A 144,179-nucleotide genomic window follows, 5' to 3' on the forward strand; every position below is an offset into this window, starting at 1 on the left:
TCTGACTTTTAGTTAGTTAGTTAAGTAGTCTACATAGCACATTTTTTACAACACGTTGGCCAAAGTGCTGAACACAATCAAATACTAATTAAAATAGGTCCTACATCACATACGTTACAATTAAAACATAAGGCAAGTTTTGGGGCAATAACTGCAAAAGCCTGATCGCCACTTCACTTACACCGGGACCTTGGTACAGAAAGAATAAACTGATCAGAAGACCTTAGTGACCTACCAGGACTATATACACGTAGGAGGTCTGATAAGTAAGGTGGTGCCAGATCATTTAAAGATTTAAAAACAAAGATTAATCGTTTAAAATCAATCCGTGACCTAACAGGCAGCCAGCCGGAAAGAACTGGAAATATGTGCTCATACTTGCGAGTCCCTGTCAGAAGTCTCGGAGCTGCATTTTGTACTAATTCCAATCTATTCAGGGCATTTTAACAAATACCCACATATGGAGAACTGCAATAGTCATGTCTTCCTAAAATAAAAGCCTGGATCACCTTCTCAAGGTCATTAAAAGAGAGAAACGACTTCACTTTTGTCGTTCTGCATTTAACAAATGAATTTACTTGTTTGTTAAATTTCAGATCACTATCGAAATGAAACCCAAGCTTTCTAACAACAGGTTTTTGATGAGTTGAAAGCTCACTAATACCTAATAATCCCAGAGGGGCAGGATCCCCAAACCAGATCAGCACAGTATTTTCCTCATTGAAATGTAAAAAATTTGACGACAGCCAGGTCTTAACCTCGATTAGATAAGGGAGTCCAGGCCATTTTTATCATTATTTTTAAGAGGGACATAAATCTGAGAGTTGTCAGCGCAAAAATAATAAGCCACCCCATATTTATGAAAAATAGTTCCTAAAGGTAAAATACAGTTGAAGTCAGAATTATTCACCCCCCTTTGAATTGTTTTCTCTTTTTTAAATATTTCCCAAATGATGTTTCACAGGGCAAGGAAATTTTCACAGTATGTCTGATAATATTTTTTCTTCTGGAGAAAGTCTTATTTGTTTTATTTCGGCTAGAATAAAAGCAGTTTTTAATTTTTTAAACACCATTTTAAGGACAATATTATTAGCCCCTTTGGGCTATTTTTTTTTCCGATAGTCTACAGAACAAACCATCGTTATACAATAACTTGCCTAATTAGCCTAACCTGCCTAGTTAACCTAATTAACTTAGTTAAGCCTTTAAATGTAACTTTAAGCTGTATAGAAGTGTCTTGAATAATATCTAGTCAAATATTATTTACTGTCATCATGGCAAAGATAAAATAATTCTGTTATTAGAAATGGGTTATTAAAACTATTATAATTAGAAATGTGTTGAAAATATCTGCTCTCTGTTAAACAGAAAATGGGGAAGAAATAAACACGAGGGCTAATAATTCATGGGGGGCTAATAATTCTGACATCAAGCCGGGCTATATAGCACTGCAAACTATTAAAATGTCAATAAAAGTCACTTTTTTCCCAACTTTTCAAGGTTAAAAGTTGTTGCAAGAAAGATCAAGGCCGATAATGCAATTCAAAATCATAAATAAACAAGGAAAAATAAAAACATGAATCACAAAATATGGAAAACTGCTAATTTACAGATATAATGAACATATTCTAGTAATTGAATCTACGCAATGTTCACGAGGACTCACCGATAGCAGCTTTAACTACAATTGCTTCAGATTCCTGTGAGAATTCACTGATTCCTGCTGCATTGACCGCTCTTACTCTGAAAACATAGCTCTCGCCTGTGGTCAAGCCATGGCAGATAAACCTGCGTGAAAATATAAGGACAGATATTAATATATAACAACATACTATAAGTAGGGGATAATGTACATCCAGCCGGTTGTTCTCGCAGAATAAAGCCTTGTGAGCTGTTGTAAAAGACTGAAGGGCTGGATGAAATATCTGTCAGCATCTGTCATCTAAAATACATAACCATATAATAAATAAACCATATAAAATACATAATGTATTGCGTCTGCATCAGCAAACTATAAATATTATTGTAATCCAACACTCAATTTTTACAGGTAATGAAAAAGCATATCAGGTTTCATTCATTCATTTTCCTTCAGCTTAGTCCCTTTTTTTATAGGTTACCACAGTGGAATGAACCACCAAGTATTCCAACATATGTTTTACACAATCGATGCCCTTTCAGCTGCAACCCGGTACTGGGAGACACCCATACACTCTCGCATTCACACACTCATACGGCCAATTTAAGTCATTCAATTCCCCTACAGTGCATGTGTTTGCACCCCGAGGAAACCAACGCCAACACGGGGAGAACACGCAAACTCCACACAGAAATGGCAATTGGTCCAGCTGGGACTCGAACTAGTGACCTTCTTGCTGTGAGGCGACAGCGCTAACCACTGAGCCACGGTGATGCATTGATTTATAGTACATTCATGTGTTATTTTTAAATACCTTGTGGCTTTAACTGGTTTGTTGTTGCATGGCTCCCAAGTATTGCTCCCTGCGATGCTGCTCTCGATGTAGTAGCCCACCAGCTCTTTAGCGTCACGAGACGCTTCCCATGAAATCACCACAGATGTGTCTGTATTGCGGGTCGGCACCACGCGTCCAGGGGCTGATGGGATATCTGGAGGCAGGTAACAGAACAGCTATTACACTATTAGCCACTATGCTACTGTAGAATTTGTATCGTATTTATGCTGAACCAGTCTTTATCTGGATGCTGCAATGACTTTTCTTATGCAATATAATAGGAACAAAAGTCAGGGTACATAATAAGTGATATTAGCAAATGGCTAGCAGTCTCTAGCATGAATTATCATGTTGCTAGCATGTTTATAACATGTTTTAACAGAGTTCTAGCATTAATTAGCATGGGTCATTTGCTTTTGAGTGTTGATAGCACGTTTTAGCACATTATTAGCATGAATTAGCATTGGTAATTTTGTTTTTGTGTGAAGATAGCATGTTTTAGCACATTATTAGCATTAATTAGCATGATGTTGACATTTTAAAACATTTCTGCTGCATGTTTAGCACATTGCTGTCATGACAACATTTTGTTAGCATTTGCATCTAATATTTTATGATATGGCTAACATGGATAACCTGAATTAACATGTTTAGCATGGGTGGTAACATCGACTAACATTTAGCTAATACAAAATCACATACAAAAGCATGGCTAAATTTTTAACATGATGCTTCATTTCATGTTGCATTTTAGCACAAATTAGCATGGTGCTAACACATTTTAAAACATTGCTGCTGTGTAACTAGTACATGCCTAGTACACATTGCTAACATTAATAAGCATAGGTCTAGCTCATTTATACCAAGTTTAAGCATATTGGTTGTATGAATTAGCTTTTTATTAGCACGTTTCCAGCATGTTTAGCACATATTAAAGCATGTAGCAGCCCTACTTTGATCACATGGCTCACACGTTTTAATGTTGCTAACATTAATAAACATGTTGCTAGCCTGTTTGTAGGATGTTTTACCATATGGCCAAAATGTGTTAGCACATTGCTAACATTTATAAGCCTAGGTGTAGCTCTTTTCTACCAAGTTTAAGCATATTGGTTGTATGAATTAGCTTTTTATAAGCATGTTTCCAGCATGTTTAACCTGTTCTAATATGTAGCAGCCCAAGTTTGATCACATGACTTACATGTTTTGACATGTTGCTAACATAAATAAACATGTTGCTAGCCTGTTTATAGGATGTTTTACCGCATAGCCAAATAGTTTTAGCACATTGCTAATATTAATAAGCGTAGGTCTAGCTCATTTCTACCAAGTTTTAGCATATTGATTGTATAAATTAGCTTTTTATTAGCATGTTTCCAGCATGTTTAGCACATATTTTATCAATTAGCAGCCCTAGATTTATCACGTCTTACATGTGGTAACATGTTGCTAACAAAAATCAACATGTTGCTAGCCTGTTTGCAGGATGTTTTTAGCACATGGCCAAAATGTTTTAACACATCGCTAACATTAATAAGTACGGGTCTAGCTCATTTCTACCAAGTTTTACCATTTTGAATGTTACGTACTAGCTTTTTATTAGCACATATTCTAGCATGTAGCAGCCCTAGTTTTATTACATGGCTTACATGTTTTAACATGTTGCTAACATAAATAAACATGTTGCAAGCCTGTTTGTAGGAAGTTTTACGACATGGCCAAATTGTTTTAGCACATTGCTAACATTAATAAGTGTAGGTCTAGCCCATTTCTAGAAAGTTTTAGCATATTAAATTTATGAGTTAGCTTTTCATTAACACGTTTCCAGCATGTTTACCCCATTCAAGCGAGTAGCAGCCCTAGTTTTATCACATGGCTTACGTTTTAACGTGTTGCTAGCAGAGCCAGAGCAAGCTGAACTGGCCGACCAAGGTCGCCTCTATGGACACCCCGGCCCCGGTTGCTAGCATTAATAAACATGGGTCTAGCCCATATCTACCAAGTTTTAGCACATTGGCAGTGTGAATTAGCTTTTTATTAGCACATTTCCAGCATGTTTACCACACATTCTAGCATGTTGATGTTATAAATTGGCTAAATCTCGCCAACGTAAATCATCAAATGAGCTCTTCATGACAGAATCATACCCAATTTGTCTCCAACCGTTGTGGCGTCAGTGGGTTCTGATGGTTCTCCAACACCAGCAGAGTTGCAGCAGCGAACTCTGAAGCGGTAAGATTTGCCCTCGGCCAGATCAAAGAGAGCAAATCGTGGAGATTTCACTGGGATTTCAGTGTTCACTCGCTGCCAGCTGTCTGTGCCTGACACACACTACACAAACACACACACGCTTATCAAGACAAATTACCAGTAATGAGTTACTAATTACAGCAGTTACCCATCTGAAAAAAATAATACAGTAACTTATAGTAAGAGCTATAGTCTGAAGGTGGACTTTTCTGCTGAATCATCTGTTGAACTGCATCCCAATCACCACAAATACTGCAGAAGACCTACTGGAGCCCGCAAGGAGCCAAGATTCTCAAAGAAATCAGTCAAGTTTGGTGAAGGAAAAATCCTGGTTTGGGGTCACATTCAGTATGGGGGCGTGCGAGAGATCTGCAGAGTGGATGATCAACATCAACAGCCTGAGGTATCAAGACATTTGTGCTGCCCATTACATTACAAACCACAGCAGAGGGACAAGGACAATTATCCAGCAGGAAAGCACTCCTCATACAGGATTGGCCAGCCCAGTCACCAGACATAAACATTATTGAGCATGTCTGGGGTAAGATGAAGAAGGAGTCATTGAAGATGAACACAAAGAGTCTTGATGAGCTCTGGGAGTCCTGCAGGAACGCTTTCTTTGCCATTCCAGATGACTTTATTAATCAGTGATTTGAGTCATGTCAGAGATGTATGGATGCAGTCCTCCAAGCTCATGATGGAGTCAGACACAATATTCATTCTGTCTCCACTGCAGCAGGACTTTATATTCTATACTGGACATTATTTCTGTTCAGTGATGAGACTTTAGTCTAAGCAGAGTCAGACCTTACTGTCCTAATGAAATCAGTCAACATCAAGGCATGATCAGATTTTATTGTGCTCAAATAAGCGTCATCTAGAGGCCTTTGCCTTTCATATCAGCCACTTCTGATATCGAATGATCAACTAGAAGTCAACTTATTTGTTGTTCCTAAATCTTGGGTAGGCTACAAGACTTGTTAGGTAGTGTATATATATTTTATATATGTATATGTCATGATGAATTGAGTTTTGTCGTCTGACCTTCTCCACATAATACATGACTCCTTCATGTCCTTTTTCACCCGGCGGCTTCCAGCTCAACACCACATAGTTTTTGGTGGCTTCAATGACTGAGAGTTCTTGAGGTCTGCCAGGAACCACTCCCTCTGAATGAAACCAAGCACATCATTGGATATTAAAGCGATTGTTTCCTATGGATTTATTAATCATTATTACTGTTCAATGAATGCAAACTGTTGTAGTTTATTAAAAATGCAAACCCCTGCACATCAGCTGCACCTTCAGCAAACCTCCTAATTCCTGCAGCACGAGGACTTTATGATTGTTTATGAGCATCAAAAGTGACGGATCTGTTCGGCTAAATATCTGACTGCGTGTCACTGCATCCCAAACTACTAAAACAATATAACAATATAAAGAAATCTCCTCTGTGCTGAGCGAGAGAGCTTACTAAACTGAACAGCGCATCATCAATGATGTAAGCGTGCTCAAACCCGAATGCAATGTAAGTGCGGGCCGTCGGGGGAGACGGGAGGGGAGACAAGCGTGCTTCGGCCTGGTTCAAGGCTACTATACATAGTGTGAGTACGCCCTGAGTGTATGGGTGCTTCCCAGGGATGGATTGCAGCAGGAAGGGCATCTGCTGCGTAAAACATATGCTGGAAAAGTTGGTGGTTCATTCCGCTGTGGTGACCCCTGATTATTAAAGAGACTAACGCCCCATTCACACAGGGCTTCCGCGTCAACGCTTGACTGAAGGTGTGTCTGAAGTTGGGGCTGTAGGGATCGTCATAGAAGCGTCAGCCAATGAAATTCAGTCAGCAATAGGCCACTGTCTAGCTGGTGTATTTAAATACAGCGATCTGATTGGCTGGCGCTTCCGTCGGCACTTGAAAAGTTGAGCTAGTCCCAACTTCTGCAGCGAGCAACGCCTCTGAAGCGGCGCCGACGGATCCACAATGCAGTTCGGCAATGCCTGACGTCACCCATTCAAAGTGAATGGGAAGAGTTGACGCTGACACCCCGTGTGAATGCAGCGTACGCCGAAAATAAAATGAATGAGTGAATATCTATGAAGTCTATCTGAATGTCTTACCCACAGGCTCCTCCTCGGTTACAATTATTTGTCCAGTCCAAGGAGCAGAAGCACCTAAAGAAACAAAATGTACATTAAAACACTTGTAACTAATTATATTTTTGTACATTTGCTGTGTTAATATGTTCACCTTTTCTGGAGCGATCTGCGGGATCCATAGCAGCTACAGGTTCAGATACACGCGAGGGGTGGCTCATTCCCGCTTTATTAACCGCGCGCACACGAAATGTGTAGCTCCGTCCTTCAATCAGACCAGTGACGGGGAAACGTGCAAACTTGACCGGGGTGTCGTTACATTGAGCCCAGTGTGTGGTGCCGACCTCACACCTGCAGAAATAAACATTTACTCAAACGCACATTAAAACATGGAGAGTTCCCGTGCTTGATTCTGATTGGTTTAAAACTTTCCAACATCAGTAATGAGCCAAAAAAAAAAGGTTTATTTTGAAATGTAGTATTCAACATTTGAAGTGGGTTGTAATAAATTAACTAAATATGCATGTGTGCATACATACATCCATACATACATACATACATACTTACATACATAAATACATAGTTGCGCCTGTAGCCGTAAGGCTGTATGCACTGTGCGTACCTCCCATGAGAGAGCGGGAATTAATGCCGCTTTTTATTGATTTATTTATTTGTGACATAATTTAAATTGATTATTAAACAGTATACACTACAGCTGCCTGCTTTTCCACTATCGTTCTGAGAACACTTGGGTATGGTTCCGGTTGTTTCTCCACTGAGAACTCCGGGATAAAACTTAACCAACAGCTACATGCACTGCAGACTTTTTTTTTTCTGCTGTGCATCGAATTAAGACACGCTTAACATCATTGATGCTCACAATCCTATAGCTACATACTATATCCATGAAACACGAACTTGCAGACTCTTTGAACAACGAGGAAACAACTGCACTTCAGTTAAGCCAGACGTCTTGTTTTGTAATTTAATGCCGGCTATACCACCCAAAGGACGGTTACGGCGTGTTGAGATGTCTCAACACTCAAGACTTCTGGTAGTACCTAGAATAGGAAAGTCCACTAAAGGAGGTCGAGCCTTCTCATTTATGGCTCCTAAACTCTGGAATAGCCTTCCTGATAACGTCCGAGGCTCAGACACACTCTCGCAGTTTAAAACTAGATTAAAGACCTTTCTTTTTAGTAAAGCATACACTCAGTGCAGCACTTAGCGGTATGATGCATGAATGTGCTGACACTGATTCACTATAATCTTCTATGTGAAGCTGATAGATTGTAAAAGCGCTAGAGAAATAAAGGTGAATTGAATTGAATTCTGGAGAAAGTCTTATTTGTTTTATTTCGGCTAGAATAAAAGCCATTATTGTTTTTTTTTAAACCATTTTAAGATCAATATTATTATTTATGTTATTATATTATCTACAAAATTATTATTTATATATGAATATTATTAGCCCCCTTAAGCAATATTACTGACTACTGTATGTATACTTTGTCACAATATCTTCAAACATGCGAGAACTAATGTGTACATGTGTACATGAATATGTTGATGAAACAATATTTCACTCATATTTTTATATTCTAATTTTACAAAGCATAGAAGTGGAACATTTTCAGCTGGATTTTCCAGTTATATCTGATGTTTATAAACACAATATGACCATGTTTAAGACGGGGCTTAAGCGTCAACGCTTGACTAAAGGCGTGTCTGAAGTTGGAGCTAAAGCGATCATCATAGCAGCGTCAGCCAATGAAATTCAATCAGCAATAGGCCACTGTCTGAGCTAGTGTATTTGCATACCTCGATCTGATTGGCTGACGCTTCCGTTGGTGCTTGAAAAGTTGAGCTGGTCCCAACTTCTCCAGCGAGCAACGCCTCTGAAGCGGCGCCGACGGATCCACAATGCAGTTCGGCAACGCCTGACAACACCCATTCAACGTGAATGGGAAGCGTTGACGCTGACGCCCCGTGTGAATGGGACGTTAGAGGCTTTGTATGATTGAAGGTGTAGTGTGTTTAGTGAGTTTGCAGTGACTGACCTGTCAACAAAGTAGCCCAGAATGGCACTCCCACCATCGACTGCAGGCTGTTTCCAGGCCACAATGACATAATCCTTATTAGCATCCAGACAGTGAACATCTAATGGAGCGCCAGGAGCGCCGGCAACATCAGCATCAGCATCTAAACATAGACATCAATACAACACAAAACAGTATGAACACACAACAAGCAGCCATTAAAAATTCTGCCTTGTTGTAACCCAATATTGGGTCAAATATGGACAAACCACACCCTTTTTTTCCCAACATTGGGTTAGGACAACCCAAATTTAAATTTATATATATTTAATTAAATTATCTAAAAATGTTCCCCATAGATGGGTTGTAGCTGGAAGGGCATCTGCTGCGTAAACATATGCTGGATAAGTTGGCGGTTCATTCCGCTGTGGCGACCCCAGATTAATAAAGGGACTAAGCTGAAAAGAAAATGAATGAATGAATGATTTAAAAATGAAATTAATCATCCTTTTATTAAATTTCACAATTACTATTGTTGTTGCATCGTCATAATTATTATTATTATTACCTTTATTATAATTGATATTACTGTTGGCATCATCACACAATACTACTTTTATCATCACTAACTTTATTATTATTATTATTATTGTAGCTGTTTTTATTGTGATTATGTCTGCTAATTGCTATTAAATATCATATCATATTATTCTGATTTGAGTCTTTGCTGTTTATATGCATTCCTATTATTTCCATTTCTGTTTATGTGTTCAGTCTTTACCATATTATACAGTATGTCAGTGATTATATCCAGCCTTTAATGGTAAAAGCTAATTAATTCTATTGTTTATTATCACACTTGATAAAATCAGTCAGCAGCGACACTTTGATTGACATTCTCTCTTTGTACGTGTCATCAGAGGAGGAAAGCCCCGCCCACAAGTGACCATCTCTCCCTCATTAGCATAGGAAGTTGGTCTTGTTTTTGATTCTGCCACTATGCTGACACTATGGCATTTGTAGCTGTGTCCCCTTTTGAAAAGAGCACAATCCCATTTGCATTTAAAGCAACAGTAACCAAAACGCCACAATTAGGATCAGATCCTAAAAGGGTCAGTTTCAGAGAGTTATAAAACATAATCTGTGTGGTATTTTGAGCTGAAACTTCACGTACACACTCGAGAGACATCAGACTTATTTTACATCTTGTAAAAGCCAACAGGTTTACAGTCAACTAATTGCTTTTTACAGTGAAGTTATTTGTTGATTAAAATCTACACGCAACTGCAGATTTAAAGTTGACACTAGGGAGTGTTGAACGCTTCAGGCGGTCTCACAGATTCCTCATCTGAATGTCCTGACAGCACAGACACGGGACGGCAGCGATAAAATTAGCCTGAAACATGAGCGACTCTGAGAGACATGCTAAACTCACAGAGTGCAAGCCAAGAGAGTTTGTCCAACACTTTTTTACCTTGTAAAACAATTACCACTTCACTGTAAATACAATATTTATTTGGAATCATTTAGAATTTTTAGACCAACAGAACAACCACAGAAACAACACTTTTAAAGACAGACCTGCAAGATATTAAAGAAAGAATGGTATACAAAATCTAAAATACAAACATTGTTTTGAACACCAAACAAGATGTTCTGAAGAATGTTGGGGGGAAAAGCAGGCAATGACATCCATAGTAAAAAAAAAAAATACTATGAAGGTCGATGACAATTTTTTCTCAATATTCTTCATAATTTCCTTCGACTTCCCTTATTTATCAGAGGTCGCCAGAGCGGAATGAACCGCCAACTTATCCATCATATATTTTACGCAGCGGATCCCCTTCCAGCCACAACCCAGAACTCATCCACACTCATTCACACACACACTCGTACACTATACGGCCAATTTAGTTTAGTCTATTCCCCTTAAGCGCATGTGTTTAGACTGTAGGGGAAACCGGAGCACCGCAAACTCCATGCAACCTCCACACAGAAATGGCAACTGACACAGCTTGGGTTCGACCCAGCGACCTTCTTGCTTTGAGGTGACAATGCTAACCACTGAGCTATCGTGCTGCCCCTTGTTTAGCTTGAACACACAGTGTATTGCCGCTCACCTCTGACGAACACATACGCAGAGTGAGACTGGAAGCCAGATTTGGTGATGACGCGCAGTGTGTAAAGACCCTCGTCCTCCTTGTTGAGGTGTGTGAGGGTCAGTGTCGCTCTGTCGCCGCTCCAGTGCATCTGAACCCACTTCGACGGCACCAGCAGCTTATCTGAAAAACACACACACTTAAATTAGTTTTCACTATAGGTTTAATAGCATTTTTTTGGTGCTGGAGCTACTACAGTATGCTACTTATTGATTGATTGATTTAGTTGGTGTATTGATTGATTGATTGATTGATTGATTGATTGATTGATTGATTGATTGATTGATTGATTGATTGATTGATTGATTGATTCATTCAATCATTCATTCATTCATTCATTCATTCATTTATTTGGTTGGATGATTGCCTGATTGGTTGGTTGGTTGATTGACCGATTAATTAATTGATTGATTGATAGATTGAATAGTTGACTGATTAATTGATTCATTGAGTGACTGACTGACCTGTTGTGTGATCGAATTATTCATTGACTGACTGACCGATTGGTTGGTTGGTTACTTTATTGATTGATTGATTTAACGGTTGGTAGGTTGATTGACTGATTAATTGTTTGGTTGATTGATTGATTATTTGATTTTTAATTGATTGATTAAATAACTGATTTAGTTGGTTGATTGATGCATTGGCTGATTGATTGGTTGATTCACTGACTGATTAACCGACTTGATTGATTCATTTGGTTGGATGATTGCCTGGTTGGCTGATTGATTGATTGATTGATTGATTGATTGATTGATTGATTGATTGATTGATTGATTGATTGATTGATTGATTGATTGATTGATTGATTGATTGATTCATTCATTCAATCATTCATTCATTCATTCATTCATTCATTTATTTGGTTGGATGATTGCCTGATTGGTTGGTTGGTTGATTGACCGATTAATTAATTGATTGATTGATAGATTGAATAGTTGACTGATTAATTGATTCATTGAGTGACTGACTGACCTGTTGTGTGATCGAATTATTCATTGACTGACTGACCGATTGGTTGGTTGGTTACTTTATTGATTGATTGATTTAACGGTTGGTAGGTTGATTGACTGATTAATTGTTTGGTTGATTGATTGATTATTTGATTTTTAATTGATTGATTAAATAACTGATTTAGTTGGTTGATTGATGCATTGGCTGATTGATTGGTTGATTCACTGACTGATTAACCGACTTGATTGATTCATTTGGTTGGATGATTGCCTGGTTGGCTGATTGATTGATTGATTGATTGATTGATTGATTGATTGATTGATTGATTGATTGATTAATTGATTGATTGATTGATTGATTGATTGATTGATTGATTGATTGATTGGTTGATTGATTGATTGATTGATTGATTGATTGATTGATTGATTGATTGATTGATTGATTGATTGATTGATGATAGACAGACAGACAGACAGACAGACAGACAGGCAGACAGGCAGACAGACAGACAGACAGACAGACAGGCAGACAGGCAGACAGACAGACAGACAGACAGACAGACTGATTGATCATGTGACAGACTGACCATCTCTGTACCACTCGATCTCTGGCTGGAAGCGCTGCAGTGAAGGATAAATGATGACAGAGCAGCCAAAACTCAACGTCTCTCCTTCACGTCCAAAAGCCACACCAAACTTCTCCACGATGTGCGTCTCGAACGTCACTCCATACTCCAGACAAGGTGCTGCACCACACACACACACACATACATGATTTATTGCATGAAAATAAAGCAGGCTGATGGGTGAACAGGACTCCAGGATTCACCTTGTGGAAAATTATGCACACATAAACACACATATAGCTCATATTGTACGATGTGTACAATAATTTAGTCCTCTACAAATGGCATGGAAAAGTTTTCATGTGATTATAATATTATAATTTTACATTAAGCACTGAAAGAAGACTGACAGCAGGCATAATTTCATAAAATACACATAAAGACACAAGCAGAGCGGCGCGGATGTTAGTGAGAATGGAAAGAAATTGTCATTAACGAATTGAGATGAAAAAAAGAAAAGAGGAAACAGAGACGCCCAATCCCAATTCCACCCCTTAGCCCTTCCTCTTAGCCATACGCCCTAAAACAAATTTGGTGATTTCCTAAAGATAAATAACAAAATATAGAGCAACTGGAATAACTACAGAAGTCGCTGTCATTGATCTCATATGAAGTAAGAGCTCACGAAGACATATGATGATTGATTGGCTGATTGCTTGGTTGATTGGTTGGTTTGTTGATTACTTGATTGACTAACTGACTGACTGATTGCTTGATTCATTGACTAAACGATTGATTTGCTGAAGGGTTGACTGATTGGTTGGTTGGTTGATTAATGAGTTGATTGTTTGATTTGTTGGTATATTGATTGATTGATTGATTGATTAACTGACTTGTTGATTGATTGATTGATTGATTGATTGATTGATTGATTGATTGATTCATTCATTCATTCATTCATTGATTCATTTTTTTATTGATTCATTCATTGACTAATTGATTCATTGACTGATTGGTTCAATGATTGATTGATTGTGTAAGGGTGTTCTAGTGCTGTTCCATTTCTTATGGGTAAATTTGAAGCCCTTTCCCTTCACACTCTTTTTCAAGGGCCAAGGGGAAGCGATAGGGTAAAATATAGAAATGGGATTGGGCCTTCAATTGCCATAAAAACAAATACATTTTTATATTTAAATACAACTCTTATAAGTTATATATTTTATTGAAAGTTCAGAAAAAGTTTGTGTTTTGATTAAATAATGTCAAAATCTTTTATGAAATGAACAGAGATAGAGAAGTAATACAATGAGAAGAGGCGATCATGCACTTTGGATGATCAGGGAAAACAGGAGAGACTAAAACACCAACAAGAAGATTACAGAAAAAACGTCACCACGATTACCTTGAAAGCCGAACTTTCTGCTTTCTGCGCCCAGTGAATTGGAAACAAAATAACCATTAGCCAGCCAGCCAGCATTAAACACTTTAGTCTCATGCTCATAGATTGACACACATCCGCAAAGCACATATGCGTACATTAACTGTGTAAAAACAACAAAGGGGTCAATTCTGAAATACTTACGCAGTCTGGGAGATGGCAGAGATTCATCAAACTCTCCTTTAAATCCTAAAAATCATACAAAAGACAAGAAAAAAAGGTTTTGTCCAATAATTAATAAAGGTGGTTTGCACTGAAGCGCCCACATTCCTAAAACTGATGCACAAGCATGCTAACACTGATACCATTTCTTAGCACATTGCTATTATCTTTCTATAATAACAATACTCTGTTAACATGTTTAAGCATGTTTTTCTAATTTTCACACAGTTAACATGTGTTAGCATGATATAACACTGCTAACATGCTATAGCATATTATTGTAATTTTCATGCATGTATCCAGCATTTATCACACTGACTAGCACATTGTCAGCAAGTTTCTAGCATGATTTAACACAACCTTAGTCTGTTTCTAGCATTTGTCCTACTAACTAGCACATGGTCAACACGTTTCTAGCGCGATTTAACACATTGCTAACATGTTTTATCTTTTTTTTTTAATGTTTACAGCATGTTTTTAGCATTTATCACACTGACTAGCACATTGTCAGCATGTTTCTAGCATAATTTAACACAATGCTAGCCTGTTTCTGGGATTCATCACACTCACTAGCACTGTCAGCACGTTTCTAGCATGATTTAACAAATCGCTAGCATGTTTTATCTTTTTTCTAAATGTTTACAGCATGTTTTTTTAGCATTAATGATACTGACTAGCATTGTCAGCACATTTGTAGCACGATTTAACATATTACTAGCATTTTTTATCTTTTTTCTAAATGTTTACAGCATGTTTTAGCATTTATCACACTGACTAGCATTGTCAGCAAGTTTCTAATGCGATTTAACATATTGCTCGCATGTTTTATATTTTTTTTTTAAATTTTACAGCATGTTTTTAGCATTTATCACACTGACTAGCACATTGTCAGCATGTTTCTAGCATAATTTAACACAATGCTAGCCTGTTTGATTCATTCTAACATGATTTAACACATTGCTAGCATTGTATTGTCATATTCCATCAAATTTACAACATTTATGACATCTAGCACATTTTTACATGGGTATAGCACGATTTAAGCATTGCTAGGATGTTATAATGTTGCTAGCCTGTTTTAGCATTTTTCAAAATGTTTACAGCATGTTTCTAATATATATCAAACTGACTAGCACATTATTAGCATGTTTTTGCTGCATGATTTTACACACTTCTGGCTTTTGATTGTCATATCCCAGCATATGTCTAGCATTCATCACACTCACTAGCACATTGCTAGCATATTTCTAGCATGATTTAACACACTGTAACATTTCTTAGCATATTACTGCCGTTGTTAAGCGTGTTTCTAGCATTTAGCATTAATCAGCACATTTTGGCATGATTTAACACACTATTAGCGTTTCCTAGCATGTTATTGTCATTTTTGAGCATGTTTCAGCATTTATCCTACTCAACTGCACAATGTTAGAACATTTCTAGCATGATTTAACTCTGTTAGCATTTTTTAGCATGTTATTGTGATCATCCACATCGTAGCAAATTGTTTGTAAATGCATTCATGGCATGATTTAACACACTGCTAACATGATTTGACGTTTCCTAAATCATGTTTCTAGCATAGTTTACCACTTACACACTTATTGTTTAGCATGTTGCTAGCATATTGCTAACTTATTTTAGCACAATCTACCACTTTCTAACATGTTTTAGCATGTTTTGGCGCAATGTCTCAGAGTTTAATGCTTTCAGGCTACTAGAGGGATGTTAGGATGTTTTATTTTACACTTACTTTTGACGACAACAGACGCATAAGCCGAGTTCTCGCCTTTGCTGTTCATGGCAGACACTCGATACTGTGCCGTGTCATCAAAATCACATCTGAAATTACAAACAGACATATTAAACACACCAAAGCACATCTGGACCCTTATTCACAAAGCATCTTAACCCAGCTAACAAATTTAGGTTCTATAAACGTTCCCTTAATGTTGGTATTAAGTTCAATATTTTTTTTAATGTTAAGAAATATCCAATGTTTAAAATGTTTTTAAATTATGTATTTCATTATTTTTTTCTTGGAATATTGTTATATAAATTTGAATTATTTAAGATTATAATGTATCAGTCTCTGAACATTATAATGTTATTAGAGCGTTGGATTCAATCATTCATTCATTCATTTTCTTTTCGGCTTAGTCCATTTATCAATCAGGGGTGCCATAGCAGAATGAACCGCCAACTTATACAGCATATGTTTTACCCAGCGGATGCCCTTCCAGCCACAACCCATTACTGGGAAACACACACATTCACACACATACACTATGGACAATTTAGCTTACCCAATTCACCTGTACCACATGTCTTTGGACTTGTGGGGGAAACTGGAGCACCCGAAGGAAACCCACACCAACACAGAGACATGCAAACTCCACACAGAAATGCCAACAGACCCAGTCGAGGCTCGAACCAGCAACCCTCTAGCTGTGAGGCGATTGTGCTACCCACTACACCACCATGACGCCTAGTCTAGTCATCTATGACTATGACTAATATTTGCTGTAATTCTATAATACTGGACTTTTTTTTCTATGAAGGTTTGAACTTTGAGAGTGTTTAAACAAGAGAGAAAAGTGTGAAAATGTTAATGCCTGTCTGACAAAATTGTATGAAGTGTAAGCGGTTTAACAGCCTTAAAACATCTAGAATAATCATAAAAAATAAAGCCGACTACTTCGCGAATTTCACCAATTGTGGGTTATTTTTAAGAAAGTAAAAAAGTTTCTGTCAATAACGTTTAGTCATATATAGTTCTATTTATTTTCTACAGAATGAGCCAGATTCACCAAAGCCCCCTGAAGTGAAAACGTGAGATGAGGTAGCAGTTTTTATACTTATGTAGACAATAATAATCTTTTACATTTTGTCATATGTAAAAATGTTTCCCAGTGCTAGGTTGCAGCATGGAAGGGCATCCGCTGTGTAAAATATATGCTGGATAAGTTGGCGGTTCATTCCGCTGTGGCGACCCCTGATAAATAAAAAAATTTAAGCAAAAAAAAAAATTAATCATATAGAATAAATACTATATACACTATAGTATATTACTATATACTCTATCAGTATTACTAACACACCCTTTAAAGAACAAAATAAACTGTGCAATTGACTTTAGAGCAGCTTTTAGTTGGTTAATGGTGCAGTTTAGCTCAGTTGCTTTAAAATGTGCTGTATCACAGCTTCTTTCCCGACCAAAAATGAGCACAAATTAATTTGCTATTTAAACAACATGGCACAGGACGAGAGAATGATACATGCACCTGGTGAAAAAAAAATTGCACCGGATGTACGGTAGGGCCCGTCCAACACAATCTCATGGCAATTCGTAATTTTTTTGAATTAGTAACTAATTGTGTGAATTCATACAGTCTTATTCATACAACTACAATTAGTATGATATGCTCATCCCACAATGATGGTTGGGTTGGTTTAGGGCCGGGGTTGGGTGCCAAACCTCCTTTTTAAAACCGTACAAATTAGCCACTGAAAACTGACTTAATGTAAAAATAGTTTCCTCGTGAGATTAGGCTGGCAAAACATGTTTGGTAAATACTGAAGTTCACATGCGTCACCTGTTGATCTCCAGCGAGTGCACATTGTAGCTGCTCTCCACTTTGTACTTCCCTGGATTGGACATGGGATCAATGCTGACATTGTTCTTGTACCTGAAGCAGAGAGTAACGAATTAAAATACAGCAGGATAATATAGTATGATTTTTAATGCTGCAGCCTAAATCTACTATTACGAGGCATCATGATCCACATCCAAATAAAACACTGATAGAAAATGGCATAAAAAAAGTTTTAAACTATTTTTAATTAACAAACTGCTAAATTTCACAAATAATTTAAATGAAAATGAAAGGAAAGCTCTTTAAAAGCTTTAAACTGTATTTTTAAATCATTTTGAAATAAAAAGACTGAAGTTAGTGTTAGAGTGTTGGTTAGTGTTAGTTACATGTAATTATGCATAATTCATTGTAATTATTATAGTAAGTGCATGTCACGTATAACTATAATTCCTTGAATTAAAGTGTTACCAAATTCAGAAAAAAATCTTTAATCTGCTGAACACAAAAGAAGATATTTTGAAGAATGTTGGCTGCTGGCACTTTGTTTCCTACTGTGGATTGAGAGTGCCAGCAACCAGCATTCTTCAAAATATCTTCTTTCGTGTTCAGCAGAAGAAAGAAACTCCTAAAGGTCCTATGGATGTTTGTAGATGTTGGTATGAGTATTGTTAATTTCTAGGATATTTATAAGCTAGTGACAAATATATATTTATAACCAAAACAGTGACAAAATTCACATTTAGGAGATATAAAACAGAAATAAACATGTAACGCTTGTAGTTTGTCACTTCCACCTAAATGGATCAATTGTTTTTTTCACCTCATACTTCAGTTTATCATCAAATCTTCTGATGAATCAAATGCTTTCTAGTATCTGACATGCCCCCGCCATCTTCAAGATGCTTTTCACTTGATGCGGTTGAGCTCAACCACTCTCACTAGCAGAGCGGTGCTAAAACGAAACACTATTGGCTATTTTTGGGGGGAGGAGCTAAACTATGTCCCGCCCTCTTTCATGTGTCATTTAACATGAGGGAAAATAAATGATGGGGTCATTTTCATTTTTAGGTGAACTCTCCCTTTAACTAGATCAATATTTATGGGAGGGGGTCTAAGCAATTGTTTATTGTAGCTCACTCACCAGACGACGCGCGGGTCGGGCCATCCTGAGATGGTGCAGTGGAGCCGCACACACTGTTTCTCCCACACAGTGTGTGAGCGCGGCTTGATCACGAACTCGGGTGTGTGCATCAGGCTGTCCTCGTTCTGACGTTTGTGGTACTCTTCGTTCTCATGGATCTGAGGACAGCGGACAGTTGAAAACAAAATTATTAACGCTCTTGCAAACTTTCAAAACAAAATCTACTATTGTAGTTTTTCTTTTGGAGAAAGTCTTATTTCTTTTAGTTTTGCTGGAATAAATAAAAATTGTCCAAAAAATTGGACATGGGATCAATGCTGACATTGTTCTTGTACCTGAAACAGAGAGTAATGAATTAAAGCAGGATGATATAGTGGATGTTTGAGGCTGCAGCCTAAATCTCAACCCTGGCTTATTATTAATACGTACCCTGTATAGATTTTTGGAGAGCACGAAATACGTTCCAGGAGGTTCGTTTTTTTACCGTTTTGGTTTTTACGAATCCACCAGAGGTCACTGTGTACGCTTTTACAGATCTCAAATTTCTCTCGCAGATGCCATTCGCGCCTGCTCTTCTCGCATAAATCCACCAGAGGCCGCTGTTGACTGACTGACTGACCGACTGACCGACTGCTCCCCCCACCAACCTCCTTCCCTAAACCTCATAGTTTTCAAAAGCACTTACTGACCAGCTCCCACCACCTTCCCTAACAGTGTTTTAAAAAGTAATCCAGAAAAAGAAAAGCCCTCGCGGCCGCCTGATTTTTCCCATGTTTGTAGATCTTATGATGACCTTGTTATTTTTGCTTTAACCGCTTTCTTAAGCCGTTCTTCGCCAGACTTAAACCTTGTTGTCATGGTCAACTCCTCTCTGCGTCTCAAGTCTACTGACATACACAGCGAGCTTCTGTACAAACTGGTAACAGCGGGAAAGCTGTCCACACGGAGGTAAACATTCGAAAAGAAACAAGCCTGTGGGCGGCGTCATACCGGCCTGTAGCATTCATTTTAAAGACGAAATGCAGCCATACGTAGATCTGGCTACATATTTCGTGCTCTCCAGAAATGTATACAGGGGGTACACTGCCATAATAAGCCTGTGTTGCTAAATCTACAATTCAGAGCATCTTGATTTAAATCCTGATAAAAACACTGATGAAAAAAATAGTATTAAAAAGTTCAATTTCACAAATAATCGAAATGAAAAGGCAAGTAGAGGACTGCTTTTAAATCAATAAAAATAAAAAGACTGAAGTTGGTGTTAGAATGTAGGTTAGTGTTCATAATGAATACTTCACTGCAATTAAGTAAGTGCATGTAACATGTATTATATATATATATATATTATATATATAATATAATATATATATTATATATATTATATGTATTACACTACCTTACTCTTTGTTCTCATGAATCTGAGAAAAGCAGACAGTTGAAAAAGAAAACATATTAGCCCACTTGCGAATGTCCCCCTCACCCCAAAATTTTCACAGTATTTACTATTAGATTTTTTCTTCTGGAGAAAGTCTTATTCCTTTTAGTTTGGCCTGAATAAAATCATATTAATACAATGTTAAACTGCCAATGCCTAGTTTGCACTGCTGGAATATAATTAAACTTTGTTGTATTATTTTAATATGCATATACATGCTATCAGTTTCAGAGTAAATTTTAAGATTCTGGTCATTACATACATGTATAGAGCTCTGCACCTCTATATATTCCAGATCTTTTAAACAGTCACTCGTACAGCCGGTCTCTGAGGTCTTCTGGCAAAAACCTTTTAGCCATTCCCAGATCTCGTCTTAAGACTAAAGGTGAGCGTGCCTTCTGTGTGGTGGCCCCATGGCTCTGGAAATCTCTCCCGCTAGCACTGAGAACTCTGGGATCAGTTAGTAACTTTTTAAAAAGCATTTAAAGACACACCTTTTTGGTCAAGCTTTTGATTAAAAGTATCATAGTGTTTCTGTATTTGGATTTTTACATAGTTTTAATATGTTTTAACATGTCTTCTTTTATTGTCCGGTGTTCTTTTACTTATTGTAAAGCACTTTGTAATGTAATGTGTATTTATATAGCGCATTTATTGTGTATGGCCATACACCCAAAGCGCTTCACAATAATGATGGGGGGGGCTCTTTTCACACCACCACCAGGGTGCAGCATCCACTTGGATGATGCGACGGCAGCCACAGGACAACGGCGCCAGTGCACTCACCACACACCAGCTACAGGTGGAGTGGAGGGACAGTGATAGAGCCAGTTCGGTGGAGAGGGGATGATTGGGAGGCCATGATCGTAAGGGCTGATAGAGGGACTTTGGCCAGGACACCGGGGTTACACCCCTGCTCTTTCACGAGAAGTGCCATGGGATTTTTAATGACCACAGAGAGTCAGGACCTCGGTTTAACGTCTCATCCGAAAGACGGCGCCCACTGACAGTGTAGTGTCCCCTTCACTTTTACTGGGGCATTAGGACTCACACAGACCACAGGTTGAGCGCCCCCTGCTGGCCTCACTAACACCACTTCCAACAGCAACCTAGTGTTCCCTAGTGGTCTCCCATCCAGGTACTGACCAGGCTCAGCCCTGCTTAGCTTCAGTGAGTAACCGGTCTTGGGCTGCAGGGTGATATGGCTGTGGCTGGGAAAGGTGCTATATAAATAAACTATATAAATAAACATTTACTTACTTACTTACTTACTTACATGTTCATAAAATCACCACTGAGATTTTATTTTCAACCAGTAAAGTACAAACGCCAGTTAAAGCAAGTACAACACCAACCCAGACAGTATATTACTGTACACTATTAAAAATGCTCAGAAAAGTCACTTTTTCTAGGTTAAAATTGTTGGGAACAAGATCAGGATCCCATAATGAAATTCAAAAGCATAAAGAAAATAAAAAAATGAATCACAAAATATGTAAAAAATGCAAATTTACAAAGATTTTTTGCATTTTCACAACAATGTATACAGAAGCACATACTTACAATAAGCACGCATTGACTAAATGCGACTTGAATGTATTAAAAATACGTTCATCTGAAACTTATCACTGTCTGAAGATGAAATGAGCAATCTTTCTAATGATTCCCCAAAAGCATTTCCGCTGTCCGTTCTTCATCAGAACGGACGTTAATGAGGCTCAAATGTCTCCTTGCGGTTGTGTTGGTGTAATCGTAACCTTCCCTCAGCTTCCAGCACATCATCACTTGTTGACAACAGTAGTTTCATCGTCACTTTAACACACACACACTGCAGATTAACACACACCACCACAGACATCCACATAAAACATTACAACCCCTGAAATCCGGCACCAACCGCTGGCACTGGGATCAGAACTAAATAAAGTTTGTGTCTCGATACTTTCTTGCTCTTTTTTTTTTGTCTAAAAATAGGAAAGATGTAGAGGAGTTCAACAGCGTTACTCGAAGTACAGCAAATAAAAGAAACACTAATGTCGCGCAGTCAGGATTTTTCATTGTTCTTGTTTGTGTTAACATGGTAGAAAGTCATTTAAAGACGCACTTTTAATCATCAAAACAATACAAGTGCAATACAACTTTTGGTAACACTTTACAATAAGGTTCATTAGTTAAGGCATTTACTAACATGAACTAATCATGAACAACACATGTACAGCATTTAATAATCATAATTGAACATTTACTAATGCATTATTAACATTTAAGTCTATGCTTGTAACATTAGTGAATGCACCATGAGTTTACATGAACTAACAATGAACTACTTTATTTTCATTAACTAACATTAACTAACATGAACAAAATACCGTAGTAAATGTATTGTTCATTGTTTGTTCATGTTAGTAAATGCATTAATTAACATTAACTAATGAACCTTATTGTAAAGTGTGATCCAATTTTTTTTTTGTCTAATACAACTTTTTTTGTATTGTAACTCTAAAATAAATGCATTTTTTTTTTAACCCAACATTGGGTGAACAATATATTGACAATAAATCTAAGGCTGGGTAATTTCAACCAAATTTAAGGTTAATTATAAACAAAACAAACTGCTGGGTTATTTCATTTGAATTCAAGTCATAACAATAGGCGTTTTAAGCATCAAAACAATGAAAGTTTAATGCAACTTTTTATTTTTTGAATGTATTTTACAGTCTAAATAAGGCTTGCTTGGTTTAACCCAAAGTTGGGTTTCTCCATATTTTGCCCAATTTGGGTTGAAAATTATTCATATGTTTTAAAATTCATGATAAAAGATGTTTGGGGATCACAGTGCAGCCCAATCATGCTCATTTAAATAATTTATAATGCAAAATACAGTTACACTCTAGAAATGCTGGGTGGTTTATAACCCAATGTTGGGTCAAATATAGACCAACACAATTATCGTGATAAAAAGTGTCATTTAAATTTAATTGAACACAATAAAAACCGGGAACAGGTGGTTTGCCAGCTGCAGGTTGGGAGAAAGTCCTTTCCCCAGGTGGAGGAGTTTAAGTATCTCTGGGTTTTGTTCACGAGTGAGGGAAGGATGGAACATGAGATTGACAGGCGGATTGGTGCAGCGGCAGCAGTAGTGCGGTTCATGAACCGGTCTGTAGTGGTGAAGAAGGAGCTGAGCCGAAAGGCAAAGCTCTCGATTTTACCGGTCAATCTACGTTCCAACTCTCACCTATGGTCATGAGCTTTGGGTCATGACCGAAAGGACAAGATCTCAGATACAAGCGGCCGAAATGAGTTTCCTTTGAAGGGTGGCAGGGCGCACTCTTATGGATAGGGTGAGGAGCTCTGACACTCGGAAGGAGCTCGGAGTAGAGCCGCTGCTCCTCCACATCGAGGTGGCTCGGGCATCTGTTTCGGATGCCTCCTGGACGCCTACCTAGGGAAGTGTTCCAGGCATGTCCCACCGGGAGGAGGCCTCGGGGAAGACCCAGGACACGCTGGAGGGACTATGTCTCTTGGCTGGCCTGGGAACGCCTCGGGATCCCCCCGGAGGAGCTGGAGGAAGTGTCTGAGGAGAGGGAAGACTGGGGTTCTCTCCTAAGACTGCTGCCCCCGCGACCCGGCCCCGCAAAAGCGTCGGAAAATGAATGAATGAATGAATGAATGAAAAAGATAACTCAACTTTGTGTTACAAACCAAACATTGTGTAAAACATTGGTTCCAACCAAAAAACAATGGCTACAACCCTGCCTCTTTAGGGTGAATTTTTTACAGCCCTTTTTACAGTAAATTACCATATTTTGTCTGTTTTTCTGTCATGTTTTGAAGTACTAATATCTACACTTAACTTTGCTACAAACAAAAACACAAGTATGTGCATGAGAAAGTCATGTGATGAATCAAAGCTTATCAAAACAAACCGTTAACAGAAAAAACACACTAATATATAGAAGACACTCAGTGTCATTCACACACTACTAAACACCATCACGGTAACACACATAAAGTAATGCAATAAACATTATAAATCAACATTGCAAGTAAAAGACAACCCCTATATGCATAACTGAAAATAAAAATAAAAATAAAGTACAATAGTAATATCAACAAAAAACATAAAAAGATCATGCAGGGAATTCTAGTAACGTCATTTTACTGTTATTAACTACATACATATATATTAAGGACACTCACTGTTAAGCAGGTTACGGATTTTTACCGTAGCATTTTTACAGTTACATTCAACGTCAATTTTTTTAACCAATTAATAGATTAAAAAACAATTTGTAGTTTTTCAGCGTCAGTGTGAGGTGTTGCTAAACATACAGCCACTTGTTTAGAAGTGTTATCCACAGAAGTGTATTATTATATTATCTCTAATCTATCACATGAGTAATAGCAGGTGTTTATTAGTTAATAACATACTATAATATAATATACTATAATGTAATACATAATATACTATCATTTTCCAAACTTTACTACCTTTTTCCAAACCTTGAATGAAAACACATTACATAAAGTTACCTCTAAAGATAATGTGTATTCAGTTTGTGTATTTAGGGAAATTTTTGGTCTCTCCCTCTTACATATTACATTCAGCTTCAATTAACATGCGATATTAGGTCTAATTGTCAATTTTTTTCTGTATGTTTATTAAGTTAAAGGGAAAGGGAATTCTAGAAAAGCGAATTTACGATTATTAACAGTATATATATATATATATATATATATATATATATATATATATATATATATATATATATATATATATATTAAGGAAACTTATTGTTAACAACATTGCTGTTTTTTACCAAAGCATTTTTGAAGCAGTTTGTTTATTAATGAAATCACTGACATTTTTAATACAACAGTAATTTCACAGGATTTACTTATTAGTTATTTAAGAAAATAGTTTTTCAGTGTCGGTAAGAGGTGTTACTAAACATACAGCCGCTGGTTTAGAGGTGTTATCCACAGAAGTGTATTATTATAATCCATTCAACCTCACGAGTAATGACGGGTTATGTGTTTATTAATATATAGTTTATTTTCCACTGACCCTCTTGCTAAGTTGGATGCGCTCTGCAGACTCCCTCATGACAGTTCTTCGGCTGCGTTCAGACTCTACGCCGCTGGAGAACAGCTCACGGCCAGACACATAACCAGCGCTCACTTTAGCACGAGCTTCTTCTGAGTCCGACAGGCCGCTCGCAAAATCATGACTGAGGAGACATTCATGTGTGTCACATTCACAACCCTTAAGATGCTGATGACTGTTAAATGCCTCATAACAGTCTTGTGAAAAGAGTCCGCAGTAAAAAAGTTATAGAATTTCTTTACCTGCCCCTGAAGATGGGCACCACATAACCGATGATCTGGTTCTCCTTGTCCATGGCCAGATATGTGGGTTTGGCTCTTTTGGGCAGAGGACTCAGGCCCTCATCGAGAGCCGTGTATGTGGCAGCTCGAATGCTGCGGCGGTGCAGAAAATACACACACACATACACATGAGCCTCCAGCACTTCTCTACACACTGTTATGAGGGTTGGAAGGGTGCGTGGTTTGGGGTATAATAGGATATTAGGATGAGGAAAAAGGTTTATGGTGTCAGTGGGGAAGGTGGTTAATCTCCTCAGTGATCAAATCAAATCACATTTTATGTATAAATTAAGTTTTAATGTTTTAAATCAACAAATTAAGACAACAGTTGAATGTTGTACTGTACGAAACAACAACAACAGCAACAACAAAAAATCTAAATCTAAAATAGGGGAAGTATTGCTGATAATTATACCGATAAGATACTGAAATATGACATATACAATACCAATATGATACTGCTATATTATATAAATACGACAACAATATGATACTGAAATATGACATGTACGATACTGATATAATACTGATATATGATATATACCATACCGATATGATACTGATATATGATATATACCATACCGATATGATACTGATATATGATATATACCATACCGATATGATACTGATATATGATATATACCATACCGATATGATACTGATATATGATATATACCAAACCGATATGATACTGATATATGATATACCATACCGATATGATACTGATATATGATATATACCATACCAATATGAAACTGATATATGATATATACCATACCAATATGATACTGATATATTTTATATACAATACCGATATGACACTAATATATGATATATACCATACCGATATGACACTGATATATGGTATATACCATACCGATATGATACTGATATATGATATATACCATACCGGTATGACACTGATATATGATATATACCATACCAATATGATTCTGATATATTATATATACAATACCGATATGACACTGATATATGATATATACCATACCGATATGATACTGATATATTATATATACAATACCGATATGACACTGATATATGATATATACCATACCGATATGAAACTGATATATGATATATACCATACCGATATGATACTGATATATTATTTATACCATACCGATATGACACTGATATATGATATATACCATACCGATATGATACTGATATATGATATATACCATACCGATATGATACTGATATATGATATATACAATACCGATATGACACTGATATATGATATATACCATACCAATATGAAACTGATATATGATTTATACCATATCGATATGATACTGATATATTGTATTTACAATACTAATATGATACTGAAATATGATATATACAATACCGATATGATACTGATGTATGATATATACTATACCGATAAGATACTGAAATATGATATATATATATGATACTGAAATATGATATAGATACGATACCAATATGATACTGATAAATGATATATAAGGTACCAAAATTATACTGGAAAATGATATATACAATACCGATATGATTCTTCTGGTGCTCCGGTTTCCCCCACAGTTTAAAGACGTGGTACAGGTGAATTGGGTAGGCTAAATTGGCCATAGTGTATGAGTGTGTGTGTGAATGTGTGTGTGAATGTTTCACAGAGATGGGTTGCGGCTAGAAGCCCATCCGCTGCGTATAAATGTACTGGATAAGTTGGTGGTTCATTCCGCTGTGGCGACCCTGATTAATAAAGGGAAGCTGATAAGAAAAGGAATGAATGTCAAGGCCAGTATCACTGATAATGATATTGATACCGATACTTGTATTGTTCATTTATCCAATGGCTATATAAATATTTATCTTCAGCTCTCTGTGATATCTTGTTTTTCTCATTTTTAGGACTGGACATGAAAAAAAAACTATAGTAATTTATGGTAAATAGTATATTATTTACGAAGAATACTGTGGTAAAGTGTATGTATTATAGTGTTTACAACCCTGTTAATAAATGCTGCCTACTGTAATATTACCTGTACAATTAAGCTGTAATAAATAATGTAGTATAATAGTTTTAACCATAGTAAACTGTACTAGTATAATATGCCCTATACACTCTCAGAGAGCAAGAGCTGTCACTGGGGTGTTACCTTGTCAAAAGGTACACATTTGCAATTAAATCGTTCATATTGTTGTAAATATAAGCACCTAATAAATTTAAAAGGTACATTTTTGTACTTTTTAGCTACTAATATGAACCCTTGAGGCATTAATATGGACCCTCTTGACAGCTCTTGTACATTTACTTATTCCATATAAACTACAGTACTGGGTTATTTGTTTATATTACTATAGTGTTGTTACCATAGTAACCATAGTTGCTATCACCACAGGTGAATTCAAGCACTTTACGCTTTGTAATGTGGTTGAAAGACAACGGCATTTACCATAAGTTCAGTCATTCATTCATTTTCTTTTCAGCTTAGTCCCTTTATTAATCAGAAGTCGCCACAGCGGAATGAACCGCCAACTTATCCAGCATATGTTTTATGCAACGGATGCCCTTCCAGCCGCAACCCATCACTAGGAAACACCCACACACTCTCATTCACACACACAGTTTATCTTACCCAATTCACCTATAGCGCATGTGTTTGGACTGTGGGGGAAACCGGAGCACCCGGAGGAAACCCACGCCAACATGAGCAGAACATGCAAACTCCACACAGAAATGCCAGCTTGAACCAGCGACTTTCTCGCTGTGAGGCGACAGCTCTACCCACTGCGCCACCGCGACGCCACTCATCCTGCTCATACTGGATTATATTATTTCTAAATAGTGCGTACTGCATAGTGTGTTTACATAAGTCCTGATTCCTCTGCTTCTGGACTGTCAGCAAACGCACGGCTCTAGATGACTTATGCCCTTCAAATGCCCTTCACTTATCACTATCTTCTCCAAGCCGCTCACGAGTCTGATTATAAATAGACTTTCAGGAGTTCAGGATAGAGAGAGTTAGAGAGAGGGTGAGCGTACTGGGAAATGCTGAACTAATACATTTACATTTACAGGACACTGTTCTTAACTAGAGCTGAAAACTAAGTATGCATTTGAGTCATTCGTTTATAAGGAGTTAATGTGACCCTTGTCTTATCTTGCATAGGTGTATCGGCTTAGTCCATTATTTATCAGGGGTCGCCACAGCGGAATGAGCCACAAATATTCGAGCATATGTTTTACGCAGCCGCAACCCAGTTCTGGAAAACACCCATACACACTCACACACACACACACACACACACACACACACACACACATAGACTACAGGCAATTTAGCTTACCCAATTCCCCTATAGCGCATGTGTTTGGACTGTGGGGGAAACCAGAGCACCCAGAGGAAACCCACACCAACACGGGGAGAACATGCAAACTCCAAACTGAAATGCCAACTGGTCCAGCCAGGACTCAAACCAGCAACCTTCTTGCTGTGAGGCAACACTGCTAATAAGTGCAATAATGCAATTTAAAAGCCTAAATATCACACTCTTTAATTTACAGATAGCACTAATTACATTTAAAACATGCTATTTCCACATTGCTTTACAAGATATTTTGTAGAATGTTGGGAAAAAAAGGAGCAATTGACATCCAAACTACACTGTAAAACAAATCTGTCATGAACAGTTTGCATATTTCATAAGTGTTTCCCTTTATTTACGGTTGTGAATAGTATTATGGGATGTTGATCTCTACTTTGTCAACTTCTGATGTGGAAAAATCAACTCTACAAATAAACAAAGTGACTTTTATTGACATTTTAGTAGTTTAAAATAATATAATGCATAATTTATAGAGAAAATTTCTTTAAATGCAGAAATCTTTAAATGAAAAAAAAGTCTTTAAATGCTTTAAATTACAGAAAATGTGCTGGCAGTTTATTACAAGGTTATATACAACACCAACCCTGACAATAAAACTATTAAAAATGTTCATAAAAGTCACTTTGTTGAACCTTTCAAGGTTAAAAGTTGTTTTAAGAAACATCAAAATCCCATAATACAATTCAAAAGCAGAAATAAATAAAACATGAATTAGAAAATACGGAAAACTGCAAACTTATGCATCTTTTTTACAGTGTAGAAATGAAAAATACTATGGAAGTCAATGGCAGCATTCCTCAGTATACCTTAATTTGTGTTTAACGGAAGAAAGAAACTCAAACAGGTATAAAAGGTACGTTTTTTTATGTGAACTATCCCTTTAATCACACGCATACTGTACATACAGTGATTTAGAAAGGTAAATGCATAATGCATATGACACACATAGCAGCATCTGCTTCTCTATAAATACACCATGACATCAAGGACACCAAATGTAGTCTGAAGCTATGTTATGACTGTTATTTATATTACCGCATGAAACAGAGATAAAGAAGCCAATACAATCACCAGCGAGCTTTTGACAGATTTCAGTTTGTGCAAGTTGTCGCAGCGCCGTACACTTGAAGCTACAGTTACATAACTCCCAAAACAAGACAGAAGATAACCTTACATTCTGACATTCAGAGTGACCCAGCAAGACAAAAACAAGCCAGAAGTCACATGACCAAAGGGTGTAAATCACACAACATACAGCCAAGCAGATCCAAACCACAGAAAAGAGAGCACGTTTTGAATCAATAAGCACTCTATGCAGGTACTAAAGAAAGACATATCTGAAATAAAAGTTCATTAAGAATAGTATAGTTCACCCAAAAATTACAATTTCCTTGCTGATTACTCTCACACTCAACTTTAATGCATTTATTTCTACTTTTGAACACAAAACTAGACATTCTGAAGAATGTTGACAAAAGCAGCCATTGATATTTACACTCACCGGCCACTTTATTAGGTACACCATACTAGTACAGCAATGGATCCCCTGCCTTTTGCCTTCAGAACTGCCTTGATCCTTCATGGCATAGATTCAACAAGGAACTGGACATTTGCGTCCACAGAACTGCCGCTCACTGGATGTTTTCCCTTTTTCGGACCATTCTCTGTAAACCTTAGAGATGTTTGTGCGTGAAAATCCCAGTAGATCAGCAGTTTCTGAAATACTCAGACCAGCTTGTCTGGCACCAACAACCATGCCACATTCAAAGTCACTTAAATCCCCTTTCTTCCCCATTCTGATGCTCAGTTTGAACTGCAGGAGATCATCTTGACCATGTCTACATGCCTACATGCATTAAGTTGCTGCCATGTGGAATGTTAAATGCGTTAACGAGCAGTTGGACAGGTGTACCTAATAAAGTGGCCGGTGAATGTATAGTAGAAACAAAAATACTATGGATGTCAATGACTGTTTTATCCCAAACCCTTTGGAATATATATATATATATTCCAAAGGGTTTGGGATAAAACAGTCATTGACATCCATATATATATTTATATTTATATATACTTACATTTCTTATTTATTTATTTATTTATTTTTGCATGTCATGTTCAACTGCACAAAAGACTTACAAAATGTTACATTACTTGAAGAGGGTGTTCATATGACTTTATAATCATGACATGACACATCATGAAAATTAGATTTTATGCACTCTTTTGACAACTGTTATTAAGTGTTATTTGCTCAGTTTTGTCATTTTAAATGCAAAGATGGCAGTGTTTAAGATTGTTCTTTGACAACTCAACATAAACAAATACATCATAACCTGTCTTTGTCTGTTTTATGACAACCTGGCATTACCAAGACAACATTGCTTGTCATAAATCTGTCATAAACATGATTGTCATGAGGCCAATATAATTTTGTCATAAATTTTATAACAGCATCATTAATGTTTTAACTACAGTGGTACAAATCAAATTTGTCATTAAATTATCATTAAATGTCATTAAATATTTATGACACTAAAACATTTTATTGGCATATTCAGTTTGTTTTACTGAAAAAAAAGTGACTAGAAAAATTTTATGACAATTATAATGGCCTCACAATCAATCTGTGCTTTTGAAAACACTGTCGGTTTAGTTTAGGGAAGGAGGTGGCTGGGTCAGTCGGTTGGTCAGTCAGTCAGTCAGACGACAGCGGCCTCTGGTGGATTTACGCAAGAAGAGCAGGTGTGAATGGCACCCGCAAGAGAAATTTGAGATCTGAAAAAGCATACACAGTGGCTTTTGGTGGATTCGCAAAAACAAATACTGCAAAAAAACGTAGCTCCTGGGATGTATTTGGCGCTCTGCAGAAATCTATATAGGGGTATGTTTTCAGAGCGAGCTTAAACAATGTCATCTTTGCATATAAAATAGCCCAACTGAGCAAATGACACTGTCTAAAGCAGTTGAATAGTTGTCATAAGCATACATAAAATCCCCTATAAATTCACGTCGTGTTATGTCATTAGAAATGTTTCATCACAGTCTTATGAACCTCGCCTTCAAATAAAGTGTTACCAAAAACAATGCTTGGAACAAGTGGAGTAATTGATGACAGAATGATCATTTTTGCGTGAACTAACCCTTTGTTCACTTCTTTTTTAAATCAAATTCATTCATTTGTTCATTCATTTTCCTTCGCCTTAGTCGCTAATTTATCAAGGGTGACCACAGTGGAAGGAACCACCAACTATTCCAGCATTTGTTTTATGCAGCGGATGCCCTTCCAGCAAAGTGTACACACTCTCAAACATCAAAAATCAAAGAGACACCAGTGACAAGTAGTTTACTGAAAATAAGGCAAACTTTTCGCTCAAGTGTTGATTATTGTCAATGCCAAACAAACACACCTATTGGACGTCTTTTTACTTTAAAGCAATACCAATATACCAAATAGATGAAACCAAAGCTGAATATATCATACGTCCACTTTAAAGTGCATGTGATCTGTCATCTGAGGAATATACTGTATAATGAGTGTCAAAAACAGCACACTGCATGCAGAATTCACCGATAGTTTAAAGGTATTTTAGGATGAATGGGAGATTCAGATATTAGCACATATTACACAAAACCAGGGGTAAAAGTAGTGGGTCATTTTTGTCTTTGCATGAAGGATGTGGTGCGATCACATTAGAGAAATTGTGGTGAAATTTCATGGACAGACATGTATAATCAAAGCATACGCGCACATAGAAATGTAAATCAAAACAGTTAACTAATACTCCAACATATAACCCAACTTTAGGTTACTATGGGTTATTTTAACCTAGGGCATTGCATTACATAATTTAACCAAATGCATTGGGTTATTTTGATTAAATGTTATGTTTTTTCATTCTGGTATTACTAATGCTACTATTACTATGCTACTATTAATTTTATAATTATGGCTGGGTAAATAAATAACATAAAGTTTACAAAAATATTGAAATGCTTCATTTCCATTACATTTTAGTTCCAGACACTTTTGTTAAAATAAATCCAGAAACACAAACAATAAAGAGACAGAACAAAGTGCAGACAAATATAAACTGAGCAAGCATCATGTGTTGATGGAGCAGAATATGGAGCTGTAGAGACTGTCCCGCAGCTGCAGCAGGCTTCACTCAGAGTCCGCAATGTACAATACATTTAACCACATCCAAACGCTTCTAAAAGATGGTCTAGATGGTGAAACGGATATAAAAACCACGACACGGAGGTAATTTGTTAAAAAATAACAACAAAATTATTGTGTTAGGGCTTAAACAAACTTTATAACGCAAAAACAACATTACGCACGCATATTAATACAGCTGTTTTGCATCAGGTAAGTCAGTTGACTGTTAAAATTCAAATATTTAACCCAACTGGTTGAGTTAATAATAAATAACCCAATAAAGGTTAAAAATAACCCAACAAAGCACCAAATATTTAACCCAACTGTTTGAGTTATTAATAAATAACCTAATAAAGGTTAAAAATAACCCAACAAAGCACCAAATATTTAACCCAACTAGTTGAGTTATTAAATAAATAACCTAATAAAGGTTAAAAAATAACCCCAAAAAGCACCAAATATTTAACCCAACTAGTTAAGTTATTAATAAATAACCCAATAAAGGTTAAAAATAACCAAACAAAGCACCAAATATTAAACCCAACTAGTTGAGTTATTAATCAATAGCCCAATAAAGGTTAAAAATAACCCAACAAAGCAAAAAATATTTAACCCAACTAGTTAAGTTATTAATAAATAACCCAATAAAGGTTAAAAATAACCCAACAAAGCACCAAATATTTAACCCAACTAGTTGAGTTATTAATCAATAGCCCAATAAAGGTTAAAAATAACCCAACAAAGCAAAAAATATTTAACCCAACTAGTTGAGTTATTAATAAATAACCCAATAAAGGTTAAAAATAACCCAACAAAACACCAAATATTTAACTCAACTGGTTGAGTTATTAATAAATAACCTAATAAAGGTTAAAAATAACCTAACAAAACACCAAATATTTAACTCAACTGGTTGAGTTATTAATAAATAACCTAATAAAGGTTAAAAATAACCTAACAAAGCACCAAATATTTAACTCAAATTGAGGTATTAATAAATAACCTAATAAAGGTTAAAAATAACCCAACAAAGCACCAGATATGTTCAACCCAACCATTTGGTTAAATAAATAACTCAACGTTTTTTAGAGTGTACATGGTTAAATAAATGAATGTAAATGTCCCGCCAGGACTAAATGATATTTTCCTTTAAAATTACGAGATTTCATCCACAAAATTTCACCACGCAATGGCAAATGTGAGCGCACATGTATTACAGGGGTGTGAGGAAGGTGTATTACAGGGGTAAATGAAGACCTGGCTTTCAGAGTTAAAGTGATGGGAGAGGGGATGGTTTATGCTCTCTTACCCCTTGGAGCTTTTGCTGCTATGTGCAGAATAACTACTGGAGCTCTGCTGGTATTGGCTGATAGCAGACTCTGTTTCTCGGCTACGGTAGGATCGGTCATAGTGGCGGTGGTGTTTCTGGTAGAACGGTATCGATCCCGACATTGTGTCCTCTTTACCGCAGACACTGTCCTCAGCTCTTTTTGTGGTTTTGAAAAGATTAAAACCTCACTGTAAAAAATGCTGGGTTCCACACAAATCCTTCATGTTATCCCAACACAAATCAACGTAATTCTTTATACAAATTTAACTGGATTGAACATAAAACAATTAAGTTGTCCCTCGAAACACCTTAAGAATTGTGTTGTTTCAACTCATCTTAAAGGTGCAGTATGTAAGTTTGACACCCAGTGGTTGAACTAGGTATTGCACTCCTGGATCAAAACACATTTTCACTCGGCTCCTCCTCTGACGAGTCCACGCAAGTGCAGGTTACCAGATTAACGTGAGTGTCCCTGACTAAAGGCCGATTTAAGGCTGATTTGAACGGTTTTCTAACTAAAAGCAACTGTGAAGAACTGTGACTGAGTGCAAGCTAACACATTTCAGTGATTCAGCATCTACATTTAATATTGCTAAAGAGGCTTAATGTGTATTAATTAGATTATAAACCTGACCATTTCGCTGGAGTGCAGTGAGTGCACTATTCTGTGCTTCTGAATGGCTGTATTTAATTTTCTGTCGTCTTTCGTCTGGTGCAAACAGCTCAATTGCTTATCACTGCAAATCTCGTCACGTAGCGTGTTGTTAGGACACGCGGTTGCAATGTAACCTGCATGCTCACCTCATGTTTACGTTCATTATATTTATATTATTTGCTAATTAATAACCACATGTGGAACTCTGAATCTGCGTCTCATTTCAGAGTCTGCTACTGTCCACCAGAGGTCGCATTTCGGTCGTGGACGCACACTTTTGAGAGCCTTCCTGACTAAAGTTTTCCAGCAAGGCAACTCAGGGCACTCAAAATGTAATTAGCTAAATTGGCATTGGGCGGGTTATAAGAACCAAAACAAAGACAGACGTTCAGGCACATAACAGACTATCTGTACATAGACAGCAGAATATCTGACTTCAGCATTGTTTTTCAGATAAACAAGAATGTTCACTTGGCATGTTTCTTTAATATCTACAATCTTATTATGGTATTTTTATGCTTTAGAAGAGTCAAGAACTTACATACAGCACCTTTACATAAGTAGTTTGAACAAGCAGCAACAGTCATTTTTTGGGTGTTTCCATCAACACATCAGAACCCAACTGGGTTAAAAAAACTAATTTAAAAAAATCCGAACGTTGTTTTTTTTTCTCCATAAGTGACACAGCATTGAGTTACGACAACCCAGCATTTTTAGTGCATTTTTAAAAAATAATGTAAAATCCACCCCCTTAAAATTTGTGTATAATCCATGAGATTAAACAAAAATGTCACCTGCCATCACATATAGTTAAGCTCAAAATTATTCGCCCTCCTGTGAATTTTTTTAAATATTTCCCAACTGATGTTTAACAGATTCAGGAATTTTTCACAGTATTTCCTATAATATTTTTTCTTCTGGAGAAAGTCTTATTTGTTTTATTTCGGCTAGAATAAAAGCAGTTCTTAATTAAAAAAACAAACATTTTAAGGTCAATATTATCAGCCCCTTTAAGCAATATTAGTTTTCGATTGCCTCCAGAACAAACCATCATTATACAATGACTTGCCTTATTGCCCTAACTCACCTAATTAACCTAGTTAAGCCTTTAAATGTCACTTTAAGCTGAATACTAGTATCTTGAAGAATATCTAGTAAAATATTATTTATAAAATATTATCATGCAAAGAGAACAATAATCAGTTATCAGAAATGAGTTATTAAAACTATTGTCTAAATCTTAAATCTTCTCTCCGTTAAACAATAATTGATGATCAAAAATATACAGGTGGGCAAACAATTCAGAAGGGCTAATAATTCTGATTTCCACTGTATGCATTCATCATCTCACCTTGTCAGATGTCTGAAAGCAGATCTGAGAGCAGCGCGTCAGGAAAACTCCAGCAAGATCCAAATCCAAGCAAAGACGCAAACTGACCAGGAGCTGCTGCTGCTGCTGCTGTCCACACAACAGAAATAATATTGGGGATGGCAGGAATGTCCAGGCGACTCTCACGACCTTTTATGGCGACTGTGACGGTAAATATAGCCGTAGAGCACAGGAGTACCGGCGCATTTTACACTGACGTGCTGCGCCTGATAACGTGACTGACTGCAGGAGAGTTGCATACTCGGGTATTAGTTTATAGGCTAATACTTCCACACTAGACTGCTGTCATTTACAGTATGCATGTAAAAAATGTAAGGTAACACTTTACAATAAGATTGTATTAGTTAATGTCAGTTACTGCATTTACTAACATGAACGAACTAATAGTAATACATGTATTATGGTATTTATTCATGTTTGTTAAGGTAATGTTACAGAAGCACAACTTTGGATTTTAATAATGCATTAGTTAACGCGTTAATGAGCATGAAATTATTACAGTATTTGTTTATGTTAGTTAATAAAAAGTACAGTTGTTCGTTGCTGATTCATGTTGACTCCCAGTGCATTAAGTAATGTCAACAATGAGTTTGGATATTAATAATGCATTGGTAAATGTTGAACTATGATTAATAAATGCTGTACAAATATTGTTTATATTAGTTCATGCTAGTAAATACATAATACTAATGAATACATGAATACTTAAAAGTAATGAAATCTTATTATAAAGTGTGACCAAATGCATGTCTTATTTTAGATTATAAACCAGTAGCTAGATGTTATGGTAGCGCTGTTTTTAAACAAAGGTTTAAGTTTTGAATAATATAAAAACTGAATATTTAGGACTGTTGTTCAAATTCAGTCAACACAGCGCTGTAAAAAAACGAAGAACGTAAACAAAAGGTCGCACGCGCAATCAGCGGAATCCAGAACAGCATGTGAGCAGATTTGATTATTGAACAGATTTGATCGTAATAATCTAGAAAAAGTCTGTAAAATAACAGTGTTTTTCTGTAAACATTTTAATGAAAATACCTGCAGATTTATTTATTTTTTTGCACTTTATTTCAACAAAAAAAAAATTTACCATAATTTTGTTTGTTTGGCAGCCGTAGCTGCCATTCATTTGACCCTTTTTTAGTTTTAATTTTCTTTACAGAGCAAGTAATTACAATTTATTACTTTAATTTAACGTAATTTTAAATGTACTTTAAAAATGTACTTTAAAATGGCTTTAAAAAATAAAAACTGCTTTTATTCTAGCCGAAATAAAGCAAATAAGACTGCTTATTTTTCCAGAAGAAAAAATATTATCAGACATACTGTGAAAATTTCCTTGCTCTGTTAAACATCATTTGGGAAATATTGGAAAAAGAAATTCACAGAGGGCCATTTTTAAAGCTACTTTGCCTCGCAATTGTCTTCAGAGTCCATCAGGCAAAAGTGGAGCTGAACCGAAATGTGAAAGCGTCACTTATTAGACCCTCCGTATGTATTTACACTGAATTTTACAAGCAAACTAGATTTTTCCGGTGTTCACTTGGAGAAATGGTTAGATTACCTTCATGAGCCTCTGACCTTATTGCTGTTTTCCTTTCCAAGGCCTTCATCTCAGCTGTGGTCTGAACTAACAATAGCCATGCTATTGTTACCCCCCTCACATACAACACATACCAGCAACAATGTGTGCGTGAAGTAGAGATAAATATAAATAAACACAATGAGAAGAGACCCAGAGGCAGGCGTGCTGTAATGTCTCTCACAGGTTTAACAGATATGCACAAATGTTGCCAGACTGCCTACAGAGAAGAAAAAAAACAACAAGCCAGGCTCATTCTGAAAACGTACCGCTATATACAATTCTGAAGACCACCAAGAGGTTTGGTTTTTTCCAGTTTTTGTATTCGTGAATCCAGCAGAGGTCACTGTGTATGCTTTTTCAGACCTTAAATTTCTCTCGGCAGTGCCATTCGTGCCCGCTGTTCTTGCGTAAATCCACTAGAGGCCACTGTCGACTGACTGACTGACTGACTGACTTATCGACTGACCCAGCCTCCTCCTTCCCTAAACCCAACAATAGTGTTTCCAAAATCAATCCAGAAAGAAAAAAAAGCCTTCGCAGCAGTCTGATTTTTCACCACATTTTCAGATCTTACCACATTCTCACCTTGTTATTTATTTATTTATTTTATTTTTCGGCTTTAGTTTTTGCCTTATCTGCTTTCTGGAACCGTTTCTCGCCAGACTCTCAGTCAACTCCGCTCCACATCACAAGTCCTACGACATACATGGGAAGCCACTGGACAAACTGGTTGCAGCAGGAAAGCTGTCCATATGGTGGTAAGCGGTCAGCTGGTAAGCATGAAAAGAAACAGCATCATACCGCCCTGTAGCATTCGTTTTAATAACGAAATGCAGCCATATGTACCTCTGGCTACATAATTCATCATGACCTCCAGAAATGTATAGGGCTAGGATTTTAAAATGAGCCTATGTTGAGAAAACACCTTCATTTAAGTAAAGTTTATTTATAAACTAATTTCGAGAGAATCACGTGCTTGTGATTGCTCGCGGTTGGTCCTGCATTAGCCAATTTATGATTCACCAATCAGACGATTCCTAAGGCATTATAAATACCATAAGTTTCATATCACAGCCATCTTCGTTTTGAAGAATCCCCCCTTCCACCCCAACTCCTCCTCCTTCTAATATGGGTGACACGGTGGCCCACTGTTGCCTCACAGCAAGAATGTCACTGGGTCTAGTCCTTACCAAGGCAGCTGACGTTTCTGTGTGGAGTTTACACGTTCTCCCTGTGCTCACGTGGGTTTCCCTCGGATTCCCCGGTTTAGTCCCACCGTCCAAAAACATGCAACTTAAGTTAATTGACTAATCCAAATCAGCACCATAGACATGCTCCTAAGTTATCTGTTAAGAGCGATCACTATCTCTTTATTAGCTAATACAGCAGGGGAGATCTCCAGATCTACCTGAGCTCAAACTCCCCTCTCGCCTTGCAAATGGGAGGGAGCCCCAGGCTCGAGGATCTTATGAGCTCAGGGCTCTCTCCTAGGACAGCATGCCAAACAAGCTTTATAATCAATCATCGCTAAGTGTGAACTCTTGAAAATCTAAATAATGACATGCCATATCTTAAAGGGTTAGTTCACTCAAAAAATAAAAAATAAATGAATTAAAATAAAGTTAGTTAGTATCAGTATGTTAGTCTTAAAGATTTGGAGTGTGCACTATAAAGTGACAAAATTCGCATTTAGAAGATATAAACCTGATATAAACATGCAAAGCTTGTAGTTTGTTTGCACTGGCTTCCACTAATATGCATGTGCATAAGGCAGACTGGAAAGGCAAGCAAGTTTCACTTGTTGCTGCATTCCAAAATTCAGGCTTGGTGACCTGCACATTTGCATCATGTCAATACCTGAGACGTGCAGAAGAGCAATGATCCTTTTATCAGTCACATCATCTTGTTTCTTCCCACCCCTTGTCACAGCATCGTCACACAGAACTTTGCATACTCAATACGCTCTAAAAATCCCGGGTCCCACACAATCGATTTGTGTTGGAACAACATAAAGGAAGTAAGTGAACTAACTAGTTTTTACAAATTTAAGTGGATCGAACATAAGACAATCAAGTTGTCACATTAAAAACTCAAGAGTTGTGTTGAAATAAGTTGTTCAAACAAACAGTAAAGTGTGCTGTGATAAACCCTTTAACACGGTCACAAATCAGTCAAAATATTTTTGAAGATTTGGATACACAAACTTGTATAATTTGTCCCTATAAAATATCCTTGAAGTGAAAAGGAACTAAAAATGTTTTGGCATCGTACTGCCATAACATAGCCTTTGAATCTTTCGATGGAAACACTACTTTATTCACATAATATCCATGCAATGTTCCAGTTTTGCACACAAGTTCAAAGGGGACCTATTATGCTCATTTTTACAAGATGCAAAATAAGTCTCTGATGAGTGTGTGTGAACTTTCAGCTCAAAATACCACACAGATAATGTTTATAACTCTCTGAAACTCACCCTGTTAGGCTTTGATCCTAATTGTGGCATTTTGGTGACTGTCGCTTTAAATGCAAATGAGATTGTGCTCTTTTCAAAAGAGGGTGGAGCTACGGGTACCTGTGTGTCAGCATAGTGGCAGATTCAAAAACAAGACTGATGTCCTATGCTAATGAGGGAGAGATGGTCCCTAGTGGGCGGGCTTTCCCCCTCTGATGACACGTACAAAGGGAGCATGTCAATCAAAGCGTTTCTGCAGACTGATTTTATTTATTCTGATTATAAAAAATTAATACATTTGTACCATTAGAAGCTGATTATATTTACACTGTTACCACCTAACTATGTTTAAACCTCTTATTAAAGTGAGTTTTGTATAATAGGTCTTCTTTAAGTCACATCTTTAGATGGAAACATGACCAAATTTTCCTTTTTAGATGAACTACATCCCTTTACACCGAATTCCTCGCACATAAACACCAGAGATTAAACGGTAATGCCTAAAGCTCCAGTTACATTGGTGCCAATCAAACCCTGAGAGGGAAATCTTCCTGGAAAAAGTGTGAGTGTGCTTGCATGTTCAGGCCAGCTGCCTGTTTATGAGACTGTTGTTGTCATGAATATGCCATATGTATTTTCATCCCTCCTCAAAGAAGCTTTGTAATAGTGTTTGGACGAGCACACGTTTGGCTGACCCTGGATTAAACACAGCTGCTGCGCTGCGTCATCTCTACATCAATATACATGCAGTCAAACACATCATGCTTTGCTTCATCATTCATTCACTCGTTTTCCTTCGGCCTAGTCCATTATTTATCAGGGGTCGCCACCGCAGAATGAACCGACAACTATTCCAGGATATGTTTTACGCAGTGGATGGCCTTCCAGCTGCAACCCAGAACTGGGAAACACCCAGACACGCTCATTCACACACACACACACACACACACACACACACACACACACACACACACTCATACAGCCAATTATGCTTACCCAATTCCCCTATTGAACTGTGGGGGAAACTGGAGCACCCGGAGGAAACCCACGCAAACGCAGGGAGAACATGCAAACTCCACACAGAAACGCCAACTGACCCAGCCGAGACCTCCTGCGCCACTACCTCGCTTATAAATACATTTAAATATATGTATTTATTTGCAATAAATATAACAATTTATTATTAATATTATTAAATCAAATCACTTTAATTGTCAATAATAATAATTATTATTATTATAAAAATATTATTCTAAAAAATAACTTAAATCAATCGTAAATGTAACTGAGAAACAATGTAAAGACACAACTGAAGTAATATTCTAACATCTTTGCATGAATATTAATGATTAATATTAATTAAAATATTTGTTTTATAGAATTATCTGTTGTCTTAGACCCGACTCATGGCCAGGAATTAATATTATGATGTCTTAGTTACCTCCCTGACTCATTATTCTTCCTTTTTCTTCATAGCCATGCTTTATCATCATCATCATCATCATCATCATCATCATCATATTATTATATAAACTGTGGTTTTGTTGATTTGCATGTCGACGCGTATCAGTGTGCATGTAAGCGAGCGGGAATAGTATTCTGTGCGCATGCGTCAATTTGTTTTCACCAGCGTTGTTTCGGTTGCACATAGAGAATAGCAAACTTACTTGTGCAAAAGATGCCACATGTGATTGGCCCCTTACGTCTTTATTTTTGGATTTCAATACTCTTGCATTAAGTAAATCTCTTCTCAAAGCTTTTACTGGGGCACTTTCTTGTCTCCCCGTGCTGCCCCCAGCAAGATGCCTTCTGGGCAGTCGCCCATATTGCCCATGCCTAAATCCACCACTGATGGAAAGACAATTCACCGGAAGCGCTAAGGCTGGCTGGCTGAAATTAAAAGTCCATGTGCATATGAGTGGCCCCCAATCTGAGTGGCTATTTGGAATGTTGTTCCAAGATCAGCATAGATGTTAATCCAGAATCCATGAACATGTCCCACTTGGTGAAATCATATTTAGTTATGATTAATTTAATAAATAATTTAATAAAGTGATATTTTTTAAATCATTTAAATGTACTGTAACTATGCTGCAGTTGGACAGTAATGTTTTTAATGAGAAAAAACAAGGAAAATCGTACTAATAGTAGAAAAATCGCCACAAAAACGTTGTTGTTTATGTTTACGTTGATATTTTAAAATGTAGCCCTGCTCATTAAGATTTATTTATTTTTATTTTTATTTTTTAAATAGCCACAGAAAACGAATGCTTTCTGTCTGTATTATAATAATAATGATGACAAACAATGCAGAAAATATTTCGTTGAGCAGGAAAAAAGATTTCAGGCCGTATATGGGCATGTTTCAGGTCGATTACGTAGATGTGGGCGTGTTTGAAGAAACCAACGCTGCAGGAAAAAAAGGGTGTGATATAATAAATAGAATTCTTTATTAAATCATTTTGCTTTGTAAAAAGGTAAAGCCATGCTATAGAACGCATTAAACACGATTTACTGTTGATAATTTGATGTCATGGGACGTTATTGGGAGTTTTTTTGGCTTTTGTTCGGGACACCCATGCAGCAGTGAGTTGGTCTGGTCAAAGCTCGCGGAAGCGACGCTGAAATCCGGAAGTTTGGGCGGTGGTTGAACGCGGCTGGGAACGGTCGATCTCTGTTGTTCGGTGAGACATCTATTTTATTTTATAATTTACTTAATTTTTAAAGATGTTTCACATGTAGTTACTGTTAAGATAAGTACTATTAAGGAATCGATTGGGTAGCGTATTTTTTTTTCACTTTACTGTCCGGAAGAACAAACTAGCCATGTCTTTGACGGTTGAGATTAATAATAATAATAATAATAATGTGATTTTACTTTAATATTCTCAATGTTATCCATTTGTAGTGTACATGTGGTTTATATTTAGCAAACGCGTAAGCTGTAATCGCCAGAGCGCGGTTATTAACGTTAGCTTCCTGCCTCATCGAATGTCTGTTTATTTAACGTCGTCACCGTAAATATGCCAACGTTAAAGTGTTTTGTGCATTGCTGTAAATAGTGAATCTGTCCTTATTAACCCGAATGTGCTATAATTAAATTAAATGGGTCAGAAATGTAGGCTATGAGGATTCAGAGACCGCCCTCTACATGCAGACCAACTTGCATCAGGCCCAACAGCCTTTATTTAGAGTAACTTTTGTTTAACCTTCACTAAACCATTCAATATTAGTAGACTTTATGCTTAATAGTTTCTAAAGAATCGGTTTTTTTTTTTTTGTCAATCAATTAAAACCTTTTAAGCAACCTCTCATTGATGGGATAATGCCGAAAAAACTTTTGTAGTTTACCATGTTTTTACTATGGTATTTCAGTGTTATTTCTTTTATTTTTTATTTTTTTCTTGTTTTTTTTTATTTCCTTGTGCTTATTTAGTTACATATGAACCACACCAAAAATCCACATGAACAATAAATGCACAAATGAATATTGAAAAAAATGTAACTTAATGTATAAGTGCGTGATATTTGCAGTGAAGTGTGTTTAAATCAGATACTTTTACTTGCAAAAATGCCACTCCTAGATTAATAAAAATAATTCATCTTTTTGTTTGTCAAAAGATGTAGATTTTCATGTTTTAGTATTATTATTTTTTGTATTAAATTTGTTCCCCAATGTGTTTGAGATAAGGGCAGAGAGGCTACATTGGGTTATTTTTTTCATGATCTAATTTTAATAATCTTTCAAATTATAAAAATATTATAAAAATATTTTATTATTAAAATACAATTTTGTGTAATTGCATTATAATGCTCTTATATTTTGTTAATCTCGTTATTATATATTTATATAATGAGTGACCTACATTGACAATACTATATTAAGTATATATATGTGTGTGTGTGTATACACACGCATGCATATATATATATATATATATATATATATATATATATATATATATATATATATATATATATATATATATATATACACACACACACACTCACACACACACACATACATACATACATACATACATACATACATACATATTTTCAAAATGGGGTCTACTCAATTATGCTGAGCACTGTATAATATATACATATGTGTGTGTGTATGCATGTATAAATGTATGTATGTGTATATATACATATATATGTATATATTAGGGATGTAACGGTATTGTAAATACCGTCATACCGCAATATTAATTTTTTTCGATATTACCGAAGTCGCATGACTCGGTAAAACTATAGGTCTTCTGAGAAAATTTGCTCAGGCGAATGAAGCGAACGGGAGGTAGCTGAAACTTCATTTCCCATCAGCCCGGCGTGGCCATAATCCTTTGCGGTCTGTTGTCGCTACAGATCCAGTAATGCGGAAATGGAGTGTGCTGCTAGTAGCGGAGATGAAAAAAAGATGGAAATGATCGAACCTAAAGCGGGTGTTGTCGCCGCGCGCGTGCTGAATAGCGGTGCTGTCGCGCGCGTTCTGATCAGCTGTGTTGTGGCGCGCGTATTGTAAAGCGCCGAGGGGGGGTTGAGCGCGCATACTCAAGAGAGGTGTTATCGCGCGCCTACTGAAGGGCTGGACTGGACGGAGGTTGTGTCGCGTCGCGGGGGCACTTTTGATCGTTTTGGAAGGGCATTTTCTATCCAAGACTAAAAAGGGCATGTGCACTGCACAGGTTGAGCCCTATGTGTGCACGTGCCTGCAAGTTGGGGAATACGACTTATAACAGTCATGGGGACTGCAGAAACACAGCACACTGTTCAGATTGATGCAGACATTGACTTGTACCGCAAAGAGATCTCTATCTCACTCATGGTTTGTCCTCTCAAGTGGGGGAAAGACAATGCACAACGTTACCCCACTGCTGTCAACATGGGCCAAGTCATATCTCTCTTGTCCCAGAATCCTCAGTCCCAAATGAGAGGGGTTTTTTCTGTTGCAGGGGACATTGTAAATACCCAGAGATACCAGCTTTTACCAGATTATAATTATATGATAATTTTCCTTTAAACCCATCTCTATCTAAGTGAGCGAGTGATTAAATGTTGAATGTGATGAGTTTTCAACACTACTAAATTGAAACTTTATTTTTTTACATGGTTTAATATTTTTTTGTTATTAAAATTGAAGTTCCTGTTTCATAGCTAACAGATAGATGGCTAATTTGTATGTCATTGAAACTTTTGGCACTTTTTTGGAGTATTTTCAAAAGTTTTTTTTTTTTCCTGTAAATGATTCAATAAATACCGTACCGTGACATTCATACCGAGGTATTACCGTACCGTGAAATTCTGATACCGTTACATCCCTAGTATATATATATATATATATATATATATATATATTTATATATATATATATATATTTATATATATATATATATATACACACACACACACACACACACACACACACACATACATACATACATACATACATACATACATACATACATTTATACATGCATAAACACACACACATATATATGTATATATTATACAGTGCTCAGCATAATTGAGTAGACCCCATTTTGAAAATGAATATTTTTATCTTTCTCAGTGAATATAGGCAGTGTATTTTGGTGCATTTAAATAAAACAGATTTATTAAACAGATATATTTATTAAAATAATACTTTAGTAACTGAACGTATTTGAAAATTGAAAGATAATACAATTAAATTCAAGCAAAATATTGAAAAAAAAAATACAACCTACAAAATCTCAACTAAACTTTAAAAAAATATGTTGCTTCTTGATTTTTCTTTTTTTTTTTTTTTAAATATTATTTAATATTTTTCTATAACATGTAAATTTGGGTGTACTAATTATCACAAGTTATTTTGTTAGAAAAGCTCCAAATTTGACTTCAGTAATGACTAATCTAATGTATATGCACAAATGTAATATTGTATAGCTTTCTATTAACATATTTAAAAGCTAGATTTGTGAGGGGTGTACTTGTAAATGCCGAGCACTGTATAATCAAAACTAGTTGTTGTGATGGAGCTTACGTATAAACCAATTTTACAAAAATATCTGACACTAGTGTAACTGTTGATTTTACAGTCAGTATCTTTGACATCAAAAGTTGCTCGCTGTATTCAAATAGTTATTTATGTAAAAAAAATTATTTTACTCAAAGCTCAAAAGTAAAACAACTTAAAAACTAGTATAAAGGACATAAAAAATAGAGTGTCCTTGCATTATGATGCTATTTAATTGTAATCCTTACGTTATATATTGTTGAGTGACCTAAATGACAATAATATAATTTATTAAAAATAAATTTTGCTGCATTCATATCACAAATAAAAAAAAGTAGTTATTGTGACGGGCCTTGCTTACATGTAGGCGGATTTTACCAAAACATTCTGACACAAAAAAGTATCCTAACAACAAAAGTTTCCACTTGTATTTAAATGGCCATTTCTTAAAAAAAAAAAAAATAGATAAAAAAATAAAAAGTTTTGTTCCTAACTAAAAACTCAAATGTATAAAAGTCATCTTGAATATTGACTTTAAAAAAAGACCCAGTACATGTATGGTCAGAGATAGATTTTCTTTTTTTTTTATGCGGAGGACTTGCCTGAGCACGCATTCAGTTATGCAGGTATTTCAGAATGCTTCTCAAATCTCTGTAATGTTTGGGCCTGTTTGATTCTCTGTAATGGGATGCACGTTGCTTTAAAGTTATGCTACTGTAATATTTGTTATAAAAGACATCAATTTAATATATTTAGGTGCTGTAAAGTTGTCCGTACTGTCTCGTTTGTTTTTACAGAACCGTTAAAATCATTGTATTGCATCAGATTGAGGATCTGTTATTATATTTATCGACTTATTAATTAATGAATTCATTCATACACCATACTAGCCACACTTTACAATAAGGTTCCATTAGTTAATCTTATAAATGTATTCAGTAACATGAACAAACAATACATTTATTGCAGTATTCATTCATCTATGTTGGCATTATTTAATGGAAATAGTTTCACTAAGTTAATCACAACTTTTTATTTTAATAATGCAATTAGTATTTTGAACAGCGATTTAAAAACTGCTGGGTAATGATTGTTTATTGTTAGCTTATGTAAATAAATGGATTAACCTATCAATCCTAATTGTAAGACGTGACCATGATTGTCTTTTATTTATTTCTCAGTGACATCTCTTGTCGTTAATTCTTCCGTGTGTGTTTTATTTTAAAGCTTGTAGGTAAAACCAAATACAGCCAAAATGTCGAGCAAACGCGCCAAGGGAAAGATCACCAAGAAGCGTCCTCAGCGCGCCACGTCCAATGTCTTCGCTATGTTCGATCAGTCGCAGATTCAGGAGTTTAAAGAAGCGTTCAACATGATCGACCAGAACCGCGACGGCTTCATCGACAAGGAGGATCTTCATGATATGCTCGCTTCTCTTGGTAAGATTTTACTAGCTAGTTTTACTAAAAATGCACTTGTGACTGTAGACCACGGAAATTGGGAGTAGGCAAAAGATTCTGACGGGTTGATTACCTTGGATAAAATATCATAGTATTGTAATTACTGCTCTAAAATAAATTCTTTTTTAAATGTCTTTTTCCCATTGAACACACTATATTTTATTTTAAGAAGCGTTTAAAGTATTTTGGAGCAGTAAACATGTCAGGCTGAACATGACTGCTATGCATAAGAGGTTAAATGTGTCTTTCATTATGTTTCAGGGAAGAACCCCGCAGATGATTATTTGGAGGCGATGATGACGGAAGCTCCCGGGCCGATAAACTTTACCATGTTCCTCACCATGTTTGGAGAGAAGCTCAACGGCACCGACCCGGAGGAAGTCATTCGTAATGCATTTGCATGCTTCGATGAGGAGGGAACAGGTGAGAAGATACACTTTTTGTTTTGTTTTCATTTCATTGGAAAAAAAAAACATTTTATCATTCATGTATTTTTTGTTTTCTAACAATTAATAAAACAACAAAAAAGAAAAACAAATACTTGTGTGTATATATATATTTAAAGAAACATGCTTACATTTTTATGATTGACAAACATTCATCACATTTATTTATTTATTTGTTAAATGGAAATTGTTGTTTTTCTATGCAATTCAACAATTTCATTATATTTAAAGACATATATTTCTTTTATATATATATATATATATATATATATATATATATATATATATATATATATATATGTATATGTATATATATATATATATATATATATATTTTCACTCTGATACTTTGAATACTATTGCATAAATCTAACTTGTTTCATTTGTGTTATTGACTGATTTTGAATTACATGTATTTTAAAATAATTTATTTGTATTTTTGATATAATATTTTTTATGTATTATTTATTTAAATTTATATATTATATATATTTATTTAGTTTTTTTTATCTAGAATTTAATTTATTTTTACTTACATTTAATAACATTTAGAAGTATTTTTAATGTCATTTGTTTTATTTTAATTCTTTTTTTAATTAAATTATGATTTAGATTTTGTAGAAATGTCATTTATTTTTGTTTTAATTTATTAATTAATTTATATAATTTTATTTATTGTATTTTATCTAGAATTTTTATTTTTAATTACAGTTTTAAAAGCATTTTAAATATCTTTTATTTAATTTGTTATCTTATAATTCTTATAAAAAATGACAATTAAAAAAAAATCATTAATTAGATTTTATCATGTTATTCCAAAATATGAAACTTTTAAAAAAAAAAACAATTTTGTTTTGTTTTTGAGAAATGTTATTTATTTATTTATTTATTCATTATTTATTTATTTATTTTAAAGAGATTATATATATATATATATATATATATATATATATATATATATATATATATATATATATATATATAAATAATTATATTTTGAATAAGATTGATGGTTTTTAAAAAAAAATATTTTAATTTATTTTTTATTTTATATTATATATTTATTCATTGTATTTTATCGAGAACTTTATTTTTTATGTTTTTAATAGCATTTTATTACTTTTATTTAAATTATTATTTAATTTGTATTATTTTTTATTTTAATTATTATTTAGATGTTATTATGCTATTCAAATATTTAAGTGAAAAAAAAAATATTTTAAAGAGAATTTAAAAAACAAAATTTCTGTTTATAAGTTTTTTTTTTTTTAGATTTCAATTCAAAAGCACAAATAGTATAGAGCAAGAAGTAGAGTACTCCACAATTTAGAAAGTAGATATAGTAAATAAAACCCTGAGATTTTCGTTTGCTGTTTTCTGCTCTCAGGCTTCATTCAGGAGGATTTATTTAATAGGCTTTATTTTACAGTATGTAAGCAAAATATATGGCAGTTTTACATACAACTTAAATGCATAAATATTATTGAGCAAGAAGAGATGGGCTTTTCCAGAGATGCGTTGCGGCTGGAAGGGCATTCGCAGCGTAAAAATGTTCTAGACAAGTTGGCGGTTCATTCCGCTGTGGCGACCCCGGATTAATAAAGGGACTAAGCCGAAAAGAAAATGAATGATTGAATGTAGAAGAGATATTCACTCATATACATGCATCTCCACAATTGCATGACTAAATAAACAGAGATGAATGTTTGCTGCTGTCTTCTGCTCTCAGGCTTCATTCATGAGGATTATCTGCGAGAGCTGCTGACCACCATGGGCGATCGATTCACAGACGAAGAAGTGGATGAGCTGTTCAGAGAAGCTCCGATCGATAAAAAGAGCAACTTCAACTACGTGGAGTTCACCCGTATCCTGAAACACGGAGCCAAAGACAAAGACGATTAAAAATACATAAATAATACAACCCTTTTTAAGCATCCCCCCCCCTTTTAGGCTAGAGAAATCTTGTGCTGTCCGTTCACCCTCCAGAAACCAACGTTAACCTTTATTCCCAAATATACTGGAAGAGTAATGCATACGTGCGCGTTTATTCCTGCATATGTGAAGTATTCAGCTCATGGTTTATAATACAGAACACACAGTTAAAGTCGCTCTGTTGTGTAATACGGCTTTTAAAATCCAAGGTAAAGCTGCACTGTTTTGTTTTTGGTGGTGTTTTTGGCTAAATCTCATGTTCCAGTGTTTTGTTTTGATTTTTAGGTGTGTGCAAATTAAGCAGATTCCACTTTCTTCATCACACCTTTCTGTTAATTGGTGAAAGTATTAAGTTCAGGGCTCTCGTGGATCATGTGTTCACGTTTTATTCATGTCTGCGGTTTTTATGCTATAATGCGACGTAACTTGATGATCTCAGACCTCTCGTTTTTTTCCTCATTCAGGCAGTACAAATGTGAACGTGTTGATTGTAGTTACATGCATTCGATCTCATTTGATTTCATTGCCTAACTGAATTTTTACATTTTATAATATTAAGTATTTTCAATAAATCACTCTTATTAAAAGCTCTCGACGCGTGCGTTCTTTGTTTGACAATAGTTTGCATGTTTAAAAAGCATTCGTAAATCTGTATAAATATATTTAAATGAAGAAATAAATAACGGTTTGTTCTGTAGCCAGTTGAAACCTAAATGTTATTTACCTTAAAAATGAAAAAAAAAAAAAAGAAACAGGAGAGAAATATTATCTATACAGAATCTATACTGAAGAAGAAAAATGACATGAAATACTGTGAAATATTCCTTGCTTTGTTAATAGCACTTGGGAAATATTTAATAAAAGGATTAAAATTTTATAGGAGGGCAAATTATTTTACATTTAACTGTGTATTTATATTTTCCCAGAGATGGGCTGCGTAAAAACTTGCTGGACAAGTTGGCGGTACATTCCGCTGTGGCGACCCTGGATTAATAAAGAGACTAAGCCGACAAGAAAATGAATGAATGAATGAATGTGTATTTATATATATATGTGTGTGTGTAATTACTCCTTTATAACTGTGAAGAACATACCTGTTAAATATTGTTCAGACCAGGAGAGTTTCTAGGGTCTTTGGCTTACCCCAAAAATAGTCATGATTTATAATTCGATGCTAACTGACATAGCATATTACAGTAGAATATAGCTAAGAAATAATAAGCTAGATGCATGAGCTCACTGTGATTCAACTATAACATCAGGGCCCGGTTTTTCAAAAGTAATCCACTAGGATTTTGGATAAGGGATTGGATCAAATCTTGAAAATGGGTTTTTCAAAAGCAAAAACGGATTACATAATCGGATAAGATCACATAATCTAATCTTGGTTTTGATCTGGATCAAACCTTTAGTTTGGGTTTTTCAGACCTTTTTTGTAGGATTTGGATCACTTTGATCCAAAAAACCTGGATTAAACTGATCCCATCAGAAGAATGGATTTAGCGTGGATTTCATGCCCAAAATGTAATGAAAACTTAAACAATTTATTAAATAAAACTATATTTGGATCATGCAGTATCTTACGAGATATACTATTTATTCATAAGGTTATAATTTTATTTGTTCATCTTTCAGGTTATAGTGATTATAGACTTTAACATATTCAGCCTTTCAGTGTAGGCCAACAGCAAATTAGAAAGAGTTTGGCCTCATAAAATAATCCCCCAACAGCTGTCAAAATTTACCAAAAACAATATTCTGTATATATATATATTAATCACAATGGAAAATATTTTTGTGTTTAGAATATTTATTAGTGATGCATGCAATGATAACAGAATAACAAAAAAAAAAAATTCAAAAAATGGCAATGCCTGATTTTTGAAATCACTCAATAATTGCAAAAAGAGACAGAAGTTCAGCTTCATCTGGCAAAGGAACAACTGACTCTGACCAAACTGCAGCAAACCAAGACCACAATTGAGATCTGCCTCCTAAAGAATACTCTCAGACAAGCTGCTCCCTCCACATCAGATAAGGAAGTCTGACATTATTGTGGAGGTTTCAACATTCTTTTTTTTTTTATTCAATACATCTATATTTGAAACTTATTATAAATATCCTCAATGTACAGTGTTGTAGATCTCAGATGAGCAGACTGCTGGAAGAGGATGGGGTGCGGTTTTTCTTGCTTTTATTATTTATTATTATAATTATTTTATTATTTTATAAAATTTTCTTAGTTTTCATTTCGAATAAAAATAAATTTATATTTACCCCACACTGGCTGTTCTACTTGTCGCTCTTTACATAGGCCTATCTATCCATCTACATTGTGATTGAGCACTGGTAATCCAGATTTAGTGATCCTGAAAAGTTCCTATCTGGATCAGAATGATCCAATCCAATGTTGCTTTGAAAAACTGGCTCAAAAAGTAAGCTGGATTACGTGATCACGGATTGCAAAAACAGGATTACTAAATCCGGATAAATTTTATCCGGATTAAACCTTTTGAAAAACCGGGCCCAGGGGTCACCAATCCTGATCCTGGAGGGCCATTGTCCCTGCAGGGTTTAGCTCCAACTTGCCTCAACACACCTGCCTGGATGTTTCAAGTATACCCAGTAAGACCTTGATTAGCTTGTTCAGGTGTGTTTGATTAGGGCTGGAGCTAAAATCTGCAGGACACCGGCCCTCCAGGAACAAGTTTGGTGACCACTGGATTACAGAAACGTATGTGACTGGCTATATCAGATCTAGATTAATATGTATAGATATCTATATCATATCTAGAAAGCTAGTACAATTGACCTGTTTCTGACTAATTTACATTTATATGACGCACATTTTATCGATTACAGTTATTTGATTTCACCAAAGCCACACATTTTATACTGCGAAAACAAATATTAAGCTTCATCAGTTGTTGGAACTACTAACAGTTGTGGTATTACCTCATCAGCTACAGCTCCTTAAAATAATGGATGAATGATGACAGCACAGTGGTGGGATTTTTTTTAACACTTGCTTGTGACAACCATAACAGTCTCACTCCCAACTTGGATAACAATATAAATGCTATACAACCTATTTTTGTTTAAGTGCAAAAAATTCCAAAAGAGCAGGGGCTTAAGCCCTCAAACCCCCCCCCCCCCACCCTCACAATGCCACTGGTTCAGATGTCTTTAGGCAGCAACTTGGACTAAATACTAAATAAACCTCTTTTTGGCCTAAATAATATCACTATTTACTTTATATAGTTATGCTTAATATATATTCTTACCTTGTATAACTACATTACCTAACAAATGACTTGTTGCCTATTCAAGTTTTAGGAACAACAAATAATAACCTGACTTCTAGTTGATCATTTGGTATCAGAAGTGGCTGATATGAAAGGTGAAGGCCTCTATATGACGCTTATTTGAGCACAATAAAATCTGATCATGTCTTGATTTCTAATTATTTAATGAGGACAGTGAGCTCTGACTCTGCTTAGACTAAAGTCTCGTCACTGAACAGAAATAATGTCCAGTATAGAATATAAAGTCCTGCTGCAGTGGAGACAGAATGAATATTGTGTCTGACTCCATCATGAGCTTGGAGGACTGCATCCATACATCTCTGACATGACTCACATCACTGATTAATAAAGTCATCTGGAATGGCAGAGAAAGCGTTCCTGCAGGACTCCCAGAGTTCATCAAGACTCTTTGTGTTCATCTTCAACCCCTCCTCCTCTATCTTACCCCAGACATGCTTAATAATGTTCATGTCTGGTGACTGGGCTGGCCAATCCTGGAGCAGCTTGACCTTTGCTTTCAGGATCTTTGATGTGGAGGCTGAAGTATGAGAAGGAGCGCTATCCTGCTGGAGAATTGTCCCTCTGCTGTGGTTTGTAATGTAATGGGCAGCACACGTCTTGATACCTCAGGCTGTTGATGTTGCAGATCTCTCGCACCCCCCACACTGAATGTAACCCTAAACCATGACTTTTTCTTTACCAAACTTGACTGATTTCTGTAAGAATCTTGGCTCCATGCTGGTTCCAGTAGGTCTTCTGCAGTATGTGTGATGATTAGGATGCCGCTCAACAGATGATCCATCAGGGAAATCCTCCTCCTGCCACTCCAAATGATCAACTAGAAGTCAGTTTTTATTTGGTCTTACAACTGGGATCGACCACAAGACTTCTGTTATATGCTTAAACAACACTTTATAGTGCACGCACTTTGATAAAAATAAACATTCAAATTATTATAACTATTAAAAGCACTATCATAAGCATGATTAATCAGCTTTATGTTGTACATTTGCAGTTTAATACCGCAGTAATGTACATTAGAATGTGTCCTGTTTTGATTTCTGAGCTAAAAACAAATTTGATTTTTACCATGATTGACAGAAGACACTCATTAATATGTAATTCAGTGCAATAATAATTTCTATACTAAAAATATTGACAGGTAAATTCAGAAAGAATATTAAAAGACGCACTAGCGATTACAGGTTAACCCCAAAATACAAATTTGTGGTCATTAGATGTCTTTATACTTTGCCATTGTCTTTAAAATGACTATATTTTACCCATATATTGGCTAGAAGTTTATATTAATTTAAATTCTAATAAAATCTGGTGTGTATATATGTTATATAGGCGCAGAACAAGCATGTTGGATTTTTTACTCAAATATATACACTGTATGTGTGTTTAAAAAATATCTATATTTTATTTTTTTATTTGGGTAGTTTTAAATAGGAATTTACCACAGGAATTTAAGTTTTTAAATAAACTAAGAGTGTAAATGTACAATCCGGATCCAGCAGGTGTCGGTGTTCCTCCGCGCCCTCGACACGACAAGAAGCCGAAGAAGAGCGAATAATTCTGTTTACTTTTTAAGATAAATGACGCCTCGGCTATCTCATGTGCGTTTTAGTATAAATTAATTTTATCTAACGGAAAAAGCACTAAAATATCTGTGTGTAATATTTAATGTGTTTCTCCTAAAAGCCGCTCAAACATCTCGCACGTGTTTCTCATTTCCATTCAGTTGATTTTAAACGCAGGAACTGTATAAGGTAAGAACTTTTATTACATGACATTATTAAATACTATATGAATAATCGACTTAAAGTGTTTTAAATAACTAATACTGATGTGTTTTGTGTGATTTCCCTCGTGAGAAGCGGATATGGCAGTTTTCCCTCAGCTGTCAATGAGTCCAGAAGTGCGGGAGCATCTCCATACAGTTTACACCAATGACGAGGTTTGTTGACATTAAAGAAGTACACACTGCGGATAAATAATTCATTCTCCTTCGGTTAAGTCTCTTTTTTCATCAGGGATGGCCACGGCAAAATGAACCGACAACTATTTCAGCATGTTTTACACAAGGCATACCCTTCAAGCTGCAACCCAGTACAGGGAAACACCCATACACGCTCACATTCACACACAAACACTACGGCCAATTTAGTTAATCCAATTCTCCTATAGCGCATGTGATTGGACTGTGGGGGAAACTGTTGCACCCACGCCAACATGGGGAGAACATGCAAACTCTTCACAGAAATGCCAACTGACCTAGCTGGGACTCAAACCAGCGACCTTTTTGCTGTGAGGGGATCGTGCTACCCACTGCACCACCGTGCTGCCCTATATAAAATGCTTCGTAATTGGTGTGTGTGTTCTGCAGGCGGTGTGTGAGCTGGGTGCAGGTGTAGCGGAGCAGCAGTTTGAGGCTCTGCTGTGGTGTTTGTCTCATCCTCCTCTTTACACCTGTCTGAGGGTCAGCACACACCTGCACCCACTGCGGGACGTCCAGCACCGGCTGCAGCAGCACCTGGAACAGATTGTACGTACTTGTGTGTGTTTGCGTGTTACATACTCTCACCGGCCACTTTATTAGGTACACCTGTCTAATTACTTGTTAACGCAAAATTCTAATCAGCCAATCATGTGGCAGCAACTCAGTCATGTCAATATGGAGCAAAATCTCTGAGGAATATTTCCAGTATCTTCTTGAATCTCTGCCATGAAGGATTAAAGCAGTTCTGAAGGCAAAAGTGGGTCCAACCCGGTACTAGTAGGGTGTACCTAATAAAGTGGCCGGTGAGTGTATGTCGGGTTTAAATTTTTCAAAGCTTACTCAAATTATTTGTTTCAATTCTTGTGTATTCTGTGCAAATACACTCACATTTTATTAAAGTAATACATTTCCTCGAAACAACAGCATGAAGATAATATGAACTGAGACAATATAATAACTGCAAAATAGTTATTTTAAAATGCAAATGAATCTATAATTAAATATAGTGTGGAATAGAAATAGAAATATAAAATAAAATAGATATATTAACTAAAACACTTAATGTTTGTTTTGTTTGCCTGCATGTGAACATCAGAGGTCATCAGAGCATGCAAATAACCCATGCATAACACAGACACACTCATTTTTTTGAGTGTGTATTTAAATGCATATAATTATTATCATCACTTTTTGATTGTAAGTTTGTAGTGCTGTGTGTTTATGTTAGTGTTGTGTGTTTTCAGCAGTGCAGATGTCCAGCTGTTCACACTCACCCTGAGCTACCAGATGTGCTGCTGCTTCCTGTCTGCGGCCCCAGGTCAATACAGTTTGAATTCTAGCATGATGAAGAGCTCATCATTAGAGTCATTTATTATTATTATTATTATTATTGTTATTATATGTTTTGTATTTTTATTATTATTATTGTCCATATGTTATTATATATACTTTCATTCATTTTCCTTTAGCTAAATCCCTTTATTTATCAGGGGTCACCACAGCAGAATGAACCGCTATATATATATATATATATATATATATATATATATATATATATATATATATATATATATATATATATATATATATATTATTTATTATATTTTTAATTTTAATATATGTGTACTATATGTTGTTATTTATTATGTATTTTAATTTTATTATCTATTAAATATACATATATATTATCTATATATATGTATATTTATATATGTATTATTATTAGTATTACCATTAGTATTAAAATTGTCCATATGTTATTATTTATTTATATATATGTATGTAAATATTCTTTAATTTATTTTTCTTTAGCTAAATCCCTTTACTGGTCAGGGGTCGCCACAGCAGAATGAACCACTATATATATATTTATTATATAATTTATTATAGATTTTATTTTATTATATGTGTTCTATGTGTTATTATTTATTATTTATACTTGTGTATATATATATATATATATACACGTATATATAATAGTTTTTTATTTTATTATCTGTTGCCTATATTTTTGTAATACATTCATAATTTATATATTTTATTTTAATATGTATTTTCCACATTTTATTTTGTATTTTTGTTGATTTTTATATTGTTATTTTTGTTCAGTATGTTATTTATTTATTATGTATTTATATATGTGTATATATATTTAAAAAATAATTTATCTATTTATATTTGTTCTATATGTTATTGTTTTATTGTGTATTTATATATGTGTATATATGTATGTATGTATGTATGTATGTATGTATGTATGTGTGTGTGTGTGTGTGTGTGTGTACGTATATATATATGTTTTTTATTATCTATTAACTACATTTTATTATTTATTATATATTCAAAATGTATTTATTTTATTTTAATGAATATTTTTTATATTTTATTCTATATTATTTTTACATATTTTATTTTATTATCACATCCCTTTAAGCTTGTTAATAATGGTGTGCGTTTGCTCGTTTTCAGGCCCGTGGAGCCTGTGGCGTCTGCAGTGATAGTGGGCTCTCAGTGTGGCAGTGCAGTTCTCAGAGGAGCTCATGTGTTCACGCCAGGCATCATCAGCACACACAAGTGTAAGAAAACACACACACAGACACTTCATCAGCATCTTTAGCATGTCGTTTAGACTGTTTAGGCTAGTGTTTCATAATGTGTTACTGTTCTAAGGGTGTTGCATGAGCGTTATCGGTCACACTTTACAATATGTTTATGTATTTACTAACATGATTAAACAATGCGTTTGTTGCACTGTTTATTCCTTGTGGTTAATGCTAGTTAAAGGGGACTTATTATGTTTAAATAAAAGTGAGTTTTCCCTTAAAATAAGCAAAAAATCTGCCAATAGGGGAAGCAAAATAATGTTCTTTCAAAGTGAAAGCAAGATAATTTTATGTAGCCCATGGGCAGATCATTTTCCTCGACCTGATGCATAATAAATGTTGATTTAATGTTGTAAATATCTTCAGTGTTTTCTGCCTCGTCCAGTCATGAAAGCAGGTGACGTGGTGTCTGTGTTCTCTGACGTGGAGGGAAAATGCACACGAGGAGCCACCGAGTTCAATGGGAAGAAGGTGTTTGTGGGTAATGGAGTCTCAGAGGTGAATCGTTCAGAGTTATTCAGCTCTGATAAACCCGGCAGGTGAGACAATTTTGCCGTTGACGCCTTCTAGTGGTCAGAACCTAAAATTTGGCGCACCAATTCTTTATGGGTAGATCATGAGCATTTTCTAGCTGTTGCATGTACATCAGCTGTACACTCGGTGCATTGTGGGATTGATTGAGTACACTTCATAACAGACACCACTACAAACGGCTGCTCCCTCAAACACTGCACTACCTAAGGGGTTATTTCTGATACATCCTAGTTCTCTGTGCAGATGTTTTATCATGTCTAAGCTGGTTTCTCATGTTTATCCGTGTGCTTTTGTCTGTTATTCAGAGGCTTGGCCATCAGGATGACTGAACCTCTCTATCAGAGCCCTTCATTTGATGGTGTTCTTACAGACGAGCTCTTCCTGCAGGTACACTTGATGCTTGAATTCATCTAATTATGGGAACACTTTAGTTTAGGTCACAATTCACGCTATTAACAAATTATTAACTAGCACAACTAGATTAATAAACTACTAATTATCTGTTTATTAATAGCTATTAAGGTAGAAGTTAGGTATTGGGTAGGATTAGGGATGCAGAATAAGATCATACGTTATAACTACTAATTTATCTTAATAATAGGGAGATAATAAGCCAGTAGTGAATAGCATGAATTGTGACCTAAGCTGAAATGCTACCCTAATTATTAATAATTAATCTAATCTAACATTATTAGTAAACAAACAAATGTTTCTAATTCTATTGTATGTATGTATATATATATATATATATATATATATATATATATATATATATATATATATATATATATATATATATATATATGAAATTATACAACAGTTCTGTCTGGTTCTTGAATCTGATTGGCTGATAGCCGTGCAATATTTTGCCAGTAACTGCACACAAAGGCCTCTTCACCCTTCACCTCTGTGTATTACTCCGCCCACATACAGCAAGCAACAATCAGGGACGCTTCAGTTTGACAAATATTGCTGTTGTTACACAACAAAAAGTACTTTTGAGGCTGTTTTAGTCGAGAAGTAGTTGTTTAAATTGCAACTATGCAGTTTATTTGTAAGAATAGTGCCTATTTTTAAATATTTACAATTTCTGAGAGCTCGTCGGCGGCCAACGACGTTGTCTATCCACAAGATGGCGCCAGAAACGCATAATAAGCCCTTGTTCAGTGTGTTCTCTTGAGCGCGAATAAACAGCTGAAAAACGGAAGCCTCGTGGTTTTTAAGGTGGACCGGATACAGTCAATAAGAAGCTGCGAGTAAGAAGCTGGATTCAGCCTTGTCCCTCCTTATCGCAAACACAACAGCAGTCTGGTGAGAAATCTCTGTAGACGTATGGCATTTCATGTCATATTCAGCCTTATAATCTTAATGTAAGCAAAATTTGCTGTTTTGTTATCACCGTAAGGGGGTCACACACCAGAAGCGCCGCTTCACATTACGCTATAGAGAATCATTGAAACACTAGCTCTACATTGACGTTGGTGAATTAGTAACGGCTTCTGCTGCTCTGACATCAGCTGAAGATGTGAATGAATGGCGGAAGAAAGTAGTTCCTCATACAAAAGGGTTTTAGACTCTCTGTGTTTGATTTTCTTTTTTATGTACAAGATCAAGCCATCGAACTGTTGTATAAACGCAATATCACACTCGTAGCAGTGTGCTATAGCTGTGTATCAGCACTGGTATACAGCCTGCGGCCTCGTGCCAATGCACGTCCCCTACCAGTGCTGATATACAGCCATAGCACACTGCTACGAGTGTGATATTGCTCATATATATAATGGTGGGTCAGTGGTTAGCACTGTCGCCTCACAGCAAGGTCACTGGTTCGAGTCCTGGATGGGGAAGTTGGCATGCTAATAGAGTAATATTAAGTAAACTAAATTGACCATAGTGTGTGTGTGTGTGTGTGTGTGTGTGTGTGTGTGTGTGTGTGTGTGTGTGTGAACGTGAGAGTGTATATGGGTGTTTCCCAGTGTTGGGTTGTGGCTGGAAGGCAATCCGCTGTGTAAAACATCTGGTGGAATAGTTGGCGGTTCATGCCGCTGTGGCAACCTCTGATAAATAAGTGTCTGAATTATAAAATGTTTTGCTCATGTGAACTGTGTTTGTGAATGTTTTTGTTTGTTTTTTCCCCATCCATCCAGAACCTGCCGTCGGTGGTTGTTGGTTATGTATTAGGGCCTCGGCCTGGAGAGCGAGTGCTGGACATGTGTGCTGCTCCTGGAGGAAAAACCACACACATCGCTTCTCTCATGGGCAACCAGGCAAGTGCAGTGAAATATCCTCCAACAAATCATTTTAGAAACATCCTAACAGGGCAACACTGTGGCTCATTGGCTAGCACTGTTGCCTCACAGCAAGAAGGTCACTGGTTTGAATCCTAGCTGGGTCATTTGGCATTTCTGTGTGGAGTTTGCATGTTCTCCTTGTGTTGGTGTGGGTTTCTCCCGGGTGCTCCGGTTTCCCCCACTGTCAAACAACATAAATTGGCCGTAGTGTATGAGTGTGTGTTTATGAGTGTGTGTGGGTGTTTCCCAGTACTGGGTTGCTCTTGTAAGGGAATCCACTGCGTAAAATATTTTTCGAAATTAAGTTTTAGAAAGTTTAAATGTGTCAATTTTATATTATTTGATTTAAATATTTATCTGTATACAGTCTTTAATTTGATTAATTTGACAATTATTAAATTTGACTAAATACACCATTCAAAGAGACTTTTATTTATGTTGCAGTGTTTGGTCACTTGAATTGTGAACTATTATTTCAAAATAAATAAATGTACACATTGTAAAATAATAAAAAGATGAACGAACGTTTGTGGAAACAATGCAAATGAACCAAAAATCATGAGAAAAACTAAATATAAGGTTTAATATGAACCTGTGTAGGCGACACAGTGGCTCTTGGGTCATCTCACTGCAAGAAGATCGCTGGTTTGAGTCCCGGCTGGGTCAGTTGGCATTTCTCTGTGGAGTTTGCATGTTCTCCCAGTTCTTCTAGCTACAACCCAGTACTGGGTGCAGCTGAAAGGGCATCCTCTGTGTAAAACATATGGTGGATTGGTTGGCGGTTCATTCCGCTGAGGCGACCCCTGATGAATAAAGGGACTAAGCCGAAGGAAAATGAATGAATGAAGGAATGAATGAACCTGTTTAAGATTGGAGTGTAAAATTTAGTGTATTTTGTATTTTACTTTTTATTTTGTTAATGAGCAAATTATTTTAAAAAGTATTTTAATTTTAATTATAATTTTTTTTACTTATAAAAAAAGTATATATATATTTTTTTACATTTTATTAACATTTTTAGCTTCAGATTTTAATGCTGAAACTATTATTTATTATAAATATTTAATATTGTTATTATATTTTTTAGTCTCCCAGCCCTAATGCTCATTCATCTCCACTGTTTCTGCTCAGGGTGTCGTTGTGGCCTTGGAGAAAGTCCGCTCAAAGATGGAGAAGATCCTTCGAAATGCACAGATGCTGAAGTTAGACTGTATTAAAGCGTATTGCTGTAACAGTATACATGCTGTGAGCTCTGACCCTGCACAGGAGTACACTGAAGGTAAAACACTATCATAAACCAGGCTTCAGTATATATAATTAAAAATATAGTTATTAAGTTATTTGGTATGACTAAAGAATTTAAGATTTCACCAACAATTACACATCGTTAAGAAACAATGAAATACTAAACGTTTCAGCACATTGCATATATGAAATATGCTAACATTAACTAGAAATGTTTGAGTTTTGATGGATATAATGTTTAGATGTGTTCAATTTTTACAATAAAACCACAAGGTCCATATTTATTGTATAGTTTAGAGTATTTATTAATTTCCTGCTTTGTCAGGTGTTCAGCTGAATGTGACTTCTTATGAACTTCTTACCGTACGTTCACACCGAAAGCGGCGAGAGCGTCCAAGGTCGCTCTGGCCGCCCTGACGATAACGCTCTCTGCCTTCAGCTCCGGCGGCGAGAGCGTCAAAACTCGCTACATTGATCTCGTATTTAAAGGAGCCGTTGCAGCATATCAGTTACATTCCTGCATAAAACCTGTTTCTAGCGTGAAAATGTTGCGCACTTCTTATCAAATTCATACAACAATGGAAGATCAAGTTGCGTGTGATGTGGCTTTGCTCTATTTATCCAATATGTGTCCATATGTCTGAAATAGCAGCAGTACTGTTTTATACTGTCACATCGCGTGAGATTCCCGCTTTTTTGAGATAAATTTATATAACATTAATGAACATCAGTAACTCGCCAGTAACTTATTTAATGTATGTTCCTGTAGGAAAAAATTGTAAATAATTGGAAATCCGGCGACCGCAATAATCAAACCCTTGGGAACAACTGTGGTCGGAACCAAAGTTCACAGGTCTGTGTTCTCTGAACTGCTATCAAGCGATGGACGTCTTCATTCTGATTGGTTGCCGCCGAACCGCGCTTTCGGTGTGAACGTACGGTTATTAACCTGATGTATTTACTAATGTTGTGGTTGTTTGTATTTTCTGAAGGTCCCCCGTTTCCGGAGGAGAGTTTTGACCGCATCTTGTTAGATGCTCCATGCAGTGGTTTGGGTCAAAGACCAAACATGAGCTACAGCTGGAGTCTCAAAGAAGTGTGTTCATACCAGCCTCTGCAGAGAAAACTCTTTACCACGGTAAAACTACACTCCTACACTCCTCTGTGTTCCTGATACTCCTGTCTTTCACCACAGAGTGGCGCTATATCCACAATACAATATGACAAAAAGCTGCTTAAAGTGAAAAACACATTAAAGGGGACCTATTATGCCCCTTTCTCTCTGATCTCTGATGTCTCTAGTGTGTGTGTAAAGTGTCAGCTCAAAATATCACACTAATAATGTATTCTAACTCTCTGAAACTGTCCCTCTCAGGTTTTGATCCTAATTGTGGTGTTTTGGGAACTGTCACTTTAAATGCAGTTATAATGCTCTTCTTAAAAGATGGATTTACAAATGCCTGTGTGTCAGGATAGTGGCAGATTCGAAAACAAGACTTAACATCCTATGCTAATGAGGGAGAGATGGTCACCAGTGGGCGAGGCTTTCCCCCTCTGATGACACGTACAAAGGGAGAATGTCAATCAAAGTGTCTCTGCAGACTGTTTTCATCAAGAGTGATTATAAAACATAAACTAAATAAATAGATTAAAAAGTAAATTAAAATATATGTTAACCAATAGGAACTGGTTGTATTTACACACTGTTGTTGGGTTTCAACCCCTTATAAAAGTGATTTTTGCATAATAGGTCTCATTTAACTTAAATAAAAGTCCTGACATTGAAGAAAAATAGAAGTGTTGGTATTGGAAAGTCAAGTGTTGATCTTAAAGATAAAGGTGTGTGTGTGTGTGTGTGTTTTTGTGACATATCAGGACACAAATCTGTATAATGACATGGGTATGACACAGGTATTACAAAAAGGAAGGGTGAAATATGAGGACATTAGTGACGTCCTCATTTCTCAAAATGCTTATTAATCCTACAGGATGAGTTTAATCAGCGAGTAAAGCTGCACACTGTCTCCTGTGATGGTTGGGTTTAGGGGTAGGGTGGGGTGAAGGCAATATAATATACGGTTTGGAGAGCATAAAATGAATGGAAACCTATGTAATGTCCCCACTTTTCACAAAAACAAACGTGTGTGTGTGTTTGTGTTTGTCTGTGTGTTTGTGTGTGTGTTTGTGTGTGTGTGTGTGTGTGTGTTTGTGTGTGTGTTTGTGTGTGTGTGTGTGTGTTTCAGGCGGTGCGTCTGTTAAAGTCAGGTGGTGTTCTGGTCTACAGCACCTGCACGGTGACTCTGGCGGAGAATGAGGAGCAGGTGTCCTGGGCCCTCAAGACCTTCCCCTGTTTAACACTTCAGCCGCAGGTCAGGGGTTTAATATGCTCAAGCTGAGGCTTTTGTCTTTTTACTGCATGGTACACTCAACTCAGCCTTTTCACAGATAATTATGCAGTACATTGCTGCTGTTAAAACTAGCCTAGAGCGCCGCCTGCTGTTAAACACTAACATAGAGCGCCATCTGCTGGTAAACACTAGCCTAGACTGCTGTGTTCAGTAAAAAACTAGCCTAGAGCGCCGTCTGATGATAAAAACTAGCCTAGAGCGCCATTTGATGTTAAAAACTAGCCTAGAGCGCCGTCTGATGTTAAAAACTAGCCTAGAGCACCATCTGATGTTAAATCTAGCCTAGAGCGCTGTCTGATGTTAAAAACTAGCCTATAAATTGCTTAGAGCACCATGTGCTGTTAAACATTTGCATAGAGCATCATCAGGTGCGTCAACTAGCCTACAGTGCTATCTGGCGCTAAAAACTAGCCTATAGCATGGTCTGCTGTTAAAAACTAGCCTAGAGCACCGTCTGCTGTTTAAAACTAGCCTAGAGTGCCATCTGGTACTATAAACTAGCCTAGAGCAAGATCTGCTAGTTAATACTAGCCTAGAGCGCCATCCTGTGCTAAAAACTAGCCTTTAAATTGCTTAGAGCACCATATGCTGTTAAACATTAGCATAGAGCATCATCTGGTGGGTCAACTAGCCTAGAGTGCTATCTGGTGCTATAAACTAGTCTATAGCATCGTCTGCTGTTAAAAACATGCCTAGAGCGCCGCCTGCTGTTAAACACTAGCCTAGAGCGCCATCTTTTCTTAAAAACTAGAATATAAACTAGCCTATAGCATCGTCTGCTGTTAAAAACTAACCTAGAGCAAGATCTGCTGTTTAAAATTAGCCTAGAGCGCCATCTTGTGCTTAAACATGTTATAAACTAGGCTAGAGTGACATCTGGTACCATAAACTAGCCCAAAGCACCATCTGCTTCTTAAAATCTAGCTCATAAACTAGCCTAGAGGGCCATCTGCTGATAAAAACTAGTATAGAGCTTTGTCTACTGTTAAAATCTAGCCTAGAGTTCCAACTGATATTAAAAACTAGCCTATAAACTAGCCTAGAGTGCCATCTGGTGCTATTAACTAGCCTAGAGCTACATCTGCTGTTAAAAAAAAAGCCTAGATCGCCATCTGCTGGTAAAAACTATTCTATAAACTAGTTTAGAGCACCATCTGGTGTTAAAAGCTAGCCTATAAACTAGCCTAGAGCACCAATTGCCAATAAACAATAGCCTATAAACTAGCGTAGAGCATCATTTGCCATTAAACTAAGCTCAGAATCTAATATAATCACATCACCTTCACTAACGTGACCAGTGTTGTCAACTTGCCCCAAAAGTGAGCTGAACTGAATCATTTCAGGCGCCATGTGAGCATCCGTCAAACCAAGTATTGTTTTATCTGGTTCAGGTTCCTCATGTGGGATCAGAGGGCATGCTGGGAGCCGGTCTGTCATGTGAGCAGCGGCGGCTCCTGCAGAGGTTTCGTCCAGAATTGGGCTGGACAGGAGAGCGTTTCACATTTTCACTAGAGAAACTCCCGCAGGACGCAAACCAGGACACCATCGGCTTCTTCATCGCAAAGTTCAGCAAGAGATAGTGGAGGTACGAGACAGAACAAGCACAGACTTTTGCTAAATATCAGGTGGTGTTTTTACTGGCGTGGTTTTGTGTGTGTGAATTACTACTTTTTTTTTTTGGAGTGAGAGAGATTGCTTATTGGTAACACACTGCCTGTAAGTCTTGTCGCCTATCCAAGTTTTAGGAACAGCAATTAATAACTTGACTTTTAGATGATCATTTGGTATCAGAAGAAATAAAACATGATCATGCCTTGATGTTGACTGATTTCATAAGGACAGTAAGGTCTGGCTCTGCTTAGACTTAAGTCTCGTCACTGAACAGAAATAATGTCCAGTATAGATTATAAAGTCCTGCTGCAGTGGTGACAGAATCTATAGTGCCTCCTATCATATTACCCCAGACATGCTCAATAATGTTCATGTCTGGCGATTGCTGTTGTGTTTGTGATAAGGAAAAATGTTAAACACATGCGGGCATTTCTTCTTTCGCAGTAGAAACAGATGGCCAAACAAGTAGTAACTCAAAGACAGTTACTCTTTGGTTATACGAAGAGTGGCCTACACAAAATACACACATTCCTAATATGTGAGTCCCATCTCACACTCAACATACTGCAATAACTATAGTATAAATACAGCACTACAACACATTCAATTCAATTCAGCTTTATTTGTATAGCGCTTTTACAATAAAGTTTGTGTCAAAGCAGCTTCACATAAATGGTCGTAGTAACTGGAACAGAGTAGTTCAGTTTTTAGTGTTTAAGTTCAGTTCAGTGTGCTTTAAAATCATTATATACAAAAGAGAGAGATTTATAACGTCACTTACCAGTTTTATAATGGTTTGATCATCTGTTGTTAGAAGTTGGATGGAAATTGAATGTGGATAGACAACGTCGACCGTCTTTAGTCTGCTCAATAACAGGCTAATAGCCGCCGATGCGCTTTCTCTCAGAAATTATAAATATTTAAAATAGGCACTGTCCTTATAAATAAACTGCACAGTTGCGATCTAAACAACTTTCTCAACTAAAAATCCTCAAAAGTACATTATGTTGTCCAACAGCTGCAATAATTGTCAAACTGTAGAGTGTCCTCTGCGTAATACACAGGGGTGAAGAGGCTGTATGAGTGCTGTTACTGGCAGAATATCACACGGCTATCAGCCAATCAGATTCAAGAACCAGACAGAGCTGTTGAATAAAAAAATATATATTTTTATATGTCAAAACAAACTTTTATTTTGGATGTGCTTAATCGTGATTTGGAGCAATAATAATAATAATATTTAATATTATTATTATTCATGACTGTATAGTGATTGTTTAGTGTGAAAAGCTGGATCATTATCATACTGTATATTCAGTCTGTGTGTTTAATTATTCAGGACAAATCCTAAATATCATCACAAAACACACACAGACCATAATGAGGGGGTGTTAACATCTGAGCAGGATCATTTCTTACAATCACATGTTTTTGTTGCCCTCTCCAATAAATGTAAAGAGAATTAATAACCAAAAATGTATGAAGTCTCTTAATTTTTCTTTAATATTAAATGCCATTTTAACAATACCACATAGAATATTAGTAAATGATTATGATTTTGTAAATGCACTACCACTGTAATTAGGTACACTTTACAATAAGGCTTAATTCATGTATTTACTAACATAGACTAACAATGAACAACGCTTGAACAGCATTTAATAATCATAGTTAAACCTCTACTAATGCATTAACATTATTCATGTGTGTCACATGAGTTAGTGCACTATGCACTGGCGACACGGTGGCTCAGTGGTTAGCACTGTCGCCTTACAGCAATAAGATCGCAGGTTCGAGTCCCGGCTGGGTCAGTTGGCATTTCTATGTGGAGTTTGCATGTTCTCACCATGTTGGCGTGGGTTTCCTCCAGTTTCCCCAACAGTCTAAACACATGCGCTATAGGGGAATTGAATAAACTAAATTGGCTGTGTGTGTGAATGAATGTGTATGGGTGTTTCCCAGTACTGGGTTGCCGCTGGAAGACCATCCGCTGCTTAAAACATGCTGGCGTTTCAATCCCCTGTGGTGAATTATGAAGAATAAAGGGACTAAGCCGAAGGAAAATGAATGAATGAACATTAACATAAATAAATGCAGTAAATGTATTGTTTATTTTGTGTTCATGTTGGTAAATGCATTAACTGACACAACCTCATTGTAATGTGTAACCATAATTACTACCCGTAAGCCGCAGTAATACAGTCCCCTGTGTTTTAATAATAATATTTGAATCATTTTAAAGACAATACTTGTGAAAACAAATGTACAACGACAGACTTGTTCAGAAAGTGCCGGAGAAACAAACCAAAACCATCATGTCTCTCTTGTAATGTCTTTATCCTGTATGTAAGGCAATACACACCTTTTCCACATTAACACACAGATCATTTCTATTAAATAACAATAATAAAAATAAAAATGACATCCGCGAATGTCCTGTTTTGTTTTTCGAACTGACTGAAGAACAGCAGTGAAGATGCAGTGGTGAATTCAACATCGAATGCCTTTCACGACACATTTTTCTTCTCTAAGGACGCGTGTTCACTGAATCGTTTTTGCGCTTTTAAAAATGCTCACACTGCAAAAAAAAAAAAATGCTTCACAATTTTTTTTTGTCTTGTTTCAAGTTTAAATATCCAAAAAAATGTAAATCAAGAAGCATTTTCTAGAACAGCAGAAAACACATACAGCCTAATGCAGTGCTTCCCAACCCTGCTCCTGGAGACACACCAACAGAACATACTTCGGATGTCTCCCTTATCTGACCCATTTATTTGAGGTTTTGGAGTCTCTTCTAATGTTCTGATGAGTTGATTCAGGCGTGTTTGAATAGGAAGAGGATGAAAATCTGTACTGTTGCTGTGCCTTCAGGAACAGGGTTGGGAAACGCTGAACTAATGCAATGTCTTTCTGGGTGAACATAGTATCCAATAACAGAGTTAGAAGCAACAAACAAACAGACTTCAACAAGGGAAGACATTTAGCCATTTTTGACACTTTTATGGCATCATTTCTGCCTTGATTTTTAAAGAATCATAAAACTCAATTTGTTTTATTAATTTTAGGTAATTTAGATTTAGTTTAGATCTCAAACTCTGACTGTCTTTTCAAAGAATTCTGAGTTTTCATCTGACATTTCTGATCGATTTTCCTTCTAATGATAAGTTTACTGTATATCTCTTAAATCTGGCTTGTTTTTCCAGGAATTTTAAGTGTATTATGCATCTTTTTCCTTCAGAATTTTGACTCTGCATCGCACATATCTAACATTTCTTAAAAGTCTGAACAATCAAACTTTTTCCCCCTCGAAATTATTGGTTTACATCCAATATAAATAAAAAATTAGATCTCACAATTCGGGCTTTTTTTCACCTTATACTCTGGACTTTTCTTCAATTTCTAAAGAAAAGTGAACTTTGAGTTTAGTTCTCACGTTAATTCAGATTTTTTTCTGCGTTTAAATCTCGCTACTCTGAATTATTTTCTTCCTAAGTGAAATCTCGTAATTCTGACCTGTTTTTTCTGAATTATTATGCCTGTTTTTCCATCTGAATTCTGACTTTTCTTCATTCAGTTCAATTATTTCCTTCAGAATTTTGACTTTACATCTCAAAAGTGACTTTTGATTCTTAATTCTGGCTTTACATCTCACATCTTCTGACTCTTTTCTTAAAATTTTCAGTTTAAATCCAACATTTTTGAGTTTTAATAAATAAATAATGCAATTTTTTACTTTTTCCTAAACCTACATTCTAAGTTTACATCTCACTTTAATTTCTTTTTTGCAGTTCTAAGAGAGAGAGAGAGAGAGAGAGAGAGAGAGAGAGCAAAAACATTCACTATCAAATAATATTTCATAATTTAACTCTTAGCTGGAAATGCATAACCTTGCGTTATTCAGTGAAAATGCCACTCACGTATGTGAAAAACATGTTCCAGAGGCAGAACACACTATTATTTATTTTTGATTATAAAAAAAAAAAATCTACAAACTATTTTTTTTTTCTTTGGAATAACATGCACCTATGAACCAGTCATTCAATAATCTGACAAATCAATTTTCGCTTATAAAAATATGAAAAATAAATAGGCAGCCTTTACAGAGACACATTTCACCATTCGTGCAATATTAAATTAATATCTATCCTGTCTTATGTCCACGCATGGAAAACAAACGGATGCACACATTTGATCCCCTTTTAAAAACACATGACAACAGCTATATTTCCATCTGAAATGTATTTAATGTGCAAAATTTAAATATTGCATAAAACATTTGTGAATAAAACTCCATTTCCATCCCATCATCACTTCCTGGAAAACTGTCACAATGTTTGAGTAATAAAAATGCTATTTTCAAGCTGACAATACTCTTCATCTCTCTATTTTCCTCTTATAGTAAATGAGTTGCATTTCTAAGTGTCAGAAAACACACAGCGTAATAAACTCTGGCGTTCCTGCATTTGGAGGCAGTGCCTGATGTTTGAGAAAACCAATGTGTTTTCTAACAGAAAAAGTATCTATAACAGAATATCCTTTTTTGGTTGAACTGTCCCTTTAATGTGCCAAAATAAGTTGTGGTGACAAATAGTAAGAAACTCATTCTGCATCGATGTTGAGATTTTCAGAGTGCATCACTATTTTCTCTTGAATGAATTCAGAGCCTAGATTGGCTCTAGGCCAGCAGATGGCGCTCTAGGCTAGTGATTAACAGCAGATGGCGCTCTAGGCTGGTGTTTAACAGCAGACGGCGCTCTAGGCTAGTGATTAACAGCAGATGGCGCTCTAGGCTGGTGTTTAACAGCAGACGGCGCTCCAGGATAGTTTTAAAGCCTAGAGCGCCATCTGCTGTTAATCACTAGCCTAGAGCGCCATCTGCTGTTAATCACTAGCCTAGAGCGCCATCTGCTGTTAAACACTAGCCTAGAGCGCCGTCTGCTGTTAAACACTAGCCTTGAGTGCTATCTGCTGTTAAACACTGGCCTAGAGGGCCATCTGCTGTTAAACTCTTGCCTTGAGTGGTGTCTGCTGTTAAACACTAGCCTAGAGCGCCGTCTGCTGTTAAACACTAGCCTAGAGTGCCGTCTCCTGTTACACTCTAGCCTAGAGTGCTGTCTGCTGTTAAACACTAGCCTAGAGCGCCATCTGCTGTTAAAAACAAACCTAGAGCGCCATCTGCTGTTAATCACTAGCCTAGAGCACCGTCTGCTGTTAAACACTAGCCTAGAGCGCCATCTGCTGTTAAACACTGGCCTAAAATGCCATCTGCTGTTAAACTCTAGCCTTTAGTGCTGTCTGCTGTTAAACACTAGCCTAGAGCGCCATCTGCTGTTAAACACTAGCCTAGAGCGCCGTCTGCTGTTAAACTCTAGCCTAGAGTGCTGTCTGCTGTTAAGCACTAGCCTAGAGTGCCATCTGCTGTTAAAAACAAACCTAGAGCGCCATCTGCTGGTAATCACTAGCCTAGAGCGCCGTCTGCTGTTAAACAGTAGCCTAGAGCACCATCTGCTGTTAAATACAAGCCTGGAGCAACATCTGCTGTTAAACCTAGCCTAGACCGCCGTCTGCTGTTAAATACTAGCCTAGACCGCCGTCTGCTGTTAAATACTAGCCTAGAGCGCCATCTGCTGTTAATCACTAGCCTAGAGCGCTGTCTGCTGTTAAACACTAGCCTAGAGCGCCGTCTGCTGTTTAAAACAAACCCAGTGCGCCATCACCTGTTAAATACTAGCCTAGAGCACCATTTGCTGTTAAACACTACCCTAGAGCGCCATCTGCTGTTAAACACTAGCCTAGAGTGCCGTCTGCTGTTAAATACTACCCTAGAGGGCCATCTGCTGTTAAACACTAGCCTAGAGCGCCATCTGCTGTTAAATACTAGCCTAGAGCGCCATCTGCTGTTAAATACTAGCCTAGAGCGCCGTCTGCTGTTAAACACTAACCCAGAGAGCCGTCTGCTGTTAAACGCTAGCCTAGAGCGCCGTCTGCTGTTAAACGCTAGCCTAGAGCGCCGTCTGCTGTTAAACACTAGCCTAGAGTGCCGTCTGCTGTTAAACGCTAGCCTAGAGCGCCGTCTGCTGTTAAACGCTAGCCTAGAGCGCCGTCTGCTGTTAAACACTAAGTTCAGAATCGATTTAAGAAAGAATTGCGATGCAATAAATCGATCTCTCTAATAATTTTTCGCCTCAAAAAAATATGTGGATGGAAATATAGCTATTGACGTTAGGCTAGTGAATGAATGCCCGTAGAAAAGCTCAAGTTTGTGTGTGTGTGTTTGTACCACGTGTGTGTGTGTGTGTGTGTGTGTGTGTCATTGTTCTATATAATGTTTTCTCCTCTCGTGATGATGGTGGTGTTCTCGTTGTGATTTCTGCTTTCCTCTTTGCCGGCTGTTCCTCTCGTTGTGATCGTATTCCTTCTCTTTCTCATTACGGTGATGATGACGATGGTGATGGTGGTGATGACGATGATGGTTGGGTTGAACAGACTCCTGCTCCTCCTCCTGCTGCGGTTGCGAGTGTGTCTGGGTTTCAGTGGACTCTAGTGTCTCCTGTTTGGACAGTGTTCTGGCGGTGCGACTATGATGGTGTCTGTGATGATGATGATGGTGGTGGTGGCGGTGGTGATGATGGCGTTCGGTCCGTGTGGATGAAGAGTGCTGGTTTTTGTGATGGTTTTGTTGGTCTCTGTTGTCGTGTCTTTGGTCAGTATTCTCTTCATCATCATCTTCTTCTTCCTCTTCTTCTTCAAAGCTTTCTTGCTTCTGTGTCTGGTAGTGTTGCTGTTGAGGATGATGATGGTGATGATAGTCTTCATAAAAGCTAGTCCTGTTGGCCGCTGCTCGATCTGCATGCTCATCACTGCCGGTGCCCTGTTTGAGCGATACATACAAAATAACTCAAGAGGTCATGATTTGCACACTCAATTATATACAGGGTGGGCCATTTATGTGGATACACCTTAATAAAATGGGAATGGTTGGTGATATTAACGTCCTGTTTGTATATTAGTATATGTGAGGGGCAAACTTTTCAAGACGGGTAGTGACCATTTTGAATTCGGCCATCTTGGATCCAACTTTTTTTTTTTCAATAGGAAGAGGGTCATGTGACACATCAATCTTATTAGAAATTTCGCAAGAAAAACAATGGTGTGCTTGGTTTTACTCTAACTTTATTCTTTCATGAGTTATTTACAAGTTTCTGACCACTTATAAAATGTGTTTAATGTGCTGCTCATTATGTTGGATTGTCAATGCAAGCCTCTTCTTCCACTCTTCACACACTGATAGCAACACCGCAGGAGAAATGCCAGGACAGGCTTCCTGTATCCGTAGTTTCAGACGCTGCACATCTTGTATCTTCACACCATAAACAACAAAGATAGTGGAGCCATTCTTCATCAATGGAAACCTCAAGGCCACTGGATATTTAAAATTGCTCCATGATTATGTGTTTCCCTCTTTATGCACTGAAGCTGGCCCGTTCCCTGAGTTTTTCCTGCAAGATGGTGCACCACCACATTATGGGTGTCAGGTCCGAGCATTCCTAGATGAACAGTCTCCTGAAAACTAAATTGGTCGTCGTAGGCCAGTTTAAAAGCCCCCAAGGTCTCCCGATCTGACCTCCTTAGACTTTTATCTTTGGGGTCATCTGAAGGCAATTGTCTATGGTGTAAAGCTACAAGATGTGCAGCACCTGAAACTACGGATACTGGAAGCCTGTGCTGGCATTTCTCCTGCAGTGTTGCTATCAGTGTGTGAAGAGTGGGAGAAGAGGCTTGCATTGACAGGCTTTTTTTTTCTCAACTTCACAAGGCTAAAAGTGCCCTTAGTTGAAGAGTGGCCCATATATATAATTAGTTTTTTCTAATGTTTAGGAAAAATAAACACACAATATGTTGAGTAATTGCATTATGTGTTGTATATATAGTTACTCTATAATTACATGTGATTAACTAACGTTGCCACATTGAACCTAAGTGTAAAGTGTTCCCAAAATCATCATCATTTCATCAATATGACTTTTTAATACAGCACACACACACACTAAGGGCCTACTCACACTATGCCATCCGTACCGTGCCCAGGCCCGTTTCCCGGATCGTTTGAGAAGTGTGAGTGCGCTGAATGAGCGCGGTTCACTTGGGCTCGAAACTGAAAGCGAGACGTGACTTTTAAGGGGCTGTTTCATATGGATTTATTAATCATTCTTACTGTTCAGTGAACGCAAACTGCCGTAGTTTATTAAAAACGCAAACCCCTCACTGCAGGACAGCTGCGCCTTCAGCAGACCTCCTCATTCCTGCAGCACGAGAGCTTTATGATTGTTTATGAGCGGCAAAAGTGGCGGATCTGTTCGGCTAAATATCTGACTGCGTGTCCCCGCATCCCTAAGGACTGTTTGGCGAAATATTTGACGGCATATCAAACCGACTGAAACGATATAACTAGAGAAATCTCCACTGTGCTGCTGAGTGAGAGAGCGCTTCTCACTGAACAGCGCAGCAGCGATGACGTAAGCGTGCCGAAGCCCGTTTGTGGTGTGAGCACGGGCCGTCGGGGGAGACGGGAGGGGGGACAAGCATGCTTTGGCACGGTTCGAGGCAGCTGTACCTAGTGTGAGTACGGCCTAAAATCACTGCAAAAACACAGTAGATTTCTTAGCAGAGAATAAAAATATAGTAACTCTCAATCAAATAGCCACCAACAGTACGATTTAGAGGAACAGTTCACCCAAAACCGAACTCATTTCCTATGCAGCTTATTATTTTTAAGTATAAGTTTTTATTTTATTGCCTCGTTATTGTGTTGGAAAGTGGATATTCATGCAGCACTTTAACATGTAATGAAAGCACATAATGCAGGCATGTCCAAACTCGATCCTGGAGGGCCAGTGTCCTGCTGAGTTTATCTCCGACTTGCTTAAAAACACCTACAGGAAGTATATTCTAGTATATCTACTAAGAGCTTGATAAGCTGCTTCAGGTGTGTAGATTAGGGTTGGAGCTAAATTCTATAGGACAGCGGCCCTCCAGGACCGAGTTTGGACACCACTGACATAATGAGTATGTGAAGCAGTGGTCACCAAACTTGTCCCTGGAGGGCCGGTGTCCTGCAGATTTTAGCTCCGACCCTAATCAAACACACCTGAACAAGCTAATCGAGGTCTTACTGGGTATACTTGAAACGTCCAGGCAGGTGTGTTGAGGCAAGTTGGAGCTAAACCCTGCAGGGACAATGGCCCTCCAGGGCTGAGATTGGTGACCCCTGATGTGAGGGGTTTAGGGTGAGTTATTCCTTAAATCATAAAGTTTTACCTGAATATGATCATGTGAAAACACACACACACACACACACACACTCACCGTGACTGAGGCTACTCATCTGCAATAGGAACAGCCTCCTCAGTCTGACAAGCCGTAGTGTTTGTCGACAGAGTTATTAGCATATTTGCAAAAACACATGAACATCACGCACGGTTAATCTTGCAGTAACATTTATGACTCTTGTTTGTTTGATTAGTTGTGACTATTTCTGGAAATTGCTTGAGCGTTCTGCTAGATTAAGATCAAGCATCATTCAAATAAGTACTTGTGTTGTTTTATTTATTATCTTTTTTCTGGATTATGTTCAGTTGTTTTGTATATTCATTCATTTATTTTATTTTCGGCTTAGTACTCGACTACCAATAATAGGCAGTTGTTACCAACTAAGGTGTTAAAATGTATTTTAAAGAAACGTTTTAACTTCATTATGGCTGTTTCTCAATTCCAAGAACACAGAGAACAGACTTGTGTTCTTGTGGCGAGCGGTCTTGCCAGGTGTCCTCGGAAGAACGAACTCAGGAGACCGCGAGGGCAGAGAACGCGTCCTTTGAGAAATGAGGCGCTGCGTTCTTCCTGATGGTCACGTGACCTTCACGTGTTTCAAATGGTAAATTATTTAAACATTGCAGCACTCATACAACAATTTATTGTTTTTCCCCTCTTCAAAATATATAATTTGCATAAAAACATTATAAATATACTCTGCACAATATAAATAAAACAGATTTTAATACGAATTTCAGCAAACAAACACCCTTAATGTGTTCATTCCTGTATGAAGATGTTCATGGCAATGTTTACTTTCACCATTTCCTTTAGGGAAACTCCTGAGGTAAATAAGTCATATCTCTGAACTTTAATAATAATCTAAATAAAATGCTGCGCTTCCCACCTCCAGTCGCATAGATATATACACTAGATATCGCATAGGGACCCTGAGCATGCTTCTATAGCGCCGCCACATTGGTACAGTTCTCCCAGGACAACTGTCATTCAACCGCACTAGTCAAGACAGTGTTATTACATGAAGATGCGGGACTTTAGTGCTGTCTACGGGTGTAGTAACGAGCAAACAAAGAAATCAAAGCACAAAGGCAGAACATTTCATAGGTAATATTATGTTTTTTCTGTTTTTGTATGTTCTGAACTTTTGTGCTAATCAGGTAACGTTATTGATGATAACAGTCACTTACTGCATTCACCATACGGCAAAGCAGCTCCAACTCGCACTAAACACTCGGCTTATGCTAGTTTTGTTGAATAAAATCAGCAAACAATGCAAAAGAAATGACAACGAGATGCTGCGCTGCCAGAAACTTGTATTATTGTCGGCTAACGTTAGTGAAAGAGTCGTTCGGGAGATTCATTCACAAACGAATCGCTCCCTCCGTCAGTATGAGAAGTGAAAGCAGGAGAGGAGCTGTGTTTCAGGACATGATTAGATCAAATTTAACAGGCAGGGTGGATAGTACATTTCTGTACACACAAACACAAGCTTTTTGTCAGGAATGCCCGTGCGGTCACTGATCCATCAATGTAGAAAAGTGATGTAAAATTATAAATTTCGTAATTAGAAAAAAAAATTACATACTAACATCTAGGAAAACTCCCGATCATAAATATATATGTGTATATCTCTGGCTTTGGATGGCCACAGTCCTCCACTGTACCTTGGTCCCGCATTCATTTCAAAGGAGCGCTACCCTGTAGCAAGTTGGCGGCGCTATTGACGCATTCTGTACAATAGACAACGATAGGCCAGGCGACATCTAGTGTATATATCTATGCTCCAGTCGCAATGACTTCTGGGACTTCTAGAGCGAGATTGGTGCTCAAGTCTGCATCAGTGCGTCCTTGATATCAAGATCACATCCGGGAAGTTTCACGCGTCCTCCGTACTTGCGGTCTTGAGTCATGGAACTGAACTTTGTCAGCTGATGATGACGTTACACGAGAACACGATGACGCAAGACCGCTGAAGAACGCATATTGAGAAACAGCCTCTTTTTCCGAACTTGTGTGCTTCACTCATCCTTACGAGTGAAGCTCCCAGCTCTTTGATCGCCCCCTGGATGCTGGATGCAGTATAAGTCATAAACCCCGCCTCCTCCATATTAACGAATGATACTTGAGTCCAAATATTTGTTTTAATCACTCTTTTCTTCTTGAACATGTTTTGTTTCTCTCTCTGAGTTTGCCCATGTAAGTGTGTGTGTGAGCTGTTTCTTCACCTTGGGTTGTGTGTTGGTCAGCTGCTCTTTGCAGGCCACTGCAGCTGCGGTCACTGCGCTCAGTTTGTCCAGCAGTGGAGTGGACGGAGCGCCACTGGGAGGATGAGTGGACTTCCAGTATAGCTCCAGATAGTCGGCCATGTGCTCACAGGCGTCTTCCAGCTGATTCTCATCTAGAATAATGTCAAAGAGCTCCTGGAGGGAGGAGAAACAAACATTTATTGGTGCTGCGTCCCAAATCTCCTAATGGACCCTGTTTACAAGACTGTTATGATGTGTTTAACGCTCATCAGCATCTAAAATCCTTGAACAATGTTAATATTTAGATTTTCTTTAAATAGCATATGAACATTTATATGTGTTTATGTATGTATTAAATCATCTTTGCATCAAATTACAAAAAAACAAAACAATGAATGGCCGCTTGTGTGAAGTGTAGGTAATGCAGTGTGTATGGAGGCACAGTAAATCTGACATTATTCTCTCTTCTATCTGCTGTTGTCAGTCTCACACTATTGTTTTCCTCTTTCTGAAAGTCTTAATAACACCATGGTGGAGTTTTTTGTTTGTTATTTCAGCAAAAAGGATAGTAAAAAGATTATTTGTTATACTCTGCCATTCACTACGCTCTGACGCCCCATTCACACGGGGCTGCAGCGTCAACGCTTGACTGAAGGTGTGTCTGAAGTTGGGGTTGTAGGGATCGTCATAGAAGCGTCAGCCAATGAAATTCAGTCAGCAATAGGCCACTGTCTAGCTGGTGTATTTGCATACAGCGATCTGATTGGCTGTAGCTTCCGTCTGTTGAGCTAGTCCCAACTTCTGCAGCGAGCAACGCCTCTGAAGCGGCGCAGACGGATCCACAATGCAGTTCAGCAATGCCTGACATCACCCATTTAAAGTGAATGGGAAGAGTTGACGCTGACGTCCAGGGACACTGAATGGGGCGTAAGTTTACCAACTATGACCACTTCTGTTGCTGAGAAACCCATGAATGTGAAAAGGGTCCATGTATGCTCTTTTTGTGCATGTGGGACAACACACTTCACCATTAATGAACTTTTCTGTTGCTAAGTTACATGCCTTGTCTATCATCTTGTCGCATCATTCACATTTCTTTTATTAATAATTTCCTACCATATCAGAGATGCAGCATTGTTAATCTGGCATTTCAGTGCTCTTCGTGCTGAGAGATCTACTCATGTGTTTGGATAATTGTGCCATTAAAACCTAATGACATATCGTATGTTTATAAATGTTCACAATACTGATTGTGATGCTGATGAAGTGTGACATGAACTAAATATTTTTCATCAGGGTGTATATTAAACAATCATCCAAACTGCTTTACTCAAGCCTCTCCACTAAACCCTCATAGATTTATAACACTTTTTTATTTTTCACTTGTGTTTGTAGTTTGAATTTATATTAATTATAGAGGACGGACATCTGACCAATCACAACAGAATAGAGGAGGATCATCTGACCAATCAGAGCAAAGTAGAGGAGGATCATCTGTCCAGTCAGAGCAAAGTAGAGGAGCATCGTCTGACCAATCAGAGCAAAGTAGAGGAGGATCATTTGTCCAATCAGAGCAAATTAGAGGAGGATCATCTGACCAATCGGAGCATAGGAGAGGAGGATCATCTGACCAATCAGAGCAAAGTAGAGGAGGATCATCTGACCAATCAAAGCAAAGCAGAGGAGTCATCTGACCAATCGGAGCAAGATAGGGGAGGCTTATCTGACCAATCAAAGCAAAGGAGAATCATCTGACCAATCAGAGCAAAGTAGAGGAGGATCATCTGACCAATCACAGACGGTTAAAGAAGCGGCATTTGACCAATCAGAGCAAAGTAGATGAGGGTCATCTGATCAGTCAGAGCAATGTAGAGCTTTATCTGACCAATCAGAGCAAAGGAGGAGTTATCTGACCAATCAAAAGAAAGTGAATGAGGGCCATCTGACCAATCAGAGCAAAGTAGATGAGGATCATCTGACCAATCAGAGCAAAGTAGATGAGGATCATCTGACCAATCAGAGCAAAGTAGTGGAGGATCATCTGACCAATCAGAGCAAAGTAGATGAGGATCATCTGACCAATCAGAGCAAATTAGTGGCAGATCATCTGACCAATCAGAGCAAAGTAGATGAGGATCATCTGACCAATCAGAGCAAAATAGTGGCGGATCATCTGACCAATTAGAGCAAAATAGTGGCGGATCATCTGACCAATTAGAGCAAAATAGTGGAGGATCATCTGACCAATCAGAACAAAATAGTGGAGGATCATCTGACCAATTAGAGCAAAATAGTGGAGGATCATCTGACCAATAAGAGCAAAGTAGTTTCTCTAAAATGGGTGGAAAATAGGGACTGGGTCATTGAACAGTTTCAGACACAGAGAAAGAGCTGATGCTGCAATAATATGCTGAGAAAATGAAAGAGTTTTTGACCTTGGATAATTAAAAATCTAGTATATGAGACTAAAATAGAAACCCATACAATGTCATCATAGAGCCATGTCAAAAGAAATAATAATAGGTGTGTGTGTGTGTGTGCGTGTGCGTGCGTGTGTGCGTGCGTGTGTGTGTGCGTGCGTGTGCTCTCACTGAAGGGCACTGGGCCAGTTTGTCAGCTGCCACCATCTGTACATTGAGATGTTTGGCCTGAGACTTTCCTCGGGACTTGATTAATCTCTGCAAAACCTGAAAGATCGACACACACAACACATAGCAGTGATGCTACTTCAACATCAACGTCATAACAAACTGTCAGAGAGAGAATATAGAGAGAAAAGTCGAAATATGCAACATTGAGTAACTCATTTAAAAGTAGTAATGGGCTACTCTACAGTTTTTACTAGCATGACAGTGAAGTTGTTTTCATGACATCCTTTTTAATCCGTAACAAATATGATGGCTGTTTCATTAAATAATAAATCGTTAGGTCTGAACTGTATACTGATTTTGAAAACATTACAAGGCTTAAAAGTAGGTAAAACTAGGTTAAATAAGCAAGTTAGGGTAATTAGGCAAGTCACTGTACAACAGTGTTTATTTCTGTAGACAATCCAAAACAAATATAGCTTAAAGGGGCTAATAATATTGACCTTAAGATGGCTTTAAATTTATTCTAGCTGAAATAAAACAAATAAGCTAATAAGTTAATAATGTTTCTACAGGAGAAAAAATATTACAGGAAATACTGTGAAAAATTTCGAGAGGGCGAATAACTTTGACTTCAACTTTATATCTGACTGCTAGAATTAAAAACCGTCTTCATGTTAAGTCAAGTTAAAAATTGTGTATGCAAAACATTGCAGTCGTTAATCATAACCCGAACCGTGAGACCATAAGTTCACACCCTTATTTCACACACATGCACAAGAGCTGTGTGTGTGTGTCTAATCTGAGTGTGAACCTTTGGAGAGGTGATCTTGATGTAGACAATGATGGGTGCCAGACAGGTTTTCCCCAGCTGTGACGGATGGTTTATTGTGTCGGCGTCCAAAACCACCAGCTGCAGCGTTCGGGCCAGCTCAAATATCCTCTCGATCTCGCTCTGAACCTCCGCTACACACAAACAAACAGACACAATTCACAGAATGAAGGCATTACAGTAAAGTAAAAGTTTTATAGGGGGGGTTGTTTAGTAGCAGTCTGTAAATATAACCAGGCTCTAATGCTAAACATGTATTAAATCTACTTTTTATAATCAGACTTGATGAAAACAGTCTGCAGAAACACTTTGATTGACATTCTCTCTTTGTACGTGTCATCAGAGGGGGAAAGCCCCGCCCACTAGTGACCATCTCTCCCTCATTAGCATGCTGTTTTTGAATCTGCCACTTATGCTGACACATAGGCATCTGTAGCTCCGCCCTCTTTTGAAAAGAGCACAATCTCGTTTGCATTTAAAGCGACAGTAACCAAAATGCCACAATTAGGGTCAACGTCTAAAAGGGTCAGTTTCAAAGAGCAGAGGAGTGTGCAAGTGTTGCTCTCACCTAGATTGGAGCGTGTGTTTGAGCGCTCGATGATGGCGTGTTTACTGGGGTTGTTCAGTACTGAGCGTTTGGCCAGAGAGATATCAGCTGCCACTCTTGTGATGGTTATCCTGAAGCACAGAAAACACAGATGACAAACCAATGCTAATCAAACACAAGTACTTGAATGCAGTGTTTCCCAACCCTGTTCCTAGAGGCACAGGTCTTGGAGTCGCTGGTTCAAGCCTCATCTGGGTCAGTGGGCGTTTCTGTGTGGAGTTTGCATGTTCTCCCCGTGTTTTGGCATGGGTTTGCACCGGGTGCTCCGGTTTCCCCCTCAGTCCAAACACATGCGCTATAGGGGATTTGGGTAAGCCAAATTGTCCGTAGTGTATGTGTGTGAATGAAAGTGTATGGGTGTTTCCCAGTGATGGAGAGGGCATCCACTGCATAAAACATAAGCTGGATAAGTTGGCAGTTCATTCCACTGTGGTGACCCCTGATTAATAAAGCCAATAAAATAATGACTGAATGAATATTCAGTTTCTTACACGGACAATCGTTTGACTTTACAAGACCTCAGTGTGTCAGCAGGAGCCACGGCTATTGATTTGGACTCGTTTGCATGTGTTTATTTTTAATCCAATAAACCTGTCACCATTCATTGCTATTATATGGATCTCCAAGGACTACGGATTCAGCTCAAAATCTTCTTTAATGCTCTACTGCAGTGGTCTTCAACCACCGTACCTGTCCGCGGAACAATTGGTACCGGCCCACATAAGAAATCATAAATTATTTCTGTAGAAAATATCCCCCCCGCGACTTGGTTTCTTCCACTCACCCCCGCCATCTCACGTGAAATGGACTATGCCAAAATCCACCACGGAGCGGGAAGAACGATAGAATATAACTCATTGGTGGTTGTTGATAGTTTAAAGTTAAAAAACAGGAAGTATTTACCTTATTCTCCGCCGACCAGCAGGCGCTGCCATTTGAATCTTTTTGTCTCGCGACTTCCGGTCTCATTCACTTCCATTCATTTTTTGACGTTAAAAACTGCTCGTTACGCTGCTTGATGTTGCAATTTGATATTTTCTAATATTATATTATTCTACTTGGTCTGTATAGTCATGCAAACATTTGTTTGTAGAGCAAGTAGTTTGACCGTTTTCTGTCGTTTATTATTCCTTGTCATTTCTCCCATAGGTGACTGAATCGGAAGTTCTAAGACAATCGCGAAAACAGGCGCACTTCCGCATTTTAGAATAAGGTCAATAGAGTCCAACTCAGTAGAGCATTTAAGGATTGTGCATATATGTGTGCGTGCATCGCTAAGTAAGTAGCTGAAATTACTGCAATATGTATCTATATGGAGTTTCAGATAATCATACTCATTAGGGCCAGGGCCGGAGCAAGCTGAACTGCCGCTCTAGGCAGAGGACGATCATGCCGCCTTCAACCCCAATATGTGAAAATGAAAGTGACCGGTTATGAAAATGAAGTGTCGCGGACCTCTATTCTGCTGCCCTATGCGCGGATATAACTGAGGACGCGCGGGTGTTGCAGACCTCTATTCTGCTGCCCTATGCGCGGATATAACTGAGGACGCACGGGTGTCGCAGACCTCTATTCTGCTGCCCTATGCGCGGATATAACTGAGGACGCGCGGGTGTCGCAGACCTCTATTCTGCTGCCCTATGCGCGGATATAACTGAGGACGCGCGGGTGTCGCAGACCTCTATTCTGCTGCCCTATGCGCGGATATAACTGAGGACGCGCGGGTGTCGCAGACCTCTATTCTGCTGCCCTATGCGCGGATATAACTGAGGACGCGCGGGTGTCGCAGACCTCTATTCTGCTGCCCTATGCGCGGATATAACTGAGGACGCGCGGGTGTCGCAGACCTCTATTCTGCTGCCCTATGCGCGGATATAACTGAGGACCCGCGGGTGTCGCAGACCTCTATTCTGCCGCCCTAAGCGCGGATATAACTGAGGACGCGCGGGTGTCGCAGACCTCTATTCTGCCGCCCTAAGCGCGGATATAACTGAGGACGCGCTTGTGTTGCAGACCTCTATTCTGCTGCCCTATGCGCGGATATAACTGAGGACACGCGGGTGTCGCAGACCTCTATTCTGCTGCCCTATCCACGGATATAACTGAGGATGCGCGGGTGTCGCAGACCTCTATTCTGCCACCCTATGCGCGGATATAACTGAGGACGCGCGGGTGTCGCAGACCTCTATTCTGCTGCCCTATGCGCGGATATAACTGAGGACGCGCGGGTGTCGCAGACCTCTATTCTGCTGCCCTATCCACGGATATAACTGAGGATGCGCGGGTGTCGCAGACCTCTATTCTGCCACCCTATGCGCGGATATAACTGAGGACGCGCGGGTGTCGCAGACCTCTATTCTGCTGCCCTATGCGTGGATATAACTGAGGACGCACGGGTGTTGCAGACCTCTATTCTGCCGCCCTAAGCGCGGATATAACTGAGGACGCGCGGGTGTCGCAGACCTCTATTCTGCTGCCCTATGCGCGGATATAACTGAGGACGCACGGGTGTTGCAGACCTCTATTCTGCCGCCCTAAGCGCGGATATAACTGAGGACGCGCGGGTGTCGCAGACCTCTATTCTGCTGCCCTATGCGCGGATATAACTGAGGACGCGCAGGTGTCGCAGACCTCTATTCTGCTGCCCTATGCGCGGATATAACTGAGGACGCACGGGTGTCGCAGACCTCTATTCTGCTGCCCTATGCGCGGATATAACTGAGGACGCGCGGGTGTCGCAGACCTCTATTCTGCTGCCCTATGCGCGGATATAACTGAGGACCCGCGGGTGTCGCAGACCTCTATTCTGCTGCCCTATGCGCGGATATAACTGAGGACGCGCGGGTGTCGCAGACCTCTATTCTGCTGCCCTATGCGCGGATATAACTGAGGACCCGCGGGTGTCGCAGACCTCTATTCTGCTGCCCTATGCGCGGATATAACTGAGGACGCGCGGGTGTCGCAGACCTCTATTCTGCTGCCCTATGCGCGGATATAACTGAGGACCCGCGGGTGTCGCAGACCTCTATTCTGCTGCCCTATGCGCGGATATAACTGAGGACGCGCGGGTGTCGCAGACCTCTATTCTGCTGCCCTATGCGCGGATATAACTGAGGACCCGCGGGTGTCGCAGACCTCTATTTTGCTGCCCTATGCACGGATATAACTGAGGACGCGCGGGTGTTGCAGACCTCTATTCTGCTGCCCTATGCGCGGATATAACTGAGGACGCGCGGGTGTTGCAGACCTCTATTCTGCTGCCCTATGCACGGATATAACTGAGGACGCGCGGGTGTCGCAGACCTCTATTCTGCTGCCCTATGCGCGGATATAACTGAGGACGCGCGGGTGTTGCAGACCTCTATTCTGCTGCCCTATGCACGGATATAACTGAGGACGCGCGGGTGTTGCAGACCTCTATTCTGCTGCCCTATGCGCGGATATAACTGAGGACGCGCGGGTGTCGCAGACCTCTATTCTGCCGCCCTAAGCGCGGATATAACTGAGGACCCGCGGGTGTCGCAGACCTCTATTCTGCCGCCCTATGCGCGGATATAACTGAGGACGCGCGGGTGTTGCAGACCTCTATTCTGCCGCCCTAAGCGCGGATATAACTGAGGACGCGCGGGTGTTGCAGACCTCTATTCTGCCGCCCTATGCGCGGATATAACTGAGGACGCGCGGGTGTTGCAGACCTCTATTCTGCCGCCCTAAGCGCGGATATAACTGAGGACCCGCGGGTGTCGCAGACCTCTATTTTGCTGCCCTATGCACGGATATAACTGAGGACGCGCGGGTGTCGCAGACCTCTATTCTGCTGCCCTATGCGCGGATATAACTGAGGACGCGCGGGTGTTGCAGACCTCTATTCTGCTGCCCTATGCACGGATATAACTGAGGACGCGCGGGTGTTGCAGACCTCTATTCTGCTGCCCTAAGCGCGGATATAACTGAGGACGCGCGGGTGTCGCAGACCTCTATTCTGCCGCCCTAAGCGCGGATATAACTGAGGACCCGCGGGTGTCGCAGACCTCTATTCTGCCGCCCTATGCGCGGATATAACTGAGGACGCGCGGGTGTTGCAGACCTCTATTCTGCCGCCCTAAGCGCGGATATAACTGAGGACGCGCGGGTGTTGCAGACCTCTATTCTGCCGCCCTATGCGCGGATATAACTGAGGACGCGCAGGTGTCGCAGACCTCTATTCTGCCGCCCTAAGCGCGGATATAACGCCCTATTCACACGGGGCTTCAGCGTCAACGCTTGACAGAGGGCGTGTCTGAAGTTGGAGCTGAAACGATCGTCATAGAAGCGTCAGCCAATGAAATTCAGTCAGCAATAGGCCACTGTCTGAGCTGGTGTATTTGCATACAGCGATCTGATTGGCTGACGCTTCCGTCGGCGCTTGAAAAGTTGAGCTGGTCCCAACTTCTGCAGCGAGGAACGCTTCTGAAGCGGCGCAGACGGATCCACAATGCAGTTCGGCAACGCCTGACGTCACCCATTCAAAGTGAATGGGAAGCGTTGACGCTGACGCCCCGTGTGAATAGGGCGTAACTGAGGACGCGCGGGTGTCGCAGACCTCTATTCTGCTGCCCTATGCGCGGATATAACTGAGGACGCGCGGGTGTCGCAGACCTCTATTCTGCTGCCCTATGCGCGGATGTAACTGAGGACGCGCGGTTGCTGATGGAGGTGTCGCTTACTGACGCAGCCCTCTCTATTCTGTCGCCTATGCGCGAATATATCTGAGGACGCAGGTGGTGAGGGAGGTGTCGCGGACATAACTGAGGACGCGGGTGGTAAGGGGGGTGTTGCGGACGCCGCCCTCTCTATACTGCCGCCCTAGGTTGCCACTATGGACGCGCCGGCCCTGATTAGGGCTGTAACATGGCAATGCATACATTTAATTCGGCTATACGGTTGTATTATTGTTAATATGTTCGTCAGTTGAGATGTTTGGCACTGATGTTATGTATTTAATGCATATAAACCTTTATTGAAACATAATCAGACTGCGATAGTGCAACTAGCGCATGCGCACTGAGTTGTTCATGATTAAGCTGGATGCACGAGCGCAGTAAGTTAGCAGTGTTCACGTGAAGAAACCCCACACCAGCCCGTTGTAAAATTGACAACCGTTGACCGGTCCGCGGTGAAAAAAAGGTTGGGGACCACTGCTCTACTGAACATCTTGGATGAAATGAATCTAAGTAAATGAACAAGAAATCAGTTTTTTTTGTGTGGATGAACTATCTCTTTAACACAACTCACGCTTCCTGTCTTCCCAAAATGTGCGCATTTATTTTGAGCATTCCCGCATCTAGTGCTCCATTCAGTGTGTGTGTGGGCGGATACTAGAAGAAGTACCCACAACCCTGGGGTCAGTCAGTCAGCATTATATAGTAGTCAAAATTATTATTATTATTTGAAGGCAAAAACTTTGCACAATAGTTTAAAAAAACATTTTAATTTAATTTCAAACCATGTACAGTATGACTTAGCTCTGGATAAAGTTTCAGATTTGTAAATGCAGAGGTGTGCTGTGCGGGCGGTCGTACAGATATATTTGCTTAATGTCATGCTCTAAATGCAGAGCTGTGTGGGCAGTTTTACAGATGGATTTATTAAATGTCGTACTGTGAATGCAGGCCGTGTTGTGCGGGAAGCTTCAGTCCAGGGAAGGCAGAAGCATGTGAGTGGACTGTGTGCTTATGGCCAATTAAGGCAATGAGATGGGACTATTTAAAGAAACTCCACAGACTCGCGTGACGTATACACAAATATATAAACTAACTATCCCTGAGGAGGAAGAGAAAGAGCGGGACACACACTCACCTCCCCTCAAACCGGTGCTTCAGAAAGTCAAACAGCGCTTTCTGCATCATATCTGTTACCTGTTCACACACACACACACACACACACACAAAACAAACACTGGTCACTTGTCTGCCACCTTTAGCACACTGTATATCTATTACCTTCAGAAAGCTAATGTAAATGCTTGACGGGTTAAAAATACTGGCAGCTCATTGGCTGGTTTTATATTGTATTTTACATGACATCAACCATGACGATGTATTGTTTTAAATTATTACACAGGGTTTCAAATCAAATTGGGTAAGTACAAAAACAAACGTGGGGTTAAATTTATCCCTGTACAATTTAATTACAGAAAATAAACTCAACGATTGGTTTTGTTCATATTATTGTCAAAATTGAGTTGAAATAACCCAACATTTTTAGTTAAAAGTCACTTTGTCAAACTTCAGAGTTAAAATTTCAGCATCAAAATTTGTCAAAACAGAGAAACAAAATCCCATAATGCAATACTACGCTTTTAAATTATATACACCCATATATTTTTGCAGTGTAAATTTAAATTAATATGCCCTTGCGAAAGAAATCGTTCAAAATATGAACACAGAAATGTAATGACGAACATTTAAAGAGGAGTTTCAGGCATTACCAGTTCGTTGACCACCTGTCAACTTTTATATATATATATATATATATATATATATATATATATATATATATATATATATATATATATATATATATATATATATTATTTTATATTTTAGTAATGTATTGTGTTTGTCAAGGAAACGTAACTATTTTACGTTTTGTCAGTTTAGTGGCTAATTCAGTAATTCGAGATCAGCCGTACAAAATTGTTTGGTTTTTAAAAAGAGGCGTGGCACCAAACTCCACCCCTAAACCCAACCATCATTGGAGGATGAGGGGGTGTCGCAGACGAAAGTGGAAGGAGTGGGGGGGTATATGTTGTGGGCCATTAATAATATCTCTGGGGGCCACCAAAATGTGTGGGCCCTTAGAAGCGTTGGAAACTCGATGCTTAAAGAAAATTTAGTTTTGTCACTCATAATAACGCCTTAATAACGGTGGCGTTCAACTCGTAAATACAATTTATCCGACATTACTTCTGACTAATGCACCATCAGTAATAGGTGGAAGGGCATAGCTGTGCATATTTTACTGTCAAACTGACATCATCAGAGAACAACTGCCGTTACAGAGCGATAGAACATTGTAAGATTTTGCTTCAGGTTTACCAAAACAAACGCTAGCAAAATAAACTTTAATGTAACTTTAAATGTGATTGTAACTGTAATGCGCACTTTAATAAGTTTTCAACCCAGGCTCATTGGAAATACATGCTTCAGTCAGCATTTTTTTTTTTTGCGAAACCAAAAATACGTAGCTCTAGGTATGTTTCGATGCACATTTCAGATGACAAATCCACTAGAGGGCGCTGGCTACATTTTTTGTGTATCTGAAATGCGTTAATAAGGATGTGTTTTGTTGCACGTTTTAGATGACAAATCCACTAAAGAGCGCTGGCTACATTTTTGCGAATCTGAAATACGTTACTAAGGGTGTGTTTTGTTGCACATTTAAGATGACAAATCCACTAGAGGGCGCTGACTACATTTTGCTAATCTAAAATACATTACTTACGGTACGTTTTGTTGCACGTTTCAGATAGCAAAGTCACTAGACGGCGCTGGCTACATTTTTGCCAATGTGAAATGCATTACTAAGGGTGTTTTGTTGCACGTTTCAGATGACAAAACCACTAGAGGGCGCTGGCTACATTTTGCTAATCTAAAATACGTTACTTAGGGTACGTTTTGTTGCACATTTTACATAGCAAAGCCACTAGAGGGTGCTGGCTACATTTTTGCGAATCTAAAATACGTTACTTAGGGTATGTTTTGTTGCACGTTTCAGATAGCAAAGCCACTAGACGGCGCTGGCTACATTTTGCCAATATGGAATGCGTTACTAAGGGTATGTTTTGTTGCATGTTTCAGATAACAAAGCCACTAGAGGGTGCTGGCTACATTTTTGCCATTTTCTGAAATGCGTTACTTACCATACTTATCATACGGATCAGCTATCCAACCACTGAACTAAATTCTTCGCTATAATATAATAGTGTTTTTAAAAGCAAATGTAAGAGAAAAGTGCACAGCAAACATAGTTTTACCTTGATTTCACATTGCTTTTATCTCTTGTGGAAGCATGCTTCACTTCAAACCCAAGCCTTCTGCCGCACAAGCTCAACACATACAAGGTGAGCTCCTGAGCAAACTGACCACGCCAGAAAAGTTGTCCTTATTAAGATAGGAATTTTATTATTGTAGGATTTATTTTTGGTATTGTGCAAAGAACTGCACGAAAAATAATCCTGCATTCATCAATAATATGTCCCTGTAAATATCATAAGTGTGAAAAGAAACAAAAGTTGTTGGCGTCATACTGCCCCCTAGTGTTAATTTTAACCTACAAACTGCAGTCAAATGTATGTTGTTTTTGCAGCTTTACAAAAATGTAGACTAGAGCACGTATTTACAATAAGCCTGTGTGTTGTATGTTTCAGTACGGCATCACAATACTTTCTGCAGCACCTCGTAGCCCTTGAGTGAAGGTCCAACGAGAACAACCGGCCTCATCGACGGCACCACATCATATGGAGGAGCATGCTCCGTCTGTACAGCGGCACACAAACACAACATAAACACACACTCACCTTACACGATACAGAGACACAACGATCAAGACCAACCTAAATGCTTCAAGTGTCAAATTTAACGTCAGCAGGCATGTTCTTATATTTGCTGAATATTTAAAGGGACAGTTCACCCAAAAAGGAAAATTCGATCATCATTGACTTGTTCAAAGCCTATTTGAGATTCTTTCTTCACAAAAGAAGATATTTTGAAGAATGCTGGTAGCTGGCTGAATTTCATAGTCATTATTTTTGCCTTCTACGAAAGTCAATGGGTTGTATTCTTTGAAATATCTTTTTTTGGGGGGTTCTACAGAAGAAAGAAACTCATAAAACCACACAAGGGAGAATTAATGATGAGCAAATGTTCATTTTTGGGTGAACTATGCCTTTAAAAAATGACAGCAGTTCTTTGCATGCATTTCTATATATAACTAATGTAATGCATTAATTTTGGCTGAAAACAAACCTACATTAAATTTGACACCCACTTGAAAACTCAAAACACACACCATGTTTAGTAGAATGATGTATTCTTACCAGGGTTTTATAACAGAACAGTAAGCAAATGATACCATTATTATTTATACAGTTGTGTATAGTATACAAGATCGATGTTGAAGTAACACTTTATATATGAATCTGGTTACAGACTGATTTTGAGCATTGATAGAGTACTTAGAGTTGTGTAATTATTGTCAATCATTGTTTAAAGTTATCTGACATTGTCAAGATGGCATTGTTATCACCCAGTTTAACTCTTGTCATATTTTTTATGCCCATTGTAAACTATAGTGAATAAACTGATGCTATGAGAAATGTTGATAATTTTTGATTTACTGTATAAATAATAGTGTTATTTAAACATGCACACACACACACACACAAATAAACACATATGAAGCTGTATCGCGGACAATTGTTAAAAGGAGACTAAGAAGTGTTACTTAGAAGTGGCCATGCGATCGTTCCTACTATGTTGCGCATTTTTTAAGCTTACAAAATAAAAACTTACAAATGTAAAAGCATCTAATCCTACACAACTCTATTAAAGGTGTGATCATAGTAGTTCTCTTATAATTAAGTAAACGTAGGGTGTCAAATACATTTTTTACTTTGGTGAACCATCGCCAGCAGTTACAAAACTATAGTGTAAGAATTCCATGAAGCAAATCCACTTCATCTGTTCATGGAAATGTCTGATCGTGTATTCTGATCATTATTACCAAGAATCAAAGTATTAATTAGTTCTTTTAAACTGAAAAGAGGAGTCAATTCCTTTTATAAAATCCATTCCGAGCTTTGGAATCAACCCTCCATTTTCAAGGCCTAGAAATTATTATTATTATTTTTTTTTTGGAATTGACTCTTGATTCTCAGTGTCTACTTTGGAATTGTTTCTTTTTGCAATCGATTTTCAATGCCTCTGAATTTATTCTTCTTACAATCGAGTCTTGATTCTCACTGCCTCAGATTTTATTCTTTTTGGAATCAATTCTCTATTCTCAACACCATAGTATCAAATGTTTTTGGAATCAACTCTTGACTCTCAATGTCTCATCTGATTCTTAATGTCTTGGACTTGATTCTTTTTGGATTTGACTCTTGATTCCTAATGCCTCTCAGTTGATTCTATTTGGAATCGACTCTTGATTCTCAATGTCTCAGAATTAATTCTTTTTTAAATCAACTTGATTTCAGAATTCATCCTTTTTGGAATCGACTATTGGTTCTTTTGGAATCAACTTTTAGTTCTCAGTGCATTGGAACTGATTCTTTTTGGAATCGACTCTTGATTTTCAATGCCTCGACTCTCTCTTCTCAATGCCTCAGAACTGATTCTTTTTGGAATCGAGTCTTGATTCTCAATGCCTAGGAATTGATTCTTTTTAGAATTGACTCTTGATTCTCAATGCCTCAGAATTTATTCTTTTTGGAATTGACTCCCAATTCGTAATGCCTCAAAATTTATTCTTTTAGGAATAAACTCTTGATTCTCAACACCTCAGAATCAATTGGTTTTTCGAATCAACTCTTGGTTCTCAATGCCTCGGAACTGATTCTTTTTAGAATCGACTCTTGATTTTCAATGCCTCTCTACTCTCAAATCTCAATGCCTAAGAACTGATTCTTTTTGAAATTGACTCTTGATTCTCAATGCCTTGCAAATTATTCTTTTTGAAAGCAAATCTTGATTATCAACACCTTGCAATTGACTCTTTTTAGAATTACCTCTTGATTCTCAATGTCTCAGAATTGACTCTTTTTGGAATACAATCTGATTCTAAATGCCTAGGAATTGATTCTTTGTGGAATCAACTCTTGATTCTCAGTGCCTCAGAACAGATTACTTTTGTAATCGACTCCCAGCCCTAATAATCAATGAACTAGAACACCTCAACAGGCACTTCATAACAGGAACGATGCTTGACAGGCCGGATGAATCCACTGAGAGGTCAAACAAACTCACCGACTTCTGCCACTGCTTAGCTGAGGATCAGAGGAGGGAAAAACAGACAAAAAGAAAAGAGCGAGGGAGAGTTAAAGATCGGGACACGGTCAACAAAGGAAAAGACAGGGAGAGAAGGGCAACAGTGAGTGTAATAAGCATTGGGGCGATGACGAGCGGATCAGGCTGTGCGTAAAGCTGCTGGAGAACAGACAGATGCAGGACGCCTGACGCCCCGGCACATGCTTTACCTTCTTAAAGAAAGGCATTCGTTTCTCTCGGGCTAAAGGGGATATGACTGTGTTTGGGCTGGCTTTGGGAGATCGCTGATGGGGAGGAGGATCGCTCTCCTCTGCATCTAAACCTGCGGCGTCAATGTCCACAGCTACACACACACACACACACATATAAGTATATTTTAGGGGTTGAACAACTTTAGATTTTTGGTAGTTGACTTTCATGTTATCAAAGTCGAGTCGACGTCGACTAGTTGCTGGTGACGTCAATAAAACACAAGATGCAAATGTTTTGCAATGCGCCACAATTTGCTATTTATTTGCAGGAAATATATCCACATGCTGTTTGACAACTCATATCATGTTGCAAAAACAATGCAGCATTACCAATGACTAATTTTAGTGCAAAACAAATGCACTATCAACACTTTAATTTCGTTAATAATGCAACATCTAGCTAATTTTACTACTAAATAAATGCAGTCAACACATTGATCGCTGTTTTTTTATTTTAATTTATTGTTATTATTGTTACAATAATTATTATTTCTTTATATTTGTATTTAAACCTACATGTACAATTGTATATTTGTTCATTTTTGCGCTATCCCGCTGTTGGATTGGTATGGGTTTGGCTTTGTATTGTTGTTCTTTCCCATTTGAAAAACTGAAAATCAATAAAAAATATTTAAACAAAAAACACATTGATCGCTGCTCGCTCTAGTAAGGCCCCGTTTACACTAGTACGCTTTAGTTATAAAACGGCGTTTTAGATCAAAAACGATCCACGTCCACACTAGCGTTTCTGAACATATCTCCGTCCACACTACGCCACCAAAAACGTACATCACGTGAGCATTCGCGCACTCTGGTAATGCGTGTTCTAGTATAAACAGAAAGCATGCGTCTCGCTCAGCATTTAGTTATTGTTAGTCAACAAACGCCGGTTGAATAATGAACGCGATGGCAAAGAAAGCAAGAGAAGTATTTTTGTGGTCAGACGACGAGGTCGAGTTGTTACTAAACGTAACAAATGAATAACTGCACAATGGCGCCTAAAACAGACAATAGTGCAAACAACGCTCCCGTTTCTGTGTCCATGTTGTTGTTTACAGTACTGTCTTCTGGTAGCGTTAAAGCCATGTGTTATAGTCATGTGATAGGGGCTTGACGAATAAGGGAAGGATACGCAATGACACAAAAGCCCCAATCAGGTAGCGAATCTCAGCAGCCCCGCCTCCGTTTTAAGGTGTCTCCGTTTTCCCCCATCCACACTGCGACAGAACAGCAGCGTTTCTGAATGAAAACGGCCTCTTCAGCGTTTTCGAAACACTCCGTTTTCAGCGCTCGAAAACTCCGGCGTAGTGTGGAAGGATGGCGTAACCGTAGCAAAACGTATGCATTTTAAAATGAAAACGCATTAGTGTAAACGGGGCCTAAGACTGTAACAATAACAGATAATTTAGTGCAGAAGTAATGCATATGTCTTCTGCACACAGATTCATGTGATATTCATAAAATAATGCATGAAAGACAAAGGCTGTAACGTAAATGCAATATTACACTGTAAGAGTCCTGCTCAGACGCATATTTTACCATTTTGTGGTGCGCACTATAAAGCTGCTAAAAATCCTGCTCAAGTGTCAGAGCCACCTCTGTGGCTGAGCACTTCACGGTTACTGCACGCTTCATTTGTTTATTCACAAAATATGTCTGCGTCTACACTTCGCAGATTAAAACAGCCAATCACATTCGTTTTCCAGGGTTGTGTAAACGTGATTGGATAGCATATGCTCAAGGGTATTTGCATGGAGCAGTCTAACTGGCATCTGTTAAGACGATTTAAAGTTCACGTGAATCTTTGACGCTGACATAAGAAAAATAACATTTTGACAATTACTTTAAATAGTCCGAGGGCAGTTGCATGTGTGTAAAGCTGACATGTAGTTCAGGCCAACAACCACATGATCTGTGTCACGATCACCAGCGATCACAAACACACAGTCTTGCAAGGAACTGCAAATCATACAAACACATGCGCTATAAGGGAATTGAGGAAACTAAATTGGCCGTAGTCTATGAGTGTGTGTGATTGAGTGTGTATGGGTGTTTCCCAGTACTGGTTTGCAGCTGGAAGGGGATCCGCTGCACAAAACACATGCTGGAATAGTTAGCGGTTCATTCCGCTGTGTAGACCCCTGATAAATAAAGGGACTAAGCTGAAGGAAAATGAATGAATGAATGACTAATACAGCATTGATCAGATGCTGATATCTTACCTGAGGAGGGAGGAGTTGATTTCCGTGAGTTTGAAACAATGTCCCCTAAACTGGATGAAGAGTTTGCCCCTGATTTACTGTGAACAAAATGAACAAAACACAATCCTTAATTTAAAAAAAGGAAAGCGTAGAGTATATATTCCTCTACTCATATGATTTAAAGCAGGGGTGTCAAACTCAATTCCTGGAGGGCCGAAGCCCTGCACAGTTTAGTTCCAACCCTGCTCCAACACACTTACCTGTAGGTTTCAAACAAAGGACTCAATTAGTTTGATCAGGTGTGTTTAATTAGGGTTGGAACTAAACTGTGCAGAGCTGCGGCCCTCCAGGAACTGAGTTTGACACCTGTGATTTAAAGGGATAGCTCAACCAAAAATCATTTACTGACCATCAACTTTTTCTAAACATATTTGAGTTTCTTTGCTCAAAAAGGTTGCCATTGACTTCCATAGTTTTTTTTTTAATACGGATGTACCTAACATTTTTCAAAATATCTTTTGTAATCGTCAGAAAAAAAAATTATAATAAAGGGTTGGAACCTACTGAGTGTGAGTACATTTTTATTTTGGGGTGACTTCGGTGATGAAGCCTCATGCATTGCTCAGGTGTGAGTTTCTCACAGACTTCAACAGAGTGTCTACATCTTGATGCTTCTGTGGGTCTCGTCTATCAAATCTGAGCTTTATTCTGTATTCTCAATTAGATTCGGATCAGGTGATTGGGTGGGCCATTCTACAGCTTGATTTTCTTTCTCTGAAAGCATCTGAGAGTCTCCTTGGCTGTGTTTTGGATCATTGTCCTGCTGAAATGTCCACCCTGGCTTCATCTTCATCCTCCTGCTAATGTAGATGTTGGACTGAAGCAGCTGATCTTCATTTACACTGGAAGGGCTGAGGCTTGCTGAAGAACTACCGAGTGATTTCAGCTGCTGTCTGGGCTTTCCCTGCTGAACTACACCTCCCTTTCTTCATGTGTTCAGTTTTTTTTTCTCTGCACCATTTAATTTTATTATGCATAACTTCATTTGTAAACTAATTAGTTTTCTTATTAGGATTTATTTGGTTGTTACCAACATCCGGGGAAAATCTGGGGCACCTTTAGAAATATATTTTCTGAGAAAAATGGTGACGTGTTCAATACTTATTTCCCCCACAGAGTGTATTAGTTTTGTGTATTAGTTTGTTTGTCGTAGTTTTGAAGTATCTATGCAACAGACACCTTGAGTAAAAGCGTCCTTGTTTTGCGCGCTGCTCCTGGCGAAGGCGACTGCTTTCCAGCTTCACTGGACTTGGGATGAAACCGATGTCGCAGCCTTCCTTCACCAAGCGGCCGATCCACCAGTCGTTATTAAATTTCTGCCATTAAACACACAAAGGTTACAAGTGGTCGAGTTTTATAAGAGCACAACACACACAGAGAAACATTTCATTCTACATTTAAGGCCCATATGAATAACTTTAAACATTTATTGAACTGTAGGTGAAAATGTTATATGATATGGACGTGTGTGCTGTACATGTAAATACATACTTCTTTAACATGAAGGAAATCTTTAGGATCAAATGAGATTCCCGTTCCAGGCACGGGGACGTCATCTTCAGAAGAAGCACTGTAGCCAACATTAGTGCGCACTGCAAACGCCACTGGTTTACTCTGTAGAGGAACAAAGAGAAAATACGGTATATCAAATATTAATAATCAGTTCAGTGGTTAGCGCTGTCGCCTCACAGCAAGAAGGTCGCAGGTTTGAGCCCTTGCTGGGTCAGTTGGCATCTCTGTGTGGAGTTTGCATGTTCTCCCCGTGTTTCCTCCGGGTGCTCCGGTTTCCCCCACAGTCCAAACACATGCGCTATAGGGGAATTGGATGAACTAAATTGGCCGAAGTGTATAAGTGTGTGTGAATGAGTGTGTGTGGGTGTTTCCCAGTACTGGGTTGCGGCTGGAAGGGCATCCGCTGTGTAAAACATATGCTGGAATAGTTGGCGGTTCATTCCGCTTTGGCGACCCCTGATAAATAAGGGACTAAGCTGAAGGAAAATAAATGAATAAATACAAAACTTGACATACTGAATGTGAGTTTATGAATTATTTATTAAACCTGATAATACTAAAAAATATGAATTGATAAAATGTAAAACATTAATAATAATTTTAATGTCAATTTTTCAACGTGTGCGGCGAAACAGAAGAGTGTTTGACGCACAAGGGTGAAATCAGTATGGAGTCAACATTACATGATGCTCTGCACACACAATGAATTATGGGTATGTCAAACAGAGGACATGGTGTCCTCTAATAGTAATGAGGATTGCAGATACACACACAGACACACGCACACACACTTCACGAGTCTCCATCATCTGTCAAAACACTGATGCTTTTAGCTTCCCTTTCTTATGTTCCGATCAAATAAAAAGACATGCAAATCCAAAGCCATGTGATGTGATATGTGGGACCAGAGCTTTGAATGATATTTTGCGCTGTGCTTTTGATACTTTGCTTTGTTTATAAATCTGTGTTTTGTGTTCACAGCCAGCGTTTGCCTCTTACGCAACGCCACTTTCCGTTATACATGCAGTATTGATCATGAACACACCGTTTCATTCAGTATCCAGACACATGGCTGGCATGTTTGCTTTACATTTAGTCATTTAGCAGACGCTTTTATCCAAAGCGACTTACAAATGAGGACTAGGAAGCAATTTACACAACTATAAGAGCAGCAATGAATAAGTGCTGTAGGCGAGTTTCAGGTGTGTAAAGTGTAAGAAGCAAAACATTAGTCATTTATTTTTGTAATACAGTTAGCGGTGGAGCCAGAGAGGCAATTGCAGATTAGGAAGTAAAGTGGAGACTAAATAGTTGAGTTTTTAGTCGTTTCTTGAAGACAGCGAGTGACTCCGTTCTGATGCAGTTAGGGAGTTCATTCCACCAACTGGGCAGATTGAACGCGAGAGTTCGGGAAAGTGATATCTTCCCTCTTTGGGATGGAACCATGAGGCGACGTTCATTCACAGAACGCAAGTTTCTGGAGGGCACATACATCTGCAGAAGTGAGAGCAGATAAGGAGCAAAGCCAGAAGTCGCTTTGTAGGCAAACATCAGAGCTTTGAAATTGATGCGAGCAGCAACTGGCAGCCAGTGCAAACGGATGAGCAGCGGAGTGACATGTGCTCTTTTAGGTTCATTGAAGACAACTCGTGCTGCTGCGTTCTGAAGCAGTTGAAGAGGTTTGATAGAGTTAGCTGGAAGCCCGGCTAGTAGAGAGTTGCAATAGTCCAGTCTGGAGAGAACAAGAGCTAAACAAGGAGTTGAGCTGCATGTTCAGATAGGAAGGGTCGGATCTTTCTGATGTTATAGAGTGCGAATCTGCACGATCGAGCAGTTCTAGAAATGTGGTCAGAGAATTTTAGATTTTTACCATTTTGGATAGGAAAGAAAAAAATAATACTGCTGCACACAGTATCTCAGAAGACACACTCCAATGAGATTAGAAGCTTCTTCGTCTCTTTAAAACAATACATAGGAAACTGTCAGGGTTCTGCCACTCTGGTCATGTAAATTCTTGTTTTGGTGGCAGAGTCCGGACACTAGTCATGTCTAGTCCTGTCCTGTTGCGCTCGGCTCAAGTTTTCTTGGGTCAAGCACTTGTTTCTGTCATTGTGTGTGTCTCTGTGTGCGCGCGCACTCCCGCTTGATGCGGCCGCGTGGGCCCTGCGTGCCTCGGACATGCGCGCTTTTGTACTAGTGTTTGTGTTTGTTCTGTCAGCATCGCGCTGCTTCATTCTCTGCGCCTACGTCTAGTTGGTTTAAGTTTTGGTTGGCGCTGAGATTAAGCATGCGCGTTGCATATGTGTGAGCGCACGGTAAGGTGTTTATCTATCGTGTGCTTGTGTCTTGCGTCTGTTGTCAAAGCATGTGGCTCTGTGTTTACATTGTGGTCACGTGGTTTTGTGGTGTGCTTCAGTGTTGTCATGAACATGCGGTTAATGAGCTCTCTCATTGGCTGCATGTTCTTGTCTTGTTTTATGTGAGCGCATGTCTTGTCTCTGTCATGCGCTCTCCCGTCTATTGTCTAGTCCCACCCCACTTGTTAACCCATTATTAGTAAAATTACGTTCATCTGTTGTGTGTTAATTTTCTCCTGCTTATAATCTCCTCATGTCTTCTGTTCTGTGCCAGTTTGTCATCTACACTCCCCCTGTGTGCCTGCTCCAGTCTTGTCTTGCCAGCCCAGCCAAGTTTGTTTGTGTTTTGTTAATGTTTCCCCCCTCGGGGTAGTTTTTGTTTTGCCTTTTATTTTAATTTTATTATTAATAAATACCCATCATTTGCTGCACCTGAGTCCTCGCTCCTTTCCCTAACCACGACCGTCACAGAAACATGATCAAAACTAACTTTAAGTTTAATGCAATTAATCGCGATTAATTTTTGCCCAGCACCAGTTAAACATTCATTCATTCATTTTCTTTTCTCCTTAGTTTCTTTATTAATCTGGGGTTTTCACAGCGGAATGAACCGCCAACTTATCCAGCATATGTTTTATGCAGCGGATGCCCTTCCAGCTCATCAGCCCGTCACTGGGAAACATCCATACACACTCATTCACTACAGACAATTTAGCTTACCCAATTCCCCCATACCACTTCATTGGACTGTGGGAGGAACTCCGGAGGAAACCCATGCCAACACAGGGAGAACATGCAAACTCCACATTGAAATACCAACTGACCCAGCAGAGGCTCGAACCAGCGAGCTTCTTTCTGTGAGGCGATCACTGTGCCACCGTGACGCCCTAAATTGGGAAACTAAAAGAAAATATCTGCAAGTAAACTTACTTGGCCAGCGGAGCATATTTACTTCTGTCAGCTCACTGCAGGCCAGCTGGCTTCATGATCAATATTAATGCGAGAATAAATAAATGATCAAATCAGATTGATGCCAAGCACTAAATATAGCTGTTGTCCCCAGAGGTGAAAGAGAGTGCGACAAAAACAAGTGTAAACAGAAGAATAAAAATAGATGGCAAACACTAATAGGCTGAGAGCTCATATATTTATATCTATATCACCTCTAAAAACAGCTGCTTTCATTTGCCTCGGAGAAAGAAAACGCACAGAGATATAAATGAACTAAAATAGCCTTGGAAGATGATGACACTCGCTGTCCAGACAAACCCTGAAGGCTCTGTGAATGTATTTGAATAATTTAGAGAGTCAGAGATGTGGTACGGGTGTCAGTGCAGGATTCATAAAGAAGTTTAATGAAGCTTTGGGTACCAGCGTTGGGTAAAAAATATATAAATAATATATTACCATCTTAACCCTTGTGCACTGTTTAAATTGACTCCTCTTTGGTTATGTTGGTGGCTGTTTTTGCCCCATTGACTTCCACTGCAATGGTATTGTTTAATTGCAAAGCCTTGACAGCATATGAGCATGCATTTTTGATTGTTGCTGGTTTTCCCTGTTGAGAGGAGGTAAAATGTGTCTTTTTACTGTTGATCATCAGTTGGCAGCATTAATACTTTAGATAGGCCTGTGCTAATAATATTGCCCCTAAAATGGTTTTAAAAAAATTTAATACAGATTTTATTCTAGCCGAAATACAACAAATAAGACTTTCTCAAGAAGAAAAATATTACAGGAAATACTGTGGAAAATTCCTTGCTCTGTTAAACATCATTTGGCAAATATTCATTCATTCATTTTCTGCAGCTTTTCCGGTATCGCGGAGGCAGCAGTGTTAGGAGAGAACCCCAGACTTCCCTCTTTCCAGACACTTCCTCCAGCTCCTGGATGATCGCGAGGCGTTCCCAGGCCAGCCGAGAGACATCGTCCCTCCAGCGTGTCCTGGGTCTTCCCCGAGACCTTCTTCCGGTGGGACATGCCTGGAACACCTCCCTAGGTAGGTGTCCAGGAGGCATCCGAAACAGATGCCCGAGCCACCTCAGCTGACTTCTCTCAATGTGGAGGAGCAGCGGCTCTACTCTGAGCTCCTCCAAGGTGTCAGAGCTCCTCACCCTATCCATAAGTGTGCGCCCTGCCACCCTTCAAAGGAAACTCATTTCAGCCGCTTGTATCTGAGATCTTGTCCTTTCGGTCATGATCCAAAGCTCATGACCATAGGTGAGAGTAGGAACGTAGATTGACCAGTAAATCGAGAGCTTTGACTTTCGGCTCAGCTCCTTCTTCACCACAATGGACCGGTACATCAACCCCATTACTGCTGCCGCTGCACCAATCCGCCTGTCAATCTCACGTTCCATCCTTCCCTCGTGAACAAAAACCTGAGATACTTAAACTCCTCCACCTGGGGTAAGGACTTTCCTCCAACCGGGACATGGCAAACCACCTTTTTCCAGTGGAGCACCATGGCCTCGGACTTGGAGGTGCTGATTCTCATCCCAGCCACGTCACACTCTGCAGCAAACCACTCCAGTGCATGCTGAAGTTACATGTTTGATGGGCTGGACCCCCTCCAGCCCAAGGTTGCGCCTTGAAATTCTGTCCATAAAAATTATGAAAATAATTGGTGACAAAGGGCAGCCCTGCCGAAGTCCAACATGCACTGGAAACAAATCTGACTTATTGCCAGCAATGTGAACCAGACTCCTACTCTGTTCATACAGGGACAAGACGGCCCTCAACAGATCCCCTCTGACCCCATACTCCCCCAGCACCCTCCACAGTAATGCCACATCATTTCTGTGCCCGACGATCGGGTTGTCGTGGTCCTAAGCTTCGACCACCTCTTGTTCCACAATGCACTGGCCCCCTACGGCTCCCCCTAAAGGTAGTTGGCCTGCGGAAGGATGGTCCCACGTCGCTCCTTCAGGCTAAGCACGCCCTGGTTCCGTGGGAAAAAAACCCGGCCACCAGGCGCTCGCATATGTGCCTCAACCCCAGGCCTGGCTCCAGGGTGGAGCCCCGGCTGCGCCATACCGGGCGATGTCACAGTCCTCGTACTCATAAGGGGTTTTTTGAACCGCACTTAGTCTGACTTGTCAACTAAGACCTGTTTGCCTTGGGAGACCCTACCAGGGGCATTAGCCCCCGACAACATAGCTCTTAGGATCACTCAGGCACTCAAACCCCTCCACCACGATAAGGTGGCGGTTCATGGAGGGCTTAGGCTACACAATGAATTATGGGTATTATTACGGTTCATGGAGGGCTAATCATTTTGACTTCAACTGTAAGTGAATGAACATGTTTGTACCTTGGCCTTGTCGAGTTGCGCCTGAGCCTGTCTCTCAGCTTCTCTGCGTAAAGTCTCTTTATCTTCCTCCAGAGACACATCCGAGTCTGATGGCCGACTGGTGTATGAGTCTGCTGAACCCTGCAGAAAGAGCAGAGACATTTCGCTCATGAGCATGTGTATTCGCATCAGATTATCCCACATCACATTAGCTCATCTTATTAATTTTAATACACTTTTACTAGTTAATATAAGTAGGCAATATGCAAGCGGAGATACATTGCTGTGTTCATGTCAAAATTTCTAATGACAACACATATATTACAATACAAAGTCACATGGTGTAGTTTTTTTTGTAGTTATTAAAAAAATCCAGTTGACCTCTTTCTATTATGGCTACTACATAGATGTGATCCTTTTTTTAAAAGTAATTCCATAATTAAAGGTAATTTAACATGGGATGAGTGTAGATATAAGACCATTCATAGGTTTGTTTTCCAACATTTAATAAACAGTTAATATACAGTTTAGGTTATTGTTGACTTCTCCTAAAGACAGTACTCAGCAGCATAAATGAGTCAAAACTTATATTTTTATAAATTTCTCAGTCAATATAGACTATATATGTGCATAGTGCATTTACTTTTATTAAACAGTTCCCTTAAATAGTAATAGTTTGTCCCTTAATAGTTCCAGTCCCTTAAAATAATAGTTTGGTCACCTAACATATTTAAGAATAGAAAGATAATACATTTCAATAATAAAAAAAAACCCACAACAACTACAACAACAAAAACATTATGCTGAAAAAAACAGCATATGCTGGTCTGGTAAGGCAGAGGTTCTCAAAGTGGGGGTCGGGACCCCCCGAGGGGTCGCGGGACAATGAAGGGGGGTCGCCTGGTGATTTTCAAAAATCAATTAATTTTTATTAAACCTTAAAACTTACTGTATTTTATCAATAACCTACTAAAGAGAAAAAAATTGTCGTTTATAGTTACTATAAACTATATAGTTACTATAGTAGCTTATTACTAGTTCTATTGGATTGCAACTTCATTATATACATTATTACATTATACTAAAGACACAGCAATACTGTCAGATGCAGCAGATTGATTTTATAACACCAGGTTAAACTTTCTAGCCCATTTACAGCACTGACATACATAAAAAAAAAACAATGAATAGACTTGGGTCTATAGACCTTTTTCACAGCGGAATTGAACACCGGAAGCGCCCTTCGAAGCAGTGTATCGATATTTCCGGGTTCGCTAGGAGTCGCAGAGACATGACAGCCTCGGGACAGCGGATGACTTTCTCATGGTCAACTTTGCCATAATTTGGACAGGAAGATGTTGTTCGGTGAATGTGTAAAACTGCCTTAATAAAACAGCATTTAAAAGATGATACCGATTTGCAGAGTTTGTGCAGAAAACGTGTCTTACACAGCGTTTGCCATGTCAGGTTCCAGTAAGGTGCACAGCCAACAGCATAAAATCTGCTCATTCAAGCCATTCGTAAACTGGATTAACCTGGCTTTTTAACATCCAGCAGGATGGGTTTTATGTCAGTAGTCCCGTCTGTAAACTGTGCTAACCCCCTCCTTCCTTTTAATTCAGAGTCAGATATAGTGAATGGCGAGGTAGCTGTACAGGCGAGTTGCTATCGGTTAATACATTACAGGTTGTTTAATGCTCGTGAGGTTTTCTCAAGTCTGGAAACACGTTAGCTCCTACTCGTGGATAATATTCATTTTTATTATTTATTTAAAGAACAGCAAATAACATTTTAAACATTAACACATTAAATAACACATTAAAGTATACTATCTTTATTATATAACTGACTAAACAAATAATTTTGCTGTCAAACCAATTAAAAAAAGAGATTTGCATTTGTATGAACTGTCTATTATTCCAAAATAACAACAATGTAGGGATAAATCATGGTTATAGATTAATGACCATGATGAGCACTTGTTTGTGGACGGCAGATAGCTTAACTTGAGTTTTGTCTATATTATAATTACTCGTCAAAATAAACCATAGACCACCAGTCTTTAATGAAACATAATAATCTCCGCTTTGAAGTGTATACAGCATAAGAATGTACTCCCGCATATAACTTGAAACGGCATTCAACCCCCTTTAATATTGTCATCCATGATTTTCCCTGTCCTTCGTCTTTCGGGAGATCGTGGTCATTAAAGTAAGAGTGTCGTTTTTGAGTTGGAGCAGCTGGGAACGCAGCAATCACAGCGCTGAGATGACCCTGCCATTCTTTCTTGCTCCGTCGCATTGAAACCGGATGTTGTGGTACACTGCTTCGCTTACCGGAACCAGGAAGTGTGAAAAAGGCCTATTGGTGTGTGTGTGCGTCATTGCATACAAGGTTTCTGTATTTATAACCACCACCTCAGAGAATATTGGGGGTCACGAGTCACTAGCATTGTCATTTTGGGGGTCGCAGGCTGAAAAGTTTGGGAACCCCTGTGGTAAGGTATGTTTTGATGCTGGTAAGCTGGTCTTGCTGGTTTAAATCCTGGTTTTGTTGGTCTTAATTGTAGTCTTGCTGGTCTCAGTGCTGGTCTCGACACCAGCAAGACCAGCGTACAAGCATCAAAACATTGCCAACCTTACACTAAAAAAAATTAGGGTTTCACACAATTCATTCATGTTGTCCCAACACAAATCGATTAAGTTAATTTACTTTTAACAAATTTATGTAAATTGAACATAAAACAATTTAGTTGTCCCAATAAAATCTCAAGAATGGTGTTGTTTCATTTTAAATAAGTAATTTAAACAAGCAAAAGATCTATATTTTTTTGAGTCTACCAGCTGTTGTCGTGTAGGCTTTATAATGTCTTGTTTTAATGGAAAAAGTAAAAAAATGTTGTTTTAAGGAGACATATATGCAGTTTTAACACTAAAATTATGTAGCTGTTATGTAGAACATATCCTTATGAGAAAATATGTGGTTTTAATATTTTACAGTACTTTAAAGATCTTGTTATCACGACATAATAGAGTGGGAAAAAACAATATGTGGCAGCACCGTAGCAAACGATATTAAGCATAGCTTAAGAACAAATAAAAATGGAAAACAAACTAACAAAACGTACACGGACCCTTATGGGAATCAGTGTCTGAATTTCAATCACTACTTTGAGATGAGTGGACTATATTACAGGAACAATGCTAATTGGTAAACAAAATGAGGCGTACAGCTAATAATAGTGTCCAAGATAAAATACGAACTTCAGCTAACAGCCGACTAGCACGTAGTACGCATACTGCGCATGCGCGGCAGTGGTGCGGTTAATCTGCAGACTAACAAGACAACAAGACATCGAAAAAGGGTAAGCAGTACAAATTATATTTCACCAAATATCGCTAAAAGTATGATCAGTAGGCTTTCCTTGAACATAGAAAACTAAATACAGGATTGTTCAGACATGTTTCATTCAGAACGTAAACACAGAGTCTAATCTGAACCCTAACTGAATCCATAAATGTGCTTCATACATCGTTGTATTATAAAACGTGAAACACGGACGAAAATTAGCCTATTAAAACATATACAGCTTCATCAACATTAGGAATCAAAATGCAGGCATGCAGGACGACCTGTGTGAAGTTCAACTACCCCATTAGTACTTTAATGGAAATATTTAGTAGTTATTTAGTTGCTGTGGTAAATCAATAACTATAGTAATAAATTACCCAATATTTTAGGCCTATACATTTTATGTAGTAACTATATAAAAATTAAAAGACAATGAACCACATAGTAAAAACAACAGTTTATCAGTCCATTACAGCTTATATGCTGTAACATTCCTCAACAACGTGTTGTAAATATTACAATAGGCTTTACAGTATAATACACTTAACTATAGTATGGTTCAAAGGTCCTGTTGTATTTACTATGAATTACTATAGTATTTTCAGTATGAAAGAGGCTAAAAGAAACAAAATCATTCTAATTTTAACTGTTTGAGCACCATAGATAGATACTGAACATCAAAACACACAACCTAATCACTCACCCCTTGTGACACTGTAGTTTTTGTATTAATAATGTCCTCTAACAATATCGCTCCCGAGCTTTGTGTTTATGTGTTGTGAATGAGAGAGCGTGATGCTGTGTGTCGCTTGCTTGGTGCTGTGTGCCTATGTGTGTGTGTGTATTTATACAGACAGCTTGTTATAGCTGTATTATAAATGTAAAAGTGTGTATGGAAAGCATTGTCAATGCACCGTGATGCACAGAGATATCGAATTGAATCGAATCGATGGCATGATAATTGTAACCGAACCGTAAGACCAGTGTAGGATCACACCTCTACAGTACAGTATTTTTTTATTGGTTATTATACCTGTTAATGTACTTTTTTTTGCGTATTATCTAGGGTTGCGTCAATAGACGATGCCATCGTCCATCGCCGATGGCTGATAGAAGTCACGATGCTCAGCCGGCATCACAATCCTTCACCCCGCCTCCTTTTGCAAACTCGCTTGCAAAAAATACACCCGTTTACACTAACGCGTCTTAGTTTTAAAATAGCATGAAGTGATCAGTGCACGTCGGACAGTTTATCAAGGATGTACCGCTGGATGGCATCTCACTATAGTTGTTAAACGTGATATTTAAATAATCGTGTCACTATTTAACGACTCTTCGGTCTTTTGAGTATATCAGGTAATGTGTCTTAACGTTAGTACACTGCTTCAATCTTTCGATTTCACGATTGTACTTAGTCATTTTAGCGTAAACCTCAGAAAATGTTGGTTGGCTCCTGTTGGTTGTGCATCTTTTTTTACCAACCAAGTCTGTCGACGCCATTATAATGACACAGATCACTCTGCCTATTCATGCCAGAGTCCTGCGGGAAAAGTGATTGACAGGTGGTAATTAGTGTGTCACTTATATTTATTTATTTATGATTAGGTTATGGGTAAAACAAAGACCATGCGGGTTAGGTGAAACGGTAGGCTACAAATAATACATTTGTTATTAATTAATTAATTAATTAATTATTCATGAATAATTAATTCACCTACGCCTATGACGACGATGTCATCGTCAATCGCGATGTTTCACATTAGACATCGTACGATGCCAAGTTGGTCGACACCACCCAACCCTAGTATTATCTTTAAAATACCGTATACCTGTGATAATAGCATTATTAATCACAACACTAAAACACACACACACACACACACACACACATGAACACAATATATTAAGTGTTATAGCTCCTTACGCCAATGTTGTTCTTGACTCGGTTTCCTGTTGCTCGTTTCAGCAGTCGTATCCAGGAGGCCTTCATCAGCCAATCCGATTAGAGCGTTTGCTCTAGTCACCATACCAACCACGAACTTCAATAAACTCTAGCAACAACCAAAAAAAACCGCCAACAATCTAGCTAACCAAACATAATACACTGTTAACAATTTTAGCTAATTACACAGTATTTAACTGTAATATGAACTGTATTTTACTGTATAGTTACTGTATAATTTACAGTAAGGATATGCAACACGTTAAATAGATACAATACAGCTAGATAAATGGTGCTGTAAATGTAAATATTTTAGCTGTAATTGATTTACAGTAAGTTACAGGTGAACAGTAGGTTACTGTAGATCCTACAGGACATTGTTAACAGTGTACATACACCTGACGGGTGACACTATCGAAAAACTGAAGGAAAAAGCTACATATAGAAGCAAAAAGCTCGTCGTTTGTCACTCGTAAATGCTGGAGGATTACAAAACAAATCAAAAACGCTAAAACTCCTGCTACATATAATGCTACCTAATATCTCGGCTTATGCCAGGTGTGCTGCTTTTTCGGCTGTGTTGTTGTTGTTTTTGTCGACGGCGCTCAATTCCATGCTCTCGATCCCTGCGCATAGTGGATGGCGAGAGCTGCGACGGCCCGTGTAGACAGTCTCGGTTATATATATATTTCCCTTTATAATGAATGAGAGTCAACCCATCCTGCTGCAAATCCAGCCTGCCATGCTCCTCAATGAAGAGCCCTTCCCCGCTCCCCAGAGTCCCGCTCTCTGATGCTAAACACGCTCGCTAGCACATCTGCCGCGGAGATTTCTTCCCGTAGATGCAGCCGGTTTGTTTCTTTAACACATCGTCCTTGCCGTCTTCTGTGTAACCATAGCGTTCCCTGGTTTAATATCAGTCAGTGTTCTGCTCTGTCTCTGTGTATCCTCTGCTCTGTTTTGGCTCTCCCTCCCCTTTCTTTCCTCCTCCTCCTCCCCGTTCTCGCTTTCTGCTTCTTCACAGGCTCTCCATCTGTGCGTCGTCTTCTGTGATTAATTCTGCTGCGCGTGCGTGCGTGCGTGTGTGTGCGTGCATGTGTGTGTGCTAAATTTGCATGTGCCCTTGTGGAAAGGAAGGGTGTTTAATTGTATTGTATCTGTGCACGACAGTAGTGCACTTGAGATCTTCGGACATTATTAGCCCCTTTATACATTTTTTAGGGGTTTTTAACAGAGAAAGGACATTTTATCGCAGTATTTTCTATTATATTTTTCTTCTAGACCAGGGGTCACCAATCCTGGTCCTGGAGGGCCGGTGTCCCTGCAAGGTTTAGCTCCAGCTTGCCTCAACACACCTGCCTGGATGTTTCAAGTATACCTAGCAAGACCTTGATTAGCTTGTTCAGGTGTGTTTGATTAGGGTTGGAGCTAAAATCTGCAGGACATCGGCCCTCCAGGAACAAGTTTGGTGACCCCTGTTCTAGACGAAGGATCGAATTAAATTTAATATACAGGGTGGCCATTTATATGGATACACCTTAATAAAATGGGAATGGTTGGTGATATTAACGTCCTGTTTGTAGCACATTAGTATATGTGAGGGGGCAAACTTTTCAAGATGGGTGGTTACCAGGGACGGACTGGGACAAAAATTCAGCCCTGGCACTATAGCCACACCAGCCCACATTACCATACGTACTGTTTGTTTGACATTCTTGCCAGATTTTGATTATGTCCGCGTAACCTTTGATTGAGTCGGCCCCTCTCGAAACTATCACAGATTGGGCCAAATGCTTAACATTTACTATTATTATTACTATTATTACCATCATCAACCTCATCATAATATTCACATGTTGCACGAGATAAAAGCTGCCTGCATGTAAAAACATTACATATAAAAAAATAATAATAAAATAAAATAAAAATCTAACCGGCCCACGCTTAAAAAAATCGTCCGGCCCTTCTGGCATTTGCCAGAATTGCCAGATGGCCAGTCCGCCCCTGGTGGTGACCATGGTGGCCATTTTAAAGTCGGCCATCTTGGATCCAACTTTTGTTTTTTCAATAGGAAGAGGGTCATGTGACACATCAAACTTATTGGAAATTTCACAAGAAAAGCAATGGTGTGCTCAGTTTTACTGTAACTTTACTCTTTCATGAGTTATTTACAAGTTTCTGACCACTTATAAAATGTGTTGGATTGTCAATGCAACCCTCTTCACACACTGATAGCAACACCACAGGAGAAATGCCAGCACAGGCTTCCAGTATCTGTAGTTTCAGGTGCTGCACATCGTGTATCTTCACACCAAAGACAACAAAGATAGTGTGGCCATTCTTCATCAGTGGAAACCTCAAGGCCACTGGATATTTGACATTGCTCCATGATTATGTGTTTCCCTCTTTATGCACTGAAGCTGGCCCGTTCCCTGAGTTTTTCCAGCAAGATGGTGCACCACCACATTATGGGTATCAGGTCTGAGCATTCCTGGATGAACAGTTTTCTTGAAAAGTGGATTGGTCATCGTGGGCCAGTTGAATGGCCCCCAAGGTCTCCCGATCTGACCTCCTTAGACTTTTATCTTTGGGGTCATCTGAAGGCAATTGTCTATGGTGTGAAGCTACAAGATGTGCAGCACCTGAAACTACAGATACTGGAAGCCTGTGCTGGCATTTCTCCTGCAGTGTTGCTATCAGTGTGTAAAGAGTGGGAGAAGAGGCTTGCATTGACAATCCAACACAACGGGCAGCACATTGAACACATTTTATAAGTGGTCGGAAACTTGTAAATAACTCATGAAAGAATAAAGTTACAGTAAAACCAAGTACGCCATTGTTTTTCTTGTGAAATTCCCAATAAGTTTGATGCATCACATGACCCTCTTCCTATTAAAAAAACAAAGGTTGGATTTAAGATGGCTGAGTTCAAAATGGCCACCATGATCACCAGCCATCTTGAAAACTTGCCCCCCCGGATTAATAAAGGGACTAAGCCGAAACAAAAATGAATGAATGAATGAATGAATGAAGTTCAAGTGGATTGAACATAAATCAACTAAGTAGTTTGAACAAGCTGCAAAAATTAATTTTTCAAGTGCAATGGGTCAAAATGTACTCCATAGACACAATAACTTTCACTGTACAAATTGTACTTTCTATTAATCTACCCTAACACCCTCCCTAATCCCAACCTTCACAGAAAATAGTTACTTTCTGAAGAAAAAATGTGTATAATTTATAAGCCTTTTTGTAAAATGAGGATATGGACAATGTCCTCATAAGTCACCTTCTTTTTTAAAATGCCCATGTCATCACACCAATTTGTGTCATTTTATGTCACAAACACACACACACACACACACACACACACACACACAGAGAGGGAAATATTCGACCGTGTTCCACTCTGTCACTGTAAATTAGAGCACCAGGCATCAATGTAGATAATTACACATATTGACTAAATCACAGATATTCACTGCTACACACACACTGGGACAATGTCACTGCGTACTCATACATTTAATGATTTATTTCAGCCATTTGTTGGTATTAAAAATAGTCTAAAGACTGTAATTTTAAGTGCAAGTTTGTTTATCTCTCTTTTTCACGTTTCCTTTTACTAGAAATGTTCAGCTGTTATTTGTCCTCAAGATGACTTTCTCTGGAAAAAAAAATTTACACAGAATCCTCCTGTCTAATCCATCTTCAAAAACACACGCCTCCCTTTTGAAAAAATTCTATAGTAATTGATAGTAAATACTTTGTGTTTTTTAACCATACTATAGTAAGGTGTGCATATATTCAGTTGAAGTCCGAATTATTAGCTCCCCTGTTTATTTTTCCCCTGATTTCTATTTTCATCAACACATTTCTAATAATAATAGTTTTAATAACTCATCTCTAGTAACTGATTTATTTTCTCTTTGTCATGATGACAGTATATAATATTTGACTAGATATTCCCCAAGACACTTCTACACAGCTTAAAGTGACATTTAAAGACTTAACTAGGGTAATTAGGGTAAGGTTAGGCTAATAATATTGACCTTAAAAATGGTGTTTAAAAAATTAAAAACTGCTTTTATTCTTGCCAAAATAAAACAAATAAGACTTTCTCCAGAAAAAAAAAATATTATCAGACATACTGTGAAAATTTCCTTGCTCTGTTAAACATCATTTGGGAAATATTTAAAAAAGAAAAATAAATCAAAGGGGGCTAATAATTCTGACTTAAACTGTAAGTGATCTTAATGATGCATTGTTTTTAATTAATTCCCAAACCTTGTTGGTATAATCTCAGATATTTACCTACAAATTCTCCTGAGATTTAAACAGTATGTTGATAGGTAATCTAAAAGTAATCAAAACAAAATAATAATAATAATAATCTGAATATGTTATGAATATAATAACAGGTTAGGGGGAGAATGGGCACAAAAGTAACAAATAAAATTAATAAAACTATTTTATATTGCCAATAATAATAAAAAGTATTAAAAAATTATAGTAAATTTAACCATTTGCAGTGTTGAATTGCTTTCGAAACATGATTGAAATTTAAAGTGAAAAGGCAATTAAATTTTTTTTGGACAACAAATGTTTGCAGGTAACATTAACAAGGTCATAGTCAGATACATTTAAAATATACAAGATTAAGCCAGTAAATCTAGCAAATATTGTTGTGTTACCTTTGTCTCTGCTGACGGGGTCAAAATTGATAACTTCAGCCTATAGCTATAGCTGAACCTTAATACGAAACATGCATGAATATTACAAAATTTTCGTCATAAAAAAATACATCAAGTGATCTAGATTGTGCAAAAATTTCTGATTAATTTCAAAAACATGTTGGATTAATCTCAGATGTTTACCTAAAAGTTCTTCTACAATTACAATATATTATATATTATTTTATATTATATATAGTATATTATATTATTATTATTTAAAAAAAAAACCTACATATAAGTGATGTAGATGGTGCTAAAATTTCAGATTAATTCTCAGACTTTGTTGATATAATCTCTGATATTTACCTAAAGGTCCTCTTGAGATTTAAACAACATTGATAAGTAATCTAAATGCAAAGCAATCTAAACAAACAAATCTGAATATGTTATCTAGCAGGTTATAATGCTAATTGTAATTTTCATCATGTAATATTTAATAGAGCACAATTTGTGCCACACAAGATGCAAATCTGGTCATTTCAGCCTATAGTTATAGCTGAACTTTAATACGAAACATGCATGAATATTACAAATTATGCCTAATAAAAAACTACAGAAGTGATCTAGATTGTTCAAATTTTTTTTAATTTACCTAGAAGTCCTTTTGAGATTTAAACAATGTTGATAAGTAACTAAAAGCAGAGTAATCTAAAAAAGATATCTGAATATGTGTTACACTTCTTCTTACACTAATTTTCATCATGTAAACTAAATGCAAAGCAATCTAAACAAACAAGTATGAATGCATTATACTACTGATTATATTTTCATCATGTAATTTGTCAGATATTTACCTCCTGAGATTCAAACTGTGGTTGATAAGTAAACATCGCAAAGTAATCTAAAACATAGATATCTAAATATGTGTAATATTACTAATTATAATTTTCATCATGTAATATTTAATAGAGCACAATTTGTGCTTCGCATGATGCAAACCTTGATCATTTCAAGTTCAAGTTCCTATAGTCATAGCTAAACTTTACTACGAAACATGTATGAATATTACAAATTATTCTTAATAAAAAAGCTGCATAAGGGATTTAGATTGTGCCAATTTTTTCGGATTCATTCCCAAACCATGTTGCTTTAATCTCAGATATTTACCTAGAAGTCCTTCTGAGATTTCAACAATGTTGATAAGTAAACTAAATGCAGAGTGATCTAAAAAGATATCTGAATATGTGTTATACTACTAATTACTAACACGTGTTATATTCAGTAGTGTAAAGTAACTAATTACAAATACTCCAATTACTGTAATTGAGTAGTTTTTCTCAGGAATTGTAATTTAGTAAGTAGTTTTAAAAATGTGTACTTTTACTTTACTTTGAGTACATTTTTAGTGCAGTAATCAGTACTTTTACTCGATCCACTACTTTTTTTCAACCTTCAGTCACTACTTTGTTTTTTCTTGTCTATGGGAATTAGAAAAATCAGTCCTGTGATTCCTGTCCCATCAAATCTCACATAGGTCTCAAAATAGGGTTGATCAAAAGAAATGTATTAATGCAATATAAATATATAATATATGAATTGATGTTTACTTTAATTATAAATATATAATTATATTGTTCAATTATAACGATTAAAATATATATATTTTTTGTCAAATAGTTTTGTGGCTTAAAAGTATCAGTTCAGGCACCGTTTTGATAAAAGTAAACTGTTTGGAAGCATTAAAAGTGTACAAGATGTCCAAAATCTTTACATGCATCGACCCAGAGACTGTTAAGATGCATGCCACTGATGTGAAGATGACAGATGCTTACTGTATGATGATCGAAATGGCCTTAAACATCCAGCAGGCACAAGATGTCAACATGACGTCAGAATGAAGTTGTACCCCAGTGTCATGGGGATGTTGCATTTTGTTTTACCATGAAAATCATGGAAGTGTCAGCATGTGATGCCAAAATGGCGTTGGATGTTTGCTGGACATTAGATTTTGGTCACTTTCCAACACAACCTAAAGTCAACCAAATATCAACGTCATTTGATGTTGTTATTGAACAAATAGCGTTGTCCTTAGATGCTGGCTAGACAATCTAACCTAATGTTAACGTCTTATGATGTTGTGTGCCTGCTGGGCAATAACTCGATGCACTACAGAATGTTACGTTTACACACACATGCACAAATTACATGTAAACACATCAGCTTTTAAAAGCGTAATACTCACTACTCACTACTCTTTAGTAAGGGCTACTTTTTACTCATACTTTGAGTAATATTTACAACAGATACTTTTACTCTACTTACACTACATTTTTAGGCAAGTAATGGTACTTTTACTTGAGTATGATTTTTCAGTACTCTTTCCACTACTGTTTATATTACTAAATCAGATTTACTAATCCAGACTACTAAATCAGAATGTGTTGTATTACTGATACTCATTCATATTACATACATCTGATTATTTGTTATATCACTGTGTACAAATGACTAATATTATTCATTTGTAATTGACTACAATTTGTCATGCAAGCCTGACCATTTCCTGCGACAGTTTGTTATAAAATATTTTCCATGACTTTTATTATGCTGAATTGATTCGTTTTTTTTTTTTGCAATCCTAAAGTTCAGTATGTCTATATGCTGAGAAAGCTCTATCTAGCATGCATCACAAGCGTAATTTAGTGTTGTAATGACACTTTTACAGCTTTTTAACACACATCAAAGCAAGAGCAGGAAAAAAAAAAAAAAGTTTTCAGGAAACGTCTCATTCCCACCCACAAAATCCCAGCCAAGAAAATTCCAGAAAAGAGCCGTGCCTTGTTAAAAAGAGAGAAAAACGCAAGTCGAACTTATAACAAAGAGTGATTAAAAAGCTAATACATGAGTTTTTGTGTAGATATTTGGGACTCACCAAATCTGACTCCTCGCTGGTTGAGAGGTACATGTCTATGAACATCTGTCTGACCGTGTGTGTGTGTGTGTGCGTGCGTTCAGCTCCACCCAGCTGCTCTACAAACAGTCCCAGTAATAGAAGGAAGGGGGGGGAAAGGGGAAAAGTGGTTTCCTCTGGCTCTTGTGGGCCGAGCTGAAATATGTGCTTGTAAATGAATGGTCTGTTAGTCTACCGTCTTTCCCCCCTCCCCTCAAAAAACACGTCAAAGTTACTGTGGTCTGACCAGAATTCTCTCTCTCTATCTCTCTTTCCCACGCTAAGAAAAAAAAAAACAAGCACTGTGACGTCCATCTCACAAACAAGCAGACATGCAGATCACCGCATGTGCACTCACACACATATCAAAGCTTAGGAGTAATACCGTCATTCGGATCAGAGCTGATGAATGAAGTCAGATCCGGGTGATTCATTAACGTTTAGCACAGGGGTCTCAAACTCAATTTACCTGGGGGCCGCAGGAGGCAAAGTCTGGGTGAGGCTGGGCCGCATAAGGGATTTCACACAAAAAAAGTCCTCAATTGTCATTATTAACAGTTTTAATTATTTCTTCTGAACATGAGACTTGACAGCGCTTCTTCTCACAAATCTGAACCACGTTTGGCTTTAGAGCGGAAGCAGTTGAGACCCTCAGTATGGCTTGAAGATGATCATCATTAAGTCTAGACCTGTACTTTGACTTATTGAAGTTCAAGGTGGAGAATAACTTCTCACACAAATATGTGCTCCCAAAAGGCCAAGTCCTAGGGAAAAAAGTGGGGGAACTCACTCAAAACTTCCATTCCCTCACCTAAAAAAAGGCGTATATATGTATAAATAAAACACCCCCACCCCACCCCAGTCACATCAGTCTGTACCAGTCTGTATCTACCTATAATATATATAAAATGCAGGCTGTAGCTAGGTAGCTAAGTGGCAGGCAGGGGCGGGAACAGCTTACCTTGGGTCTGGCCGGCGCGAGTTCCCTCCGAACACTTCCCGCCCGTCACAGCGTCTAACAAAGGGGCGGGGTGCGTGGTGACGTCACCGGCACCCCCGCCCCTTTGTTTACACGGCGGACGGGGAATGCCAATGACCGCTGTGTATGGATAGAATCAGAGGAGCGGGGAGCGCTCTCTCTCCCCGCTCCGCTGATTCTGTCAGAGTACAGCGGTCGGCGCGGGCCACAAAATATTGCACTGAGGGCCGCAAATGGCCCGCGAGTTTGAGACCCCTGGTTTAGCATAATGATTTGAGATTAATCAAATGCAGTTTTTCTTTTTTCTTACTTTAGTTAACTAGGGTTGCACGGGTTACGGGTACTACGGTAGTAGTGTAATACCATGGCTACAAAATACTGTAGTTTGTAAACGATAGTATCGTCATTAATGGTGTGTCTACAATAGATAATGTTGCATGTGGAAAGTCACTAAAATGCTCACACGCTTGTGCAACAAGGAACCATTTTATTTGAATAGTCTGTAGAGCCCTTTAAGGTTCGATTTGCGCCTTTTATGGTAGTCTAAAGACTAGATTTCACGCGGCCGCCATTTTAAACAGAGAAATTGAGACTGCGGTGGAAAGAAACCCGGAAGTATCGCATGAATTTCACAGGAACGTTGTGTACCCTACTGAAAAAAAACATCTTAAACCAGCCTAGGATGGTTGGCTGGTTTTAGCTGGTCAACCAGGCTGGTTTTAGAGGGGTTTTGGCCACTTCCAGGCTGGTTTTCAGCCATTTCCAGCCTGCTCTTAGCTGGTCAGGCTAAGAGATGAAGTTTTGCTACGGTTATGCCATCGGTCCACACTATGCCGTAATTTTCGAGCGCCGAAAACTGAGCATTTTGACATCGCTGTAGAGGCTGTTTTCCTTTTAAAACACTGCTGCTCTGTATTATGGATAGGGGAAAACGGAGACATCTGAAAATGGAGGCATGGCTGATTGGAGGCCTTTATCAAAAAAAAAAAAAAAAAAAAAAGCAGACAAATGATTGTCAAGCCAAACTCCTTCCCCTTGAAGTTTTTCAAATGTCACCAAATATGGAGACTTAAAGGGATAGTTAACCCAAAAAATTGTACATCTGTCATCATTAACTCTCCCTCTTGTAATTCCGGAAGTGCTTGACTTTGTTTTGAAGGATATAAAAATAATATTTTGGAGAACTGTCCCAGTGCTTTTAATCTGTCCAGCGAAAGTCAGTGGACATCAAGGTTGTTTGGTCACCAACATTTTTTAAAGTATCTTTAATGTTCCACAGAAGTAAAAATATATACTGGAATGCCATTCAACTTTTTAGGTTTTGCACAGTAAAGACATAAATAGACTGAAAGTAAGACAAAGCTGTCACATATTATTTAGTTTAAAGCAGGGTCCATGGCTCAGTGAGGGATTTATACAACTCAGACTCATTGGGAATATGTGCCCAGGGCTATTTATGTATCAATAATAAGTCAGAATTATTAGGCCTCCTGAATGATTAGCCCCCTGTATATTTTCCCCCCAATTTCTGTTTAATGGAGAGAATTTTTTAACACATTTCTAAACATAATAGTTTTAATAACTCATGTTTAATAATTAATAATAATAACACAAACTAATCTCTCGACCAGATATCAGATGTGGCTGCAAAGGGGCTGCAGAAATATGAATAAAGGCTTAACAGAGCGGGGTCATGTGACTTCACAGGCAGCAGGGAAAGTAATTGAAAAACTGGTCCTGGAAAAATTAGATTATAGGTTCTGATTGACGATTTCGATTACTTTTCGATTAATCGCCCAGCCCTACTTTAACTGTATTATAGTTATGTACTGTTAAAATAACTGAGACTTAAAAGTCCACCATCTCATCTGTGACTTAGTAAATGATTTAATAAAATCAAAACTAATCATCTAATACAGATATCCAAGCAGGCACACCACGTCATAAAACGTTAATATTAGATTAGATTTAAGTCAAGACATCAGGTGACCAAAGTTAAAAGTCTATCTAGTGTCAACATTAAGACGTTATTTTGATGTCCAATAACAACGTCAAATGACGTTGATCTTTGCTGGATTTTAGGTTGGGTTACATTCATTCATTCATTCATTCATTTTCTTGTCGGCTTAGTCCCTTTATTAATCCGGGGTCGCCCCAGCGGAATGAACCGCCAACTTATCCTGCAAGTCTTTACACAGCGGATGCCCTTCCAGCCGCAACCCATCTCTGGGAAACATCCACACACACACACTACGGACAATTTATCCTACCCAATTCACCTGTACCGCATGTCTTTGGACTGTGGGGGAAACCGGAGCACCCGGAGGAAACTCATGCGAAGGCAGGGAGAACATGCAAACTCCACACAGAAACGCCAACTGAGCCGAGGTTCGAACCAGTGACCTTCTTGCTGTGAGGCGACAGCCCTACCTACTGCACCACTGCCTCGCCCGGTAGGGTTACAAATGGACCAAAATCCAACGTCAAGCCAACATCTTAAACCAACGTCATATTGACGCTAAATACTGACATTTATTTGTCAGGTATGGAAACTAAAATCTAACGTCTAACAGACGTCCACTCGACGTCAAGCTGTAACTTCAATAGATGTTGATATTTGGATGATTTTAGGTTGTGTTGGATAGTGACCAAAATCCAACGTCGAGCCAACATCTTAATCCAATTCTTCAGGTAGGGCAACCAAAATACAACGTCTGATAGACGTCATAGTGGTAACGTCCACACAACGTCAAGCTGTAACATCATCAGACGTTGACATGTGGTTGATTTAAGGTTGAACATTGGACATTGACGTCAGAAACCAACGTCAGGCCAACCGATTTTCATTTCCAAACAAAGTGCAACGTCAATCTGATGTCATGTTGACATCTTGTGGCTGCTGGGATGATTTGTATTTCAATTTACAGAGTTTACCGGCTCATATAGACCAGATATTACACCAGCATTATTTTATTACCACTTTTTTATCATCTTTAAAGTCTTCGATAGAAGATTAATGTAGATCTCTTATTCATTTTGTGGATATAAATGCTCAATAATATTTGTACTCAGCAAGTCAATAATAAAGTCTGATAATACGCACATAAAAAAAAAGGAAAGAAATGGAGTCTGTGTCCTTACCTTAACTTTCTTAGACATGTTCACTGTCCAACCGTGGGGAAAAAAGGGATGCTTATTGGCGCTGTCACTGTGTTCAATAATTCAGGCTTGAATTCACAATGACTACATGTAGTTTCCAATTACAGTTATCCAGTTAGTGACAGACACTGTGTTAAACAGCCATTACTGACGCTTTGGATCTGCAGATTGTACATTTAGATGGGACGCAAAGTAAATCAGTTAATTAATGATTCAGATTGTTACATGTTTTATCAACACAAGACATAGTAGATCACAAAATTAATAAGCAGTTGCTTAAAATGGATTACTTATAATGTTATGTTAATGATAAAGTCGTTTGCTGTTTACTTTAACAGGCATAACTACTGTCTAAGTGTCTGAAAGGATCTTTTTTTGCTATTTATGTGCACTAAATTTTGTACAAAATTTGTGGATTCGTGTTGAATGATTTTGAGAGAAGTTGAAAACTTTATCTGTGCTTGCAGTTTGGATGTTTTATATCGTTTAGATGCCAAACAAAATCACTCAAATTGGGATTAAAATGAGGAATTCTTTCCAAAAAGATCTATTTTGAGTGAAATCTGGTGGAATTATATTCATATCGCAGAATAAAAAAAAACATGATAGCAAAATCAATATCGTGCATATATATATATGTGTGTGTTTATATACGTGCAGCCCTGCCCTGAAGAATGTTGAAGCTAGTGACGTCCATACTGTAGGAACAGAAAAATACTATGCGAGCTTACAGCATTTTTCAGGATATCTTCATTTGTGTTCAATTGAAGAAAGAAACTCAAATAGGTTTGGAACAAGTGGAGGACGAGGAAATGATGACAGACTTTTAATTTTTGGGTGAACTGACCCTTTAAGAGGCTAAAGCATACTTATTCAGTTCCTGGAGACGTTCAGTGACATGTGTTTCTGTCTGCTCTCCAGCAGAGGGAGAACTTGTCTCAATATTAGTCCAACAACTCCACCATCGGTTTTATTCCTTATTGTGATTTATATGTGTATACAAATAATATATATATGACAAAAAATAAATAAATAAATAAATATATATATATATATATATATATATATATATATATATATATATATATATATATATATATATATATATATTAAATTATCAATTATCAAATTCTACATATAATAATAATATATAATTAGTATATTTATGTATATTAATATATTATATTTATATAAGCTATTATATATATATATATATATATATATATATATATTTTTTTTTTTTTATTTATTTATTTATTTATTTATTTATTTATTTTTTGTCATATATATATTATTTTTATACACATATATATATATAATAGTTTATATAAATAAATATATTAGTACTAAGTTTGATGAACTGAACAATTTAGGTATAGTCTACAAAACTGGCAAGTTAAATTAAATATGCAAGCTTTGGGAGACTCCATTACACAATTAAATTGAGGCAACGAGTTTACTCAATTAATTTAGTTCAGTCAACTTAGGGTTTTCAGTGTAAACATTAGTGTTTACAATAAGGAGATGTTTGGGGTTATTAGTTGTTTGGGTATATTCATAGTTCTGTTACTTACTGACCTGAAAATCCTTTTAAAAAAATCTTATAATCAGCTTTTAAATGGGAGATATTGGTCATCATTATTGTACTATAATACACTAATACTACTAATATTTGTGTTTGTTTTGTCTTTCTTCCTCTTTAAATTTTCAGGTGTGCAGCAACATACTTAAACAGCTTGCTTAAATAATAATTAACAACAATATTCATATAGCAATCAGAAAGAGATAAGCGTATATATACGTTGAAATTACTCCTCTGCAATACTGTCGTTTTTTTGAACCCAACTACAGTAAAATACTTGAATTAATCAGTGGTGGTGATTCTGTAGTTGCTATGGTAACACAACATCTATAGCAACATAAACAAGTGACCCAATACTGTAGTGTTTTTACAACTCGGCTATATAATACATCACAGTTTACTGTAGTAAAATCTGAAGTATACTACACTATTTATTGCAGCATATCAGTTCACTGTGGTTAATAATACAGTATGCTAAGGCATTCATTAACGCAGTGTTGTTCATTCATTTATTTTCTATCAACTTAAGTCTTATTTTAGAGGTTGCCACAGCGGAATGAACTGCCAATTATTCCAGCATGTTTTATGTAGCAGATACACTTCCAGCCATAACCCAGTACTGGGAAAAACCCATACACATTCATTCACACACACACACACACACACACACACACACACACACACACACACACACACTCACGCACACACTATGGACAATTTAGTTTATTCAATTCCCCTATATCGCATGTGTTTATGAGGCCACAGTGCAATCCACTGAGCCACCGTGCCGCCACATAGTGTTGTAAATGCTATAATTTATAAAACACTTTATCCTTGGAAGTGTTTAAAACCCCTATAGCATTTACTATAAATCACTATAGTATTTTATTTTCACGTGCAAGGTCCTAGGGTAATCACATGCATGCTAAACTAAATTCCTTACTGTTTCTTTTTTATACACTGTAAACGATTTCCTGTAGAATCTACAGTAACTTACTGTAAATTAATTACAGCAAAATACTCTATTTACAATTGCAGCATTATTTATCTTGCTGTATATTTTTACTTTAACATTAATTTGTTCTTTTTCTTTTCGGCTTAGTCCCTTTATTAATCTGGGGTCGCCACAGCGGAATGAACCGCCAACTTATCCAGCACACGTAGGATGCCCTTCCAGCTGCAACCCATCTCTGGGAAACACCCATACACTCTCATCCACACTCATACACTACGGACAATTTAGCTCACCCACTTCACATAGCACATGTGTTTGGACTGTGGGTGAAACCAGAAACCAGAGTGGTTTTCCTGGAGGAAACCCACGCAAACATGGGGAGAACATGCAAACTCCACACAGAAATGCCAACTCACCCAGCTGAGGCTCGAACCAGCGACCTTCTTGCTGTGAGGCGACAGCTCAACCCGCTGCGCCACCCTTAATTGTTTTTGCCAATTTAAGTAGATTGAACATTAAACAATTAAGCTGACCCTAATAAACCTCAGAAATTCTGTTAACTCAGCTTATTTTAAATGAGTAGTCTGAACAAACACCAAAACTATTTTGTTTTTTTAGTGAGGTTGAGTTCAGCGTTAGGCTCAGGGTTATTATATTAAACACACACACACACACATGAAGAACTGGACTGTAAAGTGAAGGGCTACCAGAGTTATTTCAGACATTGTGTCAAGCGAACCTTCACAGAGAAGCAGATGGTGTTTCAGCGCTGTTCAATATTCATCCTGTGAATGTTATTCAAGTCTTTGCAAAGTAGTGGCGTGTCCTTGATAAAAACAGTTTAACAGATGGCTTCTGAATATGCAAAAAGCCTTGCAGACATCACACTACAGACTTGTGTTCAATTTCCTCCGAGCTAAACTTTTGATCAACATCAGTCCAGAACTAAAACTTTTTCAAATCAGTCATGTTAACCAGTTAAACTCTGCTGCTATTTTGGGATTTCCGCCTACCCAAATTTAAAAGCTTCCCAAATCCACATGCAGAGGTGTAAATGCAAAATATTTGGTATCATTTTAAAGAAAACTCTTTGAATTGTCATAAAACACTATTGAAAGTGTTTAAAATATCTGTATATGTTGTTTGTGTTATGATAAACACCTAATAAAAGAGGCGCTTTTTGTATTTATTTTATAAACTCAAATTTCAAGTGCACCTTTTAGGTTGTGTGTGGTCTAGCGTGCTGTAATTAATGTTGGTGGTCTCTGCACATGTCTGTAATCATAGGAAAAAAGAGAAATGTCTCCACCATAATCTGTGCAAAAGTTATTGTATTCCCACTGATGAGAGGAGCTGTACAAGCCACAGGGAGCGATCATTGTTTTCATATTTCACTATTCTTTTGTTTGATCAAACATAATTCACTGTGTTTGGAGCACGTCAGACATATAAAAGGATTACTTATGCACATCAGCTTAAAAACAGAGGAGAATGGCCCTGAAGCACACAGCATAAGGTAAGAGATGACAGCTGTCTGTGCTATCTGGGGCTGCTTATTGATCATAAATGTATTGTTTTCACTTCTGCGCCATGGAAACATCGCGATTCATTCAACAACTGTTTGATATGTGAATATAATTCAGAAAAAAGAATGCTAGAACTGTATGAGCACCGGCAAGAGCTTTCATTTGAGCTATAACTTGTACATGTGTCATATGAAAAATATGAAAATGAACCAATGTTCAATACCCAGCTCGGGTATCCAAAATACTGTGTATTTGAGTGTAAATAACTTTTGTACAGTAAAATAAAAACCAAAGTGATGCATATGTGCATAAAATATAGATTCTACACTTTCAAACGAAACCACTTAAGGGGGTCTGGTGCAACCCTAGCCCTTTACATCTTTAAGCGAAAAGTCGATGACGTCACTGACCCGGTACCAGGTCCGCAGAGTTTAACTGGGTTTTAAGCTTTAAATCATTTCAAGCTGTTTAGTTCACTGGTAACACTTTAAAATAATGGTCCATTAGTTAATGCATTTACAGACAGTTAACAATGCATTTATTGTAATGGATCATTTTTAAGGGGTTTCATTTGGTTTGTGCAAATGTCATAATCCAGCTAAACCAAATCTGCATAAATGTAAACGGACAACTATTAAAGAACAATCAAACTGGCTTAATTATTCATTCATTCATTCATTCATTTGCCTTTGGCTAAGTCTCTATTTCAGTGGCTGCCACCGCGGAATGAACCGCTAACTATTCCAGCATATGTTTACGCAGCAGATGCCCTTCCAGCCGCAACCCAGTAGTAGGAAACACCCAAACACTCTCACATTCACACACACACTCATACACTATGGGCAATTTAATTCATCCAATTCACCTGTGTTTGGACTGTAGAGGAAACCCACATTAACACAGGGAGAACGTGCAAACTCCACACAGAAATGCAAACTGGCCCAGCCAGGACTTGAACCAGCGACTTTCTTGCTGTGATGAGACAGTGTTAACCACTGAGCCGCCAATGCCGCCTTTGCAAAAATCAACATAGACATTTTAACTTCTGTTAAGTGTGTAATGATCAGATGCTCTGATTTTCTGGATGGGCTAGAAAGTGTGAGACGCTTTGCATAAACACAGGAAAGGTTGTTTTTTTTGTTATTGACATTATGAAATATTCATTTGTTAACATGCCATGTGCTTCACACAACCTTGGAGGTTGCATTTATTATAGAAGGGATTGAAATGTAGGCTCTGTCCTCAAGTTAACTTAGTTGTGTCACAAGTGACTCAATATACATCATACACACTCCAAAACATGCATCTGTATCTCTCTCACACATGCTTACACAGATGGATAGATAGATAGATAGATAGATAGATAGATAGATAGATAGATAGATAGATAGATAGATAGATAGATAGATAGATAGATAGATAGATAGATAGATAGATAGATAGATAGATAGATAGATAGATAGATAGATAGATAGATAGATAATAACGAAAAATGGTAACGAAAATAATAATATTGTTACCAACAACAATAATAATAATAATATTCACAATTATTAAAAATAAATAATAATAAATTATTATTATCATTGATATTATTAATAATGACGATAATTATTGTTAATGTTAATTAATGTTATTCTTAATAATAATAAAATTCACAACTATAAAATAATAATAATTATAAACAATTATTATTATTATCATTGATATTATTATGAATAATGATAATAATAATTTTAATCCCAATAATAATATTAATAATATTCACAACTTAAAATAATAAAAAAAATATCATTGACAGTAATATCATTAAAAATGACGATTATAATTATAAAAAAGTATTAATAATTATAATACCACAACTATAATAATATTCACAACTATAAAAAATAAATAGTAATAATAAAAATATTATACACCACCTTCTTCATTTATCATCAGTGATTGTTTTATTTTTATTACCCTTGCAGTTTTTTTTTTAAATTATTAATACTGTTAATACTATAAATAATACTGCTCTCTACTATTGTTATACCCTTGTTGCTATATAGCTCTTTTGCTTATGTACAGTACCTCCACCCCCACACCCAGTTACAATTACTCACACACACACACTTGTTGGCTGCCTTGTGCATTTTGTTGACCTTTTTTCAGTATTTTTGTCACATGTAAATTATTTGTGTATGCAAATTATTTTATATTTTTGGGAAAAAAAGGGTTAATCATTTGCATGAAACACAACCAAACAACCGTCTTCATTTATAGGCTTTCCGCATGTCATTTACACCCTTTCATCTTGTTAAACACATGCACGTCTTTCACCTTGGACTTTTTACCTGGCTTTTTATGCCTTCCCGTTCATCCTCGTAAATTGTCTTTGACAAAATCTAAATGGTATAAAGTGCTATAGAAATAAACTTGACCTTAAGCTTTGACCTTCAGCATTGCCAAGTGTGCCACTCACAAAACCAGTTCAAATGCAGTAAACAACTCAAGTGCACCACAAACCTTCACTACAATTGAAAAGGCAATTAAACATGTGTAAAACCTATTACAAAAAATACAATTAGAAAACAATCGTGTCTCAATGATATTAAAATAACATAGACATATACTATAGCTTACATATATCATACTGTATAGAGCACCAATCAGAATTCAGTATTCCAGACAGCCATGCAAATTACTGTATTGAGTAGTTTTAATTGTTCATTAAGTAATTTAAAAAATTTAAATGTCACTTGAACACATTTTTAGTGCTGTCAGTTGGTATTTGGAGTTTGCATGTTCTCTCCGTGTTGGCGTGGGTTTCCTCCGGGTGCTCCGCGGTGCAAACACATGCACTATAGGGGAATTGGGTAAGCTAAATTGTGTGTTGTGTATGGGTGTGAATGAGAGAGTGTATGGGAGATTCCAAGTACTGGCTTGTTGCTGGAGTTGCATCGGCTGCATAAAACATATGCCGGAATAGTTGGCGGTTCATTCCACTGTGGCGACTCTTGATTATATAAGGGACTAAGCTGAAAGAAAATGAATTAATGAACACTTTAATGTGTATGAGAAACTGTTGTATGACGTATTGCACTGTGTGTGTCACAGTTATGTAAGACCTGAGGGAATCTGACACTTGATCAGCCTTTCATTTTGGTTAACCTTAAAAACGAGCCTGGTTTAAAGATTAGATCTTAACTTTGTTGTCAAGTATTGTTCAAATCTACTGTATAAAGGACATCTAACCATTGAAGAGCACTGAGAAAGAAACTAAAATTAATTCTAACACTAATTTTGAGGAGTTAAAAAACACTTGCCCTAATATTGAGGTTTATAAATGACACTTCATAGAGATATGTTAAATAATACTAATAGGGAAGTAGACTGAGTTTACTGCTATATCTTTTCTGTCTTCTGATTTTTGCAGTATGTGTATATGTAGTTGTGTTATATTACTTTCAGTTAGCATTACACTGAAATAAATTAGGCTCAGGCATGCTGATGTGTTGATGAAAAAACCTGCGGTTAAGTCAAAAATAAAATTGGGGAACTTTTAAACCGATGTTCTTATACATTTATTTGATTATTAATGCATGATTAGTTTGTTATTGCTTTGTTTCTGTGTGTCAACATGGCATAAACATTGACATACAAGTTTATAATAAATGCTATAATCAGTATTTCAAAATAAGAGTTACGAAATTCATAGTTGCACTAAAATCTGACGTAAGTGTTCAAAACAACAAACTAAATGTCTGCTTATTAATGTAGGAGTTAAACATTAATCAGACAATGAATATTATTATTGATAGCCTAAATGTTATTATTTAAGTTAAAGTCCTTTTTTTTTACAAGGGCAATCTGAGGTCAAATATGATTTCATTACAAACAGTGATGTAGAAACAACTATGTATGAGAGCATTTAGATACACGGTTCAAAATACTTCATCATGATTAACAGGGTTATTTATGATTATGATTTGCATTATGGGATATTGCTCTGGTGTATTTTAGTGTTGAAAATGTAGTTTGACCAAGTTTAACCATAACAAAGTGGCTATTTTAGTAGTTTTAATTTATGTATTGTATAAGAATGAATAAAAATCTCAATAAAAAGTCACTTTTTCAAACTTTTCATTAACCAAAGTGGTTGGAGGAAAGATCAAAGTCTCATAATGCAATTCAAAAGGCATAAATAAATGGGAAAAGACTAAACTAAATCACTGAAGTGACCACATATCATCACAGATTTTGTTGCATACATGGTTACTTTACATTTTTAAGTTGAATCAAATTAACCTTTTAAGTCATTGGCTTTCAATACAATACAAAAACAATGTACTTCAAAACAACATTAGCACTATTAAATTGACTGATGTTACACTTTGATAGGCATTTGCTGCTAATTTGATTTCATTATTTATTCCAAAGAATAATTTTCTGCGATTATATTATGAAGGAGAAATTTCGAATGCGTGGATATAAATCCACCTTCATAAAACTCATCATTTTTTTACAGTGTAGGCTATTCTTTAATTGTTATTTATCAAATGCAGTGATTGCAAATGCAGTTTACAGCAGAGGTAACTAAGTTGTATAAAGTTAAAGTCGTCAGTGGAGCTAAATACAGTCCACTGACGTCCTTTACATGACTCGGGTCGCCTCACTTTGTGTTCTAAAGGGCCGCTGATCGGTCTCGCGTTCGAGAAGGGAATCTTCAAAGAACTTCAAAGTTTTCGCGGCGAGGCGTGGACAATTAAAACCCTCCTGAAAGGAGTGTGACGGAGAACTCGCGCTTCCAGAGCAAACAAATCCTCGAAAGCGAAGTTAGGAAAGTCTGTCTCTCGGGAATGGCGATTTTGTGATGATCCGTGCCCCCGGTTTCCCTCTAGATCTGCTGGACTGGAATAGGAACTACCCCCGAAACACACATGGTACAATCCAATGCACCTTTTGATCATTCCAGCAGAAGCAGAGACGGACTGAGAGCAACATTTCGAGGCTCTCGCTGGAGTTGTCCGTACTTGAGCTCAGCCCGCAACCGAGCGGGATCTCAGACAGGGGCTTGAACGATGGTTTTGAAAGAGTTATTAATGTAATTGAGTCGCTCGATACTTCAGAGAAACATTCGCGAAAGAGGATTCTTCACGATGAGGCTCGCTGCGGTGCTTTGTGGCAGCCTTTTAACTTTCACGCTCCTCGCCAAAGGTAGGTGTGATTTTGGAGGTTTATTGGTTTATTCCATGGCTTTAGCTTTGAGAACACATGTAAACACTGAATGGAAATAGCGCTCAAAGCAGTGCGTGTATGTGTGTGTGTGTGTGTGAGCGAGCAGAATTGAAGCGCATGATCTTCAAAGAGTTCACTTACGCAAACAAAACAAAACAAAAAAATCGCGTTACGCAGAAATGCGCGATTTTTATCATGTATAGATTTTGCCTTGAGATTTTAAAGTGGTAGTATTGCTGTTGAGTGTGTGTATAAATAGCCCAGTGTCTCCGATCTGGAGAAATGCCATCGATTATTAGCTGTTTAGTAGTAGTTGGTACTGTCTGTGGTTCACCTTAAACGTGAACGTCTGAGGAGGATAGCTTTTAAAGTAGGCAGTGTTTCGAGAAGAAGTGTTATTAAAAAGACATAATCGCCACTTGTTTGTAAGTCAGTGTATTCGCAACATGTTGGAACAGCCGCTGCACGCGGGCAGGAATGTGGCGACTTCAAAGTGCACTTTCGGCCTTAAAAAAAGAAATGCACTGAATTACGCGGATAAAATCATTGTTGCATCGGTGCAAATGTCGCATGATGGATCGATAGGGCTGCCAATGTCAGCTAGATGTCTTCCCTGGTATATAAGGAAACAAAAGAGTCTTGGATCGATTGCGAAAAACGTGCGTAAATGTTCAATATTCATTGTATGCTTTCCAAACACTTCCACATCTTACATAACACCGCGTTTAATTATATGTATCTGTGTTAGCCGTGCCTTATAGGCAGCGTAAACACGCTTTCTAATCATACACTCTAAAAAATGAAGGGGTTGTTTTAACCTAACATTAGGTCAAGTGTGGACAAACCCAATGTTGGGTATTGAGGTAAACTATTGAGGTAAAGTTGGTTTTATATTCGCACATTTCCTCATTATACATTCCCTATTATCTACCACGCTAATGTGAATATAGGGTCTGCAATCACATGTAAATATGACTTGAAAGCAACATTAGGACTTTGTAATTGACTGAACGATGCTGTACTTTGATATTCATTTACTGCAAATATAATTACACTATTTGGAGTTTGCAATTAATACTTTTCTGAAATGATATTATTAAGGAGAACGTCTGAATGGGGGTCTGAATATAAAACCAACTTCACCTTAACAGGTAAACCTGGTAAGTCACACATTTGGACTTTTTCCTTAATAATAGAATTTCACAAAAATAATATTTGCAAATTCTAAATAATGCAATCATATTAGCAGCAAATGACTATTGAAGTGTATAATGAAGTCAAATAAACAGTGCTAATGTTGTTTGTAAGGATATCAAATCAAGTCATACTTGCATGTGATTTCAGACCGAGAATTCAAAGATAGAGGTAAAGTTGGTTTTGGATATTCAGACATTCTCCTTAATAAAATCATTTCAGAAAAGTATTCTTTAAAAAATTGTAAATAAGAAAATCATATTAGTAGCAAATGACTATCAAAGTACAACATTGTTAGATGGAGGTACTCAGGGCCGGAGTGGGACTCCTTTTCAGCCCTGGAGTTTCAAGCCTCAGACCGGCCCACCTCAGTTCACGACTGACTATATTAAAATAAGGTCATTTCCAAATCAGTTTCTAATGACACTATCACGTCTTTTTTTGAGAAAACAGCTGCTTTAGAACTTCAAATGTTCAACAACCCAACAGTATTATATGTCTTAACAATAAAAATGAAAACAATAAGTTACTCTAACGAGGATTGAACCTGGGTCCGCAGCGTCTTGTTCTAACGTGCTAACCGCTGGAGCACATCAAATAGATGAAAAGAGAAGAGTTGCGGTAAAATAATGAATAAAAAGGCTGTGGTCAAGTAAATAAATTTGAAAAGTGTGACTGCTGAGAGCAACAGATTCTGCAGCTAGGGACACCGGCCCTCGCGGCCAAAAAACGGACCGGCCCACCGGGAATTCTCCCGGTCCTCCCGATTAGCCAATCCGGGCCTGGAGGTACTGTTGTTTAAAAGTCATACTTGCATACTAATTCCGATCGAATTTTCAAAGTATCATGGTAAACAATACAGAGACTGCTAAATGAACGAATGTGCAAATATAAAACCAACATTACCTCTATTATTCAAAGTACCATAGTAAGCAATAGTAGACACTGAAGGAATGTGTGAATACAATACCTCACTCTCAATATTGAGGTGGAGTTGTTTTATATTCACACATATGGACTTTCTCCTAAATCATTTCACAAAAAGATTCTAGTTAATGACCATCAAAGTACAGCATTGTTCATAGTCAAATAAATAGTGCTAATGTAGCTTTCAAGTCATACTTGCATGTGATTGCAGAGCGAATATTCAAAGTACACTAGTAAACGCTATAGGCAGCGTCTCACAAGTAGTCAGTGAACGAATGTGCCAATATAAAACCAACTGTACATCAATCTAAATATTGAGGTGAAGTTGGTTTTATATTCACACATTTGGACTTTCTCCTTAATAATACAAAAATATTAAATGCAAATTTTAAATTATGATATTATATTAGCAGCAAAAGACTATTAAAGTACAGCATTGTTCACAGTCAAATAAACAGTGCTAATGTTGTTTTTAAGTCATACTTGCATGTGGTTTCAGACTGAATATATAAAGTACCATAGTAAACAATATAGGGAGAGTGTCACAAGTAGTCACTGAATGAATGTGCGAATATAAAACCAACAGTACCTCAATGTGTTGGCTTAATTTTTTTTTTGAGTAAATATAAATTACACTTTTTAACCAAACGATGGGTTTGTCCATAGTTGACCCAACATTAGGTTAAAACCAGCCAACATTTAGTACTGAGTGTGTTAGCCATGCCTTATAGTGTGCATTGTCCAATCATACTGAGATGCACTCTAGAATAATGCTGGGTTGTTTTAACTGGATGAATCAAATATGGACAAATCCAATTTTAGGTTAGTTTTGTCCAGATTTGACCCAAACATTGGGTCAAAACTAGCCAATATTTTGTATTAAGTGTGTATATATGTTACTTTGTTAGCCCATGGCCCATGGCTTATAGTGTGCATTGTGTAATCATACTGAGATGCACTGTAAAATAATACTTGGTTGTTTTAAATGGATGGACAAATCCAATGTTGGGTTAATTTTTTTAAGTAAATATAACTGACACGTTTTTTAACCTAAGGTTTGATTATTTATTTATGATTTGGTTATGGGTAGGCCCACCCGCAATCTGCACATGCAGAATTCCACAGATTTTTCCGCAGATTTCGACAGATTTTTTGCCCATCATTAATTCTGTTTATTTACTTGAGTAAATGTGTGTAAATCTATATTTTTTCATTTTTTATTATTATTAATTTCAGTAATATTATTGACTAATGTGAAAATATTAATCTGATTTAAGTGCAATGCAGTTTGTACAGTATTATTTTCTGTCTTTTACTATATATAATTCATAACAAACTTGCTTTATTTACCAAATAAAGTGAATCTAATTGGATTTGCATTTTAAACATTAAATAAAAGTTTAAAAAAATATAATTTTTTTATTTCATATATTAAAGTTAGGGTTAGGGTTAAGTTATGTTAAGTTTAAGTTATGATACTCCCAAAATATTTCTGCAGAAATCCGCAGACTTTTACCAAATTTCTCTGCAGAAATAACAAAAAACATCCGCAGATTCTGTCTGGCCCTAGTTATGGGTAAAACAAAGACCATGCAGGTCAGGTAGTTGAAATGGTAGGCTACAAATAATAATTTTTTCATAAATAATTAATTCACCACCGCCCATGCCATCGTCCATCGCAATGTTTTACATTAGACATTGCACGTTGCTTAATTGGTCGACATCACCCAGCCCTAATAGTGGGCCAAATCAAAGGTTACAATTGGCCAACTTTGGCCTGCGGGCCCTACTTTGGGCATCTCTGGTTTAGAGGCATATCTGAACTTTTTTAAGTAAGGGTTTTTGTGAAGATTTGTCATGGAGAATATTTGGCTTTTCTTTAAATGTTGTTTGTCTTTGCAAAACTTGAATTGTTGACCCCTACATGTGTTAAACACATGCTATTTTCACAATTTTTTTACACACAATTTATAATGAATTTAAGTAAAGTGTCTTCTTTAATGCACCCAATACATGTGAAAATGGGCAAATGTGCATGAATAAAAACGTTACAATATTGGATAAATTCTTTAAATTGTATGTTATGACCTGCACAAATCTATACAGGAATATGTGATCATGCTGAATTTGATTCTGCTTTATATTTTTAAACTCGCTTTGACAAATCATCACCTTAGATTTATAAGGTTCTATCTGACTTTTTTGTCAAAATTGAGTTATTGACATTCTTATTAAATGACAACTTACTTACATTATGGGATGTTCTTTCATAGGTTGTTTACATTTTTAGACTTTTTATTTAAAACAAATGTTACACACATATTGTTTGCTATGGAATGCAAAAACTTTGAAGCTCCATTAATCAAAATCATTTAGAAGGCAGAGAGAACTTTATAATCCCAAGGTGACGAAATGCGTTCACCCTTGTAGTTTGAAGGGCAGTGGAGTTGTCATCAATGTCATTAAATGATTCCTAGTGTAAACATGCCTGCTTTTGCTATTTACACTACTTTACATTTTAGTTTTCTGTAAATCACTGTGAAAAGGTGTTAAAATCAGTATATATTTCTTTTTTATTAGAGAGGACACAATGCAATGTTAAAAATAGCTGTAGTACACTTAATTGTTTGATGCCTGAAATCCCCGTTCCGTCTTTGACCTACATAGGCTGTACTGGAATTGATTTGCCTAATGAGTCTAATTTCAGATTACTTAGGAAACAAATATGAAGATTATCGCACCATTGCTCAAAGCAAACAACACATAAATCACAATCCACAATGTGTGCAACTTTAAAACTTGTTGCTGTATCCCGCTGGATTCACAATTTCACCATTAATCAGACCTTTTGCTTTATATTCAAGGCCCATGACAGACTCTGTGAAGGCTTTCATTAAAACTTATGTCATTATTTGCTTCAATTATTGTGTTTTTACTCATCTCTAATAACTGATTTATTTTATCTTTGCTATGATGACAGTAAATAATATTAAACTAGATATATTTCAAGACACTTCTATACAGCTCAAAGAGACATTTAAAGGCTTAACTAGGTTAATTAGGTTAACTAGGCAGGTTAGGGTAATTAGGCAAGTTATTGTATAATGATGGTTTGTTCTGTAGACTATCAAAAAGAATATAGCTAAAAGGGGCCAATAATTGACCTAAAATGGCTCTTTAAAAATTAAAAACTGCTTTTATTCTTGCCAAAATAAAACAAATATGATTTTCTCCAGAAGAAAAAATATTATCAGACATACTGTGAAAATTTCCTTGCTCTGTTAAACATCATTTGGGAAATATTTAAAAAAGAAAAGAAAAATTAAAAGGGGGGCTAATAATTCTGACTTCAACTGTATACATATATCTTTCATCTTAAGAACTATTGGGCTCGCAGAATCCTGGAAGACTGATTAAAATTAAAACCAAAGACGAACCATGTATGAAAGCTGTATAATTGTTCATTCTAGTTGTTCAGAGATGGTGAACCCCAGTTTCTTAATCCGAAGCTTCCTGAATGTTTGCTGCTTTTAGTCACTGGCATCCTTGTAGCTCTATCAATGTCCTGCTCACATGCGTAAGCTTTTTATAAAGTGTGTGAAAATGTGTTGCAATGTCTTAAGTTTCTCACAGTCCCCCAGGGCATCAGCTCTAATGTCACGATCCCATTCAACTGCTCATAAGATGCATATATACACGTTTAATTGCCTTGGGAGACATGTTGTCAAAAATGGCCAAAGAAGAAGCATCAAGTAGCGTTTTTTAGTCTTGTGAACATTATTGTCTTGTGTATTAATTATGATTCAGTACATGTGTGATAATCTTTGGAGAAAATATAGCAAGCCGATTGTTTGGTAAATGCATTATTTTTTTAAACGTGGAACATGTGGATAATCTGATAATATACAAGGATAAAAAAAATAAAGGATGTGTAATTGAATATCAGTGACATCAGAAATGCCATCACTTGCCTTATTGTATGATGAGGTAATTTTTTATTTATGTAATGGCTTTTTTTGTCGCAAATTACAAGCAATTATACTACAAATGTTTGCAGAGGTACAGTGGATAATTTAAGCAAGAAGTGCTTAAACTGCAAAATCAAATGTAGACACAATAAATAATTAAATATATATGTTTTTATTAATGCTACAAAGGGTATTCAGTCAACGCAGTGAGTGATTTTTGTTTGATTTAATATTAATGATGCAAACATTAGCATGGCTTTTAGGCTGCATTCACTCTGAAGCCTGGTTTACTTCTGAGTCGAGTGATCGGCGTGACCCACGGCGCATGCAATACGCATAGCCGTGCATTTACACTTCTGTGCTTACTTCTGTTTGTATTTGACTTTAGTCGTAATTAAGTGCATTTATGTGAATACTTATCAGTATGTGCCTTTTGATATAGTGTTTGACCCTTCAAGTGCTTTAACTATTCTTCAATAGCTTTAGCATTCAACACAGTCCTGCAGTTTATGGATTGCTAGACATTTATTGACCCAAAAAACTTTGGCTTGTTGGAAATTTGTGGTTTTTTATTTTAATTTTGTGTGATACATTGTCAAAATACATTGTTTCGAGTATGTTTTGTAGAACGTTTCAGATATAAAAATCCACTAGAGGGTGTTTTATACACTTTATTTTTACTTTTATTTTTTATTGCAATAATAACAATACATTACGACAAATACAGATACAAAACTGAAAGAAATATGGTACAATCAATAGAAATGTTACTTTTTGAAAAAGGTGAATTGTAACAATTTTAGAACAAAATATAATATATGTAAAACTAATTAAAGGGAACAGGACAGAGAAAAGAAGAAGAAAAAATATATATAGAAAAATAAAAAATAATTAAGGGCACATGACAAAGATAAAACAAATTATTGCAGAATATTAAATAACTTTTTACACTTTTTCGATTCTGAAATTCATTACATAGGGTACATTTATTTTTATGTTTTAGAAGCAGGTTCTTTTTGTACATGTCCAGGAGAAGACAACACTTATCGTACAAATCAGTTAGCGAACCACCAACCTAAATCCAACCAAAGAAAGTTTTCAGAAGCAAACATAAGAGAAAAATGTGCCTCAACTACATAGTTTCACCTTGATTTTATCTCTTTTATGAAAGCGTGCTTCAGTTTGAACCAAATCGCTGTGCAACAAAAAGCACAACATTGTACAAGGTGAGCTCCTAAGCAAACTGACCACACCAGAAAAGTTGTCAATATTGAGATAGCTAGGTGGCGCAAGCACAATAGAACACATTAGACATATTAGAAATCATAGACATTAAGTTTTGTAGTATTAGTTCGGTGCTGTGCAACAAACTACAAAAATAATCCTTTCATTTGATGACAGTATATTCCTATATATATCATTAGTGTGGAAAGAAACAAAGGTAAATGTTGTCATAATGCCCCCTACTGCTCATTTTACCTATGTAAAGCAGTCAAATGCATTTTGAAGTACGTTTTTTGCAGTTTCACAAAAAGATGTAGGCTGATACAAATTAACAATGAGCCCTGTGTTGTTTTTACTGAGCACCTATATGCTAATGTGTACAGAAAGTAAACAAAAACAGTCCACCGTCCATCACATACAATATAAAATTACTTTTGCTGCTTGTTCAAGCTGCTTATTTAAAAAAATTGAAATCACACAATTCTTAACTTAATAGTTTTATGTTCAATTTACTTAAATTAGTAAAAAAAAATATTGAATTAAGTTGTATATTTGTTGGGACAACATGAAGGAATTGTGTGTTGAAGGAACAAATGAAATTTCGCACAGGATAATGACTTGTGTAGAGCACCTGCGCCGTCTGAACTCTACATGATCTGTGTCATTGTTTATATTCGGCGTACCAAAAAAGTTTGGATATGGTAGTTTTGCATATGCTATTGTGTGTGTGTGTGTGTGTGTGTGTGATGTCTGTTTAGAGAAAAGCCCTGTTTTAGGTGCATTGGTTGATTTTTACAGGTGTGGGCAGTACTTTACTGTTTGAGTGCCTGGGTGTTTACACTATAAGCACAATGAATCTTTGACCACCTCTGAATGTGGGTTAAAGTGGACCATAATAATAATTTTAGACCCTGCTGACACCTGGTTTCTCTCAGCTAGCACAGTTCTGTGTCTAAACGTGGATTTGCTGATTGTGAATAGTTTTGTCCTGTGAATAGATGGTTTTATTTTGTTCTGTAGTGCTTATACAGTATCTGCGCTCGGTAGAAATTCAGTACTGTAAAGCATGGTAAAGATGAACCATGCATGTATAATTTTACTCGGGGTCAGTGTTTACAACTGGTAACATGTAAGAATCATGATGCTTTTATTTATATATATATATATATATATATATATATATATATATATATATATATATATATATATATATATATATATATATATATATATATATATATGTGTGTATATATATATATATATATATATGTATATATATACAGTTGAAGTCAGAATTATTAGCCCTGTTTTTATTTTTTTCTTCTTTTTTAAATATTTCCCAAATGAAGTTTGACAGAGCAAGGAAATTTTCACAGTGTGTCTGATAATATTTTTTCTTCTAGAAAAAGTCTTATTTGTTTTATTTTGGCTAGAATAAAAGCAGTTTAGAATTTTTTAAAAAGTATTTTTGGGACAAAATTATTAGCCCCTTTAAGCTAGTTTTTTTTCCGAGAGTCTACAGAACAAACCATCGTTATACAATAACTTACCTAATTACCCTAACCTGCCTAGTTCACCTTATTAACCTAGTTAAGCCTTTAAATGTCACTTTAAGCTGTATAGAAGTGTCTTAAAAATATCAAGTAAAATATTATTTACTGTCATCATGACAAAGATAAAATAAATCAGTTATTAGAAATAGGTTTTTAAAACTATTATGCTTAGAAATGTGCTGAAACAATCTGCCCTCCATTAAACAGAAATTGGGGAAAAAAATAAACAGCAGCGCTAATAATTCAGGGGGGCTAATAATTCTGACTTCAACTGTATATATATATATATGTATATATATATATATATACATATATATATATATATATATATATATATATATATATATGTGTGTATATATATATATATATATATATATATATGTGTATATATATATATATATATATATATATATGTGTATATATATATATATATATATATATATGTGTATATGTATATATATATGTGTGTATATGTATATGTATATATATATATATATGTGTATATGTATATATATATATATATATATATATATATATATATATATATATATATATATATATATGTGTATATGTGTATATATATATATATATGTGTGTGTATATGTATATATATATATATATATATATATGTGTATATGTATATATATATATGTGTATATGTGTATATATATATATATATGTGTATATGTATATATATATATATGTGTATATGTATATATATATATATATGTGTATATGTATATATATATATATGTATATGTATATATATATATGTATATATATATATATGTATATATATATATATATATATATATATATATATATATATATATGTGTATATATATATATATATATATATATATATATATATATATATATATATATATATATATATATATATATGTATATGTATGTTGAACACTAAGAGCTAATATTAATCACAATTGACCAGATTTCTTTTATACTGTCAATCCATGCTCTTGTGGTCAAACCAGATGCGTTTGAATAGCCACTAAAGAGCATCTACTTTCTGTCTGCTCACTTAATTTTTACACTTTGATTTTTGTTTGTTTTTAGCTAGAGATTCTCCAATGAACCAGCCATTTTCAGCATAATCGGATTGAGAGGTTAATTTAAATACTTTTTTTCGAGCTATTTAAAATGTACAATTAAACATTTTGCTATAGACAATATCAATCATTATTGCATTCAGAGAAAGAAAATATCAGTCACGTTGAAGTGACTGCAAATGCTTTTACCAGAACAACATACAATAAAATAAGCAAGTTTCTGCTGAACAAAACAACATTTAACATATTTTTGAACGTACAACTTTTTTTCCGCATGTAGCAGATTGACTGTAAAGCTCAAATTGATCTAAACTTAACTTAGAAAATATTAACTTATAAAAATATTACAATGAACAATTTCCTGTGGAATCTACAGTAACTTACTGGCAGAAGTTCTTCAGTAACTAATATTTAAAGGGTTCATAAATTTTTATTTTTAAAAGACTCCGATAATAAATAATGTTAAAACTGAAGTAATTAACGATTTCTTGTGCGGCTTGGTATCAATTGATCCATGGATCGGCACCAGTCCCTGGCCTAAGGGTTGGGAACCACTATTTTAGAGGAATATTTATCGTTGATCAAATTTTTTTTCATCGTTTGGTTATCAAATTTTTACTATTGTTTTATTTTTGTATGTGGTTGGAGGAAAGTCCTTACCCCAGGTGGAGGAGTTTAAGTATCTTGGGGTTTTGTTCACGAGTGAGGGAAGGATGGAATGTGAGATCTACAGGCAGATTGGTGCAGCAGTAATGGGGTTGATGTACTGGTCCGTTGTGGTGAAGAAGGAGCTAAGCCGAAAGGCAAAGCTCTCGATTTACTGGTCAATCTACGTTCCTACTCTCACCTATGGTCAGGAGCTTTGGGTCATAACCGAAAGGACAAGATCTCAGATACAAGTGGCCGCAATAAGTTTCCTTCAAAGGGTGGCAGGGCGCACTCTTATGGATAGGGTGAGGAGCTCTGACACCTTGGAGGAGCTCGAAGTAGAGCCGCTGCTCCTCCACATTGAGAGAAGTCAGCTGAGGTGGTTCGGGCATCTGTTTCAGATGCCTCCTGGACGCCTACCTAGGGAGGTGTTCCAGGCATGTCCCACTGGGAGGAGGCTTCGAGGAAAGAAGACCCAGGACCTGCTGGAGGGACTATGTCTCTCGGCTGGCCTGGGAATGCCTCGGGATCCCTCCCGGAGGAACTGGAGGAAGTGTCTGGGGCGAGGAAAGTCTGGGGTTCTCTCCTAACACTGCTGCCCCTGTAACCCAGCCCCGAAAAAAGTGGCAGAAGATGAATGAATGAATGTTTTTTTTTATTATTATCGTGTGATTAAGAAACAGTTATAATTGTAAATGATATGTTGAATAATTATTACCAAAGCTGCCATGAATATAGCCAATGCTGCTGATATGGCATTAAAACAAACATTAATAAATAAGTAAATAAATAAATAACGTGCGGGAAATACAAATCTCAAATCTATAAATGAACACTTCTCAAAAACAGACAAGATAATTTTAAGATTATAAACAAAATCCAGTATTGTGCATCACTATTATATTTATCAAGGTCCAAATAAAAGAAAGCAATAATGTAGTAATTTGCATTTCTGTAATAATTTTATTTATTATAACCTTTTTTTATTTATTTATTTTGCTAGTTTTGGGAATAACTTATCATGTCAAGTCACCATATTGTCAACAATATATCTTTACTGTGAAATGAAATGACCGTAAAATATAATTTTGGTCATTCCTCCCTTCCCTAAAATTTTCATTTAAAACACATCAGTATGTGCATAGAGGAGGTGTTTAGTGTCCATGATGGCCAACGACCCTTTTTAATGGCGATCTGCTGGATTCATGAGTGCGTTCACAATAGCTGGCATTCCTAGTGTTTAAAGAAACCATTCTGAATCTGGACCGGCCATAGAAGCGAGCGGTAAGTAATTTTATTTACTGGCCGCATTGTGTCTAATGAACTCTCACTACTCTTTTTCCCAGGCTGTCTCTGTCTTTCTTTCTCTCTGTCAAAGGCTTTCTGTGTCCTTGGCCTAGAAATCTTTCACTCATCCATGTCACGTTCTGTGGTCCCTCTTTTTTTTTTTTTTTTTTTCCTGAAACCCCTTCTCCAACCCCCAACACACACACACACACACACCGGAATACATTCACACCGCTGTGTCTGCATTGGCTAAACCATCCAAGAGGCCTCAGCAACAGGCTCTATTAAAGAGACAATATGGCTTTCTAATAGTAATAGTCCTACAACACAAGGCTTTAAGTAGCAGTATGCAAGTTAAAAGCTCCACTTGCTAATGAAGTCAGAGAACTTAAGTGGGCCTTTAGTGTCGGGACAAAATGTCTAAACATGCCGGCCTCTCCGCCGAGCGGAATAGGATGTATGCAAACAATAGCTTTTGACTCGCTCTAGTGTGCCTGTTTGTTTTTTCTTCCCTCAGTTAAATGAGGAGGCATTTGGAAAAGGTTTGTAAAACCTGAATCAAAAAAAGTGCTGTGACTCTGTGCTAAAAAATGTCAAACCAATGTCGGGACCGACCAAAGTGCCAATGTTGGGTCAAGCATGGACAAACTCGACAGTTAGGTTTAATCCAACTGTTAAAATTGGGTGTAATGAGGGAAATTTAATTAAAAGAAATGAATTCAGTGGTTGGCTTTGTCCACGTTTGACTCAATGATAGATTGTATTCAACCCAAGCTCATTCTGAAAATGTAGCCCCGCGGACGTTTCGGGAGACCGCGATTTACGTGGCTGGAGGTACGTATGGCTGCATTTCGTTTTTTCAAGCGAACGCTACGGGGCGGTGTGACGCCGCTCCTCTTCGCGTTCGCCGGCTGACGTGTGCAGGGCTTTCCCGCCGCAACCAGTTTGTCCGGTTAGCTCGTCGTGTTACATCGGCGGAGCGGACGCCCAGAGGAGGAGGAGCTGCCCGCGGCAATGACCGGGTTCGAGTCTGGGGAAGAGCGGTTCCAGAAATCAGGTAAGACAAAAAATAACCAAAAAAATAAAGCAAACAAGTTACAAGGCGAGAATGCAGTGAAATCTGAAAACACGGTCAAAATCGGGTAAATCGTCGCTTGGGTTTAGGGAAGAAGAACGAGGGTGGCTGGGTTTGGCTGATTGGCCTCCGGCGGCTTTTTATGCGAGAACAGCGCGGGCGAGAACGGTGAGCGCAAGCGAGGCGTTCGAGAAGTGAAAGCACGCACAGCGGCCTCTCGTGGATTCGCGAAAACAAAAACTGCACAAATACATACCTCCCGGGACATATTTCGCGGTCTCCAGAAACGTCCGCAGTGCTACATTTCCAGACGTACGTTTCTGGGTTGATTTGTATTATTAAGTGTGCAAAGAAAGATACGTTTTTTTTTTTTTTTTTTTTAAGTTGTGGTGGTTTATTTTACAAAATAGTTTAGTAATTCAGTGGATTATGATGTATGTAAACAAAAGCTTTTGACTCCCTCTTTTGTGGCGGTTTGTTTTTCCTTTCCTCAATAAATGAGGAGGCGTTTGTAAAAGGTTTGGGAAATCTTAGAAAAAAGTGCAGAGTCTGCCCTTAACATGTCAGACCAATGTTGGGTCAAACATGGACAAACCCAACAGATTGTTTTCAATTTAATTGCAGAAAGTAATCCAATGGTTGGGTTTGTCCACATGTGATTCAACGCTGGGCTGTAATATCAAGTCTATCTTTCACGGTTTTAGGTTGTGGTGGTTCATTTTGCGATATTGTTCAGTCGTTCAGTGGATTGTGATGTATGTAAACAACAGCTTTTGACTCGCTCTTGTCTGCCTGTTTGTTTTTTCCTCTCTTGATTAAATGAGGCATTTGGAAAAGGTTTGTAAAACCTGAATAAATAAAATAAAGAAAAAAGTGCTTCCAGGAGTGTCTATGCATTTGCGGGAGACTTGGGATGGCTGCCAATGGTTTTTGTCCAAAGGTGACTAACCGCTAGGTTGTATTGTTAACTGTGCACAGGCAGATAATTTATCTCAGTTGTTTTTAAGTTTTAGTGGTTTTTACAAGATTGTTTAGTTTTTCTGTGGATTATGATGTACGCAGATAATTATGACTCGCTCTAGTTTTGCTGTTTGTTTTTCCTTTCCCCAATAAGCAAGGAGGTATTTAGAAAATGTTTGTAGAACCTAACTAAAAAAAGTTCAGTGTCTAACGTCCCATTCACACGGGCTTCAGCGTCAACGCTTGACTGAAGGCGTGTCTGAGGTTGGGGCTGAAGCGATCATCATAGCAGCATCAGCCAATAAAATTCAGTCAGCAATAGGCCAATGTCTAGCTGGTGTATTTGCATACAGCGATCTGATTGGCTGACGCTTCCGTCTGCGCTTGAAAAGATGAGCTAGTCCCAACTTCTGCAGCGAGCAACGCCTCTGAAGCGGCGCTGACGGATCTACAATGCAGTTCGGCAACACCTGACGTCACCCATTCAAAGTGAATGGGAAGCGTTGACGCTGACGCCCCTTGTGAATGTTGGCGTAAAAATGCTGGGTTGTAATTGTTAGGTTAAATATGTACAAACACAAACAGTTATGTTAAAAAATGTAATTAAATTGAAAATAATGTACTCATTTGTCCACAGGTGACCCAATACTAGTCACAGTTTTCTTTAAAAGTTGTAGTGGTTCTTTTTCCAATATTGTTTAGTCATTCAGTAGATTACAGTGCATTTCAGAAATGTTATGCATGAATAAATGCATGTGGTGCAATGTTGTGTACAGATCTTAATATCAATGCATCAGCAGCTCTTATTTTTACTGTATGGCTTGTTTGAGTTTGTGAAAAGCTTCGCCTCTGGTGTTTGATATTCAGATTGTTTCTTTGCTCTTGGATTGTGTGGGTTGTGATTAAATGTTTTTTGATGAGGAACAGAATGTGTGGGTTTTGAAAGGGAGCAATGAAAGTATTTAAAGGAAGGAGGAAGTTCTTATAATTTGCATTATTTTTCAATATAATCACTAATTCCTGCTTTATGGTCTTAATATATGCTTGCTTTTGAAAAAGTAATGTTAGAAACATCCTGCGTGTGTTAAAGGAAGCACAAAAGCAGATGTAAGTGATATATTTTGTGGTCATATCAGGG

General features: G+C 37.5%; 5 protein-coding genes across 90 annotated transcripts in view; 3 read left to right on the forward strand and 2 right to left on the reverse strand.

Annotated features, from left to right (window-relative positions):
* The window catches only part of myom1b (myomesin 1b), a 68,757-nt gene extending 32,107 nt beyond the window's left edge, over nucleotides 1-36,650 (reverse strand). For 6 of the 18 annotated variants that reach the window (XM_087262323.1, XM_087262318.1, XM_087262322.1 and 3 more), the window contains exons 1-18: nucleotides 36,567-36,650; nucleotides 34,540-34,760; nucleotides 25,658-25,789; nucleotides 25,377-25,539; nucleotides 18,874-19,031; nucleotides 17,733-17,825; nucleotides 15,890-15,978; nucleotides 14,119-14,163; nucleotides 13,939-13,962; nucleotides 12,558-12,716; nucleotides 10,979-11,140; nucleotides 8,880-9,021; nucleotides 6,974-7,170; nucleotides 6,844-6,897; nucleotides 5,769-5,893; nucleotides 4,622-4,805; nucleotides 2,454-2,628; nucleotides 1,667-1,788 (exon numbers count right to left, since the gene is read on the reverse strand). In XM_087262323.1, coding sequence (XP_087118449.1) covers nucleotides 1,667-1,788; nucleotides 2,454-2,628; nucleotides 4,622-4,805; nucleotides 5,769-5,893; nucleotides 6,844-6,897; nucleotides 6,974-7,170; nucleotides 8,880-9,021; nucleotides 10,979-11,140; nucleotides 12,558-12,716; nucleotides 13,939-13,962; nucleotides 14,119-14,163; nucleotides 15,890-15,978; nucleotides 17,733-17,825; nucleotides 18,874-19,031; nucleotides 25,377-25,539; nucleotides 25,658-25,789; nucleotides 34,540-34,682 — 2,167 coding nt within the window. In that variant the 5' untranslated portion in view covers nucleotides 34,683-34,760; nucleotides 36,567-36,650. The remainder of the gene's footprint in view (nucleotides 1-1,666; nucleotides 1,789-2,453; nucleotides 2,629-4,621; nucleotides 4,806-5,768; nucleotides 5,894-6,843; nucleotides 6,898-6,973; nucleotides 7,171-8,879; nucleotides 9,022-10,978; nucleotides 11,141-12,557; nucleotides 12,717-13,938; nucleotides 13,963-14,118; nucleotides 14,164-15,889; nucleotides 15,979-17,732; nucleotides 17,826-18,873; nucleotides 19,032-25,376; nucleotides 25,540-25,657; nucleotides 25,790-34,539; nucleotides 34,761-36,566) is intronic. The other 12 variants (XM_087262327.1, XM_087262326.1, XM_087262319.1 and 9 more) reach the window with 3 other exon arrangements.
* Nucleotides 36,651-43,073: 6,423 nt separating this feature from the next.
* On the forward strand, nucleotides 43,074-51,074 carry myl12.1 (myosin, light chain 12, genome duplicate 1). Its single transcript, NM_214699.2, has 4 exons — nucleotides 43,074-43,329; nucleotides 47,874-48,085; nucleotides 48,368-48,529; nucleotides 50,282-51,074. The coding sequence occupies exons 2-4, from the start codon at nucleotides 47,902-47,904 to the stop codon at nucleotides 50,452-50,454; spliced, it is 519 nt and encodes a 172-aa protein (NP_999864.1). The 5' UTR covers nucleotides 43,074-43,329; nucleotides 47,874-47,901; the 3' UTR covers nucleotides 50,455-51,074.
* A 4,288-nt stretch (nucleotides 51,075-55,362) lies between these two features.
* nsun6 (NOP2/Sun RNA methyltransferase 6) lies at nucleotides 55,363-91,450 on the forward strand. Of its 24 annotated transcripts, none has more exons than XR_015496591.1 (15): nucleotides 55,363-55,411; nucleotides 55,497-55,564; nucleotides 55,670-55,752; nucleotides 56,182-56,340; nucleotides 57,039-57,112; nucleotides 58,264-58,370; nucleotides 58,783-58,936; nucleotides 59,237-59,318; nucleotides 61,079-61,198; nucleotides 62,354-62,501; nucleotides 63,460-63,605; nucleotides 64,711-64,836; nucleotides 66,267-66,460; nucleotides 76,263-76,420; nucleotides 78,066-78,535. XR_015496591.1 is itself a non-coding variant. In XM_087262442.1 (14 exons), exons 3-13 carry the CDS (start codon nucleotides 55,678-55,680, stop codon nucleotides 66,453-66,455), a joined length of 1,380 nt encoding a protein of 459 aa, XP_087118568.1. In that variant the 5' UTR covers nucleotides 55,363-55,411; nucleotides 55,497-55,564; nucleotides 55,670-55,677; the 3' UTR covers nucleotides 66,456-66,460; nucleotides 90,503-91,450. The 24 variants fall into 24 exon arrangements, 16 of the variants coding, with proteins under 16 accessions (XP_087118568.1, XP_087118576.1, XP_087118565.1 ...); XR_015496588.1 differs by having other exon boundaries at nucleotides 55,673-55,752; nucleotides 77,726-78,535; XR_015496589.1 differs by having other exon boundaries at nucleotides 55,673-55,752.
* Nucleotides 68,579-115,801, reverse strand: cacnb2a (calcium voltage-gated channel auxiliary subunit beta 2a). Of its 40 annotated transcripts, XM_087260053.1 has the most exons (16): nucleotides 108,625-109,043; nucleotides 108,071-108,197; nucleotides 102,817-102,936; nucleotides 97,126-97,248; nucleotides 96,814-96,950; nucleotides 95,596-95,672; nucleotides 93,102-93,121; nucleotides 90,531-90,611; nucleotides 87,931-87,989; nucleotides 82,054-82,163; nucleotides 81,468-81,619; nucleotides 80,657-80,752; nucleotides 78,045-78,239; nucleotides 72,489-73,357; nucleotides 71,320-72,218; nucleotides 70,709-71,181 (listed from the first exon to the last, which is right to left on the reverse strand). In XM_087260053.1, the coding sequence occupies exons 2-14, from the start codon at nucleotides 108,134-108,136 to the stop codon at nucleotides 72,797-72,799; spliced, it is 1,797 nt and encodes a 598-aa protein (XP_087116179.1). In that variant the 5' UTR covers nucleotides 108,137-108,197; nucleotides 108,625-109,043; the 3' UTR covers nucleotides 70,709-71,181; nucleotides 71,320-72,218; nucleotides 72,489-72,796. The 40 variants fall into 40 exon arrangements, with proteins under 40 accessions (XP_087116181.1, XP_087116167.1, XP_087116169.1 ...); XM_087260055.1 differs by lacking the exons at nucleotides 108,071-108,197; nucleotides 108,625-109,043 and adding an exon at nucleotides 115,697-115,767 and having other exon boundaries at nucleotides 68,579-71,181; nucleotides 71,350-72,423; nucleotides 72,515-73,357; XM_087260041.1 differs by lacking the exons at nucleotides 93,102-93,121; nucleotides 108,071-108,197; nucleotides 108,625-109,043 and adding exons at nucleotides 93,332-93,465; nucleotides 115,697-115,735 and having other exon boundaries at nucleotides 68,579-71,181; nucleotides 71,320-72,423; nucleotides 72,515-73,357.
* A 13,064-nt stretch (nucleotides 115,802-128,865) lies between these two features.
* Nucleotides 128,866-144,179, forward strand: part of lrp4 (low density lipoprotein receptor-related protein 4) — a 145,837-nt gene continuing 130,523 nt past the window's right edge. For all 7 annotated transcript variants that reach the window (XR_015496536.1, XM_087262279.1, XM_087262280.1 and 4 more), the window contains exon 1: nucleotides 128,866-129,114. Coding sequence is in view for 4 of the 7 variants with exons in the window: in XM_087262279.1 (XP_087118405.1) it covers nucleotides 129,057-129,114 (58 nt within the window). In the remaining 3 variants the exon portion in view is untranslated. The remainder of the gene's footprint in view (nucleotides 129,115-144,179) is intronic.

Source organism: Danio rerio, chromosome 7, assembly GCF_052040795.2.
Source record: "Danio rerio strain M-AB ecotype USA chromosome 7, GRCz13ab, whole genome shotgun sequence".
Classification (NCBI taxonomy): Eukaryota; Metazoa; Chordata; class Actinopteri; order Cypriniformes; family Danionidae; genus Danio; species Danio rerio.

Bases quoted from the DNA above. Each gene is read 5' to 3' on its own strand.
- nsun6 (XM_087262440.1), top strand. From the start codon at position 55,678: ATGGCAGTTTTCCCTCAGCTGTCAATGAGTCCAGAAGTGCGGGAGCAT. The intron at 57,113-58,263 runs GTCAATACAGTT...GCTCGTTTTCAG, and splicing joins CTTCCTGTCTGCGGCCCCAG to GCCCGTGGAGCCTGTGGCGT. The intron at 62,502-63,459 runs GTAAAACACTAT...TATTTTCTGAAG, and splicing joins TGCACAGGAGTACACTGAAG to GTCCCCCGTTTCCGGAGGAG.
- cacnb2a (NM_001423819.1), bottom strand. From the start codon at position 115,741: ATGTTCATAGACATGTACCTCTCAACCAGCGAGGAGTCAGATTTG. The intron at 95,673-96,813 runs GTGTCTGTTGCA...TTTTGTTCACAG, and splicing joins CAAGGACGCTTTTACTCAAG to TAAATCAGGGGCAAACTCTT. The intron at 78,240-80,656 runs GTGAGAGCACAC...TCCTCCCTCCAG, and splicing joins AACTGGCCCAGTGCCCTTCA to GAGCTCTTTGACATTATTCT.
- myl12.1 (NM_214699.2), top strand. From the start codon at position 47,902: ATGTCGAGCAAACGCGCCAAGGGAAAGATCACCAAGAAGCGTCCTCAG. The intron at 48,086-48,367 runs GTAAGATTTTAC...ATTATGTTTCAG, and splicing joins TGATATGCTCGCTTCTCTTG to GGAAGAACCCCGCAGATGAT. The intron at 48,530-50,281 runs GTGAGAAGATAC...TTCTGCTCTCAG, and splicing joins CTTCGATGAGGAGGGAACAG to GCTTCATTCATGAGGATTAT.